Source organism: Cydia fagiglandana, chromosome 21 (genome assembly GCF_963556715.1).
Source record: "Cydia fagiglandana chromosome 21, ilCydFagi1.1, whole genome shotgun sequence".
NCBI classification, from domain to species: domain Eukaryota; kingdom Metazoa; phylum Arthropoda; class Insecta; order Lepidoptera; family Tortricidae; genus Cydia; species Cydia fagiglandana.
This window is the reverse complement of record NC_085952.1, coordinates 8,326,782-8,470,960: the sequence shown is the minus strand read 5'-3', so window position 1 is coordinate 8,470,960 and position 144,179 is coordinate 8,326,782. Positions and strand designations below refer to the sequence as shown.

Here is a 144,179-nt window from a genome sequence, read left to right as displayed (position 1 = left end):
AAACAAAGTTTAATAATTAAATAATACGACAATTAATATTAAATAATTGATGCATGTTTTGTAACCCCACAAAAATTAAAAAATTAAAAAAATCATGTAAAACTATTTTGACGATAACTTGGCAATGTATTAAATGTAATACAATCCTTTCGATATGTACATTTCTGAGTTCTTGGCAGTGTATCAAATATAATACATAACAGTTTCATGTAAGGTTCTGTGTATTAAATGCTTTTAAATTCAAAGGCATTGTAAATATGTATGCACTAAGAGACAGTAAAGATATCAAAATGTAGATTATGGCAAATTATATACTCACATAAGAAATAATTGCAAGAAATATTATATACTCACATAAGAAATAATTGAAGCGCTGGTGGCCTAGCGGTGAGAGCGTGCGACTTGCAATCGAGAGGTCGCGGGTTCAAACCCCGGCTCGTACCAATGAGTTTTTCGGAACTTATGTACGAAATATCATTTGATATTTACCAGTCGCTTTTCGGTGAAGGAAAACATCGTGAGGAAACCGGACTAATCCCAATAAGGCCTAGTTTACCCTCTGGGTTGGAAGGTCAGATGGCAGTCGCTTTCGTAAAAACTAGTGCCTACGTCAAATCATGGGATTAGTTGTCAAGCGGACCCCAGGTTCTCATGAGCCGTGGCGAAATGCCGGGATAACGCGCGGAAGAAGATAAGAAATAATTGCAAAACTTCTAGTACGAACCGAAATCTATTGTTTCTGCAGCGCCATGTTGATTATTACTTATTAATTTACAATGACACTCGTGTCAATTATTTTTTTCTATAAGAAAGGAGGGTAGGTCGACATATTGATGGCAGAATTATTCTGTTAGGTGATAAAGTGAACCTGCTAGATTTTTTTAAGTTCCATATATCACGGGTGTTACGATGCCAAGATAAGGGTTAAGCGACTCGATTATCAAGTTATAACAAATGCGACAATAATATCTACGCCGGCAACGAGTCATGTCATGTCATCACATCTGAAATGATGTACTTGTACATACTGCAATTTTCCAGGGTTGGTGATTTTCTAAAAGTTTAAAGACACGGTCCAGTCAAACAAAATTAGTTTTCATAACGTGGACACGAGTTTGTTATTACGGAACGTGTCTATCCGACATCTTAGAAACAACAAAGATGTTACCCGCGAGTGCTGTCACGGATTGTTTATAAATAAATTCTGACATGTGTCACTTCAATGCAATTTGTGTCAGAAGTGACGTTTATGACACAACGTTTACTGAATTGATAGAGACCAAGAAAAGTCTGCAGATATTTTGACAGCGCACGCAGTGCCAGTGTTATTTATACGTCATAATTTCATAAGAAGTTTGACGTTAAAATAACAACCTGGACTGCGTGTGCTGTCAAAATCTCTGCAGACTTTTCTTGGTCTAACTCTAATAAGTAAACTTCGCGTCAGTTATTAAATATCTGACGGAATGTGTAGTCATATCGCGCGTGAGATACTTAATTGTATTGGCGCGGTGAGTGTTGGCCGAACGTTAATTGCAATTTATAATGGCTAATGGCCAATAATGATTAATTGCAATTGCATTAACGTTTCGGCCAACACTGCGGTGCTCTTATGCTAGTCAACTGAATTGACTTTTGGAACAGCTTTAAGCACTAAGGAATAAATGTGCAAGTAACTAAGCCGAAAGGATTGTACACGCAGCTGAAAAAGTAGCGCTATGACTGTAGCTCAGCTGTGAATGTGTTAAGAGAGTGTTAGTAGTTACAGTTAAGGGCCATCCCACACTAGTGTCTTTTGAGCGTCGGCGTCTAGTCAGCGCATAGACTAGGAATCCTCTAGACCGAGTTTAGAGCAATTATTTCATGCAACCGATGATGCCAAAAATGCGGGGGTGCGCGGGACGAGGTGAGCGAAGTCCCGTGCCGTGATTGGTCCGTTCAAAGACACGGACGTCACACAAAGACACTTTCGACTCGAACATGGAGTAAAACTACCGTATGCGTGGCAGACCTGGAAATTTACCAAAAATATTAAAAACAAAATAATTACATGCCAAAGAAGTATGGAAAGGAGTATGACAAATATTAGAAAAATCCAGAAAATCAAGCACAGTATTATCAGATCCAAAACTAACGTGATAGACGCGCTCAAATACGCAAAAAAACAAAAATGGAGATAGGCAGGACATGTCGCCAGGATGAAGTCCAATAGATGGGCAAAACAAGTAACGACATGGCCAGGACCACCAGGAAAGCGTAACAGCGGCAAACCATACACTCGATGGTCAGACGAGATAGTAAAAGTCGCAGGGACAAACTGGATACAAATAGCACAGGATAGATCCGACTGGCTTACTCTGGAGGAGGCCTTTACCTGAGAGGGGGTTCTTGCTTAATTCACCTAGTAAAAAAAAAACAAATAACAACATAAGTGACCAAACATTTAATAAAACTGACTATTAGAAAACATTTAATAAATTGTATTGTAAATTTAATTCACGTTTGACATTGTAATATGCAAGAAATAAAAGGCTTTTTTATTTTTATTTATTTATGCGTGGCAGAGGGGGTAGCGCGACATGCTTATTAGTCTGGAGGATGTTTTGACTGTAAGTCAGCGCTATAGAAAATGGCGTCGCTGCGCAAGCGCGCAGACGTTGCGTCGAGCAGCAGCCATAGAGTTGACTAGATGCCGCTCAGTGCAAATTCGGCTTGCAGCGGCTTACCGAAAAAACCGTGTCTGCCTACAAAGTTTTGTATATAAATAGTGATATAATCAAGCTTTTCAATCTCGTACCTTACTTAGGCAATTCAGCAAGCTTCGTTGCCTAAACACGGTACTGGACTGAAAAACTCTCTATTATATCACGATTGTATAAAATACTATAGAAATAAGACTTATAAATACTAGAGACCGAATCGTGATCAAAAAACGTTGGGAATCGCTGAATAAACATTAACGAGTCAGGGACGCGTGGTATCAAATAAAACACAAATGTTTTGATTATGCCATTTCATTTTTTAGGAGTCCGTCTTTCATAGGGATTATGAGATTTATTCTAAAGACAGTAAAGACTACAGATGTGGTGCATAATTATTTTCCATCGTATTTTCACGGAAATTTACGAATTTGTCTTGCTATTTCAGTCAGTCTCGGTCTCGGTACAAAAAGTACTGAGGTTGACTGAACTAGCATGACATATATAATACATATATACGAACGTTTCCAAGAGATTCTATTTTTTTAAATAAAAAGACACGTCAAGATCGTGTAGTCGTTTCTAATGCTAAAAAACGGGGTACCTATACGATCTCCACACAAAGCATAATATAAACTCAATTACTACGGAACGAGGCGAGTTTCACCAACAATTTATTACGTATCCGACCCACATCAGTAAATAAAGCTGACCAAGCCTGTGATTCCGCGGTTTTTTTACAACATCCCATCACATCTGCCCAACAGCTTAAAGGATTAACCCACGCGAGTTGCAAACATACTTACTCTCTTTTCAATTTATATTTACAAGTACACGGATAAATAAAAGGGGTCCGATTCAGATTTTTCAATTTGATACCGTGTTGTCTGGTTTTGATACGACCGTGGTCGTCTTGGTATTACCTTAGTACCCCACTATTACTCCACACTAACGTCTTCCGAGCGTTGGCGTCTAGTCAACTCAATGGCTGCTGGTCTAGTGTAAAAAGCAGTCTTTCTACATTTTGTAGTATTAGATAGTCATAGTTTTTCTAAAATTGACTTTTTGTGATTTATTCGTGATGTACGGATTAAGCTGCATCGATAACTCTGGCCCGTTTTCCGATATGCGGCTTAGTTTTCCAAGAAAAAATCGTAAAAAGACCTTATTTACACTAATTTTCCCAGCATATAAATAATAGTCTAAAAAGCGACTATTTCCCATTTAAACTGTTGTGAGACACTAACATTGAATAATTTTACGGTACGGCGGTGAACGCTGCTCGCACTGTTAGTGCTTCAGAAAGGAGACCTAGGGTCTCCGAAACATGTCGCGCGAGTGACTAAAAACAAGTGAGTCTAAACCGTAAAATTATTCAAAGCCACTATTTGTCAAAGCCAATCTAAATCAACGTATAATGCAGTAATGCAGCTTTACATTCTTAAGCTTAATAATAAAAATCTGAGTACAGTCGCCATCAGATATATCGGAGCGGCCAAGGTGTTCACAAATATCTGAACACGCCTCTATTGTCAAGGCATTAGAGTGCGCGTTCAGATATTGTGAACACCTTGGCCGCTCCGATATATCTGATGGCGACTGTACATACCAGTACGTACAACATAAAAGAAATAATGGAAAAGATTTTCCGTTCCGTTACGTAGTAATTCAAAGAAACCAGTTTTTTTGCGTTTATCTCGAAATTAGCTTTTGTTGAAAAACTGCTTTTTACACTAGGAGGGCAGTGCTGCTCAACGCAACATAGGCGCAACTGCGCAGCGAGCCAGCGACGACATTTTCCATAGCACTGACCGCTGAAAAAAACGCTAGTGTGGGTGGCCTCTTGACTTCAGCTGCAATCAGCCTGAGCGATCTTCAAGGTCGTATCAATCAAAATAAAATCAAAACAGTAACAAATTATGAAATCTGAATTGGGCTTGATGTAAAAATAACAAAACGAGCGACATTTGACTGGCACATTTTAGAATTCAAGATGTTCTTGGAAATACAGAAGTCGTTGTCCTGAGTTTTTCGTATGAATTCATTGAATTTATTTACGTCGTGTTGCTAAATCCACATTAGATTAGACTACTACTACGTGTTTTGAAACTTATATTGAATAGTGTTTTTCATTATTAGCGTTTTTTGGTGTGTTAATGAATTTTAAATTACGCATGAAAAGAAAATTTAACTTTTTCAGTATGGAGTCTGTGCGGAAAGAGAAGAGTCGTGGAATGTATTGGGATCCATAAATACCACGACTCTTTTCTTTCCGTACAAACTCTACATATCCATACTAATCCATACTATTAATTAATTAATATTATAAATGCGAAAGTGTGTTTGTCTGTCTGTCTGTCTGTCTGTTACCTCTTCACGCTTAAACCACTGAACGGATTTAGTTTGAATTTGGCATAACTCCCGACTTAAGTCCCGGGGAAGGACATAGGATAGTTTTTATGTCAGAAGTCATCCCTAAAGATGGTGAAAAGGGGGGTAGAAATGAGAAATTAAAGAAGTGCCTGTTAATTGGTGTAAACAATGAAACATATTATGCTCGAATTGCTATTAGATTTTATCCAGGCTGTATTTACTATAGCTGCTGGTACTAATTCCACGCAGACGAAGTCGCGGGCAAAAGCTAGTAGTTGTATGATTTTAAAATGTCAGGATCCACTTGAGAGACTTCCTGACCATGAATGGCATTGTTGTCTTTTGTTCAATCGAACCGTTAATTATCTCATCATCATCATCTCAGCCATTAGACTTCCACTGCTGAACCTAGGCCTCCCCCTTGGACCTCCATTCGTACCGGTTGGAAACGAACGGCATCTAGCGTCTTCCGGCGGCCTTAACAAATCTTATCTTATTTCTGATCTTATTTTTTTTCGTTAATTATCTGTGCAAAATGAAATGCAATAAGAAAAATATTTTTATCGTGTTTTTACTCCCTATTTCATTATGCGATATGCACCGAGTTTAAATTAGACGTTTATCAAATAGATATCATATTTTTATATCTAAATACGCCTCCTAGTTTTGGTATGCTTAGGCATTAGATATATTCGTGATCTCTTATTTTATCACAGTACAGTCACCTGCAATAATATGTTACATAATGTAGCCCGCAAAAATATCTGACACTATCTTATTTGTAGACCTCATCTAACAAATCATAAGAGCGTGTCACATATTTTTACGGCCTTCGAAGTGTTACATATTATTGCAGGTGACTGTACCTATTATAGTACCTACAGTTTAGTTAAGCTACCACTACGTTGACCTGAAATAGGCAATCTCAGCGGAAAAATGGTTGCCTGTGCTATATGCAGGTGTAAGTTTTTACCTAGGCAGCCTAAGGCTTGTCTCATTCTTGGCGAGAGTGATTAGTCTATTGTCTTCGTCCCCTGTGAATTGTGGGTTCACAAAACTATGAACTTTTGTGAGGCACTGTCTTAGCCAATGTAGGCAAGTTGAAAATGATGATGGCTATTCGAAAAAAAATGCGGTATAATTTCGCGTCACTTTGAACTCTCGTGTTTTGTATATGTCACCGGTAAATTGTAAACACTCGTCAGTTTATAATCTTGCTAGTTAAATTATAAACTAACGGTAGCTCTCTAGAATTTTAGGTTAAAAATTGGAATAAATTCTAAAGAGAATTTAGAATCTAACCTAACTTAACTTAACCTAACCTACGTTAGATTATAAACTAACGGGTTCACAATCTTACGGTGTCATATACATACTTTAATATTACTAGCGCAACTTGGTTGGAATGTCGAAACAAAGAAATTTAATCACGTTAGACCCGTTAGTAACAATATTTATGTGTAACAATGCATGTAGGTATTCCCCATGTATTTAAACTTTATCGCACATACAATATTTACAAAAGGCGAACTCAATGCCAGAAGGCATGTTTTTATTCAGAATGCAAATAATTTACAATTTAGTAAACTATCCAAACTATACATTATTTGTAAATACACTAAGGTATAATAGGCATTTACCTGAAACACTGTAACTTGTCTCTGAATATGTGACGGGAATTCAGCAGCTCATTTCCCGCAATTCGGCCGCGATCATATTTAATGGCCGTATGATTTTAACGACACAGCCAAATTGCGTATGCTAGAGCTGGCTCGTTTCGGGTTTTCCGTGAAACGTAACGAAATATAAACTGTTTTTAGTAACAGTTTTCTAAGCGGCACTTGCACCATCCCACTAACCCAGGGTTAATCGATTAAACCTGGAGTTATCATGGTTACTAATAGGTACAATTTGACACTGGGATAACGGTTAACTTGTTTTTGTTGTTGTTGTTGCTTATCCTAGGGCACCCCAGAGGTGCTATGCAGGCCTCTAGGCCTCCACAAGATCCTTCCACGCCTTTCTATCTTGAACAACCGTCTAACTGTTTAATTGGTTAACCCTGGGTTAGTGGGATGGTGCAAGTGGCGCTAAGTAATTCAGTTATAGTCCGACAAGAAATTGTAGAAAATGATTGAGGGCGCCACTTCCTAGGTATGTAACTGTCACATTTTTGACGCAGAATACTTACCACATGTGGCAACAATTTTGTATGGATTGTTTAGTTCCATTTAATTTAATTTCTACTATTTTATATCACACTATACCTAAATATGGGAATCGCGTAGCGATATTAATATTCGTTTTTAATGGAACGACGAAATTTTAAAAATAATTTGTGTTTTCTATTATTAAAGAAATAGAGTCCGTCTGAGCGGTCTAAGGTAACTTTGCACGATTTAAAGATAACAAAGTGAATACCATTTATATAGAAAGTTTACATTAGGTATTTGCCTCACTTGGTCATTTTAGAGAGAGTTCGCTTTGTCCGACTATATTTGATTATGAAATTTTCTTTGTATGCCGTTCAATATTAATATTTACTTATATAAATAGTTTATCGCGTTAAATATATTAAGAACGGGTCACTCACGCAACGCAAATTCCTGATGACACTCCTCGGTACGGAGTGAAACATGTCGAGCGTTTTTCGACTTAAAATACGTGAGTGACCAGTTCTTAATTTAATATATTCAATATGTCTGTGTCTCACGGAAGTTTTGTTATTAAATAGTTTATCGTGCTAAAAAACTCGTTTCTTCAGAGATAATTAGTTAAACAAAACGGTTATTGGAATACGGTCATCTCTAGCGGACGCTTCAAGTGTTCTTGTATGAGAAAGTTAACATCGCACGCCTGAATTGAGTTAATTTGGAGGTAGCACTTTAGTTGAATGGGGTGATTACAGTAAAAGGAGTTAGGAGTCCATATTAATTTAAATGGAATAGAATAATTCTTAAGTGTCCGGTAAGTCACAAACAAGGCTGAGCCTGTATCTTGGCGCTTACAAAAGAGTAGGTAACAGTAACTAAACCTAATTAAAATGATGTGTGAAAGAGGGTGATAAGGTGTATGCTTTTAGGGTGTGTGTGTGTGTCTGTGTGTGTGTGAAAATGAAAATTAAAGACACTAAACATTAATAAGAAAATAAAACAATTCAATTTGAATTTAATAATTTTTTTATTTGATTAACGGTGCGTCTACAACCAGGGGTCAGTCACCGGTCACCAAACTTTTTTTACCTGAGGGCCTCAGAATTTTCGCGCGGGCCACTGTTGGTGCCGAGGGGGAAGGGGGATCGTATATCTGGTTACTGCTGTTAGGGCTTGAACCCTTGGAGCCTGGCTCCCGCGGGCCGGATTGAAACGCTTCGCGGGCCGGATTTGGCCCGCGGGCCGGGGTTTGGAGAGCCTTGTTCTACACGATCAGCGACTTCCACGTGGAAAAATTCAGAGGCAGAGGCTATGAGGTGTATTCTGATTGTATGAACAATTTCAAGATGAATTTGATCTGGATTCTGGATTTTCTTCAATCAGAAAAGTCACTTTTGATACTGATATTATCATATCCAGAACAACTCCAGATCAAATTTATAGCCTGTTATTCCAATCAGAATCGCCTCCAGGACGCAATAAATAACTAGATGTTGTAGTAGATGTAGGCGGGCCCCAAAAATAAACACGAAAGCTTTCATTAACGAAACCCACATAGAAAAAAAAAATTCTCACGAGAATTATGTAAATAGCATGTATTTCGGGACTGTTTTAGTAATGACTAATAAATATTTATAACGGCCCTTTGATGTCACGCCCTGATGGGCATTTTTAATTTGCCGACAGAAAGTTCTGCAAACTTCTGATTTATGCCTTTACTTGCTGCAATAATATTTTTGGCAGGCCATTGTTTATTCATATCTAAGGAAAGTTATAATTGAGTTATATAAATAACAAGAAAACAACAGAAAGCTCTTCGCGATTCGTCAATCACCTCAATGTTGTCAGTTTAGAAAAGGTGGGTGAGGCTTAAAAGGCCCGGTGGGTAGCAAGGACCAGCATTCAAAAATAACAGTTGCACCAGTATTTATCGTTCAAAACTTCACGCACACATAGAAGTAGAGTTACATCGTTAAAAGTCTGCAGCGATTTTGATAGCCATCGCAGTGCCAGAGTTATTTATACGTCATAATTTCATAGAAGTTTGACGTTTAAAATAATACTTGCACTGCGTGGGCTATCAAATCCGCTGCAGACTTTTCTTGGTCTGGCTTTAGCAGATACAACAAGCAGGCGACAACCATTGCTTCCGATGCGCCGATATTTTGTCAGTTAGATGTCTCGTTCTGACTGTATGGACGGTCCATACAGTCAGAACGAGACATCGCGGCTGCCCTTGATGTAATTTGAATTACAAATGTAATTTGCTGATAAGCGGGAGCATTTATATTTTACAAAGTTACGAGTGACGGACAAACTGAGCCCACTTATCATACGACATACGTAACGCAAGAGGTGTAGGTATGTTTTCAAGCGTACTCAGGGTTCCGATTATCATAATCATAACGCATTGCATTTGTTTCGTTTCGTTTTGTTTTTTTCGAGGGCTCAAAGGGCCTACCGCGAACACCGATGTTCGAAAATTGCAGGCATTCTCTTTTTCTCCAATTAAGGCGTAATTAGAGTGCCAGAGAAAGATGCCCGCAATTTGCGAACTTCGGTGTTCGCGATAAGCCATCATGTATGTCTCTAATTTTACAATTCTATAATAGAGTGGCAACACTGACTAAGCGCGTGCAAACCGCCGTTATTCACGAGCTTGTAGCTTTAATAGATATAGGATCCTAGAAGCCTACGCAAAATGACTGAAAGTGACATATTAAATTTTCATACAAGGCCTACAGTAACAAAAACCCTCCTCCTCCATGCCTTCATACCAAGCCTATGGCCCATCTTCATCGCTACTTATTGTTGCCTCCAGATTCAATCTCCGTTCCATTACTGAAAGCTTCGATACAAATATAACAAATATTACTTTTACAATTGGAATCTAGCATTGTACGGCATCCTATTGAGGTCTCCCATGTATTCATTTGAATGGGAATGGACAGAATGCTTTATTTAGTTCCTGACTGTATTTTCTGATTGACTATACGAGTGTAGGCGAGTCTAAAGGTGCCCACAGATTACCAGTTCGCCGGACGATATCGGTTTTAACTGACAGGCCGATATCGTCCGGCGCGCATCGGAATTAAAGGTAAAAACAATGAAATTATATCGCGGTAACCGTTTGTGTAATTAAATATGTGTACAAAACGCGAGAGTTTAAAGGGTTATTATATTGACTAGCTGTTGCCCGCGACTTCGTCCGCGTGGAATCTTATCTTCAACATTTTACATTTTTAGTACCTATAATTTTCATACCCAAGCAATGTTGAAATTAAGTACTTTTCTTTTTTAGCAAGTTGTATGAAGTTTTAAGTCAAGTGGATTTTGATGTTGTTTGCTGAAATTACTTTTTTGTATTCTCATAATAGGTACCTATGCCCTTATACAAAGATTCAAATTCGGCACTCACAAAATATCTGATCTCCATACAAACTTTCAACCCCTTTCTCACCACCTTGGGGGATGATTTTCAAAAATGCTTGAATTAGTTTTCATGTTTTTTATTTTTATACCTTTTTTTTGCAAAGGTTCAAGTTCCTAGCTTAAAATTAAATTTACACTCCAAGACGAACTTTCATCCCCTTTTTAACCCCCTTAGGGCTTGAATTTCCAAAAACGTTGCAATTACTTTTTTTTGTAATCGGCTAATATGTCTTTCTAAGAAGTTTCAAAGCATTTGTAATGGATTCAAACTTTGAACCCCATTTTAACCCTGCTAGGGGATGAATTTTACAAATCGCTGAAATCACTTTTATTGTCATCTAATAATATCCCCAAATACAAAGATTCAAATCCCGCGCTCGAATAAATGTATGATATCCATACAAACTTTCAACCCCGTTTTCACCACCTTAGGGGAGGAATTTTCAAAAACGCTGATATTAGTTTTCTTGCATTTTAATTTAAAACGTTTTTACAAAGTTTCAAGTTCCTTGCTTATAATAAAATTTGCACCCGCAGACGAACTTTCATCCCCTTTTTAGCCCCCTTAGGGGTTGAAATTCCAAAAACGTTGCAATTACTTTTTTTTGTAATCGGCTATTATGCCTTTCTAAGAAGTTTGAAAACCATTTGTAATGGATTCAAACTTTCAACCCCTTTTTAACCATGTTAGGGGATGAATTTTACAAAACGCTGAAATTACTTTTTCTTTCTTCTAATAATATCCCTAAATACAAAGAATCAAGTCCACCACTCGGAAAAAAATTTGATATCCATACAAACTTTCAACCCCTTTTTCACCACCTCAAGGGATGAATTTTCAAAAACGCTGAAATCAGTTTTCTTGTATTTTAATAATATATCTTTTTACGACGTTTCAAATTCCTAGCTTAAAAGAAAACTTTAACCCCATACTAACTTTCATCCCCTTTTTAACCCCCTTAGGGGTTGAATTTCCAAAAACGTTGCAATTACTTTTTTTTGTAATCGGCTAATATGTCTTTCTAAGAAGTTTCAAAGCATTTGTAATGGATTCAAACTTTGAACCCCATTTTAACCCTGCTAGGGGATGAAATTTACAAAACGCTGAAATTACTTTTCCTGTCTTCTAATAATATCCCTAAATACAAAGATTCAAGTCCCACACTCGAAAAAATGTTTGATATTCATACAAACTTTCAACCCCTTTTTCACCACCTTAGGGGATGAATTTTCAAAAACGCTGAAATTAGTTTTCTTGTATTTTAATAATATATCTTTTAACGAAGTTTCAAATTCCTAGCTCAAAAAAAAACTTTAACCCCATACAAACTTTCATCCTCTTTTTAACCCTGTTAGGGGATGAATTTTACAAAACGCTGAAATTACTTTTATTGTCTTCTAATAATATCCCCAAATACAAAGATTCAAGTCCCACGCTCAAAAAATTTTTTGATATCCATACAAACTTTCAACCCCTTTTTCACCACCTTGGGGGATGAATTTTATAAAACACTGAAATTAGTTTTCTTGTTTTTGAATTTGATACGTTTTTACAAAGTTTCAAGTTCCTAGCTTAAAATAAAATTTGCACCGAAGACGAACTTTCATCCCCTTTTTAACCCCCTTAGGGGTTGAATTTCCAAAAACGTTGCAATCACTTTTTTTTCTTATCGGCTATTATGCCTTTCTACGAAGTTTCAAAGCATTTGTAATGGATTAAAATTTTCAACCCCTTTTTAACCCTGTTAGGGGATGAATTTTACAAAACGCTGAAATTACTTTTTCTTTCTTCTAATAATATCCCTAAATACAAAGAATCAAGTCCACCACTCGGAAAAAAATTTGATATCCATACAAACTTTCAACCCCTTTTTCACCACCTCAAGGGATGAATTTTCAAAAACGCTGAAATCAGTTTTCTTGTATTTTAATAATATATCTTTTTACGACGTTTCAAATTCCTAGCTTAAAAGAAAACTTTAACCCCATACTAACTTTCATCCCCTTTTTAACCCCCTTAGGGGTTGAATTTCTCAAAATCGCTTCTTATCTCTTGTACAATTTATAAATGCAATCTGGTGTGCAAATTTCAACTTTCTGGCTTTTGTAGTTTCGGCTCTGCGTTGATGAATCAGTCAGTCAGTCAGTCAGTCAGGACACTTGCATTTATATATATAGAATAACGGTATTTGGTAATGTAACAAAACTCAATTGACTCAGCATAGTAACGAAAAATTACACAATCACATCATTATATTATCATTGTTATCATGATTTATTTGGCATATCTTGTCTATCAAATCATACATGGCTAAATACTTTGGGTTAATGGTACATCGATGTACTTAAAGTTTTACGCAATTTGTGGACAAAAGTATTATCTAGAAATAATTATTTATTTATGTATTTGTATGAAATTTAAATAGAGTCTAGTTTTAGCTAACTTTGCGCCAACCTCAACAGAACAAAGTGGGGCAGTGTCGTTATAAATATCATATTTTCATTTCTACATTTTATTAAATTTTATATATGCCATACATAAACCAGATGTGCAGACTCCAACTAAAGAGCCTGCTTCACACCCATTTAAGGATGACTCACGCTAGACCGCGCCGGGCCCGGGCCGGAGCATCCAGCGCTTCGTTTTCTATGGAAAGCACCACGTGATCACCGATCAGCTATCATAGAAAATGACATGTCGGCCTCGGCCCGGGCACGGCCCGGTCTAGCGTGAGTCATTCTTTATACGAGTATGAAGTTCTGTTCCACGAAAAAAGCAAAATACCTCACATTATAAATGGCTACTTACTCAGGGTTTCGCTCGGCTCCGCGTCACTTACGCCATTTTATGCAAAAGGCGTAACTTATTAGGAAACTCTTGTTGGTTAGAACCTTGTGTGTTTAAGCAAGGCACTTAATTATCTTCTCACGTCTGTGTAATATTTCCACAGCTACAGGGCTGCTATTGCTGTCGCTGCAATAAAATCCAGTGAAATAACCAATGTATTGCGAATTGTGTAATTTATCGTTCTAAACTAATACATACATACATACATACATTTCACTGGTTCAGTGACCCAAAGAGGATCTTGGCCTCTGACACAAGAGAGCGCCATTCTGCCCTATTCTGCGCCACTTCACGCCAGTTGGGTATTCCGAGGGCGGACAGGTCTTTTTGGGCTTCGTCACTCCAGCGGTAGGTATCTGGGTCTAATAATGCAGTAATTTTATACATTTAACGTTTGCGTTAAATCCGGTAGTTCTGATTTTTTGCAGACTAGTTTATGATGTTGGCCCAATGAATAATCCAAGTTTTAGACCTCGACCGCCGAACGCGATTTTGTCAAAAATCAAAAAAACCGCGAAAGGTTCGTTTTTTTAGTTTTTGGCGATTATAACACTAAATTACTAGATTTTGATAGTATCTTATCAAGACGTTTTTAAAGTAGACAATTTGCTACATTACGAGACTAGAATTGTCTGTGTAGATTTAGTAGTTTTCGAGATAAAACCTTTCAAAATTTATAACTGTATTTTTTTTGTTTTCCTCATACATTAGAACATAACCGAATCATAAGTGTTTGGCACTCGGTCAATCAAACATCCAGTATTTCCACGTCAAGTGCGATTATTGATGCTTTTAGTTCACGCATCATCCACTTTGCACTTTATCCACAGATCTAGATACTTAAGTACGCTGAAGTAGACCAGACATTCGGCTCGATTCGGGAAATGAATTAGACACTCACTAGATATGAAATAATAAAGATAGGTGTGAATAAAGATGGAAATAGTAGATAAGCCCTCTCGCGCTCGAGAGGAGGCCTGTGCCCAGCAGTGGGACGTATATAGGCTGAGATGATGATGATGATGATGATGCAAGATAGGTGACGTTCCACTGCAAAAGGTACCTTATGGCGGTTGGTGCCGCGATTTGAGAAATGAATTAGAGATTCATTAAATATGAAATAGTGAAGATATGTGACGTTCCACTGCAAAAGGTACCTTATGGCGGTTGGTGCCGCCATTCGAGAAATGAATTAGAGATTCATTAAATACTAGCTGACCCGGTGAACTTCGTATCATCTATCTATATTATGTCTCCTTTTGGCACATCACGGATTAGCCTGGCCGCACACGCTCGGAATTTTATGTAGGTACTGATTGACATGATGTGTAAGCGAGACAGCACCATGCATTTTGTAGAGCGACGTCCCGTTCCCATCTGTCATTCATACATAATGAACATTCCGAACGCCTGCAGCCAGGCCTGAAAAAAATTGTTATCGATTAGTCCCTCTACTACCTTAAACTTAATGCCAGTCCAGACGGGAACAGTTTTGCTCCAATCTGATTAAATTGTTTGATCAAATCAGATGGTGTGGTGTGGTTGCAAACTCCATTTTGCTCGCCGATTCCCTTTTATTCGATTGTAAGATTATGACCGATAAAATGGAGGTGCTAACTTCAAAATCTGTTCTTATTTTTTGTACACATTACAAATGTACCCTGTAATGGTGTGCAGTTGTCAACTTTCTAGCATTAATTGTAGTTTCGGTTCTGCGTGATGATGATGAGTCAGTCAGTCAGTCATCCAGGACACGTCAATTTAACGCTGTTTTTTAGGGTTCTGTACCCGAAGGGTAAAAACGGGACCCTACTACTAAGACTTCGCTGTCCGTCTGTCTGTCTGTCACCTGGCTGTATCTCATGAACCGTGATAGACAGCTGAAATTTTCACAGATGATGTATTTCTGTTGCCGCTATGACAACAAACAGAATAACATAAATATGTAAGTATAAGGTCCTATACAATAAACGTGATTTTTTGATGATTTTTGCGTAATGGAACGGAACCCTTCGTGCACGAGTCCGACTCGCACTTGGCCGGTTTTTCTAATCCTGTTGGCACCTCAGACAGTGGCGAGATACTCCTGACTTCGGGCAAACTCTGCTCCGTTCGGCTCAGCATTGCTGCGAGCAGTTATTAAGGTTGCTACCATTTGACGTCCTTTTGCATGCACGACCACAGATAAGATAATGACTTGAATTTTGACAACCCTAAATAGCCGAAAGGGATAGTACCATACATTAAAAAGTGATAGCAAGATTCATCCCTGAATCGCTGTCAAACTTCGGTTTTGTAGGAAGTGTCCATTATGTACTTACGGTAGTACCAAAGAGTAAGGTAGTACTATTATTTAGTATGTATGTATTTGTTGGTTGTCATTTCGTTTATGGGTGCGTTCAAAACTGTTTAACATATTGCTGGCTTTAACAGACGACCGCACCGGACCGCGAACTTGGTGTGTCCCGGCGTACTTTCAATAGTGTGTCAGAGGGCCTACCGCGAACAACGTAGTTCGCAAATTTTACTCCTATTGGCGGTAGACCCGCAGCACGTTCGTTAAAACCATACCGCCGAGCAAGGTGCGGTAGTCTGTTACGGCTTCATGACGTCGGGCAGTTTTATTCCGTTTCTGAACGCACCTATAAAGCTTGACAACCAACAATGACAATCTTTTGTGACAGCGACACTATTTGGTGTCATTGCTCGCAATAATGTGGACATGACTCCAAATTTGATTAAATAATTAATCATTTAATTATTTTTTTACCTGAGATTTAATTTTGTTCTCTAGTCAATAAATAGCACTGAAATATATTTTTGATATAAAAAAATGAGTACCTACAAAAAATTTGAAAAGAATACTGATTTTTTAAAAATAAATTTGCATTATAAGAAATCCTTTTGTTATTTATTGATTAGAAATCAAAATTAAACCTCAGGTAAGAAATTAATTAAATGATTAATTATTTAATCAATTTTGGATTCATGGCCACATTATGCTAGCAATGACGCCAATCTGTCCGATCTCTGTTATTTATTGTTTGCATTGTTAAAATCTAAATACGTGATAATTCGAATGTTGTGGATCTATGTTATCGACTCAAAACCCTTGATTTAATATAATATTCAATTTGCGGAACTCCAGTGTATCGTACCGACAGGACAGTTATCATGTTTGAGAGGTAAGATACCTAGGAACATTTTGTATGGGAATGATCATTCTTTCATTATTTTGTTTTCGCAAATTTTTTCAATGTTTTTAATAGTTATTCTGCTATTCTAGGCCGAGACTAATCGAACAAATCAAAAACCATGAAAATCGGTCCAGCCGTTCTCGAGTTATGGATGCTGGAACAAACACGACTTTGTTTTATATATATATATATATATATATATAGATATAGATGAAATAGTGAAGATATGTGACGTTCCACGGAAAAAAGGTACCTAATGGCGACCGGTGCTTACGTCGCATAGCGCCGCAATAATATGAGCGGCGTTAATAATAGCGTAAACGCCAACCGCCATAAGGTACCTTTACCAGTGGGACGTCACATATCTTTACTATATCGTATCTATAGTTAATCTCTAATTCATTTCCCGAATCGCGCCGCCTATCATTTGGAATGACATGACTAGATAATCGAAGTGTGCAAAAGGGAAGCCGTTAGGTATCTGAACATTTCACGAGTGCGAAAGAAACAGGCTACAAATTAAATAAAAAATATTTGAGATTCTATACCTAATATAGAATCTATAGCAACCTTAGGGCCGACCAGTTAAACCTGGAGTCACCATGGTTATCAGTACAATTTGACACTGGGTCGCAAAATAGGCACAATGGTTGTCGATTTGCGGAAAATGCCCAGGATAACTAACTAACTTGACACTGGGTTAACGGTTTAACCGGTTAACACCGGGTTAATGGGATGGTGCAAGGTTAGTCGATTCTGGAATATATGAAACTACCTTTGGTAAAGTGTCATTCAATGGAACTTGCTTCAGAGACAATTTCAAAATGGCGCTTTGTTTACATAGTTTACATAGTTAGCAGAGGGGCTGCGATCCTCGCTCTGAGTCGTATCTGGTCCAGCAGGTTTCCATTGCAGTTCAGCGGGGGAACGCAGCGGGAATAATGGGGAACTTTGAGCCGGGTACGATTCAGGGTGGTTTATTTTAGATTATTTAATAATTTATGTATTGTGCTGTGTTTATTTGTAGTTTTAGTATATAAGTTAGTTTATAGGTATTTAATGTACCTAATGTGTTTATTCGTGTTTGTTTACAGAAGTTATGTTAGAATAAAATTAATGTCCCATAAGTAAAAAAAAAATGTAACTAAATAAAAAGTCAAATTACTATATTTCTTCTTACTTATTTTAGGCATTTTTACAGTCGATTTAGAATTTAAAAGTAGGTATATATTAAATAAATAATGAATGTTAGCAAGTTCCTTAACACTTTAACTACTAGGTAGGTAAGTTTCGGGAATAGTAGTACAAACGCTGCTGTGGTTTCTTTTTGATTATTAAATGGGACTGCATTTTTTCTTATTTTACGTGTTAACAGTGCGAGTTGAAGGTGAAAATGATGACAATCTCGTGATCAATTCTTATTTTAAGGCTGATTTTGATTAATCTCAGAAGTTATTCACGATTGAGCATGAAAAATGCGGTCTGAGTCCTTGCAATTTGATTAAGCGATAAATTCACATTGAAGCATGATAAAGGCCCATTTACATGGTGCGAGTTTCTCGCACGCTTTGGGGCGAGAAATCGTATGACATTATCGTATGCAATAATCGTCAGGCGATTATCGTATAAAAATGTTTACACTCATGCGAGAAATAAAAACTCGCCTACGATTATGTCATGCGATACTCGAATGGAGATTATCGCCAGGCGAAATAGTTTACACGGGGAGCTGCGTTCTAGGGAGATATTTGCATACGATTTCTCGACTCGTCTAAACTGGTTCTCGTATGACATTTTTTCACGTACGTGCGAGTATCGCACGAATCGGTGCGAACCGATTTTTATACGAGTTTTACCTGTCAACTTACGTGATTAGTTACTAATCTTTTCACTATATTGTCAATATTCTTAGTAAATATTTCTTGTTTCTCTCATTATTGTTAATTTTAATATATTTTAAGTTGTATTTACGAGTCTTTTAATATTGGCTCTTGGCTGAAATAACGTGATGTTGCTTGTAAGGAAAAAATAAGTTACCGGGAAACAACAACATATAAGTATACCTACAAGGTGTTTCTGTGATATCTGATATATGACGATACTCTGAGGGGCGAATACATCTGTAGGTCATACAAAAGAACTTTTCCCTACTCCATGGTAGGTTGTCATAAATTTCGAAGAGTCATAATCATAATATGTCAATGTTTTCTATGGAAAAAGCAAATTTGTTTTTCGCGATTTCGGGGTTGGCTCCACACTCCACAGTAAAAGCTGTTCAGTATGACCTACATTATTTCACCCCTCAGTGTACCTATGGTCAAACATCACAAAAGACACTGTATGAAAACAAAAATATTGTTGTGCGTTTTGCCTATTAATAAACCATTTTAAATGTCCCAAAAAATGCATAAAATTGGGACTCCAACAAACATGATCTCCAAAATATCGAAATGCGATTCTCGCATTAAAATTCTGTTTACACGGAGACATCCAATCAGTAAAGGCGAGGCGATTATCGCTCCTTCTAGTACGATATCGTATGTTTAGTTTACATGATACTATATTTTTTCTCGTGCTACGATAATCGTGCGTTCGAGGCGAGAAACTCGCACCATGTAAATGGGCCTTAATTATCTCAATGACTAAAAATGAACTCAGTGACCAGCACCATTGATTATGTGTATTGGCTAAGTGTGGACACCGGTACAGTCACCTGCAATAATAGGTATCTTGCATAACGAAACGCGCAAAATTATGTGACACAATCTTATTTGTCAAACTATAAGACTTAGAAGGGGTCATCCATTAATTACGTCACACGTTTAGGGGGAGGGAGGGGGTCAAGAAAATGTAACATATTGTGACATGGGGGAGGGGGGAGACACAAACTTTGTGACGTCACTTTAACTTCATCAGTAACCGAAATTTTCTTTTTTATTATTTTATTCGCTGTACATTTAAATAACAAGTTTTTAAAACGATAATCGTTTTTATTCTTTTAATTTTCTTTTCTAAGCAGTTTTGGGTTATAAAATTACTAATATTTATATCGTCAAAAATATTTTGATAAAATATTAATAATACTTAGGTACTTACTTAATCGATTTGGCGATTTCGTAGAAAAAATGTGACGTCACACTAGGGGGGAGGGGTTTGCCAAATGTGACCAAATGTGACAAGGGGGGGGGGAGGGGTCAAAAACCTAGAAATTCGTGTGACGTAATTAATGGATGACCCCTAAGAGCAAATGAAGCTGGTCAAGTGGTCATATATTTTAGAAAAAAAAATCAGGCAGCTAGTGGCACATGGGCAACTTTACTATTTATACCTTAAACAAAATTAATATTTATACCTTAAAACTAGCATACATATATTACATATAAACAAAACAACGGGTTGCACTCCGGGAGTGCCGACAGAAGTGAAAACTCAATGACTAGTCCAAAATGCAGCACTATGTATAATTGACCCATTCTCCTTTCTATTGAAAAACTTTAGTTCCGAAATTGCTGGCCAGTGAGCTTAAATTTGTAGCGTTAATTGTTTAAAATTCGAATAGAAATTGTAAATTTACCTTGCAGACCTCGCATCTAAATAGGTATATTTGGTCATGATATTTTAAGTTTTATTCACCAGTCAAGTCATGATGTAGCTCTATTGAATTGTATTGGAGTGATATAAAGTTAGAATGTAACTGTGAAATCCTCGTATTTCAGCTCGTACAAGATTATAACATTGATGCTTAATATAAAAATCTATATTTAAATAATTGACCTGATGATACGTTATGACTAAAGTTCTTTGGTGATGGTGAATAACATTGTCCGTCACACATGACATCAGCGCGTTACGCGTTACCCGTTTCCCCTTACGCTGTCTCGAGTTTATAATTTTTTCCCCACCTCAAGAAGTTTTCACTTTAAAAATATATCTTAAAACTAAAACTACAAAATACATTATGGCTGCAATGTGTTACGTAACCCCGCAGTGTCAGGGAGCCGGCCGCGGAATCGCCGGAATTTTACAATAATCTGTGACTTGATAGTTGATACGTACGGCTAAAACTCATCTTGGGGAAGGTCGCTAGGCTAGAGTTTAGACTAGACTCTCAAGCGTATTCGGGAAATGAGATAATCACAAGATCTAGAAACGATATAGAGATCAACTAGATTTACATTAGATATCGACTAGATGTGACTTGGATATCTAAGTCATAACTTGTCGAAATCGTTCAAGAGTACCTCCAGAATCGCGGAAACGTCAAATTTGACATATCTATCTTGTCGAAATCGTTCAAGAGGACCTCCAGAATCGCGGAAACGTTAAATTTGACATATCTATCTTACAAATATCTTTAATTATCCATATCGTAACTTGCTGAGGTCTAGTAGAAATCTAATACATTTTCAAAATCAAGCCGTTACTCTCCTATGATCTCCTACTCTTACTCTGATATTTACTTACTTCACTGACTTAATTGTGTACTCATCATAACCCAAAACTCGTATATTTATAAGCATAATGCAGCTTAACCTTCACAACCCCTAGAATGTAGGTAACTACCGTCCATAATAAATTCATATTAATGTTCAGGGCCTTTTAGGATACTGTTGGGAGCATAATTCATCATTATTACAAAAACGGTGTAACTACGTAAAAAATTAAGTGACATACGACATTTATATATTAAGGAGGTATAATTTAGTAATTATTTATGACAGGTAAAACGGGAGTACAAGGCTAATGAAGCTTTTGCAGGGTTGTGATGTGAATATACGGTCAGCAGCAGAAGTTGCTAAGCGGGCGAGGTGTAGCTTAGAAAACTCAAATACTATTACCTATTTGCATTTTCCAAACACAGTCCAAAATATACCTATGTTTAAAGCTATTATAACATTTTGCTTCTGAAGTAGGTACTAATTTATACAGAAATTTGTAGGTATTTAAAAAAACAAAAACTAATCCTTTTATTCTTTCCAAATGGAAAGATAGAATTTGTAATGCAGCATTAGCATTATTTTTCCAAAATTCAAGTAAGTAGGTAACTTACATTTTCATAACGTGCATGTATGTATTCAAAATGTGTAAACATGTCTCCTGAGTTGCCTCAAACACAAGAATGTCTAACATTTTTCCATCCCAGTATTTCAAGAACGCGAGCTCTGAAAAATACGTTGAAAATTCCTGAAGAAAGAAAGAAAATAGAGTAGTGTTGAAATTTGAAAGAGTGTAAAATGTTTTAACGACGCTTAAACTACTATTGTGTACATGTAAACTAAATAAAGATGGGCTTTGAGAGTCTTTTGGAGCATATTCTTTGTATTTTTCCTGGGGATTTAGCACCTTACCACAATTATATAAAACTCTTCTTGGCTCATGGGAGCCTGGGGTTCGTTTGACAACGAATCCCATGATTTGACGTAGGCACCAGTTTAATTTTACGAAAGCGACTGCCATCTAATATTCCAACCCAGAGGGGAAACTAGGCCTTATTGGGATTAGTCCGGTTTCGTCACGATGTTTTCCTTCACCGAAAAGCAACCGTAAGTATCAAATCCATATAGGTACTAATCCATCCTAATATCCATATTATAAAGGCGAAAGTGTGTATGTCTGTCTGTCTGTTACCTCTTCACGCTTAAGCCTCAAGTGAAAATAGGGTCGGTTTTTTAAATAAAATAATATGGTTACCTATTTGTTTTACATGGGGGCAAAGTAGTAAATAAGATTTCACCGGATCCTGCCAACCCGTCATACCTTCCATTATCCCCGATGCCATTATTCGATAAACAAGCGAGATGACAAGACAAATCTACTCCTATTCACCGAATAGATCTGTCTCCTTTCGACAAGAATAATAGTGAAATATGACACCGTGACTTACTCGGAATGCGCGTTTACATGCGCCAGTTACTTGAACAGGGACTTACAAGCAAGTTCGACGACGAAGCAAACGCCAAGAAGAATCTATTCCTATTCACCGACTACTATTATAGTAGTCTGCAGACTTTTTACGGTCTGACTATAATAGTGAGGCCGTAAAAAGTCTGCAGCGATTTTGATAACCCACGCAGTACAAGTGTCATTTTAAACGTCAAACTTCTATGAAATTATGACGTATACATAACATTTACACTGCGTGGGCTATCAAACCCGCTGCAGACTTCTTCTTTTCGATCAGATCTTTGTCTTTTCGATAAGATGGTGAATTATGGCAGTGACTTATTCGCAATGCGCGTAAAACGCCAGTTACTTGGATGGGATAGTTCGATAAACAAGAAAGACGTCAAGAAGAATCTATACTTAGACAGAATACAGAATAATAGATTCTCTTTTCGGCAACAATAATAGTGAACACGATAGACCGGGCCGCGCCCGGGCCGAGGCGTCCGACATGTCATTTTCTATGAGGATATGAGGAATAATTAGCAGTTAGTAGAGTTAGAGCAAGAAAAATCTGCAGCGATTTCGATAGCCCACGCAGTGCAAATGTTAATTAAACGTCAAACTTCTATGATATTACGAAATCGATTCAGACTTTTCTTGGTCGAACTCTACCTACTCTCTTCAAGCGCACTCGCCCATTTGAACCCCCCACTCTAAGAATTACCATAACCCCTACAAGGTCAAATAACGGAAATAAAGCAATCTTTTATAACTACTTTTATAACTCTAGCCGCCCAGAGACCTATAAAAAGGTCTCCTGTTCCATTCTAATTTGAACTTTGTGTTGACAAAATAAGATTTCATTTTGCTTGGCAAGGTATGGGCCGCTAGAGGATATAATTGCCAGCCTTCACCAATTAAATATTTACCAGCTATTTGGGTAAGGCGATTATTTCACGCAGATTATTAGGTATTCTCCAGAATTATGAGGTATTCTCCAGGATTATGAAGTATTCTGATGCCGTTCCGGGCTCTTCTAAGGATTTGTTATTTTTCAATTAACCTATTCGGTATTTTATAATTAGAAATTAAAATAAGTATTTTGTGAGTTAAATTTCGCTCACGATAAGGCAAAAATTTGTAGTTTCTTCTTTTAGAATTCATACGTTATTCGTGAGTTAGACCAAGAAAAATCTGCAGCAATTCTCATAGCCCACGCAGTGCAAGTGTTATTTTAAATGTTAACGTCTATGAAATGATGACGTATAAATAACACTTGCACTGTGTGGGCTATCAAAATCGCCGCAGACTTCTCTTGGTCTAACTCTGGGTTACTAATAAAATATGAACCGTTTTCCAGGAAAGAGACTTGGTGCCACTTGCACCATCCCACTAACCTGGGGTTATCAGGTTAAACTGTTAAAGAGGTGTCAAATTGTACTGGTAACTATGGCAAATCCAGGTTTAACCGCTAAACCCCAGGTTAGTGAATGGTTCAAGTGGCCCTTAGCCAGGTAGATTGGTTTTTCTTCTCCGTAATCCTCTTTATTCCAAACTTTATTTTGTTCGTTGACGATAAAAAAGTTACTTTTACAAAGTTTCTTGTTCAGTCGCCATCAGATATATCGGAGCGGCCAAGGTGTTCACAATATCTGAACACGCACTCTAACGCCTTGACAATAGAGGCGTGTTCAGATATTTGTGAGCACCTTGGCCGCTCCGATATATCCGATGGCGGCTGTTCCTTACCCAATATAAGTTAAATCTATTTAATTAAACGAACGGGTCTACCGCGATATAATAGCATTGTTTACACCTTAAATTCCGTCGTTTCAGTTGCATCGCAGTGGTCAAGGTAAAACTAACTGACTGTTCTATGACCACAGCTGGTGCAACTCGGCTGGAACGTCGGAATTTAGGTAAAAAGTGTTAAAATAATGAAATTATTTCGCGGTAGACCGGTTCGTTTAAGGTGGTTCGATTTTCATACAAAATTCAATCAAAGCTCATTAAGTAACTACACACTATTAGTACATAAATATTTCCGCATTTATCTTCCTTCGAATATTCGTTTGCGCGAAATTAACAGGAAAACAATGTTTCATACAGAAATCATGCAAAAATCATAGTTAAATTTTCATCATTTTTACGTATGTGTGTGTCACAAATGTCGTGTACAGATACATTTGCGACGTTGCCATACCATTTCCGACGTTGCCGGGCTGACCACGGCGCGAATTTGGAGTGCCGTCATGTTTAGTGCAATTTTGTTGACACTGACGTTTGACAGGTACTTAATTGACCTAAGCGAGAATAAGTACCCGAAGTTCGTCAGCTTAGCTAAGAACTATCATGGCGTGTTATGCAAACAGTCGCTTTTTTGCTTACAAACGGAAGATTCCCGGTTCGATCCCCAGTCAATTGTATGCTGGAACATAACTTTTTGTATTTTTGTTACATCTAAATTTCGCATTGTTTTTTTATTTTTATTTAATTTTTCTTATTATCATAAATCGATTGATTAAGTATGGTATGGGCTACACGTATTCGTTTATTTTTGACAAAGAAAATTAGAAATTATACTCTACCTAATCTCTCTTATTTTTACAATCAGGACATCCTCACTGCAATAAAAAAGAGATATATAAAATTTCCTGTGGATAAAATAATGGATTTTGTCTATGAATGAAAAACACAATTATTACTATAGTTTGTTTTTTTTAGCATTAGAAATAAGGTAAACAATCTTGACGTGTCTTTTAATTGAAAAACACATTTTAAAAATAAGTTACGGCAAATATGTAACAATTATAAATCAAATACGATCATTTATATTCTTCTGCTTTCATAAGTAATAGTTTTTTGATTTTTAAAAAGCGTTTAAATCTGTGTGCCTAGCCAAGATGCCAGTCGTTCGCTCCGTAGCGAACGTTAGGGTAATACCTGTCTCTATCACTCTGCCATATTAATGCGACAGACACGGCTGCGCTTCGGTCGCTACGGAGCGTAAACCATTGGCACCTTGGCTAGGCACCCTGGTCATCTGGAAAGCGAAACACATACGGAACGCGTTTCTATTACTCAATACAGTGGCCAGTTGCAGATTCGGCGGTAAACTTAACTATACCTAAATCTGGGTGCCTAGCCAAGATGCCAGTCGTTCGCTCCGTAGCGAACGTTAGGGTAATACCTCTCTCTATCACTCTGTCATATTAATGCGACAGACACGGTTGCGCTTCGTTCGCTACGGAGCGTACACCATTGGCATCTTGGCTAGGCACCCTGGTCATCTGGAAAGCGAAACACATACGGAACGCTTTTCTATTACTCAATACAGTGGCCAGCTGCAGATTCGGCGGTAATCTTAACTATACCTAAATCTGGGTGCCTAGCCATGATGCCAGTCGTTCGCTCCGTAGCGAACGTTAGGGTAATACCTCTCTCTATCACTCTGCCATATTAATGCGACAGACACGGCTGCGCTTCAGTCGCTACGGAGCGTAAACCATTGGCACCTTGGCTAGGCACCCTGGTCATCTGGAAAGCGAAACACATACGGAACGCGTTTCTATTACTCAATAAAGTGGCCAGCTGCAGATTCGGTTTTAAAGTTAACTATACCTAAACCTGGGTGCCTAGCCACGATGCAGGCTAGTAGAGTTCTCTTTCACCTTCAGCAGAACCGGGAGATCCAAACCTACCTACTTTTCATCTAATAATCTCAAGAATCAGTGCATGATTCAAACTTTACCGGTTGCCGTGGTAAGACCTAGGATTTACCATATCGGTGTTGGTAAAAGCCCGAAGTAAACTAGTAAGATTTAACATTTCGGGCTTTTACCGATCGGCATCGGTAAAACCTAGGTTTTACCGGTAAATCCTAGGTTTTGCCGTACTTCGGGCTTTTACAGTAACATATATATAATAATTGCTCGTTTAAAGGTAAGATAACACAAAGGAGAAACAAAAAGAAATTACCTACTCGCACCAGTCTTGAACCCCAATCCTCTTGCACGTAGTTATTTCCACGAACATACCGTTACGCTATTGCAATGCAACATACTTACGTTGTGTGAAATTGTCTACTACAAGGATCACGGAAACACTGTTTGCATGTGTGAGTAATACTAGGAAAAAGCGTGACAGCAACACTCCGTCGAATTAAAAAGGTGGTTTTTGCACAATGAAGTATTCAATGTTTACTTTAATTGTTCAATATTTATTTAAAGAGTGCGCGAAACATACTTTTAAGTATACAAATACCATGACCATTTCACAAAAAAATAAAACCTGAAATTTTGCAAAAGTGGTGCCATCTAGCGAGAGTTAAGTTTTGAGTAACCTAGGCGAACCACCTTAATTAAACATGTGTACAAAACGCTAGAGTTTAAAGTTTTATACACCGTGAAATTTTAGTGGTTGTTTTCCCGCGGCAGGGCGATTTGCTATAGGTAGTACTTTCGAATTATGATAGACAAACTTATAAATAGACTGTTTTCCAAAAAAAAAAATTACAAAAAAATTACCTAAACTCGAACAAGCGAAAAACAATAGTAACACACTAAAACTGCAAGTCGACGACAGTTCCCGATATTGTAAACAGATAAACAAATAAACAAGTAGGTACATGTTACTTTTTTAAACTGTGTAACAGGCTATGAGTGCTTTACTGTTTGACAACTGAAATTAAAATTTACTGAGACTGTTCCTTAACGATTAACAGTTGAAATAAAACCTTTTTATTAGTTTGATGATTGCCATTACGTTGTGTCAACTTTGGTAAATCGAATAATTACATCCTCTTCGCTTATTTTACTAATGTGATAACAGATCCTGTCAATGTCATCACTGCTATTTCTAGTAAAATGGATCGACATTACGAATATTCTAATTTAGAGTACGTCGCGATGGTGCAGCTGTATTGTTACGCTAGGGCTAACTACGACTCCCACGCCGCCGCCCGGCGACTTTACGCGGAACCGGACCATTTACAGTCGCTGCGTCTTCGGGGGATTTTAAACCCCCAAGTTCCACACGGACTAACAATTGTCGCCGCAACACAGCGGCTGCTTAATCACGGGCAGTTTCAAACGCCAGCACATGCACAGGGCAGAGGTGATTGTGTATTGAACGTGGCGGATTGCAGTTCGAACAATTATTGCGGTATCGGGAAGTTTAAGTGTTTGTTTAAGTTTTTGATCATTAAAAGCTTGATCTTAACTTGTTATGTTTACTTTTAAGGATCTGCAAACTAACTGCACGTAAAATGTGTGAAGGAAAAATAAATGGAACTACTTACTTTTTAGGTTATTTTGTTTCATTCACTCAAAAGAATTAGGTAGGTACTACTGCAGTGCTACTACTGGTGTTAGGTCACTTTCGAGTTTCGATCGACACATTTATAAATCTGGCATTTCTTAACATTATTTAAAAAAAATATTACACATCGACTGTATATCGATAGCAGAATCATTTCGTTGCGGGAAAACAACCACTAAAATTTCACGGTGTATAAGTTAAATCTCTCAACAAACTAAACATATTACCATTATTACGAACTGAACATCCAGTCTATCATCTTCTAAAGTCGCCAAACTCGTAACTCAATTTCAAGAAGACTAGGGATTTGCTATCTTAGCGAACTATACATAAAGTTTCAAATCTCTTAACTCCTCTGGACCAGTTAGGTTCGAGGTTTCCGACTTTAACCGACGCATAGAAACGAGGTTACTAGCCTGGAATTCCATTGTCACTGTTAACTGATTCATATACCTACGAGTAGTTGATATAGTTTGTCAAAGGACTGTCTCATTTCAATCATAGACACATAGGCCTTTCAGTCTATTGCAGACTATACAAACAGTGTCAGGTAGGGCGACAACGTTTTTCATGGCTGTATAAGCCAATACGGGAGCGGCAACCGCGACTGCAAAACTGACAGGTGTAGTGTGCCCGTGGCGAACAGATATCGGGCTGATGACGCTTGGCTCGCCTATTGGCGAGTGTCTTAAACCAAGCGTCATCGTGGATTTTGTGACCGTCGAACACCAGTTTGCGCCACTTATCTCTGTCCTCGGCAAGCTCCTCCCATTTGTGAACCGGGATGTTGAAGGAGTGCATGTCTCGCTTGGCGCAGTCTTTATGCCGTAGCATCGGCCGACCGATACTTCTTTTGGCATCAGCTATGGCGCCAAAACACGCCGCGGCAAACGAGAAGGTTGCATTCGATGCACATAGACAGAGAGAATCATATTACATATATTTGTCTTACACTAGTACTAGCACCCAAACGAAAAGGATGAGTATAGTTTTCCTGGTTCTTACTGACTGACAAATTGGTTTGACCAACTATAATCCTTTTTACAAAGATATAAGGTCCATCAATGACAGTTACAGTCTGGTTACAGTTTGTTCAAATAACAGACAATGACAGACAGCGTTTCAGATTATACAATATTAAATTGACAGTGAATGACGGATGCGGTTTCTACATGAATCTGGAATTGTGTTTCGATTGTGAAATGTTGGCAAGTGTAGTATTGGTATTGGGTCTATATCGAGATCTGGCGAAACGAAAACGCGCCTGTTTGTGAAAAACACGCTAAGTGCTTGTGTGCATTAAGAATGAGTCACGCTAGACCCGACCGGGCCCGGGCCTCCTCAGGGGGGATCTTTTCCCTCTTGCTCTACAATCTGACTAAGCGCCACCTGCACCGTTCCACTAATCCCGGGTTAATCGGTTAAACCTGGAGTTACCATTTTTACCAGTACAATTTGACACTAAGTTAACGATTTAACCGCTTAACCTTGGGTTAGTGGGTTAGTGCAAGTGGACCTAAGAGTCTTATTTATATATACTTCTTAGTCGTGCACTCTTGAGAGATATATATATTAATCTTCATCAAATTGTAGGTAGGTAATTAAAAATACTAATTGTATAACTTAATAAGTATTTTTCATTTACAGGTCCCCACGAAGAGAAATACGACAAGCAGTTGGGCGATATTCGGAAAGACTTCGCAAAAACTATCCATGATTTTGTGGTCAAAAATACAGCATTAAAGGTTAGTAAAATGATTATTAATTCCAGCAGGGTAATTTAGGCAACCCACGTGAAAACGTCTGTGCGGAAAGAGAAGAGTTGTGGAATCTCCAGGGTGCTTCCTGTAACAGGAGCAATAAAGTAAACTAAGGGCTGTACTCCTCAAACTGACCAATATTTGTTCAGCAATTTTAAAAAATTATGAATCCTTTAGACTTCCTCTTTTTCATACAAAATAAATATTGCCTTCAATGTACGCTGACATCAGTGTGTTTGACGTTACTTGTCACGCTTTTAACATAACAAAATTTGTACCACATTGCGTCTTAGAATATCCTGTGGCCCCAGTGAAAAAGGGTACAAGTCTCACGCAGCTTAGGAGTAAAAGGGCACAGGTGTTACTTGGAACTTATACCCTTTTACAACCGCGCTGCCCGAGACATGTACCTTTTTTCACTAGGGACACAGTATTACTTTAAAGTGTAGTAAAAATCAAAACATGAGTTGTTTTCAAAACTTGTTGAACAAATGTTGGTCAGTTTGAGGAGTACAGCCTACAGTTAAATTTATTGCTCCTGTTACAGAAAGCACACTGTATAAGGTCGAATACATTCCACGACTCTTGCCGAACAGACTGACTGACAGACAGACAGGTACTTTTCAAGTAGTTTGGGTACGGTGACAGCTGCCATTTTCATACAATAATATTCCAATAAAAATCTCACAAAATTGTATTGAGATGACATCTGTAATTCGTACTCAAACTGGTTGAAAAAATACTGTTATAGATTTTTCTAACGCTATAATCTTTCAATTGTACCATTCTCAATCAAAAGGGTACTTATTGTAGGTTCTCAATAAGGCGGTATTTCCAAATAGCTTCAATTTAAAAATCAACCTTATCGACAACCGACAGTGTGGTACCTTTTGGTTGAAAACGTCACAATTGTTTGTTGTCAATGTTCCTTCATCTTAGCCGTAAAGTACCATTCTATGGAACTTGCTAACTATGTAAACAAAAGTCACTAGTTCATTCGTCATTCTTTGACAATTCCAATATGGCGGTTTGTTTACATAATTAGCAAGTTCCATTATAGAATGACACTTTATCTAACGGCTCATTTAGACGATGCAAGAACTCGCATGCGAGTTTCATTACATTGCGGGTTTTAATTGATCGGTTGAAATGGACATAACCAACAGTCCGCAATGTAACTAAAATCGCATGCGAGTTCGCGCGCTGTCTAAATCAGCCCTAATACGGAGCGTAGACAGTTTAAACAATTTATTTTCCCTTGCAGGACGAAAACTACACCTTCATAGTGTCAAAACTGGAGGTCTACGAGAAGGACGTCAGTGAGTGCATCACGAAACTGCCGGACAACAATACCACCCGGCACACGTGGACGTTCATCAACTCCATGTTCTATTCCGGCACGATATTCACTACTATTGGTACGTTTGTATAACGTATTATATGATCTGTGGTATAAATAAACTATCCCTTTAGTGCTCTTGGACCCCTGAGGGCCACCGCGAAAACCGAAATTCGCAAATTGCGGGGATTTTTCTCTTTTACTCCAATGAAGGCGTAATAAGAGTGATAGAGAAAGATGCCCGCAATTTCCGAACTTCGATTTTCGCGGTTATAGCCCTGTCGCGTCAGTTTAGGGGATGCATTCCGGGATTAAAATATCCTATGCTTTTTTCTACGTTATAACCTACCCTGTCTGTGTGCCAAATTTTATAAATATCCGCCGTTTTTGCATACAAATGTCCAAATATCCAAACATACAAAATTCTCATTATTTATTAGTAAAGTGTCATTCTATGGAACTTGCTAACTATGTAAACAAAAGTCACTAGTTAATTCATCAGTCAGAGACAATTTCAATATGGCGGTTTGTTTACATAGTTAGCAAGTTCCACAGAATGACACTTTAGTAGGATACCTAATCTTCAATCCTATTTTAGTAGCCAGCTTCGAAAACGAAAGTGTTACTATCTAATCAGATAACCGATTACTAAATGACAAGTTGGCAACATCTAGTCTTTGCATCTTGTACGATTTATTTTGGCAAATCGCCTAAAATAGACGACAATCATGCACTTTGTGTCTGATCGAAGCGAACACCACTAAACGTGCATTTGCTAACCGGTTAAACGTAGGCGCTGATCTAACGCTTCTCTGTGATGCTGATATTGCGATGGTGTGTTCGATCTTTTTAAGTCGACGAGCTGTGTAATGTAAACAACCTAATAATAATTTACAGATTTCCTGGATTTAAGCTTTGATCAAAATTCCATAGAAAACTAATTTGCCTTGTAGACCCTGCCTAGGTATTTATTTATTTTGAACGGATTATGAATAAAATTCAACAAACTCGTCATTAGCGATTGAATAGTTAAATTGTTTAGACGAAACCAACGGTATCACTCTTGAATTTTTAGTCCTATTGGCGACATGACTGTTTCGGGTCCTTGGGGGGTCCTCCCTCAGGCTCGAGTTCCGAAGGGCCCGAAACATGTCGCCAATAAATAATGATTAAAAGAATCAAGTGAGTGAAACCGTTGTCGTCTAAAGCTTAAAATATGTCTCACGAAAGTTTAATTTCGAATAGTTATATTGTGTTGCTTTGGACTATTGTAGCTACCTACTCATATTTAGGTAAAAATTAACTTTATCAAGTTGCAGTAAAAGTCACTCCTAACCACACAGAAGCAAAATGCAAAGCGAAGGATAGTAAACATTCATTACTTACATGTATATTCTCAATGCCTTTGTTCTAAAGAATATACAAAGCACGAAATTCTAAATTCAATTCTTTTGTAAGCGTAGGTGCTTCGAGTTCGTTTGTACAGAGTTTATTTTTAAAAATGTCATTATTTACACGTCGGGAAAGGCTTTTCATATACTCCATACATTTACCATCCAGCCCTTTGAAGAAAACTATTGAAGCGTGCATTAGAAACGCAAAGCAAACAAACGGAGCTTTGAATGGGGTTGCTAGAGTTAGACCAAGAAAAGTCTGCAGCGATTTTGATAGCCCACATTATTTATATGTCAATTTCATAGAACTTTGACGTATACGTGATAGCCCACGCAGTGCAAGTGTTATTAACACTCGCACTGCGTGGGCTATCAAAATCGCTGAGACTTTTCTTGATCTAACTCGAGTAATTTTGGAAAATTCTTGATTATTGTTAATATTTTTTTAATTTATTTTGGTTTTACCTGTAGGTAGTTAAATTGACAAGTTCAAAATGGCGAAAAATAGACATTGCTCCTACAAATAGCAAAAAGCAAAAGATATAAAACATATGATAGGTATTTCGTTTTTTGGCCCATATCTTATAAACTATTAAAATGTAAGAAATGAAAACAAATCGGAAATCGGGAAGTGGGTCAAATTTAGCTTCCAAGATTTGACCCACACGAACATACTAAGTTACTAAGTAACAGGGCAAGTTACATAAAAGCTTTTTAAAGTAAACCGCTATTTGAAGGAGTGGAAATTTATCTGTCTTCTCCGAGACCACGGGGACAACGCCGTCCTCGAAACGTCGCATGTAAATCATAAAATTTAAATACGCGATTAAGTCCCGTTGTACAATTTAATAAAAATCTAACAAATCTGGAAAACCCTGACACCTGACAACCCTATCTTTGAAGGCGTTGGATGCATTGAAGATAAACAAGGACAGGCGACGTTTGTGATTTATTTGCGAGCTGATTGGTATTCAGTTCGATTTGTTTACGACAGCACGAGCGAATTCAATCAACTTCCTCCGACGATTTGGTCTTCTGCAGTCGCCATCATATATATCGGAGCGGCCAAGGTGTTCACAATAGCTGAAAACGCACTCTAACCAGCTGACAATAGAGGCGTGTTCAGATATTTGTGAGCGCCTTAACCGCTTCCATATATCTTATGGGGACTGTACTTAGAGTTCGAAATAGTCCATCACTTTCCTTGCGTACCTACCCATTGGTTAAAAGGGCCGTTTAAAGGTTGTATTCGGGACTTGATTTTTAACAATTGTTAAGGAAATTTATGTGGCAGCATTGAATATTAAGAGCGTTTTCACATTGTTCAATCAGATATTGGATATCGGATTTGAGTAATATGCATAATAGGAGGATAGGAGAAATGTAATTTTCTGTATTTATTTACCTTAAATCTGCATAGCAAGAAAATCTTTAACCCAAAAAGGCGGACTTTCCGAAACAGGTCACTCTTTAACAGCTGTCTTCTTCATAAGGGCCATCCGACATTCGATATCGGCACTTCCGACAATTTCAGCCATATCAAACCCCCGTCAGCTGTCGGACCGATAATTTTTGTTTGTTTGCGTATAATGTGTAGGCATAGTGTTTGCTGTAGTGTGGCGCTGGGCGCGGGGCGTTGGAAGTACAGTCGCCATCAGATACATCGGAGCGGCCAAAGTGTTCACAATATCTGAACGCGCGCTCTAGCGTCTTGACAATAGAGGCGTGTTCAGATATTTGTGAGAACCTTAGCCGCTTCGATATATCTGATGGCGACTGTACACGTCCTACATCCTATGTCCGGTATCGGATCGGACGTAGTGAAAACGCTCTCAGCGAAGTTGGCTCCCGTGGCTGAAAAGGCGTAATTTTATAAGTCTTATGACTGTTTACAATTAATTTGATATTCTTGTTACGCTGATCATGTGATGCTCTTTATCTGTTTTCTATTACCAATGCCAAAATAATACCATAATTTTGCGTAGTTAGCATTAGCTGCTTCTCTTTCACACATATCACGGGTAACGGGGATAGCTAATTACATCGGACGTCACAAAAGTGCAAGATTCGGAATGTAAACATTTCTCGTCAACGATCAAAGTTTGAAGTCGGCAAAAGTTTACTGTCCCGTGACGGGACGTCGATCCCCTTTTACAACGAAGATTGGATAGAAAACTCGATTTCACCATTTATTAAGGTCCCTCATTACCCAATTAAAAGTGCCTTAGCAAGTGTCTAATTTGAGTGGATACCGAGAAGTGGAATGTCAAATTATACTGGTCGGCTGGTGTTAAAAGCGTACGTACGTATAAAATGTAGAAATAGGTGTTTTAAATTTGGATCGCCGCCCGGCTGGCTTGGCGCACAGTCCCATGCGAGAATCGCACATTATAACTCAGTACTATCCTGCGCTGCACATTTAAATAACAAAGAGAAGGGACAATCGCAAATCAATTTCCGTTAAGAAGTGTTCTAAAGCTTCACGTGATTAAGATGGATCGACTATGTCGATGTGTGTTTACGCGAGTGTGCTGTCTAAAATAGATTCTTTTATTAGACGTCGACCCGCCCTGATACAATAGAAGTGTTTGTTATTGGATTGTCGCTAAAGGTAAGCTTCATTCAATTCTTGTTAGCTTATTGACACCTTGTTAAGTATGTCATACGCATTGGCAGTGGATGGCATGCACATTGCCAATATTTGTAACAGAGTTGCATTCAGATCTTAATCGTAATTGGATTGATACGGTTCACTGCGCGTACTGACCTCATTGTTTATTTTTCAGGTGGACAAGTGAAGATACTAGTGAGGTGATGAGTGAAGAGGGAAATGAAAAGAAAAGTAGATTAACCCTCCAAATTCCCACAATTACCCAAGATTCCCAGTGCCAAACTTTAGGACACCTAGTATCTAGATCTAAATCCAGTGAAAGAGCAAACGTAGAAGAAATGGAAACCCAGAATATGTCCATCAAGAAGAGGAGGAACCTTTCCAAGAATAGAGGCCAAACAGCAAGGCAAAGAGAGAAAACTCCTGAACCCGGGCGGACTCCTGTTCCTCACGAAGACACGCCTACCTCGGATGATGAAGACTACCAACCAAGAAATTCTAGAGAAATCGAAGCAGATAATACCTATGAGGAAATGAAGCGCTTAGTTCAGGAACAGTCTGGAGTAAAAGATCCAGTATATGACTTGGATACAGAAGCAGTCATAGAAGCAAGGGCAATGGCTGCTAACGAAAGGAGGCGAAGGAGTGTGTCTCCTTTTGCTGTTATCGAAAAAGAAAGAGAAGGAGAGCCCATAGGATTACAACGCAAAGGGAGTTTCGTTGATCCTAACAATAAGTTGCTAAGCACGACATATACATTGAGCCCAAAAGACGAAGACACTGGTCGACGAGGCTCCTTAACATTTGAGCCTTCACTAGAAAGAAAGCGATCCCTGACACCTTCAACACCAACGACCGCATCGCCTAAAGACACAAATTTCCCATACCCGTTCCCTTCTACGCCGAAAAAATTAGAAGAAATGGTGTACCCGGATGAACCAGCTGCGAAGACTGAAGATAAACAAAAATTACCAAAAATCCCAGTTAAAAAAGATGTATTCACATTTGATCAAAAAGATGAAACACAGGAGAAAAAACCAGTAACGAAACCAAAAACTCCTGAAGCACCGGCAACTCCTGGAGAACTCGTGACTAAAGTTTATCAAATAGAACGTACGCCAAGTAGAAAGGTGCTTCCTGAAAATAAGCCTGCAGTTGAAATAAGGGAAAGAGTTGTTAGAACTCCAAGTAAAAAGTTGACAAGTGAAGGTAGGCCAAATATTACGAAACAAGTTGCTAAACCAAAAGATGAGCCATCGCAAACGCAATCTAAAGTACCGCCAGTAAAACCAGCACGGAGCAAATCCGCAACAAGATTTGGGGTCAGTTTTTTCGTTATGTTGTTTTTGATTCTGTTAATTGCTTTGTTAATAGCGCTGTATTTTATGTTGAATTAACGAAAAATGAAATATGAACGCCATGTATATAGTTTAACAAAGTAGAGTAGAAGACAAACTAATACATACCTGTAATGATATTTACAGGGTAAAACTAGTGAGAGTGAGATGAGTGAGGATCAAATTAATCAGCAAAATTTACCGGCACAAGCAGCGCGGCGCAAAGTAATGCCTACACCTCGGAGGTTTGTAAAAAATAGATCACCCAGAGCAAATCGATCACAGTCCGTTAACAGAGTCGAAGATGTTAAAGTCATTGACAAAGCTGGCACAGGTATGAGTCAGACTAGTAAAGAAATAATAGAACTAATGCAACAAGCGAGAGCAAGGAGTTTGTCCATTACAAAAGATGACCCAAGATTGCCCCCAGAGTATAGACGCGATTATAATAAAAATCTTCAAACACCAAACAAGACGCCATCAACTCCGCGACGTACTCGTGGAATATCCTGTCCTAAAACAATTCAAATTATAAGTGACATAGAAATTTTATCTGGCTTAACACCAGCTAATAAAGCTAGTAAAAAATCTGAAAAGCAAAGTAGACAAAGCTCAGGGTACATTGACGCCAGCCAGTCAGAATACACCTCGAGTTGCTACTCAACGTCACCTAGTGAAAACGAGTATGATTTCGACCTATCTGAGCGTACTGCTGAACTGAGCCGTAAATTGCACCTACTTAGTCAAGAAGTTGATAAAAGAGAAAATCGGGACAATATAATTTTAGCTTCCGACAGTAACATTCAACACGTAGAGAACAAATCCGGCTTGCGAAAGAGGTCAATTGCTGAAGCTAAAAACGGAGTAAAAAAAGAAAAGAAAGAAGACAAAGAGAAAGATAAACAAACTAAGACAAAAACTGACGATGAGAAAAAGAAACCTGTTAGATCCAAATGGAAATTAATAGCTAATTGGCGACAATTTAAAGAAGAACAAAAATCTGCTTATAATAGCATAATTAGGTTAAGAAACCAATGCGTCTGTGATTTTATACTCTTGATCACGTTGTGTGGCTTAGGCGGGATGATGTTTAGAACTTTTGAGGGATCGTTTGAAAATACGTATAAATGCAGCACTAGAAACGTTAAACGTGACTTTATCGAGAATCTTTGGCGTGGTAGTCACTATTTACGTGAAGAGGATTGGAAGTCTATGGCCAGAAGCAAGCTTTACGAGTTCGAAAACCAGCTGCATACAGCCCACGAAGCGGGAGTTACATCTTTTAGCGGTCAGAGATCTTGGAATTTTATGAATTCGTTCGTCTATTGCCTGACTTTAATTACAACAATTGGTAAGATTATTTACAACGTATTCTAAAAAACAATATCAGTAACAAATTGTTATTTCATTTTCAATCCTGTAATACAACCTTTTTTCAAATTACGAAAGCCCTCATAACTATTAAAACACCTACAATAATAGACCCTACCCTTTATGACTTTACTACGTCGTGGTCAATATTTTCCCTTAAAACTTCGAATGCTTTACTGTAGTCAACACCTGCCGCATAAAATATGCCAGTAAAATTGTTCTTATTAATCTTTTCTTTTATAATTCCAGGGTATGGTCACATAACTCCCAAGACGCTGTCAGGCCGTATCGCCACCATCGTCTACGCCATCGTCGGCATCCCACTCTTCTTGATCGTGCTCGCTGACTTTGGCAAGCTGTTTACGCGCATCATCAAGTTCCTCTGGTCGTTCATTAGGAGATTCTACTACACGAGAAGCTGTAGGAGGGTCAGGAGGGTCACGCATGTTGAGGTGAGAATACTATTATTACAGTAGTAGTTTGTTTGTAGTAGGTAGATATAGATATATACACTGACACAATTGTCATTAGGCTCCCCCCATGTGAGATTCGGTCTGTGTGTGATACCGCTACTTTTCCTTCCCATAGAGATTGAATCTCCAAAGATACACTCACTCACTAGATATTTAAAGTTGCACTCTGAATAAGCGATCTCTGCAATCATTTGAAAATATTATGTCGTTTATGGTAGCACTTCCACACTTTATTTCGCCAGAGACGGTTGAGAGTTAGCTCAGATGGAAGTTCCTCCTAATTATTGAGTCTTTTATTTGCCAGATTTCATTAAATTAATTTCAGCCAGTAATTAAAATGTGAAAAGTTAATAGGCAGATAGATTATGGTACTACTGTTTTTGTAATATTAAGTGTATTTTAACACAAAATAATCTAACAGTATGGTATAGTTTTGATCGTCAATCACGATATGATATTATATTTTCAATCGGATGTATCAAGGCTTCGCCTAATTAGTATGGGAAAAGTAGCATATTTTGGCGGCTAAATATGTTACATCCATGAAACTTTGTTTATGACCTTTATTTTGGCACTAAAATGAGGATTAGCCGAGTCCTATAAAAATTTAGGCGTCCTAACTCATTTCTAGTGCCAAGATAAAGGTCATAAACTAATTTTAATTGATGTACATATTTTGCCGCCAAATGGCCATATTTAGGCTTATTTTACCCATAGTAAATTTCGTGCATTCTATTAGTCAGTATAGAAAAACACAATATGTGACATCCCACGGGCAAAGGTACCTTATGGCGGTTGGCGCTTTCGCTATTATTAACGCCGCTCCAATACTAATGCGGTGCTATGCGACGTAAGCGCCAGCCGCCATAAGGTACCTTTTCTCGTGGAACGTCACATATCATTAAACAATTACATACGAATGAACAAAAACACACACACAATTCATTACCATAAGTAAATAACGTGTATATCTCGACGACAATAAAAAAACGTCTCTCTCAAATTAGCCGAAACATGCCCAACCTTTGTGTCGATATAAATCAAACAACCGCCTTTCCTTGTTTGTAAGAATGTTGTTCTGGGAAAATAATGTTTCAAATTAGCGCTGTTGAAAAGAAAATATTCTGAAGATTACTCTTATTTTCAGTTGTGAGTAATGATTTCGCTCGGAGCGTGTGTTGTCTTACATTTTGATGAGTCTTCTGTGGGGCTTTTCAAAGGAATAACAAGGCATTTTCCTTTAATTTCAGGATATGGTGAAGGGACTAAATATGGTAGCAGATGTTGTGAGACGACCGTCGCAGATTTTTAACACTGAAGAAGATTTGGAGTCTAAGCTGGAAGGTAATGGAGATCCGCCGAAAATTGAAAGAAAACCTAGCGATGTTCCGCCACCTCTACCACCCAAACCTGGCCAAGTACATACGACTGCAATAGAAGATTTAATTGAACCAGAGACTCCAGCACCTTCAGACTTTATCATTGATGAAGAATTCAATCTGCCCATCTCTATCGCCATCTTCATTTTAGTCTTATACATTGTTATTGGAGCATTGGGATACGATATATGGGAAAAATGGGGCTTTTTCGAGTCTTTCTACTTTGTATTCATATCAATGACGACTATCGGTCTAGGTGACTACGTTCCAAAGCATCCTTTGTTCATGATGATGTCAATTCTTTATCTAGTTTTTGGTTTAGCCTTGATGTCTATGTGTATCAACGTGGTACAAGTGAAATTATCAGATACATTCAAAACGGCGAGCAGAAAGATAGCTGACACAGTTGGGCTACCAATTGCAGAGGAAGAAACTTTAGTTGAAGGTAATCCAGCACCACCAATAGAAATAGCTCCAGTACACAAACGCAAAAGCATAACCGATGAAGACAAAAGTAACGAAGGAAAAGAAAATGAAAATAAAGATAAATTCCTGCAGATTAATTGAGATTGAGTGTTACTAAATAGTTTTAATACCGTTGTAAGTGATATTGATATTGTTACTAATTGTTTAGGTTTGTAGATTTTATACAGTTGATGCATGAATGCAGTTTTGTACTCATTTTATAATATTGTTGCTACCGTGTGAGGTATATTGTTACTGAAATGTTAGTTTTTAACGGATTAAGTCAGATATAACACTTTATAGAATCTAGTCATATTTTGTGTTAATAATTATGGACGCTTTTAGTTTTTACGCGAGGAATGCAATATTTAAATATTATATCAAGTGGATGCTTTATGGGCCATAACTGATCGGCTGTTTATAACAATAAATATTTTACTCTGTAAATATTTCTTTCAAAAAGCACATCCAAAGGATAATTACAGAAAAGTATCTTTTCACAAGCAGCATAAAATCATAGACAAGCTGTTATGAAAGGCACCACAGAGGTTAAGTTGAATTGAATTCATACTTCACTTGTTTTTTTTCGAAGCCTATTTCGAGAAAACCTTGATTTTAGGGGCTATTGTTTAGTAGCTACAAAGCGCTGGTGGCCTAGCGGTAAGAGCGTGCGACTTTCAATCCGGAGGTCGCGGGTTCAAACCCCGGCTCGTACTAATTAGTTTTTCGGAACTTATGTACGAAATATCATTTGATATTTGCCATTCGCTTTTCGGTGAAGGAAAACATCGTGAGGAAACCGGACTAATCCCAATAAGGCCTAGTTTCCCCTCTGGGTTGGAAGGTCAGATGGCAGTCGCTTTCGTAAAAACTAGTGCCTACGTCAAATCATGGGATTAGTTGTCAAGCGGACCCCAGGCTCCCATGAGCCGTGGCAAAATGCCGGGATAACGCCAGGAAGAAGAAGTGTTTAGTAGCTACAGCGTTGCTAAATCCTTGAATTTAATTATGCCTGGACCGCGCTTGTGTTCAAGTTTATGTCATAAGTCAAATTTTTATGTCATTTTACAAAAAAGTCTAGTCGTATTACCTGTACCTACTTAAAACCAAATTAAACAATAATGTAAGAAGTAGGATCCGAGTGAAAATGTGCTGGTCTAGCAAGATTCTAAAGGGCTAATAACTTGTTATATAAAGTCACAAAATGCTTGCAATTTGCTAGACCTAAATAGCGTAAAAGTTTTGTATAAAAACAATAAATGCTAATGTCGAAAGATTTTACATCTTGTTTCATTTCTCCGTATTACTTGTATGTTTAGTTTTTTTTTCGGTTACCAACGATCGGTTTTATCACAATAATCTTCATTAACTTTCATCATATTCAATTTGATTTGACCGTGAAAACTCATCAATCTCATCATCATCTTAATTGTGTTATCCCGGTATTTTGCCATGGCTCATGGGAGCCTGGGGTCTGCTTGGCAACTAATCCCGAGACTTGGCGTACTGTGAAAATCATCAATTTACGTATGTAATTGGTTTAACACTTGTATATTAAGTGTCTTTGGGTTTCACCTTCTCCCCGCCACTGACTAGTCAATATCAAGATATAAAGTCAGTAAATTTCATACCCCACATTAGATATGAGCGCCGATTGGCATTTAGCCGGCGGCGGCGCGCCGGTCAAAATCGGTCGGCGGCGGCGGCGAATCGGCGGCGTGGCCTTGAAACACCTTTGATTAATGAAGAAATAATTAAAACCGAAATTTTACCAAAATAACATGTTTTTGCTGTAAGAAAGTTATAAAATAAGTGCATTATTCAACTTCAAGGATAATTTATTGCGTAAACGTACGAAAATAGTTTTATATAGTATAAACACTCGCATAAACGGTATCGTGCTGCATCAGAGCCGGTCTTAATCTTGGTGAGGCCCTGGCCGGAAGATCTTTGCGAGGCCCTTATCTTTTGTGCTAACTAAACAGTAGCGGATTGACTGTATCATCAGGAAAACGTCTTGTCGATATTCTAAAGAGCCGAAGTGAGGAAAATCAAGCTTTGTCCTTAACCAAAATCAACCCAACAAAACCGATTTATGTCTAAAGGTGAGGCTCGAGGCCGAGCTCCACCTAACACCGAAGACCTCATTCCGACGCCTTCCCATGTGAGCATGCGAGGCCAGAGACTGAGCTGCTGGTATTAAGCATACAGCTTAGAATCGAAAGCCAATTGTGAGCTTGGCTGACGGCCGAATGCCTGGAGCGCCGATTGCGGTGCGGTTCTGTGCAAGGCCGAAGACCAAGCTGCAAGAGAGCAGAGCTTAGAAGTGAACTAGTGGTCCAGTGTAAGCAAGTCCGAAGGCCGATAAAGACAGAGGCCTTAATGTTAAAAACTTGGAGATCCAAACATTTTAAATGCGAGGCCGAAAGTTGAGCTCCAAACAGAGCCGAAAACTTGGTGGTTCAGATAGCGGCATACATCCATGCGAGCGATGCGAGGCCAAAGATTCAAAGATTGAGCTTCGAGAGAGCAAAGTTTGAAATTTGAACAACGGCCAAGTTTAAATGAGAGCCTTTTCCGTTTCCGACGCCCTTCCTTTGGACGTGAAAACGCTTAATATCTGAAATTAACCCCTTTTTACACATTTTAAAAACATTCAGCCATGCTTGCAATGGTTAATTTCGCGGTGAATGACGGATTACCTAACCATCTGGCAAAATTTGTAATTTCGTTGTCCTAAGACTAGTAGCGCGGTTACCAGACAGAAAAGTTTGAATTTACCTTCGATATTTTTGAATTATATGGACCTAAACTACCTTTTGAATGTCTATAAGCTATTCAGAGTGGCGCCGTTAAAGATCTAAACTAGATAAAATCTGATTCTGAAAGTAGTAGTATCTAACAAGGTCACGCCGATGCCACGCCGATAGCGCAGCGTCGGCGGCGGCGGCGCGAATATTTTGTCGGCGGCGGCGGCGCGCCGGCGCGGCGCTCATATCTACCCCACATGCCATGAAATGATTATGTTATACCGGTTTGTTATTATGATATATGCAATTTTTGACATGGATTTGATGACATTTTATTAGTGTTAGACCAAGAAAAGTCTGTAACGCTTTTGGTAGCACAAGAAACTTCTATGAAATATGACGTATAAATAACACTTGCACTACGTGTGCTATCAAATTCGTTGTACTTGGTCTAACTCTACTTCATTGACGTGGCGGCGAAAAGGTTAAGCATTAATTACAATAATTACGCAAAAAAAAAAAAATTGGGAAACTTTATAGCTTTTTATCATTTTTAATACTATTGTTAAATAAAAATACAAATTGAATATTATGTAAGTAATTTATTGTGGTTCTGAATATTATCAAGACTAATTGTGGACGTTAAATTCTTATAATGCCAAAATCCGAACAATCCTTGAATGTTTCTCTGCATAAGACGTATCTTTGATCGAACATATTCTAATATTACATCATTCTCAAAATAAACTGATAGTAATCCAATAATTTCTGTTTCAATAGTCACAAGTTCGAAAAAAATTCTTCTACACGTTTCTATTTGAGTTTGAACTCCATCAACGTACTCATATTCTATCACCGATTCTTCACCAATGGAGGCATTCTTTTTTAAAATCAAGTATTTGTAAGCATAATCATCCAATATAGAATATACGATTGATGTCATATTATTAAGACGTTCAAGTGTAGTATAGAGATCAGACTCCTCATAATGACACGCTTTTGAATCAAATTTATCCAAAAAACGCTCGCTGCGATTCTGACATTGAAGGCTAGAGTCTAAATTATTTTCTATATGTTCATCAATGAAATCATCCAAGTCTTTCGTATTCTCAACGACAATTCCACTTGTATACTTTTGGATAAGGATCAAATTAATAATTAAACTCGGTATTGAAGCTGGAAGAATTTCACATAATGGCGAATCATGGTCATATCTTGACCAGCCTGTGAGTATGATACCTTTAATATTATACAATTTCTTCAGAGTGCCGTAATCAAATATAAAGTCGAGCCAATGGATGTGGTTGTAAAATCTCATATTAAGATCAGGGAGTATCCTTTTCCTTCCATCAGCTCCTTTAAAAGCCGTCGCTATCCAGAGATTATCGAACATCCGGCCATACTTGTACATATTGATGTGCAAATCTTCATGAGGTTTTGCAGTGTAGTCCCATTGCACGACTTCAAAGTCAGTTAAGATGATGTTGCTGCAATCCATAGGTGTGACATCTCTGTACATGTCGTCCCAGATGAGAACGGTGGTTTCTGGACTAAGGGCGTGGATAGTCTTGGTAAGGAACATGATGTGCTGAGTTAACAGTTCTCTGGAAGTGATAGGATGGTGACAATTAACTTCTTTTAATGAAATACAAAGTGTAGCTACCAATCATCATATTTCTCTAAAGAAATTTTTCGCTCTACATTACCTAAGTAATGTAGAGCGAAAATTGGCTCAGGTACTTTATTGCTAGTTGGATATTTTAAAAATGGTTAAGATATGGAAGATTTAATTACAAGTATTATATGCCTCGGGCGGCAGAACGTACTTGGGTTCCCTTGCTACTACTACTACTCTGTTAAAAAAACAATCAATTAAATAACATTTTTCATAATAATAACGGCTTAGCGAAAAACTTACGCTTTTGTGGAATTCCTTTGCCGACATAGATCACAATGGTTGATATGGGTAACTTCATCGCAACCTACATGGATGTATCTCAAAGGAGCTATCTTTCGATGAAAACGTATGATCTGTAATAAAGAATTATCATAAAATATATAGGTCATACTGAGCAACTTTTATTATGAGACCAATCCCGAAATCATGAAAAATAATTTGGCTCTCCCATGGAAAACATTTTTTGTTTGAGTTTTTGGGGACTGATTGATTCCATATATAGTGGTAATTGCTCAGTATGACCTAGATATTCATCTCGCAGAATGTTGCTAGCAATGCGCAGCGCAGAGTCTCAACCAACATCTTGAGAGATTCGCTAGGTGGTTGCGTCAAGGGCCAGATTCAGAAGGCAGTGATATTGGACACGGCGCGGATAGTCCGCCGGTTCCTCTCTCTGCAGCCCTAACCACCGGCAGCTTAGGCCTTGCCCCGCTGCCGGCGGCATCCTAGGTTAGGTTTTTTATAGTGTTTATATATTTTTTCTGTTGTTTTGTAACTTTTTTTATTTATTCTTTTATATTCATATTATAAAACCATAACCAAAGAGCTAAGATAAATAAAGGAAAACGTATCTAATTGTATTTTAATGATAGTCTTACTACAGACAGCTCTATCGTTTAACCAGATGGTTATAATAAGGTGCCTGCTCTATTATTCTAGTTTACGTTTTCATACCATTACTTACCTTATCAACTAAAAACTAACTAACTATTTTGGCTCAGGGATCCAAAGAGCCTTGGCCTCCGAAACGAGAGCATACCACCTGTCTCGATCCTGCGCAACTTCCTTACATTGTCTTAACTTATTAAGACATTCACGTAACGATCCGCCGTCACATTGTCTTAACTTATTAACTATTAAATTTTTACTTTATTGAAATTGACTGAGCGACACTATCGTGAATCTCAAAATCTTTTCATCAATTTTCTAAGTTATGCGGTAGGCCGTACAATTGTGCAATTGAACTTCCTTACCTGTCCTATCATCTTTTCAAGAAAATTCTGGCTCATTGGAGAACTAGGACAGATAGAGTCAGTAAAATTAGGATTTTCTCTTAAAAAGCCAAGTTCAGGATGCTTTAGGGCGAATTCCATGTGGCCGAATGTTTGGATCAAAGGGATTATCTCGAAACCAGATGCGACTGCGGCGGTGAGGTATGCACGGAGCTGGAAAAAACAGTTTTGAATGGAGTTAGTAAGTTACTTATTCACGAAAATGAAAATTTAATACATACTTGTAAACGTGTAGGTATTCAGGTGCAACGGGTAAAATTATAAATGAAATTTTACAAATATAATTCCATATTAAGAAAGATATTTTTGAGAAATTCTTTTAAATCTAAATTAAATTTTCTCTAATAATACAAGTAGATTTTTAGAAGGTAGAAAACATGGTGTAAGTTTGAAAGGAGGGGGTAAGGAGGAGGAGAAGGAGGGTTGGAAGGACGAGAAGACAACATTATAGGGATGAATTAAGCTTTGACGTTTTCAACTCTTAATTCTGCAAATCCTAACACAAAGAAGAATGTTTGGCGACCAATTTTAATATTCTAAAAGATGGGCCAATCTATCTAGGTTGTAATTTTGTGTCATGCAAAATTTTCATAAGCGGTCATGCCGACTCATGCCATTTCTTTACTTATTTTGTATTGTACTGAGTTTATGCTACTAACCTCCTTCTTTTTGTAACTATTCCACTTGCTCAATATGCTCAGTGGTCCATCGTAGGGAAACATATCCTCGTACTCAATAAGAAGACCATTGACGCCATGTTTCTTCAGCATCGGCAGCAGGGACTCCAGATACGCCAACTTCGGAGGAGCTCCCTTGAAATCCAGATGTACAACGACATATTCTAACTCCACTTTAGGTGCGCTTGCGTTGCCTTTGCGTTTGATAAAGAAATACTTTTCGACGATAATATACGAAGCCAAAACATACACAACGAGGAACGACATAGCAATTATGACTCGCCCTCTCACACTTCTTAATTTTGGTGTTCTAAAAGGCATTATGAATTTTCAGATAATTTTAGACCGATATCATAACACGCATTTATTTTATTCACTGGAATAATTACTTGTCCTTTTTATACATAGGACTATCGAAAAGTCATGTGTTTTCTTATGACATTCATAATTATTTATGAAGTGGTTTCATAATCATAATTACATCCATAAAATTTATTGAATCACTGACACATTGATGTTTACAAAATAAATAATTTTACGTTTGTCATCCAGAACGTAACAGATGACATTATGTAGTATAAAAAAGGTCGGTAGATTCCGTATACCTCCTACCTCGTACACTCTATTTAAATATTCCACAGCGGAAAAAGGAAATCCTGAACATTTTTTTTGTACTAGTTGGTATCAGTTTTATTGATCACTCGCTTTTTAATTAAAATATAAATATGGATGCTTCACTTACTCACTTACTATCGATATCTAGAAATACTGCTTCTACTCACAAGGCTTAAAAGAAATGCGGCTGAGATGCAGAGCATACAACAGCGAATTCATTTGTTGAATTCATCAGACGAACTAAGTATACAGTCGAGTTCACAATCGTCTTTACAAGGCAATCTGGCATTAACTTTGGCTTGTAAAGATGTTGTGATATTGACCATACAACAGTAACATTACATTAGTGGACCTACAAGTTCAATATTGATTTTAGAATCAAGCTTTTATACAACATACATACATACGTAGGTACATAGTACTATAATAGTAGTAATATTTAATTATTTATTTATGTGAGTTTCTTTATTCCACCTTAACCGAGATAGACGTATGATACATCATTAGAATCCTTACGTCATCCCGAGTGCCATAGGCTATGTGACGTCATTATAAAAACAATATGCCCAACGAACAATCTTATGATCACATTTCTGTGACTAAGTCGAATATGGCTTCAGTAAGTAAATTAATATTCAACTAATCATAATGAACATTTGCAACGACTCTATGACTGGGGAATAGAGATGAAAACCCAATACCAATCTGAATGTAAGAATGGTGTTATCATGACTTTAGAAAAAGAGGATGTAGGAAAAGTTGCTTCTATTTGACACCCACATTGGGTGTTTTTCACCCTTGTTTGGATTTAAAGTGACACATTTCATGACGGCACTAATTATAAAACATAATATAAGAGGGGGCGCAAGAAAAAAAATAGATTTTAAATTATTTTTTTCAATTTTTAATTAAGAGGGAAATCACTATCTATCCCTGCCTAGCCTTTTGCCCGGTTCATATCTATTCCAGTGGCATTCCAGTCATGTGATCGAATCCGGCGCTGAATGCTACTTCACACAAGCATCCAGTAGGTTCATGCAAATCGAACAAGTGCGAGTCGTACTCGTTTAGTTTTCAAAGATTTTTACCTGTACCTGTAGTAAAAGAGGATATTACTTGCCTAATTCAACTTGCCAGAGTTCACTGTGATAACGACTCAACGAACAACGAACGACATTGTCAAATGAAATTCAAAACGAATATTATGTCAGTAATTTATTCTGGGTATGAATCCTAATAAGACGTGTGAACGTTGAATTCATTTAATGCTAAAAATCGGAACAATCCTTTTAATGTTTTCCTGCAAACTACGTATTTTTGACCGAATATATTCTAATATGACTTCATTTTCAAAATAATCTGACAGTAATCCAATAATTTCTTTGTCAAAAGTAATTTTACAAAGTTCATTAAAAATTCTTAAACATGTTTCCATTTGATTTTGAACGTTGCCAACGTTTTCATATTCAATACTCGATTCGTCATCATTTGAGGCATTATTTTTTAAAACAAAGCATTTGTAAGCATTACTTAGAAGTTGAAGTGTAGTATAAAGATCAGATTCCTCATAACGACATTTTTTTGAATTGAATGCATTCAAAAAACGCTTGCTGCGATTCTGACATAGAAGGCTAGAGTCTAAATTATTCTCTATATGTTCATCAATGAAAACATCCAATTCGTTCATGTTTTCAACAACTATTCCACTTGTATACTTTTGAATAAGGATCAGATTAATAATTAAACTCGGTATTGAAGCTGGAAGAATTTCACATAATGGCGAATCATGGTCATATCTTGACCAGCCTGTGAGTATTATACCTTTAAATTTATACAATTTCTTCATAGTGCCATAATTAAATATAAAGTCGAGCCAGTAGAGATGGTTGTAGAATCTCACATTAAGATCAGGAAGTATGCTTTCCCTTCCATCAGCTCCTTTAAAAGCCGTCGCTATCCAGATATTATCAAACATGCGGCCATACTTGTTCATGTTGATGTGCACATCTTCATGAGGTTTTGCAGTGAAGTCCCAGTATACAACTTCAGTGTCAGTTAAGATGAGGTTGCTGCAATCCATAGGTTTGACATCTCTGTACATGTCGTCCCAGATGAGAACGGTGGTGGTTGGACTAAGGAGGTGGACAGTTTCGACAAGGAAATGGACGTGCTCAGTTAACAGTTCCCTGGAAGTGATAGGATGGAGACAATAAACATGAAATAGTTACTTTCTTTAGCGCCTCTTGCACCATCCCACTAACCCGGGGTTAACCCGTTAAACCGTTAACCCAGTGTCAAATTGTACTGCTCCTGCTGCTAATTGTAATATAGCTCCAGAAATAACCGGTTAACCCCGGGTTAGTAGGATGGTGCAAGGTGGCGTTTAGTGAAATATAAAGTGTTCCCTCAAAAATAAAATCGCGCATTTTTAGAAGCAATCTTCAGCTGTTGTGCATACATTGTTACAAATGTTTAAAATGCGATTTAAGCCTATATTGGTGGTTTTTTTATTAAGCAGAAGTCAAAAAATCAGGAATCAAATCACCAGAAGTCACCAGAGAAAATCCTCAAGATGACTAATAAAAATTTTCGCAACCGTATTGATTGTTTAAAAACTCCGCTCTCTGAACCTACGGCACATGAAATATAAAATTCGATTAAATAATGTTGTCATATTAATAATGGGTTAAATTAATTTTTAACAAGCAGAAACGTCTGCAACGATGCCTTTGAGCTTAGAATAAAAGTGGAAAAATTACTGCCTTCCAGAGGCCGTGAGTTCAATCTCACCCAAGGTAGTATTTTTTCCACTTTTATATTTATTCTAAGTTTAATAATGGGTTAGCGAATAACTTACTCATTTGTGGAATTTCTTCGCCGACATAGATTACATTTGTTGATAGGGGAAACTTCATCGCAACCTACATGGATGTAATTCAAAGGAGCTATCTTTTGGTGAAAACTTATGATCTGTAATAAAAATTTCCGTTATTCTATTCTGCAGTCTGAACTCTGTTTTTATCTTTCATAAATAAAACAAATATCTTTTCGGGTTCCGCAGCCATTACTGCAGAAAGAGAGCCGTTAAAGTATCAAAATATTTTTTATTTCAACTTTATTTTATTAAAATTTATTATCGTAAACCTTAAAATCTTACTTAGGCACTAAGCCATAGAAATTCCCTTACCTGTTTAATCATTTCTTCTAGAAAATGCTGGCTCTCCAAAATACTAGGACAGATAGATTCAGGGAATTTAGGAGCTTCCCTTAAAAAATCATAATGGGGATGCTTTAGGGCGAATTCCATGTGGCCGAATGTTTGGATCAAAGGGATTATCTCGAAACCAGATGATACTGCGGCGACGAGGTATGCATGGAGCTGGAAAAAATAGTTTCAAATGGAGTAAGTTTCCAAATCAAGAGAATGTAGTCTTCTACGCTTATGGGTAGGTATTCAGGTAGATTCAAGTGGTAAATTTATATATATGCAATCAATTTCACGAATAGGTATATCTACATATTAAGATAGGTACCATCCTACTAGCCATCGCTCAAAAAGATGACGCCAACGCCATACCTTTGGCCTATACTTGTGTAGATCGCGACACCTTTGGACATTTGACCAAATATCAAAAGATTTTAACACACATCAGTGAAAGAATAAGGACCAAAGTCAAATGGCGTTCTAAAATTTTAAACCTGTGTCGAACAGTGAACGAATATACAAGGAAACATTCTGTCCGCTCAATTATGACCCAACGTAAACTACCCCGCGATAGGCGGTACTTACAAACTGCTCGATTGGCAACCTCAGTTTGACCGAGTTGACAGTCAGTGACAAATGGCTAAATTGGTTTATTAAAACAACGTTTTTTTATAACTAAAAATGGCTTCATGTGTCTGGAAGTGGTGTAGAGTTACTCTGCTCATACCAAGGCCACTAAAATCACTTTTCACATGTAAGTAAACAGATAAATTCACTAAAATTTTGAATAAATATGACGACATTTTTTCAATATTACCGTGCTAAGCTACAACGTAACACCTGCATACGACTTTCATAATAACATACGACTTTTTAAATTACGAGGATAATAGGGATGATGTTATGCTAAATGAAGTAGACAATTTTATTAACTTAGTTTGATTTACGTATCCTACATTGTAATAAATTCCTTCTTACATATTTATATCATCCTTTTTTCTTTCATGGGATGGATGTATAAAAACTACCTAGTTATTTCAAATTACCTAATTATCAAATTTCGTATTGTTATTCTAGTATTTGTTATGTTACTTTCCATTCAGATTCCCTTAAGATCCTATTCGCAGAGAACTATGGACAAAAGCTGTCCAATTAGAAATACATGAATTTTACCCGTGAGATAACCATACCCGGTCTCCTATATGTAGATATGTTTTTTCTGTCACTCTTTCAATGAATTTTATCAACGAATACACATTATCTGAATATGTTGATCATTTGAAGCCACCCTCTGCTGTAACGACTATATGCTACGACCAGGTACTCTCTCAAGCCATTTCCGTCAGCAGAAAAGAGCGCCAAATTTAAAAAATGTAAGCGCGCGAACGGTTATGGTCCCATACAAAATTTTAATTTTGCGCCTTTTTCTACTGACAAACTTGCTTAATCGGCTATATACATATAAAATATTTCCATTGGAACTGAAAGTGGGGATGAGCCTTTATTGTGTCTCTGCCTGATCAAAATTTTTTGACCCGATTCGTGTACCCATGTAAATTTTGCAGGCTGAATAGCCTGTCCGATTTCTAAGATCAAGCTCGCCATACATTTACTATACTTGATCTTGATCTTAGAAAAACGGACAGACTATACCTGAACGTGACTTTGCTCTGCCATACAGATTGATAATAAAATATACCTAGCTGTAAAAAATGGTGTACTTTCGTTTAGGCTAAATACGTTTCGCCAAATTTCACTTCCCAACAAACTTATCGCAATAGTTTCATTTCCCAAAGGAACCTTTAGCAAAGTTACACTTCGCATATAATTTATTTGGTCAAATCATCATTTGGCATTATTTTACTTTCTCAAATGTTATTAGGACAAAAACTTATTTAGCAAACGTTTTTTATTGTCTAATATTATATCCCAAAAAGATGTTTGGTCAAAATTGTCACTTCGCAAATTTGACAAATAGGCATCTCTATTTAAATTTGTACTTTTTGTTATGTTAATATAGGTACGTTAAATTCTACTTAATTTGGATGGGTTGGGTTAGGTTTGAACTGAGATGCTCACAATACGGAACCGCTATCAGAAAAGTGGGTTAGGCTAGGTTAGAACTGTGACCCTCACAGAATCGAAATGCTATTAGAAAAGTGGGTTAGGTTAGGTTATAACTGCGATCCTAACAGAAACGAAATCTATGTACTAGAAAAAGGTCATCGAAGTGGATTAAATAATTTAATAGAATAACGAGATGTAAAAAATTTGGATGACATTTTGAACTAAAATGTGGTTAAATATTGGTGGTATTTACTATTTTTGGGTTACAATGATTACTTTGGTGTTATTTACTTTAATAGAATAGCAAGATGTAACAAATTATACCAGACAAATAAAATTCTGCAGCCGCCTCTCTATTGGTATGTAAATTGTATGCCATGCAATATTTTGGGACATGTAAGTTATGCTAAATGATACATTTGACTAAATAATATGTATTTGGTAAAAGGAAATTTGTCCAAGTAATTATTTGCTACACAATAACTTGCCAAAAAAGACTATTGCCAACTGAAAATTTGCGATAAGTTGTTTTGCCAAACATTTTTTGGGAAATGATAATTTGGGAAACATAGTTTGGGATGTGATACTTTGGGAAACGTTTTTGGCCCATTCGTTAGTAAACCGTAAAAAATACTTATAATAGCGGAATACATTTATACAATAATGAATATTTACTTATGTTGAGTTAGTCTGTTATTTCATAACAAAATTTTAACTAGTTATTTTTTAATTGCATTCAATTATTATACGTGAATTATTTGACTGGTTCTTCAATGCATTGCATAAACCTATCCCTGTCCAAGTCATATTCTAATCAAATATGAACCGCGGACTCTCAGCGGCCAGTACGTACGGCAAGAAGGTTATTAGCGGATTAATGTCGCTGATTGGTAGTTATTGACGTTATATGCATTTCATCTACACTTAGCTATGTACATTTGTGTAATAGAGATGACTATTATTCCGTTTACCAGCTTCGATTACAGGCTCTGTAAACGTATCGTCTTATTTAAATGTAGGCGTAATTGTGTATGTGTGCTAATTTGTGCCGAGAATTTGAATGGCAATGTTCCCAAAGGCGGTTTCCTTGTATATGCCTTCGCTGGTGTCGAAAGATGGCAGTAAATTTTCTGTGACTACAAAATTTACTTTGACAATACGCCTCTATACTAAATTCTGTTTGATAAGGGGTAAGTAAAGTACGTTTTTTTAGACTTTACCTCGGTCTCATAAATCTCATAATCAATTATCTTTGGTTGCGTGCTCTGTTTCTTTAACTAACCTCTTCCTTTTTGTAACTATTCCACCTCCTCAAGTTTTCCAGTACTCCATCGTAGGGAAACATATCCTCATACTCAATAAGAAGACCATTGACGCCATGTTTCTTCATCATCGGCAGCAGGGACGCCAGATACGCCAACTTCGGAGGAGCTCCCTTTAAATCCAAATGTACAACGACATATTCTAACTCCACTTTAGGTGCGTTTGCGTAACCTTTGCGTTTGATAAAGAAATACTTTTCGACGATAATATACGAAGCCAAAACATACATAACGAGGAACGAGATAGCAATTATGACTCGTACTCTCACACTTCTTAATTTTCTATAAGCCATTATGAATTTTTGGGAAAATTTTAGACCAATATCATTACACGGCTACACGCGCCTATTTTATTCACTAGAATAATTGCTCGTCCTTCTTATACCTAGGACCATCGAAAAATTATGTGTTTTTATAAGTATGAAGTGTTTTCATAATTATAATTATTTTCATAAAATTGTTATGATTGTTATGAATCCTGATACATTGATATTTACAAATAGATTGACGTTGGTGATAGATGGGATTGAACAGACCTGTCATTGTCATCTCTGACGCTATTTATATTTCTTATGTGGGATAGGATCTTTGGATAGGATGGAATGACTATAAAAGAGGTCGGTAGAAATATGTAGTAAAGAAGAGAGGGTCAATAGAGAGTTGAGTTAGAGCAAAAAAGTTTAAACCGCGATAATCATCGGCATTTTCCAGCGTTAGTGTGGTCCCGGCATTACAGAGTTCCTACATTTCCTAGGCCTTGTATATTTGGTCTCTTTATTTAGATTGGTAGTATACTTTATAAGTTTTATTAACTTTGCAGTCGCCGGGGCAAGCAAGCAAGAGCAAGCTAGGGGCACACTGATTAACAGTCCGCCAGACGGCATCGGCCTGTCAGTTGTTCGGAACTGTCAATATTTTTTTCTAACTCATAGGCCGATACCGTCCGGCGGACTGTTAATCAGTGGGCCCACTACCATAAGGGGCCCCTTATGGTATATTTCAGCTTAATCAGAATCCGGTAAGGATACATTTGATATTCAGTATTGCCTTGGTATTACTCAACGAGCAATCTTGTTATTGCATTTCTGTGACTAAGTCGCATATGGCTTCAGGAAGTAAAGTAATATTCAACTAATCATAAAAAAATATTTGCAACGGCATCGACTCTATGAATAGGGAATAGAGATGAGAATCCAATACCAATCTGCTTGTAAGAATGGTGTCTTGCTGACTTTAGAAAAAGACACAGACAAAACATCCTCCAGACTGAGCATAGTCGCGCTACCCCCTCTGCCACGCATACGGTAATTTTACTCCATGTTCGAGTCGAAAGTGTCTTTGTGTGACGTCCGTCGTTGAACGGACCAATCACGGCACGGGACTTCGCTCACCTCGTCCCGCGCACCCCCGCTTTTTTGGCATAAGGGGATGTAGAAAAAGTTGGTTCCTTTTGACAGTGACACCCACGCTCGGTGTGTTTTGACACTTTTGACCCTTATTTGGTTTCGTAACGACCTATTTCATGATTCATGATAATCATGATACATAATTTGCGCGACTTAATGCGTGTTATTTAAATTGTGTAGGTATAAGAGTGTGTCTTAACCATGCGATTAGAAAAATATAATACTTATTTATTTACGATACAAGTGCGAAAAATAGGAAATTCGCAACGAGTGGCGAATTTTAAGACACAACCGAAGCGAGTGTTTTAAATCGATCTTAGTTTTGAATTACCTATTCGCACGTCGTGTACCGTACGTTTTACAGTACATATGACCCTTTAAATGTTCGACGTAGTTACGTAATGTGCTTATTATAGCACAGGGTGTCGTAATAGCGCAGCAGATGGCTGTAAAGTTTAAATTAAACCATTTTTGACGCAATCGGATAATTCGCGAAATGAGAATAAACTGCGACACCATTACAAAGTTTAATAACTTGATCCAATACAAAACAAGTCACTTTGCTAACTGGGACTCGGCAAGTCTGGACGCGGGTACTTAATAATGAGGATGTAACTTCACTTTAACCATATACCTTGTATTACATAGATGAGCTATACGCGTGCCTCCGTGAGGCACAAAACATACGCAAAGCGACAATATTAAAAAAACGTTTTAACAATCCTGACAACATACCAAAAACAATGTACGTAATTCGGTTGGGTTATTTGTTGCCCACCATAAACCATACTAAATTTTTGGTGGGGAACAAACAAAAAGTGAGACTGTGACAAGGACAAGCAACAATACCGCTTTCACTGCTACTCCTACTGAAATTTCCATAAGTGCATCTCGTTCGGTCGTTTGGCCCCTCCCCCCCGTGTCATCTCTATATTATTGTAGCTCTATGACTTTAACTAATATAACTTCTGGAGAACCCCTGACTAGGACATATACGGCAAACGCCTTTTGATCGATTTGCTATACAGTTATATTTAGGCGGTCAATTTTTAGGGTTCCGTACCCAAAGGGTAAAACGGGACCCTATTACTAAGACTCTGCTGTCCGTCCGTCCGTCCGTCCGTCCGTCTGTCACCAGGCTGAATCTGACGAACCGTGATAGCTAGACAGTTGAAATTTTCACAGATGATGTATTTCTGTTGTTGCCGCTATAACAACAAATACTAAAAACAGAATAAAATAAAGATTTAAGTGGGGCTCCCATACAACAAACGTGATTTTTGACCGAAGTTAAGCAACGCCGAGCGGGGTCAGTACTTGGATGGGTGACCGTTTTTTTTTGCCTTTTTTGCATTATGGTACGGAACCCTTCGTGCGCGAGTCTGACTCGCACTTGCCCGGTTTTTTTAATACCGTTTAGAATCGAATGGGTAAAATCTGGGGTATTAATGACGTAACTCAGGTCAGGACAATATTTAAGTAAATGGTGTTTCAAAACACTTGTTATATTATTATTCCGATTTCCTTAAATTCTATCTTAATTCTCAATTCGAATTTTTCTCTTTAGTACAGAATGCGTTAAAAAAATCCTAAAATGGAAAAAGCAAGAAAGTTTTTTGTTTTTCTGATTACTATGTTGATGTTAACCAAGTAAGTCATCTTTGGCCGGCATAATGATAAAATCTAAATAAAACAAGGGTTTAAAATGTTAAAAAGTTTTTAGAAAAGGCGATTGGTTTAAAAAGAAAACGCATTTAACTGAAATGCAAGACCGAAGTGATCCCATAAGTGTTCCGTGAACAAAGTTTTGCACGGAACACTAATATACCTACATATGTCAACAACAACAATAAAAAAACATGGTGTTTGTGGCATCATAAGCGAACGACGAACGTACAATGATGCAAAATCTTTTTCATTAATATTGTACATAGTTTTCTAATAACTAATTTCTAAAATATAATCCTAAGTAATAAAACGCCCATGCGGTGAAAGTTCAAAACTTCAATAGCGAATCCCCCAACTACTTTAATTAAATTTAAATTTGAATTTTGACTGCGGCATCCTCGCTTTTAAGCTAAAATAGTTAAATTGATACAAAGTGACGTGAGACCAAAACTAATGGGTGCGCAAATTACTTTATGGCTAAGTGACTGCTAAACTAGAGCCTTAGCTGGACGGGGCTTAGGGTAGATACTTACCAGTGGCGGCGCGTCCATAAAAGCCGATTCCCACCGGCTTGCCTAGTTTTGGACGATTGAGCAGAGTTGTAAAGGAAATATGTAAGTCAAATTAGCCCCGGCTTGCCTATTGATATGTTTGACGCGCCGCCACTGGTACTTACTTAGGCCCACTTGCACCATTCCATTAATCCGGGCTTAACCGGTTAAACTTGATGTAACCATGGTCGCCAGTACAATTTGACACTGGGTTAACGGTTTAACCGCGTAACCTCGGGTTGGGATGGTGGAAGTGGGCCTTAGGCGGTTATGATTATGACACTGGGGCACAGAATAAATAATAGTACTACACTGAGAGAAAAATCATCACCAGGAATTAAAAAACAGTTCTGTACTGGGGGAAAAAAAGAAGTTTTAGTAATAATTATGGACGTTTCACTATTTCTGTAAAGTTTATTTATTTTTACAAACAGCTCAGTAATCCCAAATATAATTTCAACAAACAGATAATAGAAATTGCAAGAACTACTAGAAATGGCAAAAGTCAATTTGTTCCTATTAGTATTAGTTAACTTTACTCTCCTTGTCCCCGGATTAAGTATATTTTTGTAATTCTAAGTGTTTTTTTGTTGTACTTTTCTCTCAGTGTAGGCACAGAAGGTTCACTCTCTAACAAAACGCGTCTATTACGCCTAGGGTTGCCAGATTGTAAGGCGCTAATATCGGGAAATAATATCTATTTTTCGGGATTTTGGGACTTAATTCGGGAAAAAAAAATACATTCATATTAAAGTGATTATATTAATAAAATAATTAATTAAAAAATTAAAAACACGACTGCTGCATTTTAAAGCGAACTGAAAAGCTAAAAATAATGTTCATGTGTTAGTTACATAACTTTATGAATCTAAATTGGAATGTAAATATACACTCACGGTCATTCACAGTAAATACTAAGGGTTATGCTCATATATGACCGTGAATGTAGGTCCGTGTACATTTAATTTCAATTACAATCGGGGGACCTTGGTGTGCCTAAGTGCATCTCATTCAAAAGGTCCCCCGACTGCAATAGAAATTAAATGTACACGGACCTACATTCACGGTCATAAATGAGAATAACCCTTAGTATTTACTGTGAATGACCGTGAGTGTATATTTACATTCCAATTTAGATTCATAAAGTTATGTAACTAACACATGAACATTATTTTTAGCTTTTCAGTTCGCTTTAAAATGCAGCAGTCGTGTTTTTAATTTTTTAATTAATTATTTTATTTTAAACATTTTAGTGAAAAAAACTAAGTATAAAACTATGATTTAAGGTAGGTATGTATATAGATTTCCCCCGGCCATTTAGTTTGTCCACGAAGTTTTTTTTATCAGAAAACAGAAATTATTTATTTGCATTGATACAGTATGGGGATGTTACAATATGGTGTTACAGATCATGTACCTAGCTTGCATGCAAGCGTTTTTGGAACGCGTCCGGTGCGCCACGTAGGTCGGGCGGTTTTGGAACACATACAGCCCGCCACGTACGTCGGACTACCTACGCCCGGCACTCTTTGTATGAGGGTGCCGGAGGCGCCCGGGATTGGCAAGCGTACAGCGCGCAACGTACGTCGGGCTACGCCCAACGTTTTGAGTATGTGGATATTAGCTTCTGGAACTGGGACCTTTTAATTAAGCTCACCGTTCCGGAATACGTCCGGGCTTCTTTTCTGTGGACAATATGTGGATGTGTTCACAATTTGGGATATTCGACATTTTTAAATATAACTTCTTAGAAAGAAGTAGAAATTTTTAATTATAATGGCCATGAGGGTTTGAAGGTCCACAATAAAGACTCATAATTTTGGACCGCGTGCAGCGTGCCACGTACGTTGAGCTACGTTCGACTCTTTTAGTATGAGAAAGTCGAGGGCACCTGGCTTTGGACCGCGTGCAGCGCGCCACGTACGTCAGGCTATCTACGCCGGACACTCTTAGTATGTTCGGCGCTTAAGTTCGACGATTTAAGTACGAGGGCGCCAAAGGCACCCGGCTTTAGAACGCGTACAGCGTGTCTTGTACGTCGGGCTACGCCCGACTCTTTTAGAATGAGGGCGCCGGAGGCGCCCGGTTTTGGAACGCGTCCGGTGCGCCACGTAGGTCGGGCGGTTTTGGAACACATACAGCGCGCCACGTACGTCGGACTACCTACGCCCGGCACTCTTAGTATGAGGGTGCCGGAGGCGCCCGGGATTGGCAAGCGTACAGCGCGCAACGTACGTCGGGCTACGCCCAACGTTTTGAGTATGAGGGCGCCGAAGGCACTCGGCTTTGGTAAGCGTACAATATTATACTAAAGGTAGGTACGCCTCTTTTGGACACTTCGGGCTTTCGGCCCTACGCGAAGTTTACCTTTGGTGCGCCTTTAATTTGGTGTTCAGACATAGAATGACATTACACTTCTATTGTTACAGTCGACCTATACAAGTATAGAAAGACATAATATGTATAATCATTAATCATTGTCACTTAAATACTTCTTACTATTATGAAAATTAGTTTAGTACTAAAGTGAAGAAGAAATGATTGAGGTTGGTACGTACCTACCTACCTACGCACGTGTTAAATCAAAATCTGTTTCTTTACAGTCGGGTTGAATTAGTAGTCAAGTACAATTTTATTCACAAGAAATATAAGAATGCAATAAGTTATAACTTATTCAAACCTTATCGCTTAAATCGAAGTTCACAGGTTTAGATTTCAATAGGGCGATTTAGAACATGTTTGTGTTTAGTTCCTTTTACCTTATAAAAATATATACAAATCATATGGATGATTTGTATATATTTTTATGATCAGCAGTCAATACCCTTTCATTTGATAGCTCACTAAATTAGATAGGAGGATTGATTTTTCTTAGCACATTTTGTAAATCCTTATTTAACCAAAATAAGACTTAAACGCGTATGCTGCATATATATTTAAATCGTCTTTCAAGGCTCTTCATTTTGAGACCCCACTCGATAGGATTGCAAGATTTTTTTTCTAAACGTGACGCAATTTTGTGTAATACGTCCGCCATATTGGTTTTATAATAACGTCACATAGCCTATGTTAGTCGGGATGACGTAAGGATTCTAATGATGTATCATACATCTAAATCGGTTGAGGCATTCAGAAGTTATGGTGGAATAAAGAAACTCACATACTTATATACATACAAACATGAACGCTGAAAACAATACACTCTTTTTGTTTGGGCAGTCGTGTAAAAACAACGATATTTTACATTATTGGCACTACGTCAGTTCGCTTGCTCGGCGACAGTTCGGAACTTGAAATTATTGTTTTATAACGTGAAGCTGTTTTTCGGGACAAGTTTCACTTTGTCGGGAATCGGAAACACATGCTAATAAAAAATTAAAAACACGACTGCTGCATTTTAAAGCGAACTGAAAAGCTAAAAATAATGTTCATATGTTAGTTACATAACTTTATGAATCTAAATTGGAATGTGAATATACACTCACGGTCATTCACAGTAAATACTAAGGGTTATGCTCATTTATGACCGTGACTGTAGGTACGTGTACATTTAATTTCAATTACAATCGGGGGACCTTGGTGTGCCTAAGTGCATCTCATTCAAAAGGTCCCCCGACTGCAATAGAAATTAAATGTACACGTACCTACATTCACGGTCATAAATGAGCATAACCCTTAGTATTTACTGTGAATGACCGTGAGTGTATATTCACATTCCAATTTAGATTCATAAAGTTATGTAACTAACATATGAACATTATTTTTAGCTTTTCAGTTCGCTTTAAAATGCAGCAGTCGTGTTTTTAATTTTTTAATTAATTATTTTATTTTGTACATTTTAGTGAAAAAAACTAAGTATAAAACTACGATTTAAGGTAGGTATATAGATTTCCCCCGGCCATTTAGTTTGTCCACGAAGTTTTTTTTATGTGGATATTAGCTTCTGGAACTGGGACCTTTTAATTAAGCTCACCGTTTCGGAATACGTCCGGGCTTCTTTTCTGTGGACAATATGTGGATGTGTTCACAATTTGGGATATTCGACATTTTTAAATATAACTTCTTACAAAGAAGTAGAAATTTTTAATTATAATGGCCATGAGGGTTTGAAGGTCCACAATAAAGACTCATAATTTTGGACCGCGTGCAGCGCGCCACGTACGTTGGGCTACGTTCGACTCTTTTAGTATGAGAAAGTCGAAGGCACCTGGCTTTGGACCGCGTGCAGCGCGCCATCGCCACGTACGTCGGGCTATCTACGCCCGACACTCTTAGTATGTTCGGCGCCCGGTTTTGCTACGCGTATGGCGCGCCACGTAGGTCGGGCTACGCCCGAAGATTTAAGTATGAGGGCGCCAAAGGCACCCCGCTTAGGAACGCGTACAGCGTGTCTTGTACGTCGGGCTACGCCCGACTCTTTTAGGATGAGGGCGCCGATGGCGCCCGGTTTTGAAACGCATACAGCGCGCCACGTACGTCGGGCTACGCCCGACACTCTTAGTATGAGGGCGCCTAAGGCGCCCGGTTTTGGAGCGCGCCACGTAGGTCGGGCTACGCCCGACGCTTTAAGTATGAGGGCGCCAAAGGCGCCCGGTTTTGGAACACATACAGCGCGCCACGTACGTTGGACTACCTACGCCCGACACTCTTAGTATGAGGGTGCCGGAGGCGCCCGGGATTGGTAAGCGTACAGCGCGCAACGTAAGTACGTCGGGCTACGCCCAACGTTTTGAGTATGAAGGCGGCGAAGGCGCTCGGCTTTGGTAAGCGTACAATATTGTACTAAAGGTAGGTACAGTCGAAAATTATGTTATGAAAATTAGTTTAGCACTAAAGTTAAGAAGAAATGATTGAGGTTGGTATGTACCTACTTACCTACGCACGTGTTAAATCAAAATCTGTTTTTTTACAGTCGGGTTGAATTAGTAGTCAAGTACAATTTTATTCACAAGAAATATAAGAATGCAATAAGCCATAAATTATTCAAACCTTATCGCTTAAATCGAAGTTCACAGGTTTAGATTTCAATAGGGCGATTTAGAACATGTTTGTGTTTAGTTCCTTTTACCTTATAAAATTATATACAAATCATATGGATGATTTGTATATATTTTTATGATCAGCAGTCAATACCCTTTCATTTGATAGCTCACTAAATTAGATAGAAGGATTTATTTTTCTTAAGACATTTTGTAAATCCTTATTTAACCAAAATAAGACTTAAACGCGTATGCTGCATATATATTTTAAATCGTCTTTCAAGGCTCTTCATTTTGAGATCCCACTCGATAGGATTGCAAGATTTTTTTTTCTAAACGTGACGCAATTTTTTGTATTACGTCCGCCATATTGGTTTTATAATAACGTCACATAGCCTATGTTAGTCGGGATGACGTAAGGATTCTAATGATGTATCATATATCTAAATCGGTTAAGGCATTCAGAAGTTATGGTGGAATAAAGAAACTCACATACATATATACATACAAACATGAACGCTGAAAACAATACACTCTTTTTGTTTGGGCAGTCGTGTAAAAATCGGGAGAATCCCGCCAAATCCCGACCATCTGGCAACCCTAGGCTTAGGATAGATACTTACCAGTGGCGGCGCGTCCATAAAAGCCGATTCCCACCGGCTTGCCTAGTTTTGGACGATTGAGCAGAGTTGTAAAGGAAATATGTAAGTCAAATTAGCCCCGGCTTGCCTATTGATATGTTTGACGCGCCGCCACTGGTACTTACTTAGGGGCCCACTTGCACCATTCCATTAATCCGGGCTTAACCGGTTAAACTTGATGTAACCATGGTCGCCAGTACAATTTGACACTGGGTTAACGGTTTAACCGCGTAACCTCGGGTTAGTGGGATGGTGCAAGTGGGCCTTAGGCGTTTATGACACTGGGGCACAGAATAAATAATAGTACTAGGCACAGAAGGTTCACTCTCTAACAAAACGCGTCTATTACGCCAGATATGGCCGCAAGGTGGCGCAAGTGCGAGCAGGCGTTCGTTCAGTAGTGGTGCGCGGCAAGTACTACTGCTAGACACCAAAATTGGTGTGGGCCACATGTATTTGTAGCGACGAGACGAAATCGGGGTAAGCCACGCATGAATGGGGACAGGAAACCGCGTCAGTGTGATAACCGCTTTAGAGCCTGATTTGAACTTACAATTTGATGTAGATTTCATCTGATTCTGACACATTTCGCCCATGCATCTCACTCGTAGTATTTATTTAAAATTACTTATGAAAGTAGGTACCTAAATTATAATTGTCAAGTATTTCAAAATATATAGCCATATTTATTTCTTTGCTCTATATAATAATTCCTGTCCTTGGTAATCCAGCGTGGAAATGCTGCCAGTATGGGCACCTTCGCACCAGGAAGGGCGGGGAGCGGTTTGTTCGGGTTTAGGTTTAATTTTTAGTTGTAATTTGTAGTTTTAATTTTTAATTAGTAGGTAAATAAATAATAAATGATAGTTAATTCTGGTTTATATTTCTTAAAAATAAATGCTTTGATGAGTTTGAGACCTAAAATTGGATATATCTACATATGGAGGTATTTACCTTGGCATTACTTGTTGATGAGTTGGTTGCTATTGTGATGATTTATCCATGTCAAAGGTATATACAATTATACATAATTTACCACAGTTATCCTTATTGATTCATCTTACACTTATACACAGTCGCTGAATCAAGAAAATTAAGGAAAACCAGTGACAATTCGAGTAACCTGTTTAATTAAAATTAGGGTCACTTGCACCAACCACATTTAGTAGACACCCCTATTCGACAAGCGACGTTTGACGTATCGTGTTGATATCCCGTTGATGTGGGAAAAATCATAAGTTCTCGAATACGTACAATGTCAAAATTTGACATTAACAATCCACAGTTAGGGTGACAAGCAAACCAAACCGAACCACCCTTAGTTTAGAGTTGAGTTTTGGTTGTACCAAATGATATTATCCACCGTTGATGGAATCATAAATCATAACTCAGTATGCGATAAAATCAACTGTTGATTTGACGTGGATGCGAAATCTGACAGTTGTACGTGTCGAATTTGGCCCCTGATCAACGTCACACAGCTGTTAATTATGAAATTTTCCATACAATAAAAAGTAGCGAACGTGTTAACCCTTAATTTGGCACAGTCAAGTATACTTAACACTTACTTTGAAAAAATGTAGGCATGTTATTTTTTTCGTAAATTCCAAGTTTTTAATTTCTACGTATCATTTATATTATAAAGAATAAAGAAAAAAATAAAACGTTACTGGCAACAAAGTTATATGTTAGTAGTGAATCAACATAGTTATTAGAAGGTCGACACTGCATTCTATCCAGGTATTTGTTTATTTTTTTCGATTCTATTACGCGAAATTTTACTGCATATACTATTATTATATTTGATTATAGTATTACGTATACTTTACATACCACACCTATTCGCCAAGTCAAGTTATTTACGTGTAATAAGCAAGCATACACAACTGTTAAGTATTATTGACAAAACAATACGTACAGTGTATTAGAAATTAAACAACCCGTTAAGCATTTTTAACAAATCTTTATGGTGTGAGATTTTGACCGCGCTTTAATTTGACAAATTTCACTGCCTACCTTTATATTTTGCCATAATAGAAGAGATTCAATGCTATAGTTTGATTCGCTATACATTCATAGCTTAGTATGCAACAAAGCGAACGCTACTTAACATCAATACATGTTTTTTTTTATAAAACCCCGTTCAGTTTGGCGTATGGCTATACATTCAAGGAAACTAAATGGAATAGGTAGTTATATTTCATATTTTTTTATTCAATTAAATTCAAATATACTTTAAAATTCATGTAGGTGGTATCATGTATAAATTTTTTCATTCAAAATATTTAAATGCTGCATGTATAAAAGTAGCGTTGCCGTAACACTGGCATTATATTAAACTCAAACAAACAATGAAAACTATGAAATATCAATGTCATTTCGAAAATCTTTAACCCTATATTGTACTTGCGTTTCGTAGCCAATTCTTTTAGGTCTTTGCTTCGATTTAATGCCAAAACATGTTTTCCTTGTCTTTGTTTCGATACCCTTTTTTGGAATTTGTTAAGTATATTTAACACACTAAGTTTGACGAGCGTACGTTTTTGTTAAAAATACCGTACATTCGATTTTCAGGAAATCTTACAGTGAAATATTTTTTAAACATTTTTTAGGACATATTTAAAGGCATAATAATAAATAAATATGCACATAAAAGTTAAAATAAAGTTTTTTATTTTCTGCCAAATTAAGGGTTAACGGTGATAGACAGTTCGGTGCTACTGAGCCTTTATTTTATTACGAGAGATCCGTACTCGTATACATAAAAATACATGACTCAGAAACAAATTAAATACCCATACCGGGATTCTAACCAAGGACCATAAGCTTCACAGGCAGGGTCACTAACAACTATTAGGCCAGATCGGTCGATCGGCCTCATGAAAATCCGTTCGGTTAGTTTTCAAGTTTATCGCGAACATGCAGACAGACCCACGCTGTATTAAAAGATTTCAAATATGCATAGGTATAGGTGCTTATAAAATACTTATGTACACAGAACAGAGTTCTAAATTTAGCAACCCTCATATATTCATTCAAAGCAGGCTTGTGGTGTGTTGAAATAAAAATGCGAAACCTAAAAGCGGCCCTGAGGGGTTGGTAACACATTTTTCTTTTTAAAATGTTTGTCTGGATTTCACACTGCGATTGTGTTCCAACGAATTAGTAATGAGTTTTATCAAAGTGCAAAGTTAATTAAGATTTTTAAATGCTACCAGGCAGGCAGCTACCTACATTTGTAAAAGGTATAGAAAATTTAAATGGTGTTTTCTATTTAAGCTACCCTGCATTGAAATTTGTATGCAAAGGTGCTAAGCGAATAGTATTACTGACTGTACCTACCTACAGAGCAGTTGTGTGTTGGTTTTCTAGTACATAAATGCCTTAGTTTTAAATGCCTCAGTAAGGGGTCATCCATTAATTACGTCACACGAATTTCTAGGTTTTATGACCCCTCCCCTTCAGCTGTGTCTTCAGGCTGTATCCCCTTGTCACACTTGGTCACAATTGGCAAACCCCTCCCCCCTAGTGTGATGTCACATTTTTTCTACGAAATCGCCAAATCGAATTAACATTTATTTATTTTCATTTATTTTCAGGCAACTATTGGCCCATAGATAAATACCTTAAAACTAGCATGCATATTATTACAAAATATATCTTAAAACTAAAAACACAATTATGGTTGCGACGCAGTTCGCAACCCCGCAGTGTCAGGGAGCCGGCCGCGGAACCGCCGGAACTTGACACCCTTCGGCCACACTCCTCCTTGGTGAATTAAGTAAGTACCTAAGTATTATTAATATTTTATCAAAATATTTTTGACGATATAAATATTACTAATTTTATAACAAAAAAAAAATGCTTAGGAAAGAAAATTAAACGAATAAAAACGATTATCGTTTTAAAAACTTGTTATTTAAATGTACAGCGAATAAAATAATTTAAATAAATTTTCGGTTACTGATGAAGTTAAAGTGACGTCACAAAGTTTGTGTCTCCCCCCTCCCCCATGTCACAATATGTCACATTTTCTTAACCCCCTCCCTCCCCCTAAACGTGTGATGTAATTAATGGATGACCCCTAAGTGGTAGACCTACCTATATATTATTAGGTTACCTGTCGCCTTAAAGCTTTTAAAACGGCAATTCATACTTGATATAACATTTATATTGAAACTAGATAAGAACCCGGCTTCGCTCGGGTATAATAAAAGATAATACTCATTTTGGATTAAATAATTATTTCATTTTAGACTAAACGTTTATCAAGGCGGCGGTTAGCTATCCCATCTCCGAAAACTTTATACTTATGCGTTTATTAAAACCTCGATCTTTCCCCTTTTTACCCGACTGCGCGACGCAAAGGAGGGTAATTAGTTGACCTTAATAATGTTTGCCCGAACAATCATTGCCAACATTTTCAAGAGCCCGGTTTATTGCAGGTTTAGTTCGAAAATGATTTAAAATGTTTTTTTTTGCATTTCTATAGTGGCTATAGTAACCTCTATAGTGATTATAGTAACTGATATTGAAATAACCGGACCTAACCTAACCGGACTTAACGTAATCGTTTTTTGTCAATTTTTGACCCCCCCCCCCTAAAATCATCCAAAAATTCGAAAATTCTTCGAATGACCCCGTTTCCTCCTACGTCATGCTACCATCATCCGATGTCCCGACCCCCCCCCCTAATTTGAAATGACGTAATTTATGAATAGCCCCTAACGGCCTAACCCACTTTTCAATTTTTCTGTTAGTAGTTTGGTTCTATAAGGATCGCAGTTCCAACCTAACCTAACCCCCTTTTCTGGTAGCAGTTCGGTTCTGTAAGGATCGTAGTTCTAACCTAACCTAAACCATTTTTATGGTAGCAGTTCAGTTCTTCAAGGATTGCAGTTCAAACCTAACCTAACCCACTTTTCTGGTCGTACGTAGTTCTGTTCTGTAAAGGCAGCAGTTCTAACCTAACCTGCTTACTTGTTGCATTTCGGTTCTGTACCTCTCACCTAAGGGGCTGTCCATAAATTACGTCATCGTATTTGACCATTTTTGAATTTTTGACCCCCCCTCCCCCTAACATCATCCAAAAATCATGCTTCGAATGACCCCGTTTCCTCCTACGTCATGCTAGCATCATCCGATGTCCAGACCCCCTCCCCCTTATTTGAAATGACGAAATTTATGAATAGCCCCTAACGGACTAACCCACTTTTCCATCTCAAAGGAGGGAACCCAAATTTCATGCACCCATCATGGCACTAAAATGTCAGTATGGAAGTTGTGAGTACAATTTCATCTCAATTCACCTGACGATTTATAAAAAGACATGCTGACGTTATTTTTATTTATTTTTACTTGAATTTACAAAAAATATATCTTATATAAAAATAGTACAATTTACTACAACAATCAGTCTTTTGCAATTAAATACATATAAATAAACGAATTAAACTAAGTATATCATATAAAGTTAGCCTTTCACAAAACCAAGTATAATAAGGCTATGAGGTATTCCACCAAAGATTAGCAAGGACCATGATTCCATCAGAGATGTGCAAGGATGCGTAGAGAGGTAGATTTGTTTCTTTATAGAGTGAATTTTAGAATTACTTCAATTACCTATCCTCACTCAGCGCAGTCCTGGAGGACAATTTGTATTGGTTCTTACAAACACATTCCTCGCTATGCATCTCCACATCCCTGAAGAAACCGCAGCTTTACCATCTGTCAAACACATTCTTCTCAAAACATTTTTTTGTTTCAAAATGTCTAAAACTTGAAATGACTTACAATTTCTTAAAACATTAAAGTTTTTATCTGAATTTTAATTTTGGATTTTCTCCCCTTAATACAAATTTGAAAAGAACTGAACCTAGTTAATACATTTTCATCATTTGGGTGGTCTTCGGGCCGTGATGTTTAACTTTGTTTTATAATACCGTCCTGCTCTTCGTCTCCTTTTAAAGTGACATAATTAATTCCTTCAGCATTTATGTCAAGATAAGTGACCTTAAATAAAAATAAAATACCTAATGTAATAAATACATGTCCATAAGAAACAAAACTTTGTGCATATTTAGTGTTCTTGCCTAGAGCACTATTTCTATGTTAAATAACACGCGGAGATAGATGATAGTATTTACATATAATGAGAGCAATATTTACAATGAATAATTTACAATTGGATTTGCAAAAACGATTTAGGCTTCCGTGTCGCAGAAGGAAAATTTCGTTGTGTCGGAATGACATTGACGTAGATACGTAGACGTAGCGATGCAGCCGGGTTGTGGGCAGCCAGCATTGCGGTGCGCCACACATATAATTATCATTATACATACCGGAAAGTCATCAAAAAAATCCAGAGAGCTCTTCGATATAGAAGCAAATGATTTTGAGATTTCGGATGCTGTAGTGTGGATGTATTTTTTTTTATCTCCACAACCTTATTAATCCACATTTGTCTGGCAGTCTTCTGGCTACAGCATTCAAAATACTTGAAACTATCTGCAAAAAATGAATATTGTATGGGTATATAAATACAGATTTTAAAAGTATAACTGGAACTGGAAGGGAGCATTAGAGCCACTTGCACCATCCCACTAACCCGGGGTTAAGCATTTAAACCGTGAAGGCAGGCGTGGCTCACTCCGTGATTTCGTCGCTTTGCTACAGGTAGCTAAAAGTACATCCGTTCCGCCCTAATTTTGGGGAAAGCCATAAGCCGTGCGTGGCGCTGTCGCCACCTAGCGGCCATATCTGTGCTGATCGTAACAGACACGTTTTGTTAGAGAGTGAGTCTTCTGCATCTAGTACTATTATTTATTCTGTCGTGAAGGCCCACTTGCACCATCTCAATATCCCGGGGCTAAGCGGTCAAACCGTTAACCCAATGTCAAATTGTACTGGTAATCATGGTAACTCCAGATTTAACCGGTTAACCCCAGGTTAGTGGAATGGTGCAACTGAGCCTAACAGTGTCAAACTGTACTGGTAACCATGGTAACTTAACTCCAGGTTTAACCGCTCAACCCGGCCTAACCCGGGATAGTGAAATGGTGCAAGGAATAATTACACATTTTTTTTGGGTGATAGAAATAGTTTATACATATTAAGTAGTTTATATAAATTAATAATAATTATTCATGGATACATGTGTGTGGACACAGCACATTAAAGTTCAATTTAGTTTTAATCTTAGGAAAAGCACTTACCAAGATTTGTATGACTTATATTTATATCACATTATATGTATGCATCTGCTGCATATTATATTTGCAAGTACTTTGTGTACAGTCGGCAAAGCTATTAGCTTGGTATGGTACCCCTGTATACACATTTGTATGCAGAATGCTAAGCTAATTTTTGCTGATGGTACCTGGCAAATATTTTACCGTGACAATAGTTACATACAGTAAATAAATCTTTACGAACCGCCCTTCGTTGCATTGTTTTTCAGCGTTTGTGGCAAGGTTTGTTCAGGTAACAAAATTATTTGTCAACAACATGACAACAATAATAAAAGATTGAAACAATTATGTCGGTTAAAGATACTCACGATTTTCGGCATAGGTTTGTTTTACGCGGCGGTGCCGTGTCATCGTTAGTAAGTATAGTCCTCCTCCTCCTCATCGTTTTCGATGACGGCGACCCCAAATAAATCGTTGACGTTGTCTAGCGTGAACCCTGGCTGGCCAGGCCGAACTTGGCCTTTAATAGGTACTCTATTGCACGCGTGACAATAAAGTTGGCTAGCTGCGTCGAGCGTGTACACGTAGGAGGGCTTAGGTTAGTCACAAACATTTAGACCCTTTACTGAAAATTAAACTTAATTTCAGACTGGTAAAGCACAAAGTTTTGGTTTTACCATGGTTTTACCCGTCAATCAATGCACAATACATGTAACATGTTTGTGTGTCATCTGTCACCAGTGTCATCTTACACTGACAGTAGTCGTTTTTTTTAAATAGGCTTACCCACACTCTCACCAGCAATCTGTCCAACATGCATGACGGACGTAAAAATATTTACAATTTCTGAACGAAACCATAGAGCTGTCAAATGTCAAACAACAAATTGAACATTTGCATTCTTTGTCGAAATTTTTCACTTTTAAATGCAAAATACTCGACAATACGAATTTTGCGGATACATGTTCTCGATTCAAAAGTGATATTTTTTCAAGCTCTTTCGATTGAGCATAATTTCTTTTGGTTTTTCCGTCAGAGCCGCTCGCGTTTATATATAAAGATACCCGGGAGATACCCAAAACTATTATAATGAGACTTAAGTGTTGTTTGCGAGACTCTTAATTTAGTAGATAGATTCTGACCACGCTAGGGTTGACAAAAACACACAACTAAGTTGCAGCGGGAATTACCTGTTGAATTGCTAAATCTTTTAGGTTCACTTGCACCATCCCAATAACCCGGGGTTAAGCGGTTTAACCGTCAACCCAGTGTCAAATTGTACTGGTTACCATGATAACCCATGATTTAACCGGTTAACCCCAGGTTAGTGATTGGTGCAAAAGACCCTTAGTGTTTTTTCATCACACTCGCTCAGTAAATGTGGAATTGCACGCAGGTTTAGCGGGAGTTATAAAGTTTCTCCCTAGGGAGTTACGAAGTTTCTAGTGCCATAATTATTTTTTTTTGTCTTTATACTTAATTTTTGTATCGCAAGTGTGATGAAAAACATTGTGTGTAACTCGGGGCGTAATAATATTGCAAACTCGAGTCTAAAAAACGCTCCAATATATCCACTCTCGTTTGCAATATTCAACTTACGCCCCATGTTGCACAATGTACTATAGTCAATCCGTAGGTAACCTATACTCTGTCATCGCTTCCCGTTCCACCACAAACAATTAGGTAATTCTCTGAGAACCTATCACGAACCACGTTCGACGTATTGCCTCTTTGTCGCACTTGTAAATTCGTACGTAAGTGTGACAGGGAGGCAACACGTCGCGTTCGCGGCAGGCACTCTGAGAATTTGTCTGCGGTTACGTCTAATTGCCACAACCTTTCATATATTTTGTATGGGTAGCGGCAATTGGACTGCAGACATTTTTTTTTTAGAACCGACGTAACAAAAAATGATCTAAGTGATTATCGGAGTCGGCTGACGAAATAACCCCTTAATACGTCTTCGCAAAAAAGTGGAGCGATCATAACCGATAAATCGAATATTTTTTTGGTTGGTCAAGGATACCTACATTATAAGTTGGTGAGCCTAAGAAAATTATACAGTACTTTTTAAGGGTTCCTTACCCAAAGGGTAAATACGGGACCCTATTACTAAGGCTCCGCTGTACATCTGTACTGCCGCTATAACAACAAATACTAACAATAAAATAAATACCTATTTAAGTGGGGCTACCATACAACAAACGTGATGATTTTGCCGTTTTTTGCGTAATGGTACGGAACTCTTCGTGAGCGAGTCCGACTCACACTTTGCCGGTGTTTTGGATACTATATTACTTATAGTAAACTTTCTTACCTAGATAAAATAAGCTAGTTGAAACAATGTTCTCATTTCAATTGAATGAGAGCTTCCGCGATCGAGATTTTCACTAGATGGCAGCACCGTGCCGAGAGGTATTTTTGACGGCTGCTGTCAAAATCTATATATATAAATGCAAGTGTCCTGACTGACTGACTGACTGACTGACTGACTGACTGATTCATCAACGCAGAGCCGAAACTACAAAAGCCAGAAAGTTGAAATTTGCACACCAGATTGCATTTATAAAGTGTACGAGAGATAAGAAGCGATTTTGAGAAATTCAACCCCTAAGGGGGTTAAAAAGGGGATGAAAGTTAGTATGGGGTTGAAGTTTTCTTTTAAGCTAGGAATTTGAAACTTCGTAAGAAGATATATTATAAAAATACAAGAAAACTACTTTCAGCGTTTTTGAAAATTCATCCCCTGAGGTGGTGAAAAAGGGGTTGAAAGTTTGTATGTATATCAAAAAATTTTCCGAGTGGTGGACTTGAATCTTTGTATTTAGGGATATTATTAGAAGACAGGAAAAGTAATTTCAGCGTTTTGTAAAATTCATCCCCTAACAGGGTTAAAAAAGGGTTGAATATTTTAATCCATTACAAATGCTTTGAAACTTCTTAGAAAGGCATAATAGCCGATAAGAAAAAAAAGTGATTGCAACGTTTTTGGAAATTCAACCCCTAAGGGGGTTAAAAAGGGGATGAAAGTTGGTCTTCGGGAGCAAATTTTATTTTAAGCTAGGAACTTGAAACTTTGTGAAAACGTATTAAATTCAGAAACAAGAAAACTTATTTCAGCGTTTTAGAAAATTCATCCCCCAAGATGGTGAAAAAGGGGTTGAAAGTTTCTATGGATATCAAAAATTTTTTCGAGCGCGGGACTTGAATCTTTGTATTTGAGGATATTATTAGAAGACAATAAAAGTAATTTCAGCGTTTTGTAAATTTCATCCCCTAACAGGGTTAAAAAGGGGATGAAAGTTTGTATGGGGTTAAAGTTTTCTTTTGAGCTAGGAATTTGAAACTTCGTTAAAAGATATACTATTAAAATACAAGAAAACTAATTTCAGCGTTTTTGAAAATTCATCCCCTAAGGTGGTGAAAAAGGGGTTGAAAGTTTGTATGGATATCAAACATTTTTTCGAGTGTGGGACTTGAATCTTTGTATTTAGGGATATTATTAGAAGACAGGAAAAGTAATTTCAGAGTTTTGTAAATTTCATCCCCTAACATGGTTAAAAAGGGGTTGAAAGTTTGAATCCATTACAAATGGTTTTGAAACTTCTTAGAAAGGCATAATAGCCGATTACAAAAAAAAGTAATTGCAACGTTTTTGGAATTTCAACCCCTAAGGGGGCTAAAAAGGGGATGAAAGTTCGTCTGCGGGTGCAAATTTTATTTTAAGCAAGGAACTTGAAACTTTGTAAAAACGTTTTAAATTAAAATGCAAGAAAACTAATATCAGCGTTTTTGAAAATTCATCCCCTATGGTGGTGAAAACGGGGTTGAAAGTTTGTATGGATATCATACATTTTTTCGAGCGCGGGATTTGAATCTTTGTATTTGGGGATATTATTAGAAGACAGGAAAAGTAATTTCAGCGTTTTGTAACATTCATGGGTAACAGGGTTAAAAAGGGGTTGAAAATTTTAATCCATTATAAATGCTTTGAAACTTCTTAGAAAGGCATAATAGCCGATAAGAAAAAAAAGTGATTGCAACGTTTTTGGAAATTCAACCCTTAAGGGGGTTAAAAAGGGGATGAAAGTTCGTCTTGGGGTGTAAATTTAGTTTTAAGCTAGGAACTTGAACTTTTTGCAAAAAAAAGGTATTAAATTAAAAAACATGAAAACTAATTCAAGCATATTTGAAAATCATCCCCCAAGGTGGTGAGAAAGGGGTTGAAAGTTTGTATGGAGATCAGATATTTTGTGAGTGCCGAACTTGAATCTTTGTATAAGGGCATAGGTACCCATTATGAGAATACAAAAAAAAGTAATTTCAGCAACCAACATCAAAATCCACTTGACTTAAAACTTCATACAACTTGCTAAAAAAGAAAAATACTTAATTTCAACATTGCTTGGATATGAAAATTATAGGTACCTACTAAAGATGTATAATATTGAAGATAAGATTCCAGGCGGACGAAGTCGCGGGCAACAGCTAGTCCACCAATAAAAAAACATGGTTAAACATGATTGGTGGATTATGACAGCTAGACCTCTCGCCACAGTGCTGTCATCTAGTGAAAAACTCGATCGCGGAAACCTAACCTTTCTAATCCTGTAAATTAAAACCTGGGACTACTTAGAAATCTTTCGATCTTGGTGTCTGTGTATTTTATTAAATCCGACCAACAAACTTGATTATCTACAATAACGAATTAGAATTCAAGGACGACTGGTTAGCGTTGTTTTAAATTAATAAATTAATTCCGTAGACAGTGTTTAGACACGCATCCTACACTCGGCTACATTAATTGGGTGCAAGCGATTATAGTGAAATGATAGTAGAGAAGTAGAGGAAGAGCGCCTACCCGGCGGATAGACACAGTAAAGGCATAGGCAGGACCCAAGGCCAGACCTGCCTGCAAATGGCGCAGTATAGGAGTGCCTGGAAGAAAGTGGTATTAAGCGTTGGTAATCACGACCCTCAGCAATGAGGATACGACTGGAAAGAAGAAGAAGAAGAAATGATAGTACTACCATATAGAATTATTTGTAAACGAATTTAATATGACGTTCCACGGCAAAAGGTACCTTATGGCGGCTGGCGCTTACGTCGCATAGCGCCGCAATAATATTGGAGCGGCGTTAATAATAGCGTAAGCGCCAACCGCCATAAGGCACCTTTACCCATGGGACGTCACAATTAGGTATTTTAAGTATTTTTAATTGATGGCATTTTGTTACGATAAAACTTAATTATTGACTTACAATACATACAGAGGTTTGAATGAATTTATTCAAAGTGTGTAATAAATAATTTCATCATTAACCGTTATCATCTTTTAATGGATTTCGACTTTACAATATTACAGCTCGTTATCTAGTGATTCAAATGACTTGGTGTCTCATCAGGGATTAAATTCAGAGTAGCTGAATCCATGTCATGTATGTACGTATTTAATTTCTTTTAGACTGTATCAACTAGAAACGATGTATATAAAATATGGTAGGCCGAATGAACATTTTAATATCTTAAGTAATTAATAATAAGTTTTGTTAAAGCAATCTTTTTCTACGTTAGCAGTACTAGATGATTCAAATGAAACTAAACTTTATATAAAAAACGTTAGCCCTTAAATTACCATTACCCAGTTTCTGTTATCGTGGCCCCAAAACCTAACTACATCATTGACACAACAATATCTGACACGATCTTATTTGAAGGGCCAAGAGCGAGTCTATTATTATTGCGGTCTAAACTTCGAATATTATTGTAGGTGACTGTACCAAAATTTCATTTATAAACAAGACCGAAGTGATCCCATAAGTGTTCCGTGAACAAAGTTTTGTACGGAACACTAAAAAACAAATAAAAATTATATTAATGATAGGTACCCACAATACAAACCCACACAGACATAAACCCATGGGCATCTCCCACCATAATAAAATCTGCATATTGATCCAATTATGGCTGAACATCCCAAAGTGACGCAACATTGGGATTTGCTATGACCAGACCGTAGGAACTCGTTTCTAAATGTCACTGATTAACAACAGACCTTATACCATTGTAATAAGGATTACGAAAGATCAGTCAACGACGTGTCATAAACCCACTATTAAGTCTGCATATCAACCTGTTTGTTAGTTGTGCGCAGACGCTGCCGTGCGTTGATCGTGTTTTTTTTTAATGCTACTGTCATGTTGTTGACATTATTATCACTTGAAGAATAGAGGTCAATTTTAAATAACAATTAGTTTTGTGATCAGTGAGAATGTGGATTTTAATTTTGAATAGTGTTTTGTTTTTTAAAAGTTGTTAAGTGATTGATAAAAACATTAACTATGCCGAAAGGTACAGTGTTATATTTGAATATTTTTTTTATAAATTCTTGCTATATCTATTTATATTGTATTGTATTTATTTATTAGCAGAACTCATTTAAATAAAAATATAATTCCGAGTGGTCTAAATACCTATGTATAAAACTTTAATTAACATAATAGGCTTTCTTAATTGATGTTAAGTGGATGTTTTTGTTAAGTTTTTATAATACAAATTATGTTAATATTTTAGCAAAAAAATAACACTTAACGTACTAAGGTATAGGTAAATAAACAAGATTAATCTTCATTATTGTTGTTTAGTTCTTATTATATTGGTATATTTTTACTTCATTATGTTTTATTTAGACATAACCAGCTCAAGTAGAATGTTTAGTAAATATGATTCCTCTTTTCCTGGTTTTTAGGGTTCCGTACCCAAAGGGTAAAACGGGACCCTATTACTAAGACTCTGCTGTCCGTCCGTCCGTCTGTCACCAGGCTGTATCTCACGAACTGTGATAGCTAGACAGTTGAAATTTTCACAGATGATGTATTTTTGTTGCCGCTATAACAACAAATACTAAAAACAGAATAAAATAAAGATTTAAGTGAGGCTCCCATACAACAAACTTGATTTTTCACCGAAGTTAAGCAACGTCGGGCGGGGTCAGTACTTGGATGGGTGACCGTTTTTTTTTTGCCTTTTTTTAAATTATGGTACGGAACCCTTCGTGCGCGAGTCCGACTCGCACTTGCCCGGTTTTTAATTAAAACATTATTCAAAGAATATAAATAAAAAACAGTAAAGGACATTGCATATTCTCAAACGAAATACTACAATATCTTGTTACATAAAAAATGTGCATAGAGTTGCGATTGGCAACGTATTAAAATTGTCTAATAACATGCAATTATCTAAGCGTCAGAAGCACACGCCATCCTAATTGCTTCAATTATTGTCATTCACACGGAAATCACTACAGGACAGATACATTCATATACATGAAATATATTATACTTTAGGAAAAACCTACCTAGAGTCTACCTACATGTTCAATTGCTCATACTCCGAAATGAAGCCTAAACCCTCACCAAATATCACCAAGGGGGAGGGGGAGTCAAAAAGTAGCAGAAAACACCACGCGTGATTTGTGCACAACCCCATATTCAATACCTAGGGTACCTAAGTAATTAGTGACGTTTCACGGCAGAAGGTACCTGATGGCGGCTGGCGCTTACGTCGCATAGCGCCGCAATAATATTGGAGCGGCGTAAATAATAGCGTAAGCGCCAACCGCCACAAGGAACCTTTACCTACCCGTGGGAGGTCACATTTGGTCATGTTCTATACTATATAAATACGAGTAGGTACATAAATTTCAATTTAAAGAGCAAGTCTAAATTACAAAGTTTAAAAAAAATTGAATGATCCCTCATCATAATTCAAAAATAAAACTTAAGACATGATAAGGCCTAAACTGAGTTAAACGTAAATTCAAGGAAAAATACTTTTTATTTAATATATGTTTTATAATGTCACCTATAAAATATATTATGATAAAAAGCCATCTCAAATTGTAGCATCATATTGTCATATTGTTTTGGTGACTGATGAGTAACGGGTCAAACTGATATCGGTGTAAAAATAACAATGACATTACTCAAATGAAATCCCGAACTAGCTGATTCAAGTTCTAAGTAAGTTAGACCTTTTAATTGATACATTGTATAGTATGTCATCATAAATGTCAAATTTATATGAAAATATAAAGTTTATAGTTAGAAGATACTTGAGGAAAAGTTAGTACTTACGGTTTGACGACCGGTCTGGCCTAGTGGGTAGTGACCCTGCCTGTGAAGCCGATGGTCCTGGGTTCGTATCCCAGTAAGGGCATTTATTTGTGTGATGACACAGATATTTGTTCCTGAGTCATGGGTGTTTTCTATGTATTTAAGTATTTATATATTATATATAGGTAGCTAAGGAGGGCACCACAGTGTTAAAGTGACGGGTATTTTATCAGTTTTATCACGTGAATAAAGCCATCCATAATAGGTACGGCTACAGCTGTTAATTAGAGACACAAGGGTTAGACTTTACACCTACTACAATTCATAACTCTTTGCTTATAACCATAGAGAAGAAAATACATAGAGTGCTCACTCTATGCATCAGTTTTAGTACAAAAAGGACTATTATTTTCGGAGTCGACATCTAGCATCGAGTAGCGGAACGATCAGTACTGCTACTTGACAATAGATGTTCCGACGACCGAAAAGTCTAATGCTCAACAACTTTCAATTAATATTATAACAAATTTATATTATATTATAATATTATAATTTATATTAATATTATAATTAATATTATATTATAACGGAACTCTATTTACCAACTCCCTCTGCTTTTAAAATTACTTGTAAATTGTTGTTCAATACAATACTAGAGACACTAGAGAATTCTAGTATCAAGTAGCGATAGCGGGAATGATAATTCCGCTACTCGATGCTAGATGTCGACTTATTTATTTATTTATCGTATGGCTTCGTTACATGTCACTGGATACAAAAATTTATTAACTATCCTAACAACTTATAATTAAAATTTCGCCCTACTCAGGTAAGCAGCCGCTTCTTCAGCCAGGATATTGAAGTCATTCACATGGCCCATATATTTTGTGAGGGGACATTCCAGGACTATGTGTTCTATGGTCTGGTCTGGGTGTCCACACTCGCAGGCAGGAGAGGCGCTCCAACCCCATTTGTGCCAGTGGTGTGCACAGTTACCAATTCCGGTTCTAAAGCGATTAAGGGCGGACCATACGCGGCGGGGCTCTTTGAAGCCGGTAGGAGGTGTTTGAGGTGTGAGATGGATGAGAGGGTTTATTTGGTCCATATGTTGCTCCCATTCTGCTTGCCACGCTTCCACCAAACTCCAAGTGATTTGTTGATTGGGCATCTGTAGAGCAGGAGGGTTTCTGGACTTCAGCCTCTGATTACTCATCTCGTTGAGGTCTCGGTGGATGGGAAGGTTAGAACACCTGTGCGTTTTGATGACTTCTCGGTGAAGGCTATTGTTCCTACGGAGGTGTGCAGGAGCTATGTTGCCCAGAATGGGGAGCCAGTGGGATGGCGTAGGCTTTAAGCATCCGGTAATTAGTCTGAGTGTTTGGTTTAGTTGCGTGTCAACGGCTGAGGTATGTGCACTGTTCATCCATACTGGGGCGCAGTACTCAGCCGTTGAGTAAACCAGAGCCAGAGCCGTAGTTCGAAGGCAGGAAGCAGTGGCTCCCCAAGTCGTTCCCGTAAGTTTTTGGATAATGTTGTTCCTGGTCTTGAGTTTGTTTGCAGCTTTCTGTAGGTGAACTTTGTATGTTAGGCTTCTGTCTAGCGTAACTCCCAAGTATTTGGGGTTCGGATTGTGCTTCAGGGTTGCACCTTTGAACGTGATGCTGAGAGTTTTGCCAGCTAGCCTGTTGTTCAGGTGGAAACAACACACCTCCGTTTTAGTTGGGTTAGGGCACAGGCGCCATCGGCTGAAGTAGTCATCCAGTGCAGCAAGGTCTTTCTCGAGGATTGGTTCTGACGCATCCATGTTTCGGTGTTGTGTGATGAGAGCCAGATCGTCGGCGTATCCAAACTTCCGGGAGGAGGTGTCGGGTAGATCATGCACATAGAGATTGAAGAGTAGGGGCGCTAGAACGGAGCCCTGTGGCAGGCCGTTATTTAAAACTCTGACACTGCTACTTTCTTCTCCGAGGAAGACTTGGACTGGCCTATTAGTTAGAGTGTTTTCGATGAGCCTATATATCTTCATGCAAGGAACAATTTTTAGCAGTTTGTAAAGCAATCCCTGACGCCAAACTGTGTCGTACGCTGCCGTTAGGTCGATGAAGGCTGCTGACGATTTGAGTTGTTTGTTAAACCCGTTCTCTATATGAGTTGTGAGTGCCAATACTTGGTCGCAGCAATTTCGATTCGGCCTGAAGCCAGCTTGATCGTTCGGAATGATTGCATTTATGGCGTCATGGATCCGGTGGTACACCAATCTCTCCAGAAGCTTATAGACAACGCTGAGAAGGGCAATCGGTCTGTAGCTGTCTGCTCTATCGCTAGGTTTACCTGGTTTAAGGATAGCAATAACTTTAGACCGTTTGAGTGTAGAAGGCATCTTACCAGAGTCCATGATAGCCGTGTAGAATTTTGCCATCCATGCACAGGTCTTTGGTCCGCTGTGTATCATGAACTCGGGAAAGACTCCATCCTCCCCGCAGGCTTTCCCTGTAGAAATGTGGCTCAAAGCCCGGGTAACTTCATCTGCAGAGAAGGGTCGACTGTAGTCACTCTCGGGCGCGGCGCTGGATTTGAGTGCCGAGAGTTCCAGTCGTATCTTCCTGGAGTGGGCCTTGTGGTTAGGTGCCTTAGACAGCTTGACCATCCTGTCAGCGATAGCGTTGGGCCGTACGGTAGGTTTAGCCTTCGTCGTGGTAGAACCGTCGGTCAGCTTTCTCACCAAGTGCCAGGCTTTTTTGCTAGAGTGCGTGAAGTTCATTTTCTGGACGGTTTCTTCCCATTTATCTCTTCGTGCCTGGTCGAGTGATGCGATGAGTTCGTGTGCTGTGTCGCGGTTCCCAGTAACTTGAAAGTCTTTCCAAAGTGCTTCCGTATTCTCGTTCCAGCAGGGTATGTATCTTCGTCGGAATCCTCTAGGAATAAATTCTTTCGCAGTGGCTAGGATGAGTTTTCTGAAACCGTCGTAGTTGTCCGGAATTGGTGGAATCCATCTGACACTACTGTCCAGTTTATTTTTGAACTTTTCCCAGCTTGCCTTCTGGAAGTTCCATCTGGGGGCCGGATAGGACGGCACGATGGGAACTTTAAGACCAATGTCGAGTAAGACTGGTCGATGCTGGCTATGGGGAAATTCTCCGAGTACAGTTCTGCGAATTGGCACTGGGTTGTCTAGGGCATCTTTTGTGGTGAAGACCAGGTCGGGATTGTATTCCTTTTCCCAGCGCGCGGATCTGAAAGTCCCTCTACTCTTGCTGTCAAACACGAGAAATGCATTTGCGGCGTCAGCCCATTCTGTGATTTTTTCACCGTTGCTGTCGTTTTTCTTGTACCCCCAACTTGTGTGGTGGCTGTTGAAGTCTCCGACGTAAAGGGAAGGGTGGGCGAGTTTAGGGAGAGCTGGGTCTGGCCATTTACTGTTGGGTGGTTTATAAATATTGCAGATCTGCATATCGTTGAGTTTTATGATTGTTATGGCGATGTTGTCTGTACTTATTTCGTTTGTTATTATGGAGCAAGTGGGTGCTAGCATTTGTCGGACATAAATAGCCGTACCATATTGACCATGGTATGTGGCAGCAATCATATCATAGCCCTGGAGTGCTCCTCTGCGTGACAACTCAGTGGCATCTTTGGCGTGTGTTTCCTGTATAAGGGCAACGTCGATGTCCTGGTCGAACAGGATTTTTTGCATGCACTCCGTTTTTGATAAACTTATCCCTTCTATGTTCAAGGAACAGACTCGGACATAAGGTCCTATATCCATTGTCGATTGGTTCTGTGGCGTATTCGTTATAGCTGCTTTAATTGGCATCTTCACGGAGGGTAGTATTGAGAAAGCTTATGAAGTCGATGTCGACTGCGAAAATAATAGTCGTTTTGGTATCATAACAGATGTATGGAGTGAGCACTCCTTACTATATTTCTCTATGCTATAACGTAATCGTCCCGTGGTTGTTATTAAAGTGTTGAGTCTAGACAGCTAGACAAGTCAAGTCTAATTTAGGATAATAATTAACACAAATTGTCTAGACGTGGAGCAAGGCTTGCTGGAGGTGACGCAGAGCATACCGCTGATACCTCTGCCCTCGAGGAACTCCAACCATTTCCCGGGACCTGATGACCCTGAAAGGTACTTATTTAGAATAATAATAATTTATTTACCAAGAAAGAAATAACTAGAGTTAGATCAACAAAAGTCTGCAACGATGTTGATAGCACACGCAGTGCAAGTGTTTTTTTTTTTTCAAGTGTTATTTTAAACGTCAACTTAATATGAAATTATGACGTGTAATAACACTTGCACTGTGTGTGCTATCATATTCAAAATGACCTACGCACACTCTTCATTTCTCAATAATCATTTCTTTAATCACACTATGTTAATGCATTATTCATATAAAATTCACATGAACCCGCCACTAAAAAACCACTTCCATACAATCAAATATTATATTATCCGCTCTCATTTTAAAACGGCGGCCAAGTTCGGCCTTAAAACTCCAGGGAAAATGGTCGCTCAGACCGCAATGACCCGAATGACGTCATGTATTGTCTTTATGCATAGAGGTGGTTAAACCCACAGGGAATTCCTTCTAACTCGCTACTGTTTGGTCACACTAGTTGCATTTCCCATCTATTTTGTTGGTGTGGATACATAGGCACAGAATATGTAATAGTACTACCGTACCATATAAGGTAGGGTCCTATAGCTGAAGTGCTATACGCGTACCTCCGTGAGGGACAATACATACGCAATGCGACGCTATGATTGGGCGAATTTATTTGTTTATTTACAAACAATATAGGGCATCAGAATGGTATTACTAAAGCCGACCACTAACTAACAGGCCACCGGACGATATCGGCCTGTCAGTTAGAACAAAAACTTGACAGTTCCGAACAACTGACCGGCCGATATCGTCCGGCGGACTGTTAGTCAGTGGTCGGCTTAAAAGAAATTAATACCTAACTTAAATCTAAAATATTTAGGCCCTTGAGGCATTGTACCAAGGATCCTGGCGGCATTTCCTCGCTGTATCGCAATGCTGATACGTTGTGCGAGGTAGCCACCAGCTCTTCGGTCACCACAGTTACTTTAACCAGACGCTTCGCGTTTCTGCGAACAACTTATGCGCGCTAGGACCCCATTGACCTAGAGTTTCAACTCCAAATGGTACAACATGGTACTCTTTACCGAGGCTCTTATATTTATTACGTTTTAAAATTATATATATTAATTTTAACCTCTAGCCACCCAGAGACCTATAAAAAGGTCTCCTGTTCCATTCTAATTTAAACTTTGTGTAGACAAAATCAAGATTTCATTTTGCTTGGCAAGGTATGACGTATGGGCGGCTAGAGGTTCATCATCATCATCTCAGCCATAAGACATCCACTGCTGAACATAGGACCCCTTGGATCTCCATACGTGCCGGTTGGAAGTGACCCGCATCCAGCGTCTTCCGGCGACCTTAACCAGGTCGTCTGTCCATCTTGTGGGTGTCTAGAGGTTAATATAATGTAATATAATGTAATAGTCTCTGGAATTCACTCCCTCTCAATATTAGACAAGCCCCGAGCAAGTTAGCTTTCAAACGGTTGCTACATAAGTATCTGCTGAAACGAGTTCGAGTAGTGTCCATCATTATATATTATATATTATGAGTATGTATGAAATATGTAGTAGTATATTAATTATATATATTCTAGTATATTTATTTGTGTATTCTATATGTAGTTTATCAGAATTATTAGTTGTTCGTTGTTCAGTTGTTTTCCAATGTTCTAATAAATGCCTCTGTTCTCCTTGCACCATTTTTACATGTCTCTGTTTGGCCCGATGGTTGACTGGTAGAGAATGCCATTAGGCATTAAGTTCGCCATTTGTACATTATTTTTATGTTTTGTGCAATAAAGTTTAAATAAATAATAAATAAATAAATAATTATTTCCCAGGGAATCCCTACTCGAACTGACAGCGCCGGTGTATGGACGGCCGCCGCCGCTCGGAACCCCGGACAGTGAACCCACCAGCCCAACTGAGTCAACATTCAATGATACTGTACGGAAGAGGTGAGGGATAACTATTAAGATAAGTTGAATGTTTTATTAAACATCTATCTTTAAGATACAATACAATAGTTACTTCCACGTAAAATTTAAGGTAAGGTGGGGGTAAGACTAACATAGTTTAGTTTGCTCGGAGCAAGACTAAGTATGAGGATTCACACCTTACCTTAATCATAGATAAATATAATAGTATGAATAGTGCTCACTCCATACATCAGTTTTGGTACCAAAACGACTATTATTTTCGCAGTCGACATCTAGCATCGAGTAGCGGAATTACTCGCGAAAATTGGATTGAACAACAATTTACAACTAATATTAAAAGCAGAAGTCGTTTAAAATAGAGTTCCGATTAATCCGGTTAAAATATTAGCGGAAAATTTATGAGCATTACACTTTTCGGTCGGGGTAACATCTATTGTCAAGTAGCCGTACTGATTATTTCGCTACATAGAGTAGCGAAATAATAGCTAGCTAGCTAGCTAGATTAGATTAGATTTAAGTTAGTTAGCTAGCTAGATATCGACTACGAAAATAATAGTGCTTTCGTACTAAAACTGATGTATGGAGCAGTGGCGGCGCGTCCATAAAAGCCGATTCCCACCGGCTTGCCTGTTTTTGGACGTTTGAGCAGAGTTGTAAAGGAAATATGTAAGCCAAATTAGCCCCGGCTTGCCTATGGATATGTTTGACGCGCCGCCACTGGTATGGAGTGAGTACTCTATGTACTTATAGCCTTACCTTAATAAATATCTTAAATTGGTCTCGTACATACAGTGACGCTAATATTTAGAGCAACCAGATATGTATAAAGAGATACAAAATCTTACTACTGTACTTCATTAGATGGTGTTTATTTATTATTTTTCACACGCTGTCACGCTTATTAAATTAATTTGTATCACGAATACAATGTCAGGAAAAAAAATACAGTGATTCACAAGGGGAATTAATATGACGCATTCCTTAAATCTCAGGCCCTTCGATAGACTGTAAGACAACCAACTAAATTAAACTAAATATAACCGCCTAAATTAAACTAAATCATGTATAAGTGTCGCTTAACTTCAAACTCGGATAAATCCATCTGTCAGATTATGCGATTTTGGTAGTATGAAAAGCTAATAGGGTAGATATTCATTGAGAGGGTAAAATGGATTTATCCGAGCTTTAAGTTAAGCGACACAATGTACATAACTGTTTTTACAACTCTACATGAATACCATATTTAGCCTTTGCGAACCTGGAATAACCAATCAGGTTTTCCCTATGTTGCGAAATAAGCAAGTTAGGTATGCAAAATAACAAGTTATGTTAACCATATGCACGCAGAGTGCGTTAAGGACGGGATTTCCCCGAGCTGACACTTTCTCAAACTGGACGTAACTGGGGAAGTGACAGCTGTTATTTTGATATTGATTGACAGCTTAAAAGTCAGTTTCGATATTCGTCATTTCTTGTGAGAAAGTACACAAAAACAGCTGAAAATGTACGAAATTAGGCACACGGAAGCGTAAACTTGAATTAAAAATAAATAAGGTAAACGTCCCAGTGATCGTCACTGTCTCAGTAGGTACCTAAATATAATTATGTCATCTTTGAACTTAAGTAATTGTCAATAGAGTTGACAATAAGGTGTCATCTATTGGGCATTTAGCATGTCGAGCACTACGACGATTTACTTTATATGGACAAAAAGAATAGATAGTATAGAGGGGTCCTGTCATTGTCAATTTTGTAGTCACGGTACGTTTACTGCCATCTATCGACACACGATTTAAACTTAAAATAAAATTGAAAATGTATAAAATAATCAAAATATGTTTACGGATAAATGATTCTTAATTTTTATTGTTCCATACTGATCCATGATCTTTCACTGATATGTGTTAAACTTGTTAAATACCAAACGGTGTCGTTACCGCCATCTAGCCGAGAATAGGCCAAAGGTAATGGCGCCATCTATTCGAGAATGACTTTTCCTTGGCCGTCCGAGGCACGTTTTTTTCTTAGACTTTATTTATCTTATACGGAGTTATATATGTATATCTCTGATATGGGTAAGTATGTTGTAGTTTTCTTTCGCATTATCTTAGGTTACCATACATTATTACTGAGTGCAAAAGGAACACTCATCTTACTGGATTATTTCAATATTGCCTGAATAATTTGGTAATAAAATTAACATAATTTCAACTTTTGAATGTTTAATTCATAATCGAGTCGGGGAATACCCTAACCATTTATTTTATCAATGAGTCAGAGTTATACGTTTGAATATACGTTAGGTAACTATACTAATTGATAACCATTTGATAACTAGACCGTTCCAATTACGACAGGATAACTAACTTATAACGACCGGGTTATGAACCGTGATTACCTTTTGTATTGTTTTCGAGCTCCCGATATTTCGACGCAGTTAGTTAGGTTCATGTCCCGGTCGGTCGACTAGAGATACCGTAAAACGGGGTGAGTAGGTTTCGCGGGGAGAGGTGGGTTATGAATGGGAAGAGAAGGTTTGAGAGGGGGGTGAGAAGACATTTTAAGGCTACTGCTACAAAAATAATGTATTCCAATTTAAAATGGAGCTATATATACGCATAATAAAAAAAAATCGATCCAACAATCTTCCAAAATGACCTTTGTATGAAAAACTCTCTCACCCTAAATACGAAGCACTACGGGTTGAGGTGGGTTTTCCTCTTTATCGTCAAAGTTATGAAATGGAACTACCCAAAATAAAATACAAACTAAAATACAAACGTCCGAACCACTTATTATATACACCATTCAGTTTTCACATGTAAAAATAAAATTTTATCGAGGTTTGAAAGTCAAATTTCACCCAACTCACCCCATTTTACGGTACTAACCGTGAATCATTCAAAACTGTTATTGACAGAATAATGTTCTGGTATTATTAGGTACTAAACAAACCTTAGAACCTTAAACCAATGGAGACGCCATGTCTAAAATTTTCGGTACAAAATACTCTGCCGTTTTTTGCGGGGGAGGGGCACATCAAACGTATGGTTGGCATATTGGCCGCCTATTTTCGACAGAGGGGAACGCCTGTTAATGGCGGCTCCATTGTTAATTACTCCGAGATACAAACTGTATAGGCCGTTCATACAATACCAGTATATAAATGGCCTTCAGCGGCCGCTTGCCATCCGCCATCCCTCTGTGCCCGCTGGCGTGCTTGAGTGCCTACCGCGAACCACACTCGAAGTCTTGCCTCTCTGTCGCACTTGTAGATTCGTACGTAAGTGTGATAAGGAGGCAACACGTCGAACGTGGTTCGGAATAGGCCCTCTGTGGCTTTATACAATTTTTTTACTTACTTATTTACTTGTTTTTATTTTATTTTAGTATATGGAAAACCAACAGCGCTATATATATCCAGAAATTACAATAGAATCACAGAGCCAATTATAGGTTCTCACTTATAGAATGTTGTTATAATGTTTCCAGTCATCTTCCTCGGTATCAGTCAGGATGGACGGAGTTACACCACGCCAGCGCCAAGAATCTCGGGTTTCGCATTCGAGTGCTTTTAAACGCAGGTAAATATGTAATTGAGGGTCCCACTGAGAAAGCGTTACTAACAGCTGCTAACAGCAATATGCTGAACTGACTATTGGTGATCTCACTGGATGGGCATTCTCACTTAAAAATGGACCATTTACTTTTTTCGAAAATCCAGTAACATCTAACAATCATCCAGGAAAATCCATTACTTCTAATCAGAATCACGAGGACTATGATTACAAAGAGTAAAAAAACGTGTCCAAAAAAAAAGTCAGGTTTGTAACGCATTTTCACGTACATTTTGTATGGACCGTTACAATAACTGACACCCAAAATTTGTATGAAAAACTGGGAACACTTTTTTTCTTTGTCTCTTATAATAAATAAATAAATAAATAAATAAATAAATAAATAAATAAATAAATAAATAAATAAATAAATAAATAAATAAATAAATAAATAAATAAATATTATGGGACATTCTTACACAGATTGACTAAGTCCCACAGTAAGCTCAAGAAGGCTTGTGTTGTGGGTACTCAGACAACGATATATAGGTATAATATACAAATACTTAAATACATAGAAAACACCCATGACTCAGGAACATATATCTGTATCATCATACAAATAAATGCCCTTACTGGGATTCGAACCCAGGACCATCGGCTTCGCAGGCAGGGTCACTACCCACTAGGCCAGACCGGTCGTCAAATAGTACTCGCAATAATAGTACTCGTAATGAGTCAAAATATCTCGGTAGTTGATGGTTTTTCGAAAAAATGTAAACGGTACCATTTTTTTCTGAATACCCCTTAAAATAAGATTCACGAATGACCAGACAACTGTATCAACCCGATCATCGGCCAGGAAAATGCGCAGACCATGCCATGACCAGACATCACATAATTTCTGTTTTATCGTATACTATAGCTAGTTAAACATTAATAATACTGAGCCAAGTAAGTATAAAACAGCCAAATAGTAGCCCAAATTACACAGATTAGAGTTTAGTTCCTGGATTGGTTTTAAATGTTATTGATTGTACAGTCAACTGTAAATATATGGGTATACAAATCACCTCAAAATATGTCCCGTAACTCTTATTGTCAGTGAATTAAGAACTATGGGACATATTTTTGGGTAAGTTGTCTACACCCATATTTTTACAGTTGACCGTACAGCGAACTGCATTGACATACTATTAATGAAATCTATTCATTAGAGCAGCGGTTCTCAAACTTTTTTGGTGACGGAACCCTTTCGGCAAGCGAAATATTTGACGGAACCCCAAATAAAAAATTTTCGTTCATCACTGTGGACCAGATATACCTATAGAAGAGCTGGTTTTTTTCTTATTATTACAAGTATATTTTCGCGGAACCCCAGCAGAGGCTTTGCGGAACCCTAGGGTTCCGCGGAACACACTTTGAGAATGGCTGCATTAGAGGTGTGTTAGATATATTTAAAGTTTTCTTTCAGGCCACGATCCCAATGTTTGCGATGACAGGGGCAGGACTGCGCTTGACGTAGCAGGCTACGCTCATTACAGACGGAAGAAAATTGTCGAGTAAGTTCATCATCCTCATAAAATGATAGCGAAATACGATGGTTCACATATTTAGATAGCGGTAGGGATAAAATCTCTCGAATACGTTTCGAAAACGTAACTTAGAAGCCCCGAAAATCCCATAACAATGAAAACCGAAAATCTGATATTGCAGAAACCTGTTACAGGATAATAACTGCAGATCTGTGCAGATATTCTTAGTTCTAGCTGTTGTCTGTCAATCATATATAACGTTTGACGACCGGTCTGGCCCAGTGGGTATAGTGACCCTGCCTACGAAGCCGATGGTCCCGGGTTCGAATCCTGGTAAGGGCATTTATTTGTATGATGATACAGATATTTGTTCCTGAGTCATGGTTGTTTTCTATGTATTTAAGTATTTATATATCGTTGTCTGAGTACCCACAACACAAGCCTTCTTGAGCTTACCGTGGGGCTTAGTCAATTTGTGTAAAAAATGTCCTATAATATTTATTATTTATTTATTATATAATATACTAAATAAATATAGATTTTGGGATAATCTTAAACAAATCAACCTAGTATTTTACAGTAAGTTCAATAAGCCTTGTGTTGTGGGGAATAGATACAAAATCTTAAACTTATGCACAAAATTAGTGAGAAACATACAAATTACTGAAATTACACTTGTAGTGCATAATTATTTTCCATCTTATTTTCACGGAAACTTACGAGCATGTCTTGCTATTGCAATCAATCTTGGTACAAAAAGTACTGAGGTTGACTGAAGTAACATGACAAACACGAACGTTACCGAGAAAGTACGATGGAAAACAATTATTATGCTCAACATTGTACCAGAGGGCCTACCGCGAACCAAGTTCGACGTGTTGCCTTCCTGTCACACTTACGTACGAATTTACAAGTGCGACAGAGAGGCAACACGTCGAACGTGGTTCGCGGTAGGCCCTCAGGATTTGAACCTAAGACTTCATGATTAATTGGCAAGGTCACTACTACACCTCCTACGTGAGATAATCAAACTGACCTGACCTTTTTTAGCTTAGCGGACGTAATAAGGATGCTACTAGAAGCAGGCGGCACATTCAACACGATGAAGGGCGAGATAGACAACATCGACACTCCTCTACACACGGCGGTCGAGATAAGATGTCTCCCATCCATTCGGTTGTTGCTGGACGCCGGCGCGTCCGTCAAATGTCTGAACAGCTCTGGGTATACGCCGCTGCATCTATGTGTGAAGCATAAAATGGATGAAGCTTTTAAGGTAAAATATTGTTAAATTAAATTAATTAAATTAAATTATTTATTTATTCCATGTGATTTACACACATACAAGAATTACACATAAACACAACATACACATTAAAATTGACAAATAGATATAATACAGTGGTAGCCAAACTTAATTTTTGCTACCACTGTACCACACTTGTAGGGGATGTAGTCCCTCACAGTGGAACATTACACTTAATTTTTGCTACCACTGTATCACACTTGTATGGAACAGTCTGCTTTTTCCGCTATCATTCGTTATTTATTAAGTTAAAAAAAAGTGTTATTAAGTTAATAAAAAATATGTCAAGATCAATCCCTTGATCAGTTTCAGGCTAGCTATAAGTTAAGAGACGCATTTGTATAGTTATATTTGGTTATATAGGTAACCCCCTAAAAGTCAATGCACTATGTATGGAAATTTGACAAAACAAAATAAAAAGTAGTATTTTTGTTGTTGTTTCCTAATCATATTTAGGCATTACGGCCCCGACTACGTAGAACTTAGATGCGGGTGCTATCAGTGATGCTGATGTCATGATGTCAACCAATTGATACCTTTGTGATTCGGTGCCCTAATAAAGTGTTATTACTCTTTAGGAGATAATGCTCTATTTCCTGATCAGTTTATCATGGGATAAATGATTTGATGATTTGTAACATGTGTTTTCTTTAGTTGCCTTTGATCGTCATAACCATTTTAAACCAGATTTAAGAACTAACTATACGAGCTGTGTAGTTATATGCAGGTGCTATCAGTGATGCTGATGTCATGATACACTTATCTTAAAACATGATTTTATTATTTTACATTAACTTCAGCCAAATAATCTAAAGGTACAAGGTCTCATTACATTCGCCTCCAGAGGTTATCATATTAATGCGGAGACAGCTCTAAATTCAAAATTCAAAATGTTTATTGCAAATCACATTACACACTCAATTCACGTAATCACGTAAATAGCGATATCTTGCTCGGACACTTGAACTTGGCGTGCGGATCCGTATCCAATGTGAAGAACGCCTTAGCCGCGGGGGCTATTTTACATAAAGCATGCATATATTCTTATAGATGGGTTCAGTGACTGTACGTAACTAAACTTTACAGGTTCTCCTCAGCCACAGAATCGATGACCTGGAGTCCTTAGCAGAGCGAGCGAACACGAGAGACCACGACGGAGCCACGCTACTCCAAGCAGCCGTGATGTCGAGCTGGGTGCCTGGAGTATGCGATATCTTGGACGCCGGTGCTGAAGTCACGGCTACGTCAAATCAGCCGTTCCACCGCTTCAAGAATGTTACGCTGGATGACGATCAGAATCTCATTTATCGACTAGATCAGGTATTATACATGTATTATTGTTGAAGATACTGTTAATTAGACAACAATGATAAGATCTAATCTAGCGGGAGAAATAGGTATTGCAGACATTTTATTAAATATACACAATATGTACCTATTGTACCTATACATAGGTACGAGTACCTACTCACAACATAATACACAGAATAATATATTAAATGTTATGATGATGATAGATATTAAAAAGCAGATGCTTTGATGAGTGCTAACTCGGTGCATACTTAGCGTGGCCGAAGTCTAGGATTAGTGTTTGTAAACAACGCCACGCAACTACCCAGACACGCGATTTACACCTATCTAGATATAAGTATCTATAGTTTCTCACGGTCACTGGTATTACCTAGGTATTATAGATAGATAATGAAGGATTATGGTGTCTGCTGTATACAGTTTCTAAGCGGCAACGGCAATGTCATTAAAAATATGCAATGTATATTACAACGCTTAATTTACGATAACAATATATATTAAGACTACATATTTGTGTTATATATGAAGTATTTATATTTTTATTGTTTTAGATCCACGAAACACCATTGCATTTGGCAGCCGATAGCGGAGATAAAGAAATACTCGAAATACTCTTAGGCACCAATGATGTCAACGTTGATCTCTTCAATAAAATAGATCAGACGCCACTTTACATAGCTATTCGAGGCGGACACCTTGGCTGTGTTAAGGCGCTAGTCCGAAAAGGAGCCAATCTATTCAAAGTGACAGGAGAAAGAAGTACCGCTTTGCACGCAGCCATACAATTTGGCGACAAGAAAATTGTAGATTATATTCTCAGTTACGATGATGATGCTACGCGTACGATGATAAATTCATTCGACAATCGCGGTTACGCTCCGGTGCACATTGCTGCAATGAATAACCGTCTTGAATGCATTAAGATGTTGTACTACAAGAAAGCAAATTTAAGACTCAAAACTAAAGGGGAATTCATAACAGATTGGACGCCTTTACAAATAGCCGCTTCTAAAAATTGTCCAGATGTAGTTGGAGCTCTAATGGACATTGATCCTGAAGCCATTGACGATATTGATGATAAAGGGCGTTCTGCTTTAAACTTAGCCGCTGACCGATGCCATCGAGAAGTAGTTTCAACGATATTACGCAAGGGTGCTGTTTTATCCAACCCTCATGAATACCGGGATAAAAGAAGAAAGACTGTTATAGAAACTATAGCAACGAAGCTTCCCAATGCGACACAATTTTTTGAAGAAGTATTCGATGAATTTATAGAATCAAAATTGCCAGAATTAGGTGAAGCTGGCTGTGAGATCAGTATAGATTATGGGGTCTTATTGAAAGATCATGAAACCAGTCAAATTAAAGTATTAGAGGAACTAGTCAGATGTAATCAGAAAAATATCCTCAAGCATCCATTGATTGAGAGTCTCATTTATTTAAAATGGATCACTTTGGTGCCGTTCTTTTACGTAATTGTAGCAATTTACACCATATTTGTTTTAACACTAAACTTTGTCTTAATTGTTAATTTCTGTGATAAAGATAAAAATAACTATATGAGCAGCAATCTGCTCTATGCTCCAACACTTTTGGTCATCGTTCAGGTACGTCTTTAGAGTATACAACTATACACAATATATCGTAAAATATCACAAATATATTCTATAATTTGCATTTTTGTAATTATTTGTGTTATTTATTTACAGGAACTTCTATTCATATACGTTAAAAGGCTGCAGTACCTCACTTGCTTGGAGAATTGGGTAAAATTTGGCTCAATAGTCCTGACGCTTGTACTGCTCTTTACTGAGGAAGATCAGTGGCTCGAGCATGAATCTCTAAGACACGTGGCTACTGGAGCTCTGCTTCTGACATGGGCTTATATGATGTACCTCCTCTCCAGGTTCCCATACTGGGGATATTATCTACAGATGTTCAGTAAAGTTGCTACTAACTTCTTCAAGGTTAGTTGAGTACTTTATTGCTTTGGAGTTGATAAATACTTTTTTAAATTTAATATTGAATTCAGAAAACATAGATAACAATAACGAGTAGGGTGTACGAGGAGAGTATTTTAATATTTATTCATTCATTCTTCTCTACTTATAACAATATTTTCTTATTTCAGATATTGCTAACATGCGCCTTCCTACTTATTGCTTTTGCACTAAGTTTTATGGTTCAATATCACGCGTACCCCCCTTTTGACGGGCCATGGGCGGCTTTTGTGAAGACAGTGGCAATGATGACGTCAGAGTTTGACTACAGTGGATTATTTAAGGAACCCAACGTAACCCACGCTAGACCATTAAGGCGTATTAGGGCAAATGTGTCAGCGGTTATCAATGGAACAAATCTTGTGAATTCTACAAATCATACAAATGCATCAAACCTTGCTGACTCATCGCATCACTATTTCCGAACTATCCATACCGATGAGTTTGCGTATACAAAGACAATAGACCATATGCTATTTGTACTGTTCTTGATTTTGGTATCAATGGTATTTGTGAACTTCTTAATAGGTGTGGCAGTAAGTGACGTAGCGGATCTGAAAATGGTCGGGGATGTTAGAAGATTAAAGAAACAAGTGAATTTCTTAAGCCATCTAGATGCTTTTGTATTTGGAGGCGTATTTAGAAGTTTGGTTCATAAGAAATTTCACTGTAGAAGATTTATAAGGAAAATCTATATAAGACCTTGTATTATAAAGCATTGGGAGGTATGTTATGAAGTTCTGGCTGATGCTGATGAACCCCATTATTTTGCCAAAGAACAGTCGCTACCACCTCATATTTTAGACTCTATATTGCATAAAGTAAAGACAAAATACCAGCAAAAAGAACGAGAAGCCAGTAAGAAAATGTACAGAGATCAAATGGACATGCTTTTCAAGACTATAGTAACTGATGATAGGTATTCATTAACTGAATTGATAGAAAATTCGAAAGTCGAAAAGGGGATGGAGATACGAACAAAGTTTGGAGACATAATGAGTCGTTTGGAAGAATTGGCAACTGCGATCAATGATGTTAAGGACCAAGTGAAGGATATAGGAAAGAATCAACACAGCGTCTCTGATAAAAATACTCAGACGGAAAATTCTGGCGATAATAAGAGATTTGTGCTCAAATTAAAGAATAAGAGTGTTAGCTAAGCCATGTTTTAGTATTTACCTATGGGTTTTCAACTTGTTTTTCAAATATTTTTTAGCTTTAGGGCCGGTTGCACTAACCAAAATTGAAGAACTGATAAATGTCAATCAGCAGTGAACTATGAAATTTCACATACAATAAAATTGAACGGTCGTTTTAACGGTGCCATGATTTGTTGCAACTGACCCTAAATATATTTGTACTTACAGGACTTGACTTTTTGTAGCATAATTAGTTAAGTAGGTATGCTAGTACAGTATCTTTTAATTAAGTTTATTAAATTACTATCCTCAGTCTTTACTTATCTTAAAAAATTAAACTAAAATTTGAAGAGGCATTACGTAAATTGTAACGATTCTAAAATTTCTATGATTGTCAAAGCATTTAATAATTTTAAGGAGACAAGTTTTATTGATATATTTATTCTTGAGCCTAAGATTCTTTAATGGAACGGACTGTGAATTAGGAAAAAATATAAGTATTTTGATCTTTGGTAATTGTATTTATTTTTTATAATAAGCCAATTTATAAAAAAAAAAAGTGTAACGGTGTGTTATTATTTTTCTCCCTGAAACCCCTAAACTATACAAAAATATAAACGTTTAGTATTTGTTGATCAATGTTATTTAAATGATAAATAATCTTTATTTACTTAAACACCTAATACACTATTATAAGCCTTAAACTAAATTACATAACAGAAAATAAAAACTTATATTAGGTTTGTATCAGTTTCATTGGGTCGCCTTATCGGCTGATTATATGCTAGAACACTTCAAATCATACGTGTATTCCAGGTACTTACTCCACTAGTTCAACAATACAATTTTACAAGTCCGTCGATGTATAGTTTCTTGTAAACGCTTACGCTTGTACAATTTATTGATTAAAAAATAGAATAATTTTATCTATTCTATGTACTAAAAAATTGGGTAGGTAATCTAACAAAAAGTACGTACGTGTATTCTATGTAGCTACCTAATACGTTACATTCATATTTTTTTACCAATACCAACAAAATCATAATAAAAACAACATAAAATAAAACTAAAAATTAACATATCTTAAATTAACTATACGCAAATAAATAATTTATGATTATGATTTATGATTTATAGGTAAAAAATGCTCCCCAGGTCACCTTCGTTTGTTATGGTGCCCAGGAGGCTGGCAGCGTTTCCTTTTTGGATTGCCAGGCTTATTCTCTGGCCGAGGTAGCTGCCAGCCCTATGTACTTATTTTATTCTTTCTTTATGAACTAAGATGTAAGTAATTGAAAAGGTTAACATTATATATTTATCACAATTATATAACTAATTAACAAATATCAAAAGCACTTTTCTAAAAGAAATTAAATAACGAAAACACGAAGCAACGAAACTGGAACTTTAATATTCGGCAACATTGGCAACAGTCGCAGCATGTTAATTAAGGAATAGCAGCAACTTTGTCGATTTTAGTTTCTTTGTCGACGGCGTTTAATTTTAGGGTGGCGATTTAGCTTTACTAGCTTTGTGCAGCGTTGTGTCAACTTTGTTGCGTTTTACAAGTAAAGCGGCAACTTACATTACACGGTCGCCGGGCCGGTGCCGGGATCGGGCGGATGGGGCCGGTATCATGGATTTCCGACGGCCGGGCTGAGTTTTTCATTTCACGATATATGAAAACATTGTTAAAAATACCTATTTCAAAATTCAAATGTAAAAAATACTTTGTCTCGATTTGAAAAAAATATTTTAATTAAAACTTTTTTAAACTTTAAAACTAGAAATGTTGAATGTGGACATTTTTATTTTCATTTTTAGATTCATTTTAATTTAAATAATATGTGACGTCCCACGGGTAAAGGTACCTTATGGCGGTTGGCGCTTACGCTATTATTAACGCCGCTCCAATATTATTGCGGCGCTAAGCGCCATCCGCCATAAGGTACTTTTTGCCGTGGGAGGTCACATATTAGTGATGGTGTCTTGATATTACGTGAAATGGAAAACTCGATAGGATGGGTAGCACCCGTTCATCGGCCCCCATTCGCAAGTGCCGGTGCCTAGGGACCGTATAGATGTAAAAGTGCTTTAAATAACGTAGTGTGCATGTTTGAGACCAATTTTGTTTTGCAAGTTATTCACCCTATCGCATCTGATTTAGGTTCCTTGTGTGCAATATCGAGCTTGATTGATCGTATTTATAAGTAGGATTTATGTATATGAACAAAAGTAAGTTTGTATGCTAGCCTGGACCCCTATTCGACAAGCGACGTTTGACGTATCGTGTTGATCTCCCGTTGATGTGGGAAAAATCATAAGTTCTCGAATACGTACAATGTCAAAATTTGACAGTAACAATCCACAGTTAGGGTGACAAGCAAACCAAACCGAACCACCCTTAGTTTAGAGTTGAGTTTTGGTTGTACCAAATGATATTATCCACCGTTGATGGAATCAACACTCAGTGTGCAATAAAATCAACTGTTGATTTGACGTGGATGCGAAATCTGACAGTTGTACATGTCGAATTTGGCCCCTGTCTTAGCTCTCTATCCTATAGGTATCCGGGGTTATCAGAAAAATGGTACCATTTACTTTTTTCCGAAAAACCATCAACTTTTGGGTTATTTAGACTCAGAATCACGAGTACTTTTGAATGAGACAAAGAAAAAATTGTCCCCAGTTTTTATACAAATTTATGGTGTCAGTTTTGTATCGGTCCATACAAAATGTACGGGAAAATGTGTCACAAAACTGACATTGTTTTGGGATCCATTCGTGATTCTGAGTAGAAATAACCCAAAAGTTGACGGATTTTCGAAAAAAGTAAATGGTACCTACATACACTTTTATTTAAGTAAAAATGCCCATCCACATCCATCACACATAAAAACAATATGTCTCATACGTTTACTCAGTTGCACACAAACTTACAGATTTCAGAACCCCCAGTGTGAATAAATATCATTCGATATTTTTGTATGGCATTTTAAACAGCGGGCCATTTCGAGGGACATTTTGGAAACTCAAAATCCCATAAATACAAAAAAATAAGTTCAAAAACTAAAACCCGACTACTGCAAATCGCGCTCTAAAAAGTATGAAACAAGATAGAATTCTTATCTAAAAATTATCGAACAGGGAATATTATAAAAGTTACCATTTTTTCAATAAAAAAATACAACGTAATATAATTTACTATTTTTTTATATATTTACAGAGATTCAGAGGATCGCCGTGGTCGTATGCCACGATTATAAACTTTAAGGTAAAGTGGCATACGACCACGGCTATCCTCTGAATCTCTGTAAATACATATATAAAAAAAATAGTAAATTATATTACGTTGTTTTTTTTTATTGAAAAAATGGTAACTTTTATAATATTCCCTGTTCGATAATTTTTAGATAAGAATTCTATCTTGTTTCATACTTTTTAGAGCGCGATTTGCAGTAGTCGGGTTTTAGTTTTTGAACTTATTTTTTATTTCTTAATTTTGGGGTCATGATTTCGTTACTAACTATTTGAAGTCACTTTGGAACGCGTACAGCAAGCCTCGTACGTCGGGCTGCGCCCGACTCTTTTAGAATGAGGGCGCCGAAGGCGCCCGGCTTTGGAACGCGTACGTCGGGCTACGCCCGACTCTTTTAGTGTGAGGGCGCCGAAGGCGCCCGGCTTTGGAACGCGTACAGCGAGCCTCGTACGTCGGGCTGCGCCCGACTCATTTTAGTATGAGGGCGCCGAAGGCGCCCGGCTTTGGAACGCGTACATCGAGCCTCGTACGTCGGGCTGCGGCGCCCGACTCTTTTAGTATGAGGGCGCCTTCGGCGCCCGGCTTTGGAACCCGTTCGTCGGGCGTACCCGACTCTTTTAGTATGAGGGCGCCGAAGGCGCCCGGCTTTGGAACGCGTACAGCGAGCCTCGTACGTCGGGCTGCGCCCGACTCTTTTAGTATGAGGGCGCCGAAGGCGCCCGGCTTTGGAACGCGTACAGCGAGCCTCGTACGTCGGGCTGCGCCCGACTCATTTTAGTATGAGGGCGCCGAAGGCGCCCGGCTTTGGAACGCGTACATCGAGCCTCGTACGTCGGGCTGCGCCCGACTCTTTTAGTATGAGGGCTCCTTCGGCGCCCGGCTTTGGAACCCGTTCGTCGGGCGTAGCCCGACTCTTAGTATGAGGGCGCCTTCGGCACCCGGCTTTGGAACGCGTACAGCGAGCCTCGTACGTCGGGCTGCGCCCGACTCATTTTAGTATGAGGGCGCCGAAGGCGCCCGGCTTTGGAACGCGTACATCGAGCCTCGTACGTCGGGCTGCGCCCGACTCTTTTAGTATGAGGGCGCCTTCGGCGCCCGGCTTTGGAACCCGTTCGTCGGGCGTAGCCCGACTCTTAGTATGAGGGCGCCTTCGGCGCCCGGCTTTGGAACGCGTACGTCGGGCTGTGCCCGACTCTTTTAGTATGAGGGCGCCGAAGGCGCCCGGCTTTGGAACGCGTACAGCGAGCCTCGTACGTCGGGCTGCGCCCGACTCTTTTAGTATGAGGGCGCCGAAGGCGCCCGGCTTTGGAACGCGTACAGCGAGCCTCGTACGTCTCTTGTAGGGAATGTACCCTATCCTGTGTGTGATAGCGGACAGACTTGACTGCCCGTATATGAGACACTGCTGCGAAATGCATGTTTCCAGCAGTGTATATATATTGTAATAGTTAATTAGGTACTAACATTAGGAACGTAAGTCTACTAACAAATCTGTATGAGTCCATAGTTGCTCGAAATAAATATTTTTCATTTCATTTTTCATTTCATTTCAATGTAGGGCTGTTTCCTACATTTTGGCTGATCTGGACTTCTATACCTATTCACTTTATAAAATATTGCAGATCATTAAAAACACCATGTATATAGTGGCCAAACAAATTTCTTTTGCAAAAACCTTCTTGTATCGCCTTTATCGGGTAATACGCGGATAGAATTCAGAGCGCTTATAGATTCGTAGTTCGAATTACCTACCCGATAAATTAATGTTTTATCGGGTTCATGTAAGCAAAGCCGGGTGTAAAAGCTAACAATATGTATATATTTGAAATGTGCTAATTGAGCTCTTTCAAATGATATACAACACGCCATCATTACTTATTTTTATTTTTTTGGTTCGTGCCTTTAATATGACCTCTAGAGGGCGCCGTGTTCCTTTTTTTGTGACGTCATATGGCCTATAACCAGCGGACGCTTAAGACGATTCGAATGACATATCGTTTGTCAAATTATAATGCGTACTTTAGGAGTTCTGAGGGAACAAATGAACATACATACATACATACCCACATACATACCGGTCAAAATCATAACCCTCCTTTTGCGTTGCCGTAGTCGGGTAAAAATGACACTTATCGCAAACGCGTACGTCACATCACGCTATCGAATGAAATTTTACACTAGTACCGCAACATGGGGTGAGTAGGAATTGCTTGGAGAGTTGGGTTATGAATGGGGAGAGAAGGGTTGCCAGGGGGGTGAGATGGTTTTTAAAGGCTACTGCTACCTAAATAATGTATTCGTATTACAAATGGAGCTATAGTGATATTCATAAGAATAAAAAAATCGATCCAACAATGTTCCAAAATCACCTTTATATGAAATCCTATCTCATCCCAACTATGAGGTACTACGGAGTGAGGTTTTACGGTACCTACTGACCAAAAGTCATCATTCTGTCGAGAAATTCTAGGACATAAATAAAGATTGTGTATAACACTGTCCGCTCTGAGGTTGCAACTGAAACACAACGTTCCAAGTCATAACGTCGAGCCAGGGGACTTACATCCTTACATAGGAACTGCAGATATGGTCGAGAAACGTAGGTGTGAACACTAAGTAACGTTATCTTCAGCTAGAACTACGTAAAACGTTAAGAGGAGGTTCTTTTGCGAACGACTACACCTTTTACTTTTCATGTTCCCTATAAGATAATGGATGACACCGTGCTATCATCACCTCTTTCGACAATGACTTAAGTAGTGACGTAGTGACGAGTAATGACTTAAGTAAGTTTCAAGATGACACGTACTTAGCAATGCACGCACGAGAACTTTCCAAAGTTGCGAAACTTTCCGCATGAGAATTTCTCGGTAACTTCTGAGAATGTTCTCGAGAACGAGAATTTATTTATTTATCGTAGTTTATACCATGAATATTCACGATAGTTTAGGTGTAGTCCTTACCCCCAGAAAATTCCGACTTTTGGTCGTCCGCTACCGGTCAGAAAAATGTATGACGGCCCGGCCAAACGGTCAGACTTAGGTGGAGGGTGCTCGACCAAATGTCAGAGAGCGACCCTGGCAGTTTTTGATGCCGCCATTTTTTTTCAATATGGCCGACTTTTTTTTAAACTTTTTTAATTTTGTCCTAGTGCGCTGAAATTTTGGTCACGGAATCTCGGGGTCCCCTAGATACCCAACTAGCAAAAAAGTCTCAGATTGCGCACTTTATAAGAGTAGTGAGCTTATAGCGCTCTTATTTTTGTTTTGAACTTATCATCGCTCTTATATTAGTCTTAGACAAGCTAATACGCACTTTAGTAAGTTTAGTCTTATTACCTAGTCTTATATATGTATATAAGAGCATTTTATAATACCATTATAAGCCTCTCGCTCTTACAATAACATTTACTAAGTCTCATTGAACTTGAGAGTACCTGGTCTTATATCCACATTCTCTAAGTTCATTTGATCTTATAATAGACTTTCTAAATGCTATTATAAGAATGTAAGACTAATAACAACATGGCATAATACTATTATGAGCCTCTCGCTCTTACAATAACATTTACTAAGTCTCATTGAACTTGAGAGTATTTGGTCTTATATCCACATTCTCTAAGTTCATTTGATCTTATATTAGACTTTCTAAATGCTATTATAAGAATGTAAGGCTAATATCAACATAGCATAATACTATTATAAGCCTCTTGCTCTTACAACAACATTTACGAAGTCTCATTGAACTTGAGAGTACGTGGTCTTATATCCACATTCTCTAAGTTCATTTGATCTTATATTAGACTTTATAAATGCTATTATAAGAATGTAAGACTAATATCAACATAGCATAATACTATTATAAGCCTCTTGCTCTTACAACAACATTTACGAAGTCTCATTGAACTTGAGAGTACCTGGTCTTATATCCACATTATCTTAGTTCATTTGATCTGATATTAGACTTTCTAAATGCTATTATAAGAATGTAAGACTAATATCGACATAGCATAATACTATTATAAGCCTCTTGCTCTTACAACAACATTTACGAAGTCTCATTGAACTTGAGAGTACCTGGTCTTATATCCTCATTCTCTTAGTTCATTTGATTTTATATTAGATTTCTAAATGCTATTGTAAGAATGTAAAACTAATATTAACATAGCATAAGAACACTGTAAGTACGTACTTTTCTGATCTTACTAAAGCTATAATAAGATCAACAGCAGCACTTTAGTAAGATATTAGAGTGATATAAGATCAAGACACTTAAATCACAAAAGAGAAGATCAATATAAGATGGTTTGATCTTAAATCGTTTTTGGGAACACTATTGTTAGTATAAGTAAAGCAAGGAACCGTAATTTATTCAACATGGCCACATCATTTGTATTCAGAATGCTTAAAATACTCTAATAGTGCGCTTGAAAAATGCACCTATATCAATGGCTGACTATCAATACAAAATAAAGAAATAAAATAATTATAAAAATATTCAAATACCATATTTGAGTAGGCGCATAAAGTTTGAAGTGTAAAACAGGGTCTACTTTACAATAAATAATATTTTCCCATGTGAATACTTACCCTGAAACATAAACAGACGATGATAAACAGCACGTTATTATATTTAAACATAATTCATAAAAAGTTTGATAAACACTTACACTAATATGTTTTTGTCACGTTGCAGTTAATTTCACCCGTATATTTATACTTCACAAATAGAATGTTTCAAACCAAAATAAGCTTATTTAGGCTTACAAGATTCTAACGTTCGACCAATATAAGCCTATGTAGGCTTACAAGATACTTACGTTCGACCAATATAAGCCTATGTAGGCTTACAAGATACTTACGTTCGACCAATATAAGCCTATGTAGGCTTACAAGATACTTACGTTCGACCAATATAAGCCTATGTAGGCTTACAAGATACTTACGTAAAAGCGATATTAGCCTAAAGCAGCTTAATATAGTTTTGAAAAAGATTACTGTGAATGCAAACAACATTCAATTAGACTGATATTAGAACGATATTAAAATAAATACGCTTATGCTTTGTGCCCAAACCCGGGCTTATACGATGATATAAAATCAATATAAGAGCGACAAAATTGTAGTCTAGAGACTGTTGTTAGCGTGATTTTGCTAGTTGGATACCTATGAAAAAATTTTTTTTGGAAAAATGCTACATTGCGGGAAAACTGGCCACTTTTATTTTGTATGGCAACTTTTAAACGGTGCATGATAGGTGGGGGGTGCTCGACCAAATGTCATAGAGGGCCCCGAGACAAAACAAACTGCATTAAAAAAAATCAAAATGGCCGACTTTATTTTTTTATTTTTTCAAGTTGGTCCGAGCGCGCTGAGATTTGGCATGGCGGGAGATAGAGGCCTCTAGATTGAAATGAAAAAAAAACTTTTTTTTGAAAAATTACGAAATGTTCTCTGAAATACAGTGAGAACTTAAGCAATTTATTGGTAAACTTATCACATCAACAAAATAGCTAACTGTAATAGACAATAATATATGCATAATAACATTTAGTTTTAAGTTATGCCTATTTAAACTTTATATGAAGTATATTCTCTTGTTTAAACAATAATTTCCATGTTGCAGGAATGTTCTGAGAACATTCCCGAGAACGTTTCCGCTTTTTGGGAATGTTCTGCAATTTGTACATTGCTACACGTACTGGGATCGCGTCGAGCACCAGTACGTTTATCTTACCGTAATCTTAGAAAAAAGTGTTTTAAAGGTTTGGTGATGCGCGCGTGTCCTAGAATATCACTACAAGATCTGTTTATCATTAGATGGGAATTACGCTTGTTTGCCACCAATATGGTGTACAGAAATGGTAAGCCAGGTAAATGTTTCTTACTTAAAATTTTTCATTCATAATTTATTTTAGTTTCATAGAGATAGATGTGATGCGAATACTTGATTTGTATAAGTATAATATTTAATTTAATTGCGATATATCAAATACATACACATTCAAAAACAATCATAGATAATTAAACAGCATTCTGAAAAACAAAACACAAAAAGCTAAAAAAAGAAAAACAATACACTAATATAACGTTTACAATACATAACGTTTAAGGGATCGTATAAGACTTAGTGCCCGATATGGTGGGGTAAGTCGATTTCGATTCGACCAACATCATTCCAGTCAAAAGGTGATCCTTGAACGTGAACCCACCAGGCTGCGGCGAACACGACTTGCGCTGAACGTGCAGGTTCCAATGTCCACCAGCAAAGTGCATGTACGCAAATGCTGGTACATTCCCAACTAAGCGGCGGGTCTCTACCACGTACCCATAGTCTTTATACTGCATGGCATAAGTTGTTGCTCCACCTTTAGCTGCTGCAGGCAAATTGTTGAACTGGGCAGCCTCTCGACCGCCTTCAACATGTCTGAGACGCAACATACCGTTGTTTAAAGGAGTCACTGTCCATGAGCAGCCGCTGAAGTCTGGAGTGAACACGTAATGTGGCTGGTTAGCGTTAGGTGTATGAGGAATGTCAATGGAGCCTCCTTGAGGCAGCCAGTAGGCGTGCTCGCCCGATCCATCAACTTCAAGCGCGTAGATAGATTTTCCTCCTTTCACTTCAGCGAACTTGAATCCTGCTTCGGTCCCTGGTCTAGGCGATTGTGGATGTCCGACTGGACCGGCGGTGAACGCTTGCTTTCCGAAGTTGTTCATCACTTGGCTGGGCTTTTTCGTGGATTTTACGGTGGCCTTCACATGGCTAGATGAGCCACAGTGAATCGGAGTAGCGTTTGGTAAGTCTCTGTCAGCGCCTTCTGATAGTCTGTTCCCAGGTAGTTGGGGGAGATTAGAAGCCAAGCTGGTCCCATAGAGCTGGATGATTAGTATAACAATCGGGGTAATGTGTCGCAACGCCATTGATGCAACGCTGAAGTGAAACTGTAGCAGTGGACAACAGTGTAAGTCTTTTATACAGGTCGCGAACGCAGGCGTAGGACTGACGCATTTGTGCATTATTCAGGATAGGAAAAACGTGGTCGACGTAAATAGATTTTTTAATTTCGATTATACTAGTAATTATTTTATAATAATTATTTTTTTAGCTGCACAAAGTTTATTTATTTATTTAATCTTTATTGCGCATAAGGACATACAATGTACAAAACTTAATGCTAAAAGGCATTCTCTACCAGTCAACCTTTAGGCAAAGCAGATAAGTTGTAGGCGGTATAAAAACATGTGGTATAGATGATACAATTTAAAGTTCATGTAGAATCACAACATCATCATCATCTTTAAAGTCCACGTGAACGAAGTCGTAGGCAACAGCTAGTATAACAAGGCTTTTGATGGTTGCATCCATTGTTTTTTTTGTAATTCATAGTGAACAAGTGTACTAATAAGTACTAAAATTGTCAAATACTGATAACAATAATAATAGTCGCAGGCTGGGATTCGGAATGCGTAATAATTACTGACACTTTTTCCTCATCGGTAATACCTGATCAACAGGCAACAAAAATACCTATAAGTCATCTTCGTATGTCGTCTATCCTCAATACGATAAACGTAATGTGACATTAATAGGTTGACCGAGTTATAAAAGACCGTTGCTATGACAATTTGGTCAGGCACCAAAAAAATAGTAAGTACTTTGATTAATTTAGGGTTTAGACATTTCCAAAAACAAGTGATTTGATGTGATGATTTGTGGTAAATTAGTGATAATGGTTCCACATTTCAACTATAGCGGTATTTGTATGACTTACAAACATGTCACGACGATTCACATAGCTTAAATACTTTTGTAACCAGTCTCGTTTTTAAAACTTGCGCCATACTTTACCTACAGTCCTACATTCACCATTAGATACTGGAGCGGTTAATGTGCTTACACATATCTGAATAAATATTATAGTCTTATATCTGACTACCTACTGCTCGCGACTTTGTCTACGTGGGATAATAATGATGATGATCGATAAAAACTATCTAATTATGTCCTTCCTCGACCCTGAAGCTATCTCCGTACCAAATGCCATCTAAATCGGTTCAGCGGTTTAGGCGTGAAGCGTGAAGAAAAGACAGACAGCCATATTTAATTTCACATTTATCTCGTATTCAAAGTAGGTAAGTGAGATGGAAACTGTAAACTAGGTATTTAAATACAAGTAATGGCAATCCAATATACGATGGGCCAGCGCCGGCCACTCCAAGGGACCCAGCCATGCGGTAGAATGAGATAACAATATCACTGGCTTCCTCTAACGCATAAATGCGCCCCTTGGAGTGGCCGGCGCTGGCCCATCGTGTAGAGGAGCCATAAAACTATAAATACTCGTACTTCATACAAACACTTCCCCTTAACACGTCATCTAGATCCTGAGATTGGAGCACCAGGGAAGATTAATTCGCCGCAAGCTCTGGACTTAATCTCCAATCAACCTGCGACCGTATATAATTAACTATGGCCGAAACCATTTCAGTCCTAACGTAGGAAGCCTATGGGGAAACCTAGAATGCATCTGCAGTAATTCATCACGCGGTTTTTGTTCCAGAAATTATGATGACAAAACACTTTGTTTAAAACTTTTCAGAGGAAAGGGAACGGAGACTTCTCCATACAAACGTAGTCCCCATTTTCCTCTTTGGTATTGGCATTATAGAATATAATATATTTTTACATAAATTGGTGTATGTACCTATTTGGGCTGATTGAGCTATGCCCCTAAGTGTGACTTTTTAAAATTTTTGATTATTTAAAAAATTAGGAGCTAAAAATTATTTAAAAAATTAAAAACACGACTGCTGAATTTTAAAGCGAACTGAAAAGCTAAAAATAATATTAATATGTTAGTTACATAAGGGGTCATGCACATTTATGACCCTGACTGTAGGTAGGTACGTACGTGTGCATTTAGTTTCGATTACAGTCGGGGGACCTTCATTTACCTACTGCATTATTTCATTTAAAAGGTCCCCCGACTGCAATCGAAACTAAATGCACACGTACCTACCTACCTACAGTCACGGTCATAGATGTGCATGACCCCTTATGTAACTAACATATTAATATTATTTTTAGCTTTTCAGTTCGCTTTAAAATTCAGCAGTCGTGTTTTTAATTTTTTAAATAATTTATTTTATTTTACACATTTTAGTGACAAAACAAACTAAAACTATTATTTATAAAGATTACCCGGGCATTTAGTTTGTCCACAAAGTTCTCTTTATGTGGATATTAGCTCCTGAGACTGGGACCTTTTAATTAAGCTCATCGTTCCGGAATACCGGCGTCTTTTCTGTGGATAATATGTGGATGTGTTCACGATATGGGACATTTGACATTTTCCCATATAGCTTCTTAAAAAGAAGTAGAAGTTTTTAACATGTCCATGAGGGTTTGAAGGTCCACAGTAAAGACTCATAACTTTAACTCCCACTAAAAAAGTTATTGACTCGATTACCTTCGATGCGACTTAAGCAGGACGCACATGGCCCTAGGCTAAATAGTACGTTGTTAGCAACAAATCGAACAACAATCATATGCGTCTGATTGCATTTCATTATTCAGTCTACGCGACGCTAACATTTTTATGTGGCAGTAATTACTACCTACTTACAAATGATGAACTGGCGAATATAGGTAGCTATTAGCCCCGACAGACTAGATGGCTGAAGGCCGAGCTCTGCGTAGGGCCGAATGCCCAAAACGTTCAAGAGAAGCACGCTTCTACGCGAGGCTGAAAGCCATGCTGCGGGATGGTAGCGGTGAAACACTGAAGACCGAGCTCTGCGTAAGGCCCACGGGTGCAATTTCTTCAAATGTCTGACCGAGTTCCACGAGTACTAAACTCCCGCCGGTCAGTCTTCGGCGTCGCGTGGAATCGCGCCTTCCCAATTAAGATACTAGGGGAAATTGAGGATAGCGCATGTACCTGTCCGACGGTCCGGACCTTCGGCTTTACGCGGAGTTCGGTCTACGGGCTTCGCATTAGACACTTGTAACATTGCATTGTTCTGTGTTTAAATACTAAAGGTACGCCTCTCTCGGACGCTTCGGGCATTCAGCCCTACGCGAGGTTTGCGGCCTTCGGCCTTCGTATTTAGATACTTGTATTATTGTCTATATTATGGTATGTTGTTGTTGTTTGAATACTAAAGACGCGCCTTTTTCGGACGATTTGGGCCATTGGCTTTTTTATTTCTATAAAAGGGGCGATTGCAGCTATACTAGGGGAAATTGCAGTGAGTTCCACCTGTCAGATGATCCTGGCCTTCGACCCTACCCCAGCTCGGACTTTGGCCTGCGCATCTAGACACTTTTCTATTGGTCTGTGTTTGAACACAACACTCTTGCAGCTCGGCCTTTGGCCTTCACAATTAAGATATTACGTAGGGGAAAGTTGCGAAAAGCGCGCGCTCTGGCCCTTGAACCCTATGCGGAGCTCACATTTCGGCTTTTGAATTTAGACAAATGTCTACTACTACTAGTTAGGTTAGGAATGAATAAAGGAAGGTTCGTAGCATTCGAGAAGGAAGGAAGAGACATAATATGTATAATATAAACATTGTCACATAGATACTTCTTACAATAGGGAATATTACGCGAAACTCTGCGTAGGGGGCGCCACTACTACACTCCATCACAATCTCGCGGGCTCTACCGCGAAATAAGAAAATCGAAATAACGCTATCACTCTTGCATATTCGGCAGAACATTGCAGTATCCCAATTATGAAAATTAGTTTAGTACCTACGCACGTGTTAAAACAAAACCAATTTTTTTCGCAGGCGGGTTAATTAGGTTTAGGAGGCAAGGATAATTTTATTCACAAGAAATATAAGAATCCAATAAGCCAGAAATTATTCGAAGCCCATCGCTTAAATAGAATTTCACACGTTTAGATTTCAATAGCGCGATTTAGAACATGTTTGTGTTTAGTTCCTGTATTTACCTTAGGTATACCATATGATTTATATATATTTTTATGATCAGCGGTAAAAACCCTTACATTTGATAGCTCACTAAATAAGATAGAAGGATTTATTTTTCTTAGCACATTTTGTGAATCCTTATTCTTCCAAAATAAGACTTGAACGCCTATGTTGCATATATATTTTAAATCGTCTTTGAAAGCTCTTCATTTTGAGGCCCCACTCGATAGGTTTGCAAGAATTTTTTTTCTAAACATCACGCAATATCATGTATTATGGCCGCCATATTGACTTTATTATGACGTCACATAGCCTATGTTAGTCGGGATGACGTAAGGATTCTAATGATATATCATTTATCTAAATCGGTTAAGGCATTCAGAAGTTATGGTGGAATAAAGAAACTCACATACAAACATGAACCCTGAAAACAATACACTCTTTTTGTTTGGGCAGTCGTGTAAAAACATACAAATCTTACAGAAATTTGTATGAAATTTGTTTTTCGCTTCAATGCTGTTATTCAGTAGTTTATGACGCAAAACAACCTAAAGCACTTATATATAAAAAGACTAAGTCTATTTCAAAATTCATAGTTTAAAACTCCACATATTTAACTACAATTTTAGTCAGAAAATTAAAGCCTGTTACATTCTAAATTCGAATTAAGTACCATTGTATTTTATGTATTCACAAGTTTTGTTGATTACCTAAATAATATTTCAAAATCATCATTTAACATTTTCAATTTAATAATGTTATCATATTGAACTTAAAATCTTTCCATTCAAATTACATATGCTCCTGGTTAAATATACATTCACGATTTATTATGGAGGCAACTCTTAACAAAGAAGCATCACATTTATACGAATTTAGCACAAAGTTACGAATCAATTTGCAATTTAAATCTAAACCACATTCATTCATGTTCAAATACGAAATCAAATATCGGAATATAATTACTTTCAACTCCACCCATAATGCTTATTTTGCTCCCGCAAAAAGTTCAACCGGGTACTTTACTTTCTAACTTGGGAAATCGCTATCACTGGAAATTTTCCTTTGGGAAAGGGAATTTTAGAACAATTTTGGAAGCTGATTAGGTTAATGTTGTCGAGTTGATGCAAAGTTGTGTCGACTCTGGTTTCTGTTTTAAACGCTCATTTGTGCTGCGAACTTTTGGCGACTCATATTTCTATTGTACCTACATTTTAACCTCTATATTTCTGCTATAAGTAGTAAGGTATTGCTTAAGATAATATTACTTATACCTATGTAATAACTAAACTAACTAAAGTCACCGACATAGCCCACCGGATTAGCAAGCTGAAGTAGCAATGGGCAGGCCCCATTGCACGCAGAGAAGATGGCCGTTGGGGTCGAAAAGTGCTCGAGTGGAGACCACGGACTAGCAAGCGCAGCGTAGGACGTCCACCCACAAGATGGACAGATGACCTTGTTAAGATCGCCGGAAGACGCTGGATGCGGGTCGCTTCCAACCGGCACGTATGGAGATCCAAGGGGGAGGCCTATGTTCAGCAGTGGACGTCTTATGGCTGAGATGATGATGACAACATCATTACATTGTAATAACAACTAAGTATTCATAAGTGCTTATTGCTAGGCCTACATGAATAAAGTATATTTGAACTGAACTGAACTGAAATGTACCGGGAACTGGTATTCCGTACTCTTTCCCTATATTTTGTTATATTTTTTGCGCAAATCCGTCTTTGTTCCTTGCAGACGGCGAGAAGGATTACGCTCGTTTTTTACTAAAACTGCTTCATAACAAGCTTTCTGTTTTCCGGAATTACTTATCTTGACTACAATGGAAGGAACCTGGATAAGCACAGATTGCGATATTAGCATTTTGAAAATGGTTTCCTTCGTTAAAATTTTAAGAAAATTTAATTAATGTAGGTACATTTGGATTGATATAATGTCAAATACAAAAATAGACTGCGGAAATACGTCGAGTATACATATAAAAACAACATATGTATTTTGACAAAGTAACTTTTTGATGAAATATGCCATACCATCATACTTAATTCATTGATACCAAATATGGCACATCCGAGATGACTTGTGCCAAAATTGATTTCTAGACCAAGTACCTATTTGTTTTTTGTGTTTTGATCAGGTATTACCGACGGGAAAAAGCGTCAGGAATAATTATTACGCATTCGAAATCCCAGGGTACGACTATTATTGTTTTATCAGTACATACTCAGACAATGAGTATTACTAGTTAGCAAAAAACGGATAAGTGCGATTCGGACTCGCCCACCGAGGGTTCCGTCCTTTTTAGTACCTATTTATTGTTATAGCGGCAACAAAAATACACCACACCACGGTTCATGAGATAGAACCTGGTGACAGACAGCTGGACAGTGTAGTCTTAATAGTAATAGGATCTCGTTTTTACCCTTTGGGTACGGAACCCTAAAAAACAATGGAGGCTACTAAAAGGCTGTATGGTGTATTCTTTAAATAAGTACATTTTTGGCGAACAGACATGCCAAAATGATTAAAGGTTCCTTTTTTGCTATTAAATTTATCATGTCATTTATCAGGAAATACGAGTAGGTAAATAGCTAAAACGTATATTTACATAAACGTATAATGCTGATTGTGCAAGTAAGTAGGTACTATAACTTTGGGATCAATTGGCGTAAAGGACATTTTGCGAAATGAGTTATATAATACAGTTTTGTTCAGAATTCCAAGCGCTTTCGTTGTGTATACTAGTTAAAATTTCGATATCTCTTAAAAAGTGGCCTTTAAGACCCAATTTTTACACTATGAGCTTGCAAAAACAGCTTAGCTCAAGGGGCGTAAATGACCAGTTATAAATTAGAAGTTATATTTTATCGCTATATATAAATATTGTTGTAAATTACTTACATGTCTTATGTCTTCATTTGTCTTGATTACTTATTTTTCATATAGTATGGTCAATATAGTTGTAAAGGACATATTTTACGGTTCATATTATTTTACTTGCCCTTTACGACCTTCCCTAAAAATTATTTTACCATAAGTATTTATTTCAATCTATCTTCTATACATATAATAAAGCTGTAGAGGGTCGAAAGTCTGTACATGGAAGATATTTGAAAAAAAGTTGGCTGGGGATACTTAGAATCGATAACAGAACACGTTCCAACAGTTTTTAGAATTTTTGTCTGTTTGTCTGTTTATCTGTTTATCTGTTTATCTGTTTGTCTGTTTATTTGAAGTATTTGAACGCGCATCACGTGAAAACGGCTGAACGGATTTTGATGCAAACTTTACTAATCTGTCGAGGAAATCTCCGGCCAGGTTATAGGCTATAAAAATTCAACCCTTAGAAGGGGGGGTAGCCACAACACTCGCTTGATTTAAGTTTGCCCCTGAATCTTATGGCGCTACTTAGGAAGGAGGGGCAAACTTTTTTCAAATGTGCTACCACTATTGAGTACCCTGGTAAACTAACAGATGGCGCTGAATTTAATACGTAGTGACATGAATAGCCACCGAGGAAGGTTTTTGCCATATTAACTATGCCATACTAACCTACTGCTACGGTACTGTCAATTTTCGTCATAAAATGATGTGACTGATTTCCATACTAAAAGTAAAAATGTACAACTGTCTATCATATTGCGTTTTTATATCGAAAATTTTTCGCGCTCGCATCGCTCGCGTGTTCAATCACTTTCTAAGGTATGTTAAAGGTGACATTCGGGTGGCGACTGCAGCAGCATTACTCTGTTACAACATTACTGCTGCAGCACTGTCAATTTTCGTGATAAAATGATGTGACTGATTTCTATTCTCAGCTGTAATGTTGCAATGAACTTCACTCAATTTACCAAAAAAAATAATGTAATCTTGATGACCTTAGGGAGAGGAGGCACCATGGTCTAGAAATGCTTAGGGCATCAAAATATCTTAATCCGGCACTGCTTCGGACTTAACCCGACGTACGTGTCGCGCTGTACGCGTTCCAAAGCCGGGCGCCTTCGGCGCCCTCATACTCAGAGCGTCGGGAGTAGCCCGACGTACGTGGCGCGCTGTACGCGTTCCAAAGCCGGGCGCCTACGGCACCCTCATACTAAAAGTGTCATGCGTAGACCGACGTACGTGACACGCTGTACGCATTCCAAAGCCGGGCGCCTCCGGCGCCCTCATACTAAGAGCGTCGGGCGTAACGTACGCGTTTCAAAGCTGGGCGTCTTCGGCGCCCTCATACTAAAAGAGTCGGGCGTAGACCGACGTACGTGACACGCTGTACGCTTGCCAAAGTTGGGCGCCGAAGGCATCCTCATACTCAAAGCGTCGGGCTACGCCCGACGCACGTGGCGCGCTGTGCGCGTTCCAAAGCCGGGCGCCTTCGGCACCCTCATACTAAAAGTGTCGGGCGTAGACCGACGTACGTGATACGCTGTACGCGTTCCAAAGCCGGGCGCCTCCCTCATACTCAAAGCGTCGGGCGTAACCCGACGTACGTGACACGCTGTACGCTTGCCAAAGTTGGGAGCCGAAGGCACCCTCATACTCAAAGCATCGGGCTAAGCCCGACGCACGTGGCGCGCTGAATGCGTTCCAAAGCCGGGCTACTTCGGCGCCCTCATACTAAAAGAGTCGGGAATTGCCCGACGTATGTGGCGCACTGCACGCGGTCCAAAGCTAGGCGACTTAGACTTTCTGATACTAAAAGAGTCGGGCGTAGTCGGACTACTACAAATCGCGCTCTAAAAAGTATGAAAAAATAAGATTATTTTAAGAAATTATCATGCAGGAAATTATAAATGTTATAATTTTTTGAATAAAAAAATACAGCGTAATGTAATTTACAATTTTTTATATATTTAGCAGCTTACTGACACAAACTGAATTCCACGCGGGCGGAGCCGCGGGCACAGCTAGTATTAAATATTCCTGCATAATAACATATAATGATTCGTTCAATCGAAATTCAAAAATCTGTTTACGTACATGTTTTTCCTCTCCTGAAATGCACTAATGCGTCAGTACTGCGCCGGAGTTCGCAACTTGTATAAAAGACTTGCACTGCTGTCCACTGCTACAGTTTCATTACAACGTTGTAACCATGGCGTTGCGACACATCACTCCGATTGTGGTACTAATCATCCAGCTCTATGGGACCAGCTTGGCTTCTAATCTCCCCCAACTACCAGGGAACAGACTATCAGAAGGCGCTGACAGAGATTTACCAAACGCTACTCCAATTCACTGTGGCTCATCCAACAATGTGAAGGCCACCGTAAAATCCACGAAGACGCCAAGCCAAGTGATGAACAACTTCGGAAAGCAAGCGTTCACCGCCGGTCCAGTCGGACATCCACAATCGCCTAGACCAGGGACCGAAGCAAGGTTCATGTTCGCTGAAGTGAAAGGAGGGAAATCTATCTACGCGCTTGAAGTTGATGGATCGGGCGAGCACGCCTATTGGCTGCCTCAAGGAGGCTTCATTGACATTCCTCATACACCTGACGCTAACCAGCCACATTACGTGTTCACTCCAGACTTCAGCGGCTGCTCATGGACAGTGACTCCTTTAAACAATGGGATATTGCGTCTTAGACATGTTGAAGGCGGTCGAGAGGCTGCCCAGTTCAACAATTTGCCTGCAGCAGAAAAAGGTGGGGCTACAACTTACGCTATGGAGTATAAAGACTACGGGTACATCGTGGAGACTCGCCACCTAGTTGGGAATGTACCAGCATTTGCGTACATGCACTTTGCTGGTGGACATTGGACCCTGCACGTTCAGCGCAAATCGTGTTCTCCACAGCCTGGTGGATTCACGTTTAAGGATCACCTTTTAACGGGAATGATGTTGGTCGAATCGAAATCGACTTACCCTACCATATCGGGTACTAAGTCTTATACGATACCGTAAACCGGGGTTACTTTGATTTGCGGGTCGACTTTGATAGCAACTTCTCTCCGCTACTAAAGTCCTTGTTTTAACGAGTTGAACAAAAACTTCGCAGTAATTTTTTCTTTATTGGCAACTCTGATAGTTGTTTCACCGCGCAGTAAGCGGATGCGAGTGTTATATTATTATTTCGCCTAGAAAAAAAATATTAATGGCGGGTACGCTTTTCTTCCTGATTTTATTGGTTGAAAAACTTTGACTGTATTTGTGTCAATAATTAATACATGTAATTTTATAGTGTCTTACGTTAATCAGTGTTGATTCGCGAGTTTATAAAAAAAATCCTGAATTCGACAACCTCCACATGCGCACGTAGCGTAGGGAATCCATGGGTCGGGGTGTCTTTGATCACTTATACGTGGTGAAATTGATCAAAAGATAATGATAACACCATGAATTATTTTGGCAGCTTACGATTTTTTATGTATTTTTTTCAATAGTAATGTAATAAATAGGCATCGTTTGAGCCAGTGGAAGAGTTAGAGGTCGTAGAATTATAAATTTGTATCTAGTAGTTGATCTCTGGAACTGCTTATCTGATTATAAATATTCTTTTACCTGTTTCTTCCATACCGTTGTCGTATGGAATTAAGTTTCTGGGTGGAATTTGGCTACATTTTATCCTGCGGCTTTGCTTTAGCTGTTTTATTACACGTGCGTAAGGCCAGCAGCCCACCAGGGCATTAATTCTACAATAAATAAATATGCATTGTTTTTTATTTAGGTATCCATGTATGTACAACATTATAAGAAATATTAAATTACATAAATTACTTAAAGACATAAATAGGAATATAAAACTAAAACTAACTACAATTAAAATAATTATTATTGTTTTTTATAGAAATAATGCCATAGATTACAAAAAAAATATATCGGGTAACGAGACTACAAAAAATACCAAGAAGAACAACTTAATGATGCATTTGCATATATTGGCACAAAATTTATTCGTGCCGCATCGAAAGCACACAATATTATTTATAGAACTTTATACAATAAGTATAAAGGTAACATATCAAAAACCCGGGTGCACAGACCAAATTTACTGAAACGGAAAAGCTTGCAATTCAAAAATCTGTAGCTAAGTGCGATGATAAGTTAAATTCCTACGTTATTTATAGTAAATAAACGCTTAATTTTTCCAATTTGTATCATTTTGTATGATATCAAAGTAACCCCACACCTTAAAAATATAAATAACTTAAAAAGTACTTAACCGATTTTTTATTTTTTACGGGCTTTTTAGCGGGTCTACTTTAGATTGTTAGCAAAAAAATAAGTGGTGTCAAAGTAACCCCATTCTCAATATAACTTTGATCGCGTTGTTTTTATTTTTTTCTGAAAAAATTATAAGTCCTAATTTTTTTTTATTTGGCGGGCAGAAAGAAGAGAAAAAACCGATTATTATATTTTTATTTCATATTTTTACGTATATTAGGATGGTCAAAAAATGGTGTCAAACTCTAAAATTGATCAAAGTATCCCCGGTTTACGGTACCTTAAAAGTTATTAGTGTGTTGTTTTTCTTCTTTTTGCTTCTTCATTGTATTTTTTGCTTACTGCTTTTCTGTTACCTGTGATTGTTTTTAAATGTGTATGTATTTGTTATATGGAAATTAAAATATATTTTTTATTTAGTGTTTGCATCATATCTATCTTGTGTTTTTGAGAATGGTTTTAGATGTTGCTTTTTATCTAAGTTTTTGTGTAAATATTGCTTCTACTAGGTCACATACTTAGGGCATAAGGACCGTTATCTGATGCAAAAGTCATTATACATATAAAGCACTTATCTCTGGAAAACCACAATTATTCATCAGTACACCATATAAAACAAAGTCCCCCGCCACATCTGTCTATTTGTGAGTTTGTTTGTATGTTCGCTATAAACACAAAAACTACTGGACAGATTTTCATGCGGTTTTCCCATATCAATAGAGTGATTTGTGAACCCGTACCAGGCCGGGACGGGTCGCTAATAGTATTTGAATATGGAATACTTATGGCAAAAATAGTCGTCAGAGTTGAAGAAAGGGTTCATTGTACCGCATCGTTACATTGACAGCAACTAAAGTGAAACGTAACGCGATAACACGAAAAAACCCTTAGGATCCTGTTTATTATAGAAACAGGCTTTCCCGATGTAAATGTCAACTGTCACGCGTTTCGGGTAACATAGCGAGTTGACAGGGACAAAACGGAAGATTCCGATATTGGGTGCAACGTAGAAAACCGCTCATAGACTCTGCATACCCACTATACCTAATTACCTATACGACTCACGATCACTACACAAAGGCTCACTCGCTAGTTAATGTGAGAAAGTGGCGTTCGGTGGGTGCGGTATGTGGCAATTTTTTTTTTTTTAAACATGGATTAGTGGTAGCCAACAAGTCATTTTTAGCAGCTGATTAGACTGATCCTCTACAAATATCAGTCATGTCATGTTGGCTTCGCATGTAGGTACCTACTTATTCCTCTAACAATTTTAAATTGCACACCAGTGTTTAGTTAAAAAAAAAACCGGGCAAGTGCGAGTCGGACTCGCGCACGAAGGGTTCCGTACCATAATGCAAAAAAAAAAACAAAAAAAGCAAAAAGAAAACGGTCACCCATCCAAGTACTGACCCCTCCCGACGTTGCTTAACTTTGGTCAAAAATCACGTTTGTTGTATGGGAGCCCCATTTAAATCTTTATTTTATTCTGTTTTTAGTATTTGTTGTTATAGCGGCAACAGAAATACATCATATGTGAAAATTTCAACTGTCTAGCTATCACGGTTCGTGAGATACAGCGTGGTGACAGACGGACGGACGGACGGACGGACGGACGGACGGACGGACGGACGGACGGACGGACGGACGGACGGACGGACGGACCGGACGGACGGACAGCGAAGTCTTAGTAATATGGTCCCGTTTTACCCTTTGGGTACGGAACCCTAAAAATGTACATGTGCTCTTTATATCTAATAATTTTCAACCAATTTCATAATATCATCAATCCATCTTGCTCACTGTCTTTCAGGCAACACCCAGCATTCTTGTAGTTTGCATTATGCTTTATATAAGAGGTAAGTGATCAGTGGGTATATAACCCTTCCGTGCGAGAAAGGCGTAGCTTAGAGGTTTTCTTTTGTGTCTATTTTATATGGATCTAGAATTTAGGAGTAGAATTTGATCTGAGGTAATGGGATGAGTGAATTCAGGTCTTATTGCGTGACATAAAAGTCTAGGTTATACGACTGTGTGTGTAGAATATTATGCGTAATACGTAACAGAGAGTACATGAATAACCTAACCTTCCTTAAGGGTTTCTTCTTTTCAGTTGTGTTTCTTACATCAGCAATAAAACGTCAGAAAGAAGAGGATATTTTATACAATGGTTCCTTTTAGCAGTCGTGGCTCACTCCGCGATTTCATCGTGTCGCTACAAGTACTTGCGGCCCACACCAATTTTGGTGTCTAGACACACTAGTACCCACTATGGAACGGACGGTTTGGGCGGATGTTACCAAATTCAGAATAGGTTTAATCCTGACTTTTCCAGTTTCTTATTTAGTCAGGTTCTGAAATCGTCCAACTCACATGAAGTCGTATTCGCCTGCTTGCGCTTGCGCCACCTTGCGGTCATATAGGTCGTACGAGTAATAGACGCGTTTTGTTTAGAGTGAACCTTCTGTACCTCAACTCAAGCAACTGATAATGCCGTACAAATGTCTATTAATTGTGAATTAGATTAAGTAAGTAACATTAACATTGAATTCAGTATTCCCTAAACAATTTAAACTGTAAAGTACTTAGTAATACGATTAAACTTATAGTCTCTGAGGAGAGATATAGCTTCAATGAATGTAGATTTCACTAAAACAAAGTTAAATTGCTACTAAGTAGAAGTAATAAATTCTAAAATTGGTTTCGTAATGAATTTATTAGATGTAATTAAATTACTTCTTAATTGAGCACTGTTCATGCAAAGAAAAAAATGTTAAAAGTAGGTTATGTAATATAGGTATAATTTTTGCAAATATACCGGGTGTGGCCTGTGATATGAGCAAAAAATTAAACTGTAGGCTGTACTCCTCATACTGACCAACATTTGTTCAGCGACTTTTAAAAATAACTTGTGGTTTGATTTTCAATACACTTTAGAGTTTATTCTAAGACGCAATGTATTGCGAATTTTGTTATGATTAAGGCGTGACAAGCAACGTCAATCACATTGATATGGCGTGGCGATGGCGTCCATTAAAAATAATATTTATTTTGTATGAAAAATAGGGAGTCTAAATACTTCATAATTTTTAAAAGTTCTTGAAAAAAATTGTCACCGTTTGAGGAGTACAATCTATGTTTTAATTATTTGCTCGTGACGTGTTTAGGCCACACCCGGTATTGTATGTACCTTACTACTTTTTATCGTACCTAATTTAGTTATAAAGTCGCGGCAATTAAATACACAACTAACTTATTTTCTTGAAATGGGTAATTTAAGATTCATTAAATAGGTTATTTAAATTTTATTAATAAAAGTCATGTCAATTAAAGTCATGTATATGTACAGTAGGTACCTAGTGTGTATTAACAATGGGCCAACCAATCACGTTCAAAATGATTTTCGTGAAAAGTATTTATTAAGTTTTTTCGTTGTATTTTTGACGACAAGAATTATTTTCTTTATAAGTACCTAGATAATATAATATAATAATTACTTGATTTTTTTCCTGAGATTTCAAGAAACTGAAAACCTGCTCTCATATACCAAAAGACCCTTTGATCTGATGGAAGGACTTGTCGTGTATTCTCATTGCTCAAATGAGCGCGGGCAATATGAATTGTTTGATGAACCAACGTAAAAAGAATTCATATAAAAATCACAATTTAAGAAAATATGTAACTTTGGTAATGCTGGTTTAAGGTAACATTCCATTTGTGACCGCAGCTGCACTACTGCTCCGACACGTCGATGTTATTGTCAATTTCCATAGTAAAATGAATGCCAAGATAATGATGGTAACATTCCATTTTTAACCGCAGCTGCACTACCGGTACTGAACGCGTCGCTGTCATTGTCAATTTCCATAGTAAAATGAACAGTAGTGCAGCTGTCGTTGGAAATGGACTGTCACCTTGAACGACAGTAACGTCGCAACAGTGCAGCTGTCGTTGGAAATGAACTGTCACCTTTTTAAGGATGACTCACGTTAGACCGCGCCGGGCCGGGCCGGAGCGTCCGGCGTTTCGTTTTCTATGGAAAGCACCACGTGATCACCGATGATACCACCTATCACCGTGATAGAAAATGACATGTCGGCCTCGGCCCGGGCACGGTTCGGTCTAGCGTGGTGACTCCATTTACTCCCTGCAGTGATGCTGGGGTAGCCTGAATCCTCGCGGTAGATATGAGCGCCGATAGGCATTTAGCCGGCGGCGGCGCGCCGGTCAAAATCGGTCGGCGGCGGCGGCGAATCGGCGGCGTGGCCTTGAAACACCTTTGATTAATGAAAAAAGAATTCAAAGCAAAATTTTACCGAAAATACATGTTTTTGCTGTAAGAAAGTTATAAAATAAGTGCATTTTTCCATTTCAAGCTAAATTTAGGTACGAACATTTTGTTATATAGTATAAACGAAATTGCGCAGCATCAGAGGCGGTCTTAATCTTGGCGAGGCCCTGGCCGGAAGGTCTTTGCGTGGGCCTTATCTTTTGTGCTAAGTAAAAAGTAGCCGATTGACTGTATCAGGGAAACACCTGGTCGACAGTCCAAAGAGCCGAATTGAGATATCGACCCAACAAACCGATTTATGTCAAAAAGTGAGGCCCAAGGCCGAGCTCCACCTAACACCGAAAACCTAATTCTGACGCCTCCCTATGCGAGGCCAGATGCTGAGCTGCAGGTAAGCTTACAGGTTAGAATCGAACGCCAAGTTTGAGCTTAGCCGACAGCCGAATGCGCGCCGTCGGCGCGCTTCTATGCGAGGCCGAAGGCCAAATTGCAAGAGAGCAGAGCTTGGAATTGAACTATTGGTCCAGTGTAAGCAAGTCCGAAGGCCGATTTAGACCGAGGCCATAGTGTTAAAGACCTGGAGCTTTCCTGCAGGTGCATTTGTGCGAGGCCAAAGGCCGTGCTGCAGTGGAGCTAAGATCGAAGAAGAACCAATGACCGAGCATTTTAAAAGCGAGGCCGAAATTTAGGCTCCAAACAGGGCCGAAAACTTGGAGGATCAGATAGCGGCTTACTTCTATGCGAGCGATGCGAGGCCAAATATTGGGCTGCGAGAGAGCAAAGCTTGAAATTTTAACATTGGCCAAGCTTAAATGAGACCTGATTCCGTTTCCGATGCATTCCGTGCGAAGCCAACGGCCACCTTTGGGCGGTAAAGCATTTAATATTTGAAATTAACCCGCTTTTACACCTTTTAAAGACATTCAACCATGCTTGCAATAGTTAAATTAGCGGTGAATGACAGATGAGCTAGCCAGCTGGCAAAATTAGTCATTTCGTTGCCCTAACACTAGTACCGCGGTTACCAAACAGAAAAGTTTGAATTTACCATTGATATTTTTGAATTATATGTACCTAAAATACCTTTTGAATGTCTATAAGCTATTCAGACTGGCCCCGTTAAAGATCTAAACTAGATAAAATATATATTATCTGATTCTGAAAGTAGTAGTATCTAACAAGGTCACGCCGATGCCACGCCGATAGCGCAGCGTCGGCGGCGGCGGCGCGAAAATTTTGTCGGCGGCGGCGGCGCGCCGGCGCGGCGCTCATATCTACCTCGCGGTACCTTAATGATTCGGATTTTTTATTTTATTTTATTTAGTTATTTATTATACTAGAAGTTACAACTTTTTTGTTACATACAATGCTCCAGAAAACTACATTTAGTTTGACTGTGGACTCTTAGTATACTATACTATACTATACTATACTATATACTACTATACTTAATTAAATTTAAAAATTAGAATAGGTTTACATTCGTAGTTGTGATAGGTGGGGTATATCATGAATACTCTATAAGATTTACTTACCTTAACCGCGCTCTGTGACTTTGGAATATCACCCCCTTATCTAGTGTCCTCGATTGAGATTTCGACTGAAGTACTTACATTAAGGATCTTTACAAAGTCGTTTAATGAATGCAATCAAGAAGTTTAACTGCACTGGAGTAATGAGAGTTTTCGGTGCTCGCTCGAGTTTTAGGATAGTTGACTTGAATCGTTGTTTTTTGTGTAGCTTAGGTTGGAGTAGGCAATGCATTCAATTCTGAATTGTTTCAATGCTGATTTCCGATTGATACATTATCAAAATTATAAGATTTATAAGTCAAAGTACATTACTATGGTTGAGTCACGTTAATTAGACCGGGCCGGAGCTTCCATCGATGTTCCGTTTTCTATGGAAAGCATCACGTGATCGCCTGTCATGTCATAGAAAATAAGTAAGCGCTGGACGCTCCGGCCCGGATATGGCCCGGTCTATCGTGAGTCATCCTTAAAAGTTGAGATATAGGAATTGCAAAAAAAATGTTTAGGAGGGCGAGAGTGAGGGAAGCAAGGTCGTTAGTACATAAAAAACACCAAGAAATTATTTTATGTAATACGAAACTTCATTTAATACGCCTGGACGCCTCTCAAATGTGTTTCGGCATTTCATTATAATTAAACTCATCCAATGTAATAATGTTTTTTATTTTATTTTTTAATCTATAATTATGTAACAGTCCCGTTACTACGGCCAGCCTAAAGGATGACTAACGTTAGACCGGGCCGTGTCCGGGCCGGAGCTTCCGGCGCTTACTTTTCTATGACATGACAGGCGATCACGTGATGCTTTCCATAGAAAACGATACGCCGGAAGCTCCGGCCTGGAGAGTGGACACGGCCCGGTCTAACGTGAGTCATCCTTAATCCTAAGACCTTGAAATCTGAAACATATTTTCTATAAATATAGGTAGTAGAGTGCCATTAAATGCCTAAGTATTGTTTTTGCCCACCTCAACGTGGGCAAGGACCATAACCTATAAGACGAGAGCATGACGATAGTTGTCATTCAAACCCTCGGAGTAATTAACAATGGAGCCGCCATTAACAGGCGTTCCCCTCTGTCGAAAATAGGCGGCCAATGGTCAACCACATGTCAACCATATGTATGGACTGACGTTTATCTGACATGACGTACCTATAGTCCGTTTTTTTTAGCATTAGAAAGAACTTCGCAGAAGTTCGCTTGTGGTTCTAAATCTGGCACTTTTAGCGGTAACAATTTGAAGTAAATTATATGTATTGACCTGCTACATTAGATAATTCAATAATTATTAACAATTAACGAGCCTGATAGAAACTGCACGCTTGCTTCTGCGGAGTTCTTTCTAATGCTAAAAAAAACGAACTATATACATTTGATATGCCCCTCCCCCGCAAGAAACGGCAGACTATTTTGTACCGAAAATTTTAGACATGGCGTCTCCGTTGGTTATATCCTCTAAGTTCAAACCCGTCAGATGACATTAATACAGAAACACACTTATTGCAACATTTGACACTACTAGAGACATCTGCTTTACTTTTGGGAACTAAATATAAAGTCACGCTACTCAATATGGCGATCGTTCGTCCTATAGGTTATGGTCCTTAACGTGGGTAAAAAATAAGTTCAAAAACTAAAACCCGACTACTGCAAATCGCGCTCTAAAAAGTATGAAACAAGATAGAATTCTTATCTAAAAATTATCGAACAGGGAATATTATAAAAGTTACCATTTTTTCAATAAAAAAATACAACGTAATATAATTTACTATTTTTTTATATATTTACAGAGATTCAGAGGATCGCCGTGGTCGTATGCCACGATTATAAACTTTAAGGTAAAGTGGCATACGACCACGGCTATCCTCTGAATCTCTGTAAATACATATATAAAAAAAATAGTAAATTATATTACGTTGTTTTTTTTTATTGAAAAAATGGTAACTTTTATAATATTCCCTGTTCGATAATTTTTAGATAAGAATTCTATCTTGTTTCATACTTTTTAGAGCGCGATTTGCAGTAGTCGGGTTTTAGTTTTTGAACTTATTTTTTATTTCTTAATTTTGGGGTCATGATTTCGTTACTAACTATTTGAAGTCACTTTGGAACGCGTACAGCAAGCCTCGTACGTCGGGCTGCGCCCGACTCTTTTAGAATGAGGGCGCCGAAGGCGCCCGGCTTTAGAACGCGTACGTCGGGCTACGCCCGACTCTTTTAGTGTGAGGGCGCCGAAGGCGCCCGGCTTTGGAACGCGTACAGCGCGCCTCGTACGTCGGGCTGCGCCCGACTCATTTTAGTATGAGGGCGCCGAAGGCGCCCGGCTTTGGAACGCGTACATCGAGCCTCGTACGTCGGGCTGCGGCGCCCGACTCTTTTAGTATTAGGGCGCCTCCGGCGCCCGGCTTTGGAACCCGTTCGTCGGGCGTACCCGACTCTTTTAGTATGAGGGCGCCGAAGGCGCCCGGCTTTGGAACGCGTACAGCGAGCCTCGTACGTCGGGCTGCGCCCGACTCTTTTAGTATGAGGGCGCCGAAGGCGCCCGGCTTTGGAACGCGTACAGCGAGCCTCGTACGTCGGGCTGCGCCCGACTCATTTTAGTATGAGGGCGCCGAAGGCGCCCGGCTTTGGAACGCGTACATCGAGCCTCGTACGTCGGGCTGCGCCCGACTCTTTTAGTATGAGGGCTCCTTCGGCGCCCGGCTTTGGAACCCGTTCGTCGGGCGTAGCCCGACTCTTAGTATGAGGGCGCCTTCGGCACCCGGCTTTGGAACGCGTACAGCGAGCCTCGTACGTCGGGCTGCGCCCGACTCATTTTAGTATGAGGGCGCCGAAGGCGCCCGGCTTTGGAACGCGTACATCGAGCCTCGTACGTCGGGCTGCGCCCGACTCTTTTAGTATGAGGGCGCCTTCGGCGCCCGGCTTTGGAACCCGTTCGTCGGGCGTAGCCCGACTCTTAGTATGAGGGCGCCTTCGGCGCCCGGCTTTGGAACGCGTACGTCGGGCTGTGCCCGACTCTTTTAGTATGAGGGCGCCGAAGGCGCCCGGCTTTGGAACACGTACAGCGAGCCTCGTACGTCGGGCTGCGCCCGACTCTTTTAGTATGAGGGCGCCGAAGGCGCCCGGCTTTGGAACGCGTACAGCGAGCCTCGTACGTCTCTTGTAGGGAATGTACCCTATCCTGTGTGTGATAGCGGACAGACTTGACTGCCCGTATATGAGACACTGCTGCGAAATGCATGTTTCCAGCAGTGTATATATATTGTAATAGTTAATTAGGTACTAACATTAGGAACGTAAGTCTACTAACAAATCTGTATGAGTCCATAGTTGCTCGAAATAAATATTTTTCATTTCATTTTTCATTTCATTTCAATGTAGGGCTGTTTCCTACATTTTGGCTGATCTGGACTTCTATACCTATTCACTTTATAAAATATTGCAGATCATTAAAAACACCATGTATATAGTGGCCAAACAAATTTCTTTTGCAAAAACCTTCTTGTATCGCCTTTATCGGGTAATACGCGGATAGAATTCAGAGCGCTTATAGATTCGTAGTTCGAATTACCTACCCGATAAATTAATGTTTTATCGGGTTCATGTAAGCAAAGCCGGGTGTAAAAGCTAACAATATGTATATATTTGAAATGTGCTAATTGAGCTCTTTCAAATGATATACAACACGCCATCATTACTTATTTTTATTTTTTTGGTTCGTGCCTTTATGACCTCTAGAGGGCGCCGTGTTCCTTTTTTTGTGACGTCATATGGCCTATAACCAGCGGACGCTTAAGACGATTCGAATGACATATCGTTTGTCAAATTATAATGCGTACTTTAGGAGTTCTGAGGGAACAAATGAACATACATACATACATACCCACATACATACCGGTCAAAATCATAACCCTCCTTTTGCGTTGCCGTAGTCGGGTAAAAATGTTTAAAATTAAAAGTAAAAGTAGGTGTCACTGTAAAAGTGTTCTGTTATCGCGATGCACTAAGTGCAGCGAAGTACGAAGCTTTGTTCAAGCACTCGCCCCCGGGACTCTTGGAGGAATAAGTGACGTCACTTGGCTCGGATGGTAAAGCTAACGTTAGTAACGTCATGCTAGGTGGAATGTGGAACTAAGTGGGCGTTTTCAGAAATAAATATTGAAAACCTGATTCTTTCACATCTGGACGTTCTTGGGCTCATTCTACTACAGCATTCTCCATCCCACCATTAAAAAAACCGGGCAAGTGCGAGTCGGACTCGCGCACGAAGGGTTCCGTACCATAATGCAAAAAAAAAGCAAAAAAAAGAACGGTCACCCATCCAAGTACTGACCACTCCCGACGTTGCTTAACTTTGGTCAAAAATCGCGTTTGTTGTATGGGAGCCCCATTTAAATCTTTATTTTATTCTGTTTTTAGTATTTGTTGTTATAGCGGCAACAGAAATACATCATCTGTGAAAATTTCAACTGTCTAGCTATCACGGTTCGTGAGATACAGCCTGGTGACAGACGGACGGACGGACAGCGAAGTCTTAGTAATAGGGTCCCGTTTTACCCTTTGGGTACGGAACCCTAAAAAGATGTACCAAAATGCCCCTTCCATTACGTCACGTTTTAGTATGAAAAAAATTTTCACTTGTATGTGCGTGACGTAGTGGAATGTACAATTTTCATACAAATTCTTGGGACATTTTATTTTATCATCAGAATTGCATATGCTAGTGATTCTGAGTTGAAAGAACCCAAAAATACCGGGATCTGTGAGAATCGGGTTTTCGATATTTATTTCTGAAAACGCCCAAGTATCTAACACAAAATGCCTTTTCCTGACTTGTTAGTGCAGCCAAGACACGTCTGTGATTTATTTATTTATTAGTCAAATAAGTAACACATCATTACTTAACAGTAAAATCAAGACACTGTGAAACTGCAAAATAAAATACAATACAAAGAAACAATACATGAGAACAAAATACAAGTTAAACATTGGATTTGGGCGACTACGTGACAGCGTGGCTCCGTAGCGTCGTCTGGGATAACCGCGAAAATCGAAGTTCGCAGATTGCGGGGATTTTTCTCTGTCACTCTAATTACGCATTCGTTGGAGTAAAAGAGAAAAATTCCCGCAATTTGCGAATTTCGGTTTTCGCGGTAGCCGCTCTGACTCGGCGTAGGATTCGGCAGGTTGCCCCGGAACCGTCGAAACATGTGATCGATGTGGCAAGAAATGCCGATCGGCCATATTGGTCTATGTATACAGTTATCGCGTCGATGTAGGCTGTAGACTCCTCAAAATGCCTTCTTTAGTCGCCGCAACTATAACCTGGAAAGATGCTGTGGCCAATGATGATGATTATTTTGCTGGCAATAAATAATAATTAATTAATTAAAAAGCCTATACGGTGTCCCACTGCTGGGCAAAGGCAATAAATAAAATTCATTAAAATATTAGATGATGGAAGCGCTGGTGGCCTAGCGGTGAGAGCGTGCGACTTGCAATCTGGAGGTCGCGGGTTCAAACCCCGGCTCGTACCAATGAGTTTTTCGGAACTTATGTACGAAATATCATTTGATATTTACCAGTCGCTTTTCGGTGAAGGAAAACATCGTGAGGAAACCGGACTAATCCCAATAAGGCCTAGTTTACCCTCTGGGTTGGAAGGTCAGATGGCAGTCGCTTTCGTAAAAACTAGTGCCTACGTCAAATCATGGGATTAGTTGTCAAGCGGACCCCAGGCTCTCATGAGCCGTGGCGAAAATGCCGGGATAACGCGAGGAAGAAGAGAAGAAGATTAAAATATTAGATGATGGTAATTAGAAGATTCAGACCGATTTACTTACCTACTGAGAGTGGCCCAAAAGTCTTAGTTTTATTCCGGACACTAGCAGGTGAAACCACTATCTCTTTCAATTTTTGGAGGTGTGATTTTGCTAAAAGTTGTAAAATTAAATAAAGTATAGGAGGAGTATAATTATGTGAGATCTCCGTAAAAGTGCAGCCACAAAATTTAAAAGAAACAGTAGAGTATAGTTCGTTTATTATAGCATTGGAAAAATACTACGCGATTTAGCCGTATAATACAATTGAAAAACTCTTTTTAAAAAATTAGTAACTACTACTTATGAATGCAAAAGAATGTAAATAATCGTATATGATTCATAATTGTTACATACTGTCCGTGACTTATTTTTTTTTCAAAAGTGTTTTTCAATTGTTTTCGTGTCATTTTTGATACAACAAGATTGTTTACCCTTTTTCCTAGTGCTAAAAAACGAACTATAGCAAAATTTCATGACCGATTTTAAAAATTGTATTTCAGGTTTTCTTTTAGAAACATTAAACTTCCTTTAAAACACTTCTCATGAAGTAGGAAAATTGGACAAATTAATAAAGAAGTAAGTTACAATTTAAGAGTAGTTTAAATATAATGTAACTAGCTGTTGCCCGCGACTTCGTCCGCGTGGAATTTTATCTTCAACGTTTTACATCTCTAGTACCTATAATTTTCTATAATTTTCATATCCAAGCAATGTTGAAATTAAGTACTTTTCTTTTTTAGCAAGTTGTATGAAGTTTTAAGTCAAGTGGATTTTGATGTTAATAATAATAAATAATAAATAAATAAATATTTTAAATAAATATTTTAGGACATTCTTACACAGATTGACTAAGTCCCACAGTAAGCTCAAGAAGGCTTGTGTTGTGGGTACTCAGACAACGATATATATAATATACAAATACATACTTAAATACATAGAAAACACCCATGACTCAGGAACAAATATCTGTATCATCATACAAATAAATGCCCTTACTGGGATTCGAACCCAGGACCATCGGCTTCGCAGGCAGGGTCACTACCCACTAGGCCAGACCGGTCGTCAAAATGTTGGTTGCTGAAATTACTTTTCTTGTATTCTCATAATGCCCTTATACAAAGATTCAAGTTCCGCACTCACAAATTATCTGATCTCCATACAAACTTTCAACCCCTTTCTCACCACCTTGGGGGATGATTTTCAAAAATCCTTGAATCAGTTTTCATGTTTTTTAATTTAATACCTTTTTTTTGCAAAAAGTTCAAGTTCCTAGCTTAAAATTTAATTTACACCCCAAGACGTACTTTCATCCCCTTTTTAACCCCCTTAGGGGTTGATTTTCGAAAAACTTGCAATTACTTTTTTTTGTAATCGGCTATTATGTCTTTCTAAGTAGTTTCAAAGCATTTGTAATGGATTCAAACTTTGAACGCCATTTTAACCCTGTTAGGGGATGAATTTTACGAATTGCTGAAATCACTTTTATTGTCTTCTAATAATATCCCCAAATACAAAGATTCAAATCCCGCGCTCGAAAAAATGTTTGATATCCATACAAACTTTCAACCCCTTTTTCACCACCTTAGGGGATGAATTTTCAAAAACGCTGAAATAAGTTTTCTTGTATTTTAATTTAAAACGTTTTTACAAAGTTTCAAGTTCCATGCTTAAAATAAAATTTGCACCCGCAGACAACTTTCATCCCCTTTTTAACCCCCTTAGGAGTTGAAATTCTAAAAACGTTGCAATTACTTTTTTTTTGTAATCGGCTATTATGCCTCTCTAAGAAGTTTCAAAACCATTTGTAATGGATTCAAACTTTCCACCCCATTTTAACCCTGTTAGGGGATAAATTGTACAAAACGCTGAAATTACTTTTCTTGTCTTCTAATAATATTTCTAAATACAAAGATTCAAGTCCGACACGAAAAAATGTTTGATATCCATAAAAACTTTCAACCCCTTTTTCACCACCTTAGGGGATGAAATTTCAAAAACGCTGAAATTAGTTTTCTTGTATTTTAATAATATATCTTTTAACGAAGTTTCAAATTCCTAGCTTAAAAGAAATCTTTAACCCCATACAAACTTTCATCCCCTTTTTAACCCTGTTAGGGGATGAATTTTACGAAACGCTGAAATTACTTTTATTGTCTTCTAATAATATCCTCAAATACAAAGAATCAAGTCCCGCCCTCGAAAAAAAATTTGATTTCCATACAAACTTTCAACCCCTTTTTCACCACCTTGGGGGATGAATTTTCTAAAACGCTGAAATTAGTTTTCTTATATTTGAATTTAATACTTTTTTACGAAGTTTCAAGTTCCTAGCTTAAAATAAAATTTGCACCCGAAGACGAACTTTCATCCCCTTTTTAACCCCCTTAGGGGTTGAATTTCCAAAAACGTTGCAATCACTTTTTTTTGTAATCGACTATTATGCCTTTCTAAGAAGTTTCAAAGCATTTGTAATGGATTAAAATTTTCAACCCCTTTTTAACCCTGTTAGGGGATGAATTTTACAAAACGCTGAAATTACTTTTCATGTCTTCTAATAATATTCCTAAATACAAAGATTAAAGTCCACCACTCGAACATTTTTTTGATATCCATACAAACTTTCAACCCCTTTTTCACCACCTTAGGGGATGAATTTTCAAAAACGCTGAAATTAGTTTTCTTGTATTTTAATAATATATCTTTTTACGAAGTTTCAGATTCCTAGCTTAAAAGAAAACTTTCACCCCATACAAACTTTCAAACCCCTAAGGGGGTTACCCCTTAGGGGTTGAATTTCTCAAAATCGCTTCTTATCTCTTGTACACTTTATAAATGCAATCTGGTGTGCAAATTTCAACTTTCTGGCTTTTGTAGTTTCGGCTCTGCGTTGATGAATCAGTCAGTCAGTCAGTCAGGACACTTGCATTTATATATATAGATAAACTTAAATAATATACATATAAGATTAATTTTAGAATTAATACTTATAAATAGAACTTAACTAAAACTAAGAACCCTAAAGCAATCAAGCTATAATTAAACATACAGACAGAAATAATGAGAATATAAATCTATTTTCGTATAGGAATCGTCCAACACGCGTAGCCCCCGGTGCGTGTAAAATAGAGATGCAACGGATAGTTGTTTGGCCGGATACCGGATATTCGGCCTGACCATCGGCCGAAAATCCGATATCCGGCCGCCGAATATCCGGCCAGCGGAACTATACCTACATTTCGGTTTTTCAGGTGCGCATTCTGCAGGTCTGACCTGTTTCCTAGTGATCGTTCGCTCGGACACATTTCTAGGTTCGAAATGAGTGCGCGTGCAAGTCAGTGGAATGTTTATAGTACATTATTGTCGAGCCTCGGAAGTAGCTACTTGCAGGCTGAGGATTCGTTTTAAACGGACGACCTTGGGAGTCCGTTTAATCGAATCCGAAGCCAGCAAGTAGCCTTCCAGCCGAGTCATATATAGTGCTTTTCTCAAAAATGGTGCAAGAAACATAAATATCATAGAAATATTTTACAAAAGCAACGTTCTTACGTATATATTTTCACAGAAAAAAGCCCTTGCCGCCTTTTTATTTTTTTAATAAAAAAATAGAAATGTATTTTTCTGCCGAAAATACGCCATCCTATTTGAGACAGCTAAATAGTCGCGGTACTAATCATCTGTTTGGCTGTTTAATGGGCCTGTGCCTTCATTTGATATGGCCATTTCAACTTTTAAAAAGTTTGGAACTCGACAAATAATGCAATTTGTATGCAACATTGCAGTCCCAAAATCGAGACTGCAATGTTTTTAACTTTTTAATTTTTGACTGACCATAAACTACGCGCTTCGCGACCTATTTTTTAGACGGCAAAGTCGACTTTGCCGTCCATTTTTGAGAAAAATTGTTTTAAAATAATAAACAAGTACGATTATGACCATGACTGTTTCTTAAATCCAAATTAATTTACTTCGAAATCAAGCAATATTACTATCCGGTATCCGGCCGGATAGTTGGTCACTAACCGGTATTCGGCCGGATATTAAAATCATGGCCGGATAGGCCGGATACCGGATAGTAACCGAATATCCGGTGCATCTCTAGTGTAAAGGCGCCCATCACACTGTGTTACCAATTTGCATTGCAATAGATGGCCTCTGTAGCAGGAATGGCACGGAGATATTTTAGTATAAATATTCATTTGATTTCGGAGTAATATAGACTGTCATATTTAAATGACCGACTGTCAAAATATAGTTTATAAAGTTTCGATTGCACATACGTTAAGGTTGACTTACGCTAGACCAGGCCGAGGCCGGCCCGGAGCTTCCGGCGCTTCGTTCTCTATGGAATGTACCACGTGATCACCGATAAGCATAGAAAATGACATGTCGGTCGCCTCGGCCCGGGCACAGCCCGGTCTAGAGTGAGTCATCCTTTAAACAAAACCATTTGACTTTTGATTTTTGAGGTTTACTCGGGTAATTCCGAATGTCGAAAACTGTCGGATGATTCCGAAAAGAGACTTTTATTATGATGGAATTAAGGGTGATTTTCATCTGAATTTCGGAACTATCCGACATTCGGTATTACCCGAATACACCTTACATATATTAACCCATCGAACGCTTTGTACCGTACACGTCACACACAATTTGAACAGTATTAAGGAGCAAATGTAAGCTCATAGTACTAAAGTAGAAGTACCTACTCGTATCGTCTTAAATGTAATTTTCCAAACCATTTCCCGAAGATGGCCGACAGTTAATATCTTTCCGAAGTGCCCAATTTTGTAAAATGACATCGTTACCCTTGAAAGCTTGTCACAGAATGAATATAAATTAAAATTATTTTGATTGAGCTGAAACGTCGTAAGTGTTTTGACTTTGAAGGTATGTTTTACATTTTGTCTTATAATATATTTTTCTCAAACATGCAATGAAATATTGATGTTATGTTCCTTATAATAGGCTGCGAAGTATGACGTTTCAGGTTCGGCTAGGACAAGAGGTATTTAATGGAATTTCATACAAATCTTGCAGGCCTAGGCCGGCAAAGTCCTCTTTTTTAATTTCCATTTCACAGATATTTGTGACACAGCATCGTGGCATTCAGCCATTAAAAAAAAACTAGAGGCAGTATTTGCTTTATGGTTCGTAATGACACTCTGCCACTACGCCTATAAAAAAAAAACAAAAAACAATGTTTGCTACAATTTGCAGTTTTATTTGTATAAAATCAACATGAACTTAATAAATAATACATTATTAATCAAATTCTGTAATTTTAAATTATAAATTTAACTACACAAATAAATACATTTAAAATATTTCATCTAAACGTTAGCGGTAAAAAGGTCTACTCAAACACGCGTAGTTATTTTTTTAAATTGTTATGGAGGCAAAGTTGAAAAATTTTCATTCTGTATTTATGTTTTATTGGATTTATGGTGCGTTGTTGATTTTTTTTACTTTAATATGAGTCCCGACAAAATAATGAAATTTATTTTAATTGTAATCGTAGGAGTTGGAATTGGCAGCGTAACCAGAATTGATTTTAAATAACTTGCTGCGTCTGCCGCCAAGTCAAAGACGAAGTATCTATATGGTTGCTTATGGCAATTTTATTATTTTAGAATCTAAGAAAAATGGCTTACAGTTTATTAGAAACAGTTTTGTGGCATATTTTAAAGAAATGAAAGTAACTACAAAATCGTGAACACTGTGGAAATTATACTTATTTTCTCCATGCATAAAGCAACGATGTATGTGAAACATGATATCAACATGAAAGACTATGTAAACTTATGTGACGAAAACGACAGTCAGACGGATACAAGGCGAAAAAATCAAAGATACATGAAAATATACGGGTAGTAAAAATACACGACTCGTGTAAAACATACGCGTGATAAAGATATAGGTACGTGTTTAGTTATATTTTGGGTGTAGTTTACTTTTAGTTTTTTCTATAAATAAAACTTGGGTTTCGTGGATTTTTTATTTTATTTATTTCATTGCATGTTTGAGAAAAGCACTATACATACCTCGGCGGGAAATGGGGTTGCCCGCGCTCAGACCTATCCGGCCTCGCTTCGCTCGGCCGTCTATATGTCTTCGGCCGGCAACCCCTTTTGTCCCGGCCTCTGTAGTAATGTACTAATAAAGGATTATATAAGTACTTAGTTTTTATGTTATCAGTGCTAAAGCAACGCAACCTAATTGTATTTGGGTTTGTGCAATTGTCTCGATGAGTGCCAGTTGCCTGATGAAAGAAAAGTACAGTCAGCGATAAAAGCTTGTATCAAAAATTAAATTTTTGACAAACAACTTATAAAGTCAAAAACGTGTAGGTGAAGCCATGACAAAAGTTATGAAAGAACCCTGAGGGATCCTCTATTTTATACATTTATATTTTGGATTCGCGAGGTGTAGGGCGCGTCCTTATCAAATCCCTTTCCCGGATTCTTCTCAATAAGGAAAAATATATATCGTTAATTCAAGATGAACGAGGGCCTTATTATTAACCTGCACGTGGAATATCTAAATTAAATCGAAAACTTGTTGAGTGTGCGCGCTCGCTTCAAAAAGGCCACATTATATACAGGATGCTTCCTGTAATAGGAGCAATAAAATTAAACTAATAGGTATTTTTAATTTTTAGTTTTAGTTATTTTAACTGTAGTTAGTTTTTAGTTTTAAATATTCCTGTTTATGTATTTTAGTAATTTATGTAATTTAATATTTTGTCAGTGCAATAAATTTATACGTGTCAACTAAAGGCTGTACTTACTCCTCAAACTGACCAACATTTGTTCAGCAACTTTTAAAAATTATGAATGCTTTAGACTTCCTCTTTTTCATACAAAATAAATATTGCCTTCAATGTACGCTGACATCAGTGTGTTTGACGTTACTTGTCACGCTTTTAACATAACAAAATTTGCAATACATTGCGTCTTAGAATAAACTTTAAAGTGTAATAAAAATCAAACCATGAGTTATTTTCAAAAGTTGCTGACCATATGATGGTCAGTTTGAGGAGAACAGCCTACAGTTTAATTTATTGCTCCTGTTACAGAAAACACACTGTATATAAAATAAATTAATTGAAAAATTAAAAATACGACTGCTGCATTTTAAAGCGAACTGAAAAGCTAAAAATAATGTTAATATGTTAGTCACATAATTTTATGAATCTTAATTGGAATGTAAATGTACACTCACGGTCATTCATAGTAAATACAAAGAGCTATGCACATTTATGTCCGTGACTGTAGTAACGTTACATTTAATTTCAATTACAGTCGGGGGACCTTGATGTACCTAAGTGCATCTCAATCAAAAGGTCCCCCGACTGCAATTGAAATTAAATGTAACGTACCTACAGTCACGGACATAAATGTGCATAGCTCTTTGTATTTACTGTGAATGACCGTGAGTGTACATTTACATTCCAATTAAGATTCATAAAATTATGTGACTAACATATTAACATTATTTTTAGCTTTTCAGTTCGCTTTAAAATGCAGCAGTCGTATTTTTAATTTTTCAATTAATTTATTTTATTTTAAACATTTTAGTGAAAAAACTATAAGTAAAACTACCATTTATAAAGATTTCCCCCGGCCATTTAGTTTGTCCACAAAGTTCTTTTTATGTGGATAGGTATTAGCTCCCGGGACTGGGACCTTATAATTAAGCTCACCGTTCCGGAATACGGGCCTCTTTTCTGTGGATAATATGTGAATGTGTTCACAATTTGGGACATTTGATATTAAATATAGCTTCTTAACTTCTTAAAAAGAAGTGGAATTTTGAATTATAATGGCCATGAGGGTTTGAAGATCCACAATAAAGACTCATAATTTTAACTGTCACTAAAAAAGATTTTGTCCCCATTATCTTCGTCGCAACGCAACTTCAGCACGACGCACACATGGCCTTTGGCAAAATAGCACCAATTCAAACATCAATAATACGCGACAGACTGCATGTAAAAGGGTCTATTCGACGCTAATGACTTTGAAAAGTGTTAGTATACCTACCTACATACAAGTGATGAACTTGCAAATAAAAGTAGGTAGCCCTGAGAGACTAGATGGCTGAATGCCGAGCTCTGCGTAGGGCCAAACACCCAAAGCGTCCAAGAGAAGCGAGCTTCTACGCGAGGCTGAAGGCTAAGCTGCGGGACGTTAGCGGTGAAACACAAAACCACTGTAGGTACCTACAGTGGTTTTGTGTACATGTGTTAAAATACGTAAGCTGAAGACCGACCTCCGCGTAAGGCCGAAGGGCTAGGGATTCTAGCAATTCCTGTAATTTCTACAAATATCTGAAATACATGTGTTAAAATACGTAAGCTGAAGACCGACCTCCGAGTAAGGCCGAAGGGCTAGGGATTCTAGCAATTCCTGTAATTTCTACAAATATCTGAACGAGTTCCGCGAGTACTAACCTGCCGCAGCTCGGTCTTCGGCCTTGCGTGGAAATGCGACTTCTCAATTATGATACTAGGGGAAATTGTAGAAAGCGCGTACCTGTCGGATGCTCCGGGTCTTCGGCTTTACGCGAAATTCGATCTACGGGCTTCACATTTAGACACTGGCTATGCCCGATCCTTTTTGTATGAGGGCCCGACTTTAGAACGCGTGCATCGCGCCACATACGTCGGGCTAAGCCCCACGCTTTAAGTATGAGGGCGCCAAAGGCGCCCGGATATGGTAAGCGTACAGCGTGTCAAATACGTCGGGCTGCGCCCAAGTCTCTTAGTATGAGGGCGCTGAAGGCGCCCGGCTTTGGTAAGCGTACAGCGTGTGACGTAGCATCAAGCTACGCCCGACTCTTTCAGTATGAGGGCGCCGAAGGCGCCCGGTTTTGGAAAGCATACAGCACGCCACGTACGTCGGGCTGCTTTGAGTATGAGGACGCCGACGGCGCCCGAGTTTGGTAAGCGTACAGCGCGCCACGTACGTCGGGCTACGCCCGACGCTTTGAGTATGAGGGCGCCGAAAGCGCCCGGCTTTGGTAAGCGTACAACGTGTCACGTACGTCGGGCTACGCCCGACTCTTTTAGTATGAGACAATCGAAGGCGTTTGGTTTTGGACCACGTGCAGCGCGCCACGTAAGTCGTGCTATGCCCGACTCTTTTAGTATTATTCAAACCCTATCGCTTAAATCGAAGTTCACACGTTTAGATTTCTATAGGGCGCTTTAGTTCCTAAATTTACTTTATAAAAATGTACCTATACAAGTCATATGGATGATTTGTATATATTTTTATGATCAGCGGTAAATACCCTTTTATTTGATAGCTCACTAAATAAGATAGATAGATTTATTTTTCTTAGCATATTTTGTAAATCCTTATTTAACCAAAATAAGATTTAAGCGCCTATTTTGCATATATATTTTAAATCGCCTTACAAAGCTCTTCATTTTGAGACCCCACTCGATAGGTTTGGAAGATTTTTTTTTCTAAACGTCACGCAATATTACGTATTGCGTCCGCCATATTGGTTTTATAATGACGTCAGCCTATGTCACCCGGGATGACGCAAGGATTCTAATGATATATCATACATCTAAATCGGTTAAGGCATTCAGAAGTTATGGTGGAATAAAGAAACTCACATAAATAAATATATACATACAAACATGAACGCTGAACACAATACACTCTTTTTGTTTGGGCAGTCGTGTAAAAAGCAGGACAAAATGATATACATACATAGGTATTGAATTGATGTTACAAGTATTTTATTATCGTTTCTGAATCCGGCCTCTCATCGCTGACGCTTTGATTCTTCAACGCTCGGAACGTCACACACTGAATTTCCAAATATTTTCCTGAGCCCTGTTTTTCTTATTCATTGGGCTGAATTTTCACTACACATATTCACTTAACAAACAGTTTGAATTCGGAATTTTTCCCGCAAGAATACGGTAAAGATTTGAATGTGTTTTCATAAGGCTTTTACGACAGTTTATCTATTTTGACAATTGAGTTTGTGTTCAATTATAGTCGTGAATTTTATTTTATTAGCTTATTTTTGCATACATTTGGCAAACATAAAGGATTGGAATAACACAGTATTTACTACATAGAGCAACGTAACAAGATAACATGGTGTATCGGTTATCATGTCGTTCCAGATTGCTCGGTTTTCTAACTCCGTTCCGTTCTAGCTCCTCCTAGCTAGCTAGCTCCTCCGTCTAGCCAAGCCAACCGTACTTACATTATAATACCTAGTTTATACGGATTTGGAGTGGAAATGTACCAGTATTGAAATGAGAAAACTTTAATATTGTAGCAGACAGTAAAACCAAAACTATATTCATTTGATACCAAAACGACAGAATGAAAAACCAGACAAACACAAAAAAATAGTCGCCAGCTAAAGGCATTATGCGCAAAGAAAAAATTACTTATGCTGCGAAACCTAAAGCTACCGTAAGCTACTGTTTATTATAACCGCTTAGGTACCACTTGGTATATGTATGCTTGTTTGCAATCAACGTGGTAGATTAAAAATGTGCTCCCCAAATTTAAACTACTGTCAGAAACCGTTTTGTGCAGCTGAAAGCTTGCATTTAAAATGCAAGTGCGACGTTGTGCTTCACTTAATTTCCATCTGACGACAGTGTTGGATTATGCTATATTTTTGCTGTGTCCATCTTATTTGGATAGTAAAACAACGAAGTTTGCTGGTTAATATAAATTACAACTAGGTATAGTTAAATTAAGGTAGGTACAGTCAACATTAAAAGTTACGGAAAAAACAACGTACTTACCAAAAGTATTTTTCCCTGGAATAATAATTATGTCTCCAAATGAAGGCTATAACAGTTCACGTTCAAAAGTATTTGTTACAATCGAATTGGTTTACAAACAGATACATATCTCTTTATGTCAGAAATTGCTAAGTGGGCAAGGTGGCCAGATAAAACTTAACAAAACTGTCATGCAGCGAATAAGAGAGTCTGTACGTTGTTATTAACACAGCATCCGCATAGCTACTTCTGCTGCAAAAAAAATGTACATGCTTTACCACTCATGGTTACTCGTATAATATGATTCATATCTCATGTTTAACATAGTTCAAAAGTTTAGTTTATAGGACAGTAAATAATATATTAAACACGTACACAAAATCGAAAACAAAAATTATGAGCTAAGTTTAAATAGCTGTAACTTTAAAGATTTACAATATTTTAAAAACCTTGCTTGGAATTCAAAATATTACTATTTCAGTAGGTACATTAACTTAAAACGCGCCACCTCGACTTGGCAGCTACGCTCAATGTATCAAAGTCATGATATCAGAGCGGTTGTTCACAAAGTTCACAAACTTTTCCCTACAGACATAGCAAAAATGTGGACTTTTTTTGGCTAAAGGTAACGGTTTGCTATAAAACCTCGTTTGCGCTTGGCGCTTTGTGCTGGCCGGTTGTAAAAATTAGGTTACCTACCTTCGATGTCATCATCATGATCATCATCTCAGCCATACTCGGAGTAATTAACAATGGAGCCGCCATTAACAGGCGTTCCCCTCTGTCGAAAATAGGCGGCCAATGGTCAACCATATGTATGGACTGACGTTTATCTGACATGACGTACCTATACATTTGATGTGCCCCTCCCCCGCAAAAAACGGCAGACTATTTTGTACCGAAAATTTTAGACATGGCGTCTCCATTGTTAATTACTCCGAGCAGCCATAAGACGTCCACTGCTGAACATAGGCCTCCCCCTTACCTTCGATGTAAGTACTACTTATTAAGGTAAGGACCTTAGTAAGTTACTAAGATAAGGACCTTAGTAAAAGTTACTAAGATAAAGACCTTAGTAAGTAGTGCAATGTTCGGATCATCATCATCTCAGCCATAAGACGTCCACTGCTGAACATAGGCCTCCCCCTTGGACCTCCATACGTGCCGGTTGGAAGCGACCCGCATCCAGCGTCTTCCGGCGACCTTAACAAGGTCGTCTATCCATCTTGTGGGTGGACGTCCTACGCTGCGCTTGCTAGTCCGTGGTCTCCACTCGAGCACTTTTCGACCCCATCGGCCATCTTCTCTGCGTGCAATGTTCGGATAGACTTTCCATAATTGAAATAGGTACGGAAGGTTTGCAAACTCATTTTTGAATTGATATACTAAGAAGATTGGTTAATTCAGTGTGCACAATTTAATATTCATAAAGATTAAATAAATAGGAATAGGTGTCAATTTCTTTAATTTATGGATGACCAAAAATGTTCTGATGAACCTCCATAGAATGAGTGACATTCGTTACCGCATTTTACTGACAAGACTTATTTTATTTAGAAAGACAGTGATTTAGCGCGAACGTTATCGTCAGGAATGTAGCTGTTATTTACATCCGAATGTAAATTTTAGCCGCCCAACTGGCATTAATTCACATTCACAGCTGATCAGTTAGCTTTTATCTCGAGTCATACAACATTTCAGTTTTTATAAACATCAAACATCAAACATCAACATTTATTCAGCAAATAGGCCACAAGGGCACTTTTACACGTCAACATTGAATTTACATAAAAGCAAAATTAATAACATCAACAATTTTATAAAATAAAACTAACAATTTATCTAACGTATTACAATTACTAAGAGATGTATATGGTCTCTTAATGTCGAATTACATACAAAATACACATAAAAAAACACGCAAAAAAAATCTATAATATTTAGAGGTGTAAATGTCTCTAGGTGTCAGAACTGTAAATCTATGGATCAAACTATACTGGAAATGATTTAACAATCGAATATAACTACAATGTGTTTTGAAAGTTCAGCAATGAATAGCTGCCAGCATCTGTGACGCTGTCGCAAGCAGGAAAATATATTCGAAATTTGTTTCACTTTCAACTTTACATGCAAAATTTGTTTAAATACTGTACAGTCGAATCACGTAAAAAGCGTGTACTAACTGTGAAGTTATTTTGTGTAGTAAGTAGAAATCGGCTTAGTTTCTAGTTACCGACTGCTTGGGACACAATACATGTAATAAAAATGTTGACTAGGTCATTCATAAATGAACTATTTGGATGGAATGGATTTTACCGATGACGCGCTCATAATTTTCACATGTTTATCACGTGTTATATCGTGTTAGCTTAAATCTATATTAAGTCTTATGGGTAAGAAAAAAGAACATGTTACATATCAAGCACAAATTTATAGACTGCTAAAATTACAACCGTTCCTTTTGACTTCACCAAAGTCAGGTAAAATTTAATTTGCATACATTCATTTCAATAAAATTCATCACAATACAACAGAAACATCTCTACAGAGCATCTGAAGATTCCGAAACGTAAATCAAATCATAAAATACTCGTAAACAGGGAAACTCCACTTTAGCGAAATGTACGTTAATGTAAAATGGCATTACATAAATGACTTTGATTCAGAGAAACCTTAGATCTTGTTTGCGAAAAGCCAATTTTTGGGTAGACTATTCTGAACGACGGTAGGTAACGTTATTTTTGAGTACAATGCTTAAGAATAAGAAATGTTTATTAGCATAAATAATAACACAAAACTAGAATTAACTCACATATTGCGCCAAAAGGTCCTCAGCCTCACTCAGCTTCTTGTCATGCTTCAATAGCCTTTTTAGAAACCGTTAAAAACTTGCACCAAACTTGAACCAAACCAGTTTATTTTATTAAAACCAAATTAATTGATTATCAATAAACAATATCGTGCGCACTCAAGCTGCATACAAACAATTTTTATTTTGTTCTAAATGACGTAGATATATTCCTGTAATACTATGTAACGCGCAAAGCGTTTTTCCTCCAACGTCATATCATAGGATACTTTAAGATCCCACCCCGGAAGCTTATTCAGGTTTTGACAATATGACTTCAACGTTACGTGAATGTCATTTCTCTTCTCTTATATTTGACCTATTTTTGTAAGTATTTGTATTTGGCCTATCTCTTATATTTGGTTTATATTTGGCCTATATAAAATAGAGCGGATTATTTAATCCGAGATAAAATTTTTGATTAATATAGTTGTTTTTGGTTTTCTTTCTGAAAAAAAAAATTAGATGTGATATCTTTTCTGACCCCCCTCCCCCATCATGATCATTCGTGATATTTTATTTTCCCTATCCCTCCTAATGATCACATGATAAGGGGGTGTATTCGAGAACGGACATTTGACGTATCAGGGGGATATCCAGTTGATGCGGATAAATCATGACTTGTGGAATCGCGTACAATCACCACCTGTCAGTGAACTCTATCCACACTAGAGGTGGGGGTGTTGTACTGAAATAGTTTTTGGGACAGGTTTTTCCTAATGGACGACGTTTTGTTTGTCGAGTATTTAAAAGCACGGACTCTATTTTTCGAAATATAACAAATATGAAGTTGCCAACACCTCGTACCTCCATTCTTATTTTTACTTTAAGTAAAATATTTTTTTGTTAACAGACAGTCGTCTGGGTGTCTGTTGGATCAAAAAATAATGGAAATAATTTTTACATTGTTAATATGTCATTTGATTAATGGCCTTGACTCAAAACGTCACGATACGTCAGATCAGACTAATGAAAAGTCGATATTTGCATAAATAACCCTTATTTGTAAGTCGCTTAAGTACGGTAAACACGTAAATTGCCTATTTGGGGTGGTACACGTAAAACTGGTATTTTCATAGAAACGTACTTTTGGTACGCATTTTGCCAACGTGTCCCAGCTCTAGTTAGGATCACAATGTATCGCAAGTTGTTACATTTGACAACTTGTGATCGTAACTGTCAATGAAACTAGACTTTTTTGTCGATGGGTATGGCTGCCATATTTGGATTTATGACATTCAAAAGGGGATCCTACGGCATAGAGTAAACTGCATGCTCATTTTTCTACAATACTTTGATTCTTCTACTAGACGCAAGATGGAGTTAGCAGTCAAATTTCGATCTTGGCGTTATAAAAGTAAACCGCAAGAACATGACATGCAGTTGCGTGGGTGTAGATCTATCATGAAACGAACATGTGACAATTGTCTATGATTAAAAAAATAATTGACAAATAATAATATAAAGCGATACAATACTACTTCAAAATGGCAAAAAGAAAACAGATTTATTATAAACATACTTACAAATCATATAGGTAAAAAGTATAATTTTTAAACCAATGGTCGTGGGTCCTAACCCCGGCTATTAACAATGACTTTGTTGTAACTATCTTAACCAATTGCTTTTCTGTGAAGTAAAATAATTATCATGAGGAAGATGGAGTAGCCACAATAAGGTATATATTTTTCCCCTCTGGGTTAGATGGCAGGGAGAGATAGTGGAGAAAGCGGCAAAATAAGCATTTATTGTGTTGTTAAAAGCCCTAAGCCATGAGCCAGGGTATGTGAGGTGCATGATTACTTGATTAGGGGCTAAACTCTGGAAAACCGGACCTTCGGCGACTAGCTGCCAACTTTCCCAACTCACTTTTACATCAGCTCCTTTGATTAATAAATTCAGGTAAAATTCGTAAGAACTAAGTGCCTGTGCCATTCTCTACATTGGACGCTATGCCTAATTAGTTGTTATTGATGTTGAATTTTCAGTGGCATATAAGACACCGGTCGTATAACGACTTAGAAATTTGGATGTTTTCAGTTTGAATGAATAGCAAACTGGAGAGTTTTTGATTAATTTAAAACTTATTATTTTAGGTATTTTGTGACGAAAGGTCTTCACAGACATCGACAGAAAATCGGGAAAGCCCGGCCAGATGCGTCAGACCACGCAAAATGGAGGATTCCATGCCTACTTGTCTTCTTCTACCATGTATAGGTATCCATAATAAAATTATGTCATTAAAATACCGTTTCTTCGCAGCACTACACTTCAGTCCTTTTATTAGAATATGTAAATAATTTTGTTCTGTGAAACTTATTTTGTGTTACGAGGCTTACGAGTTACTTTGACCTACTCGTATTTTGCCACCTTAATAATAGTAGCCTCGAATTGGTTGTTATTTGTGGCTTTCCATAAAATAAGGGTACGTCTTTATGCTTCAAATGC

At 38.0% G+C, this 144,179-nt stretch overlaps 5 protein-coding genes and 1 long non-coding RNA gene across 6 annotated transcripts; 2 read left to right on the top strand and 4 right to left on the bottom strand.

Annotated features, from left to right (window-relative positions):
• Nucleotides 1-34,794: 34,794 nt before the first annotated feature.
• LOC134675146 (uncharacterized) lies at nt 34,795-40,533 on the top strand. Its single transcript, XM_063533314.1, has 5 exons — nt 34,795-35,011; nt 35,187-36,333; nt 36,496-37,699; nt 37,969-38,171; nt 39,443-40,533. Exons 2-5 carry the CDS (start codon nt 35,215-35,217, stop codon nt 40,136-40,138), a joined length of 3,222 nt encoding a protein of 1,073 aa, XP_063389384.1. The 5' UTR covers nt 34,795-35,011; nt 35,187-35,214; the 3' UTR covers nt 40,139-40,533.
• Nucleotides 40,534-43,375: 2,842 nt separating this feature from the next.
• On the bottom strand, nt 43,376-44,384 carry LOC134675378 (uncharacterized). The gene has a single exon (XM_063533589.1). It carries the CDS (start codon nt 44,366-44,368, stop codon nt 43,376-43,378), a length of 993 nt encoding a protein of 330 aa, XP_063389659.1. The 5' UTR covers nt 44,369-44,384.
• Nucleotides 44,385-44,700: 316 nt separating this feature from the next.
• Nucleotides 44,701-46,958, bottom strand: LOC134675000 (hexosaminidase D-like). The gene is made up of 3 exons (XM_063533146.1): nt 46,416-46,958; nt 45,718-45,909; nt 44,701-44,817 (listed from the first exon to the last, which is right to left on the bottom strand). Exons 1-3 carry the CDS (start codon nt 46,752-46,754, stop codon nt 44,701-44,703), a joined length of 648 nt encoding a protein of 215 aa, XP_063389216.1. The 5' UTR covers nt 46,755-46,958.
• Nucleotides 46,959-48,306: 1,348 nt separating this feature from the next.
• Nucleotides 48,307-53,918, bottom strand: LOC134675376 (hexosaminidase D-like). The gene is made up of 4 exons (XM_063533588.1): nt 53,603-53,918; nt 50,236-50,427; nt 49,906-50,018; nt 48,307-49,234 (listed from the first exon to the last, which is right to left on the bottom strand). Exons 1-4 carry the CDS (start codon nt 53,870-53,872, stop codon nt 48,307-48,309), a joined length of 1,503 nt encoding a protein of 500 aa, XP_063389658.1. The 5' UTR covers nt 53,873-53,918.
• A 14,686-nt stretch (nt 53,919-68,604) lies between these two features.
• On the bottom strand, nt 68,605-70,977 carry LOC134675113 (uncharacterized). The gene is made up of 3 exons (XR_010099696.1): nt 70,446-70,977; nt 69,229-69,394; nt 68,605-68,899 (listed from the first exon to the last, which is right to left on the bottom strand). It is a non-coding gene; the product is annotated as an uncharacterized LOC134675113 (long non-coding RNA).
• A 5,276-nt stretch (nt 70,978-76,253) lies between these two features.
• LOC134675147 (transient receptor potential cation channel subfamily A member 1-like) lies at nt 76,254-95,607 on the top strand. The gene is made up of 10 exons (XM_063533315.1): nt 76,254-76,428; nt 82,224-82,323; nt 84,150-84,266; nt 87,741-87,832; nt 89,280-89,367; nt 90,391-90,616; nt 91,733-91,966; nt 92,509-93,564; nt 93,667-93,924; nt 94,089-95,607. The coding sequence occupies exons 1-10, from the start codon at nt 76,419-76,421 to the stop codon at nt 95,115-95,117; spliced, it is 3,210 nt and encodes a 1,069-aa protein (XP_063389385.1). The 5' UTR covers nt 76,254-76,418; the 3' UTR covers nt 95,118-95,607.
• The last annotated feature ends 48,572 nt before the right edge of the window (nt 95,608-144,179 follow it).

Bases quoted from the DNA above. Each gene is read 5' to 3' on its own strand.
- LOC134675146 (XM_063533314.1), top strand. From the start codon at position 35,215: ATGAGTGAAGAGGGAAATGAAAAGAAAAGTAGATTAACCCTCCAAATT. The intron at 37,700-37,968 runs GTAAGATTATTT...TTATAATTCCAG, and splicing joins GACTTTAATTACAACAATTG to GGTATGGTCACATAACTCCC. The intron at 38,172-39,442 runs GTGAGAATACTA...CTTTAATTTCAG, and splicing joins GGAGGGTCACGCATGTTGAG to GATATGGTGAAGGGACTAAA.
- LOC134675378 (XM_063533589.1), bottom strand. From the start codon at position 44,368: ATGTTCCTTACCAAGACTATCCACGCCCTTAGTCCAGAAACCACCGTT.
- LOC134675000 (XM_063533146.1), bottom strand. From the start codon at position 46,754: ATGCCTTTTAGAACACCAAAATTAAGAAGTGTGAGAGGGCGAGTCATA. The intron at 45,910-46,415 runs GTTAGTAGCATA...TGTTTTTTCCAG, and splicing joins ATAGTTACAAAAAGAAGGAG to CTCCGTGCATACCTCACCGC. The intron at 44,818-45,717 runs GTAAGGAAGTTC...TCTTTATTACAG, and splicing joins TTGAAAAGATGATAGGACAG to ATCATACGTTTTCATCGAAA.
- LOC134675376 (XM_063533588.1), bottom strand. From the start codon at position 53,872: ATGTATGTTTTGGCTTCGTATATTATCGTCGAAAAGTATTTCTTTATC. The intron at 50,019-50,235 runs GTAAGGGAATTT...TTTTTATTACAG, and splicing joins TAGAAGAAATGATTAAACAG to ATCATAAGTTTTCACCAAAA. The intron at 49,235-49,905 runs GTAAGTTATTCG...TATCACTTCCAG, and splicing joins CGAAGAAATTCCACAAATGA to GGAACTGTTAACTGAGCACG.
- LOC134675147 (XM_063533315.1), top strand. The intron at 93,565-93,666 runs GTACGTCTTTAG...ATTTATTTACAG, and splicing joins CACTTTTGGTCATCGTTCAG to GAACTTCTATTCATATACGT. The intron at 93,925-94,088 runs GTTAGTTGAGTA...TTCTTATTTCAG, and splicing joins TTGCTACTAACTTCTTCAAG to ATATTGCTAACATGCGCCTT.